This window comes from Mauremys reevesii, linkage group 4 (assembly GCF_016161935.1).
Source record: "Mauremys reevesii isolate NIE-2019 linkage group 4, ASM1616193v1, whole genome shotgun sequence".
Lineage (NCBI taxonomy): Eukaryota > Metazoa > Chordata > Testudines > Geoemydidae > Mauremys > Mauremys reevesii.
In genome coordinates, this window is record NC_052626.1 from 146,729,477 (window position 1) to 146,846,672 (window position 117,196).

At 48.3% G+C, this 117,196-nt stretch overlaps 2 protein-coding genes across 3 annotated transcripts; one reads left to right on the forward strand and one right to left on the reverse strand.

The window, feature by feature from the left end:
- Positions 1 to 25,345: 25,345 nt before the first annotated feature.
- On the forward strand, positions 25,346 to 107,085 carry LOC120403485 (up-regulator of cell proliferation-like). Of its 2 annotated transcripts, XM_039534557.1 has the most exons (5): positions 25,346 to 25,493; positions 31,895 to 31,993; positions 87,400 to 87,587; positions 88,798 to 89,384; positions 101,056 to 107,085. In XM_039534557.1, the coding sequence occupies exon 5, from the start codon at positions 101,432 to 101,434 to the stop codon at positions 104,783 to 104,785; it is 3,354 nt and encodes a 1,117-aa protein (XP_039390491.1). In that variant the 5' UTR covers positions 25,346 to 25,493; positions 31,895 to 31,993; positions 87,400 to 87,587; positions 88,798 to 89,384; positions 101,056 to 101,431; the 3' UTR covers positions 104,786 to 107,085. The 2 variants fall into 2 exon arrangements, 1 of the variants encoding a protein (XP_039390491.1); XR_005597542.1 differs by lacking the exons at positions 25,346 to 25,493; positions 31,895 to 31,993 and adding an exon at positions 80,798 to 80,866 and having other exon boundaries at positions 101,056 to 104,033.
- A 1,776-nt stretch (positions 107,086 to 108,861) lies between these two features.
- Positions 108,862 to 109,803, reverse strand: LOC120403484 (olfactory receptor 1019-like). The gene has a single exon (XM_039534556.1). It carries the CDS (start codon positions 109,798 to 109,800, stop codon positions 108,862 to 108,864), a length of 939 nt encoding a protein of 312 aa, XP_039390490.1. The 5' UTR covers positions 109,801 to 109,803.
- Between the last annotated feature and the right edge of the window lie 7,393 nt (positions 109,804 to 117,196).

Sequence of the window (117,196 nt, forward strand, 5' to 3'; positions counted from 1 at the left end):
ACGAGCAGTGGCTGCAGAACTTTTGGGTGAGGAAAGCCACGTTCATGGGACTGTGTGCTGAGCTCGCCCCCACCCTGCGGCGCAAGTGTGGCCACGCCATTATGCTGGCAGCGTGAACACAGAGCAGTGCTTTCTCTGCAGCGCTCTCTGAGGGGCACTGTAACACCTGGTGCTGTACATCTGCTAGTGTAGACATAGTGTATGTTGCATCAGTGAAACTTTCTTTATTCAACAAAAGGGCAGATTCAGGACCTGAGTACTACATGGTGGGAAGTAATTAGTCTAGAATAGGCTGTAAAAACAGATAAATGATTGGAATGTATGTTAAGTGTTTAAACCGAGTCTCTCCCCCCCCATCAGAATGAGTTGAAGACAATTAAACTGTTATATTTAGAGCATGACTGTCATTTATTCTCCCTATTGTGCATTAAGAAATTAGTATTCTTGTTTTAATGTAATCATGCATAAGAAGTTACAGAAAAGCATTTACATTTAAACAAAATAAACTTCTGAACTGACCTTTTTTTGTAGTGGCTTATTTATTTTGAAATGTTGCCTTGGAACTTTTTGTTTTATTTAACCCTGGGAGGAAGGATAGTGGGTTAGGTCAGTAAACATTTCAGGAGATGTGATGCTTCCAAAGTACGAAACCAAGATCCCAAGCGATATAGGGACCCTTAACATTTAAATTAACCCTTCTGAGAGGCGTAATGCTGATAAGAATGATGGACCTCATGGAAAATGGGCTTCATTTTTCTGATTAATATTATATAACATTTACATTGCTAGAACCTGCAGGCTGTACCCACATAATCATTGTAGATTTTAACTACATCATGATTTAGAATGAAACAAAAAGCTTTTCCCACTTTGCTCATCAAACATTTTAAGCGGTGAGAAAATTTCATGGAGCCCTGAGCTCTCACTGCGGGGTGGTGGAGACCCAATGGGGCACAAGTTAGTAACCCCTGTGGTGGGAAAGGCAGGGCCAGCACTGGAGTAAACCCCAGGTGAAGCAGCTAAACCCCCTGACCCAAAGAATGGATTTTCCACAGTTACAGGGGAAATTAGATAACTTTATATATACACACACACACACACACACAGACCCCGATGGAAATCTGTAGCGTAGCTAGTGGGGTGCAGGGGAAGCAGTTGCTTCCCCTCAGCACATTTTCAAAAAAAGCTGCACCTTAGACGGGGTTACCATGGTGCCAGGGGTGGGGCCCAGGCTCCGCTCTGAAGCTTGGCCTGCCCGGCTTCCCCCAGCGTGCTGCATACCCCGCCCCTGCCAATCAGCTGTGTCTCCTAGCAGGAGGGGAGGCAGCTGATCATGGGGCAGGGAGAGGAGGGTAAGAACTGAGCTCCAGCAAGCTGGGCTCCTGCAGGCAGGCTTTGCTGGCTTCCCCCTAGGGTGCTGCATAAACCCTGCCCCCTCCCTGCCTCGCCGATGAGCTGTCTCCCAGCAGGAGGGAGACAGACAGCTCATCAGCGAGGGGAGGGGAGGGGAAAGAACTGAGCTCCAGCAAGCTGGGCTCCTGGGGAGGAGGAGAGGCTGGGGTCTTGGGGAAGAAGGGGGTCAGTTGGGGCATGCCCCTATAGGGGGCAGGGGCACCCACACACCAGTCAACTGTTTATGGGGCCTGTGGGGGCCCACGAGTCATCAGCTGTTCGGCGGGGGCAGTAGGGTGGCTAGCTAGGGGAGTGCGATTGCTCGCTGTTTAGCTGGTTTTTGGCCACCAACCAATCAGCAAGGGGAACTGCTCCTGGAGCAGGGGGCCGAGCAGCTGAGACCCCACCTCCTTCTCCTACCTGCTTCTTGTGGCAATGTGGCAGGTGCTTTCTCCAGCTCTGCAGCAGCAGCTCCTAACCTCTCACCCAACTAAAGGCAGCCAGTAGCAGCAGCTGGTAAGTGTATTTCAAAGGGGTCTTTCTTGTGGTGAGGGTGACTGGGGGAGGGGGACTGGAAACCCCCAGGTGGCTGTGAGAGCCAGCACCTGGCTGCCGGTGGGATGGCCATCTGCATGGTGGGGGGCAGAGGTCTCAGCCAGAGGCATCTCCAAAAACATCCCCTGCAGCTGTACTAGGACAGGCATTGAAGTGGGGGCACATCTCCTGGTCTCCTGTGGGGTGGGGTGTCCCTGCTTGCCCTCCTTGCCCAGGCAGAGATGCCTGCCTCTCAGAGACAGTGGCCATGTAGCGTGCTTGGTTCCCCCTCCCTGGCATCTGGGTGACTGCCTCTTAGGGGGCAAGGGGTGGAAGGGAAGAGGCAGTGGGGAAGGGATAGGGATCAGGGGTAGGAGAGGAAAACTGAAGCCTGGTCTACACTAGGCGTTTAAACCGGTTTTAGGAGCGTAAAACCGATTTAACGCCACAACCGTCCACACTAGGAGGCACCATATATCGATTTTAATGGCTCTTTAAACCGGTTTCTGTACTCCTCCCTAACGAGAGGAGTAACGCTAGTATCGGTATTAACATATCGGATTAGGGTTAGTGTGGACGCTGATCGACGGTATTGGCCTCCGGGAGCTATCCCACAGTGCAGCAGTGACCGCTCTGGACCGCAATCTGAACTCGGATGCAGTGGTCAGGTAGACAGGAAAAGCCCCGCGAACTTTTGAATATTTCCTGTTTGCCCAGCGTGGAGCTCCGATCAGCACGGGTGGCGATGCAGTCCGAAATCAAAATAAAGAAAGAGCTCCAGCACGGACCATGCGGATGTGATCGCTGTAAGGGCAGGCAAATCCGTTCTATCAGCGCTCCGTTACAGAAGATGAAATTCAGAATCCTTTTTAAAAAATCTCCAGACAGACGCCATAGCAGGGACTCAGCGCACTGCAGCGTGACAAGCGTAACGGAAAGCCAAAGAATCAAATGGACGCTCATGGACTGGAGGACTCAAGCTATCCCACAGTTCCTGCAGTCTCTGAAAAGCATTTGCATTCTTGGCTGAGCTCCAAATGCTTCTAGGGTCAAAAACAGTGTCCGCGGTGGGTCAGGGCATAGCTAGGCAATTTACGCACCCCCCCACCCACCCCCAGAAGTGAAAGGGAAAACAATCCTCTCGACTGTTTTACATGTCACCCTATCTTTACTGAATGCTGCAGATAGACGCGATGGTGCAGCACTCAACACCAACATCCTTGCTCCCCCCACGCTATGGCTGGCTGATGGTACAAAATGACTGGTATCTGTCCTCGTCATCAGCCTATTGGCACATGGGGCAGTGCAAAAGGACTGGTAACCATGACGACCAGCATCTGTTAGGTCAATCAAGGGCGCCTGGTCCTAATTTTTCCTGGTAGATGGTGCAGTATGGCTGATAACCATCGTCGTCATAGCAACAGGGGGCTGAGCTCCATCAGCCCCCACCCTTCATGTGTAAAGAAAAGATTCAAGTGCCCCTGAACTAGCAGAGGGATGCTGGGCTCCTCTCCTACACACTCCTTACTGTCCTATCTGGACTATCATAGCAGCTGGAGGCTGCCTTCCACTCATATCTCACTAACAAGTCACTGTGTCTTATTCCTGCATTCTTTATTACTTCATCACACAAGTGGGGGGACAATGCTACGGTAGCCCAGGAAGGCTGAGGGAAGAACGGAATCAACAGGTGGGGTTGTTGCAGGAGCACCCAATGTGAATAGCATACAGCTCATAATTTCTGCAGGATCTGACACAGAGCAGCTGTGCTCTCTGGTTCTCTGATACAGTGGTTCTCTAGTATACTTGCCCATATTGTAGGCAGGACTGATTCTATTTTTAGATACCAAAAAGGAGGGATTGACTCAGGGAGTCATTCCCAATTTTGGCTTTTGCGCCCCTGGCTAAGAGCAGCCAGGGGCACTTATGACAGCAGCAAATGGAACAGTGCAAAAGGACTGGTAGCCATGCCCATCTTATTACCAATTTATGGTATGGTATGGTAGATGGTACAGTATGGCTGATAACCATCTCTGCTATCATGCAAAAGCAAAAGCATGCTGCTGTGTAGCGCTGCTGAATCGCCTCTGTCAGCGGCATCTAGTACACATACGGTGAGAGTCACAAAAGGCAAAACAGGCTCCATGATTGCCATGCTATGGCATCTGCCAGGGCAATCCAGGGAAAAAAGCCGCGAAATGCTTGTCTGCCGTTGCTTTCCCAGAGGAAGGAGTGACTAACGACATTTACCCAGAACCACCCGCGACAATGATTTTTGCCCCATCAGGCACTAGGATCTCAACCCGGAAGTTCCAAGGGGCGGCGGGGGAGGCTGCAGGAACTATGGGATAGCTAGGGAATAGCTACCCACAGTGCAACGCTCCAGAAGCCGACGCTAGCCTCGGACCGCGGACGCACACCACCGAATTAATGTGCTTAGTGTGGCCGTGCGCAATCGATTTTATAAAATCTGTTTTACAAAACCAGTTTATGCAAATTCGGAATAGTCCCGTAGTGTAGATGTACCGAGACTATCAGGAGAAATCTTCATAGCTGTACAATCTCTGCCTTGGGGATGTGGATGGAATTGTCTCCCAAGGGAAGGCTGGAACGAATTATCTGCTGTTGTAGTATGTGTTTAGTTTAGTCCACGTGCTCTGGCAAACACAAGTCCAGGCACCATGTTGCGGGGCAGGGAGAGGTAGCCTGATTTTTCCCTCTCCTATCAGGGGAAACCTGAATTGTCTCCTAAGGGAAGGGCTTGTGATCATGTTGGGAGGAGGGGGAGGCATTTCTGAGTCCCAGGGCTGAGTAATTCTCTGGTGATGGTTGTCATTAAGTTACTAATTGTCATTCCCTTGCTGCACACAATGGATGGTGATGGTCAACAGGGCCGGCTTCAGACCCCAGCGCGCCAAGCAGGCGCGTGGGGCGGCATTGTCGGGGCAGGGCGGCATTTGGCTCCGGCAGACCTTCCGCAGTCATGCCTGCGGCAGGTCCACCGGAGCCCGGGATGAGCGGACCTGCCGCAGGCATGACTGCGGAGGGTCCCCTCTTCCCGCGGCTCCGCTTGAGCTCCCGCAGGCATGACTGTGGCAGGCGCGCTGGTCCCGCGGCTCCGACGGAGCTCCCGCAGGCGTGCCTGTGGACTTGCCCTTCGTGAATCCATGCCTGTGGATGCTCCACTGGAGCCGCGAACCAGCGCACCCGCCGCAGACACTTCTGCCGTAATTTATAGAGCCGCCCCTGATGGTCAATGCCTTGTTTCTTGGGAGTTGCCTTCTGTAACTTCTCTAATTTCATCCCACTCTCCTGTGAGTACAAATTCTGGTTCAAAGGACCTGGTGCCTGGATCTCATATTGCCTTGCCCTGGGCTTGGGAATCATTGCCCTGACATGCAACTCCTCCTATTGTGCCAGTGTAGATCCTGCTGTTAGTACAGCTCTTTGCAGGTGCCCTTGTGTTTAGCTGAAACTTTGTACTTAGTTTAGTGGGGATGGACTCAGAGACTGAGGGCTTGGCTACACTTACAAATTTGCAGCGCTGCAGCAGGGTGTGAAAACACACCCTCTCCAGAGCTGCAAATTGCGGCGCTGCAAAGCGCCAGTGTGGTCAAAGCCCCAGCGCTGGGAGTGCGGCTGGAGTACGGACAGTGCTGGGAGAGCTTTCTCCCAGCGCTGGCGCTTTGACTACACTTAGCGCTTCAAAGCGCTGCCGCGGCAGCGCTTTGAAGTGTAAGTCTAGCCAAAGCCTGAGAGCTAAACTGACACTACTATCCTGCTGTGTGGATCCCAGTGTGCTTGTACTGTGAATTTTTGGCATGCACATGTGGTTGTATTTATCTCATTGTGCTGATAGTGCTACTTCCTTGGTGTAATGATGACATTATGCTAAGGTGAATCATGAAAATAGTGTCCTGGTGTGATGGTCACTCTGTGCGGTTCATGTGGATCTTGCATTTTTGTATGCTGGGTTGGTGTAGCCCTGTTGTTCCCAGGAAATCAGAGCCTCAAGGTGGGTGAGGTAATAGCTTTTATTGGAGCAACTTCTTTTGGTGAGAGAGAGAGAAACAAGCTTCGGAGCTTTCATGGAGTTCGTTCTTCTTCCTGAAGAAGAGTTCTGTGAAAGCTCAAAAGCCTGTCTCTCTCACCAACAGAAGCTGGTCCAATAAAAATATTTTACCTCACCCACCTTGATATATATTACCCCCTCAGCTTTCCAGGAGTGAGTTTTCATGATGACATGGGAAGTGCTCTCACTGATCCTAACCTCCCTGTATCAGCCCCTCCAGCTTGCCCTGCAGCCCAGTACCTGGGGGCTGGGTGCCTGCAGCGACGAGACTCTGTGAGATCAGGGGCCCACAGACCCAGCTGGGAGGGGAAGGGCACCTCCTCCTCTGCCTCTTTCTCTTGCTGCCTCCTTTTCACGAGTGCCTCATGATGCACAGAGCCAGCGTGACTAGGTGCTGCATTGGAGAGTCTCTCAGTGCAGCCCCCCTCCCCCATGTGAACCCCCAACAGACCCTGCACACCCACCTCTGTCCGATTGTTTCTCTCATGCGAGGGACTGTGCCCCCCCTTGCTCCTGTGTGCTGCCTGCTTCCAGGGGCCACACAAGAATGGTATTGTTTTATAAGTACATGTGTTATTTTGCATTTAAAATATACAGTGCTGTAAACCTTTTTATATAATCAAAACATAATAAAAGCATGTATTTACTTATTTTATATTTCATACTGTAAACCTTTTAAGTATAAAATAAATATGTAAAACAAATTTTAAAAGTATGTAACTAGTAATTTGATATGGCGGTGGGTGGCGCCTTTTTTTGTGTTCGCTCCCCCTGATGTTAGAACCTGGCTACGCCACTGACGGAAACATGCAGGGTTAGAAATCCCCAATAACGATATTTATGGCCCAAACTCTCTGCAGTGATCCCAACCCATGACACTCCCTCTCTGGGTCCCTTCTGGACAGTGGGACCATGAGCGTGGCTGGATTGGGCAGTGGCTCCTTCTACTGGCCCACAGGGGAACCTCTTATTTTCATTGCCACATGGCTCGCAGTTGCATCTGTCAGCACAGCTACTTAGTGGATTTGCCCATGTCACACATTTTCAATTGTTCCTTTCCACATGGAATCATAGCACTGGAAGGGACCTCGAGAGATCATCTAATCCAGGGGTTCTCCACCTTTTTCTTGCGGAGGCCCCTTCAACATCCTATTAAAAACAACAGGGCCTGCTGCAGGGTGCAGGGGGGGGGCACAGGCTGGGGGGACACCCTTGGCATAGGCATAGTTTTACTTCTATTTTTTAGGAGGGGGCAAGGGCTGGCGGGGTTCAACCCAGCTCCACACAGCAGGGTCCAGGGAGGAAGTGCCACCTCCACCCCCTGACTCACTCAGGAGGGCACCCAGCCCTCATTAGCCTCATAACAGTCTCAGTTGTAATGCTGGGGTAACAGCAGGGGCCCCTTTAACAAAACCCCTCTATATTTTTATCTCTTTGTTTCATGGGTTGCAAGCCTCCCACATACCCCTCCAGTGAAAGTGACCCGTCCCCTCCTGCTGCCATCAACCCCCATCCCTCTGGCTGCTACCGACACAGCCTGGCCTGGGAATGTGAAGGAACCTCTCTGAACTGTGAGGAGACACGCACAGAAACACATAGTCCTCTGTATTGGAGAGTGAGAGGCTGGAGACACACAGACACACCCTCAGTTCACTGATCGCTCATGTTAATAACAGTTTGAAGAACATCCACCCGGGCAAGAAGAAAGGTTCAGCCTCTCAGAGCAGCTCAGTTCAGGGGATGGGAGCGCTGGCGCAGTAAAAAGGCTTCAGGGAGCCAGGAGCCACGTTGGCTCCTGCTGGGGTGCCCAGGCACAATGGGGCACAGCTCAGTAGCTGCTGGGGTGGGAGAGGCTTTAACCCAGCACTGAGGGAAGCAGCTGAATGCAGGAGAACTTCTAGTTAAAGGGGAAGTTCAATTTATTGCAATAAATGCGTAGGGAGAGAATCAACCATAACAGCATTTCTGGGGCAAAGTCTCTGCAGTGACCCCCAGCCCCGGGGATGCCCTGTCACCTCCCAGCCAGCATCCCTTCTCTCCAGCGGGGCTGAGAGCATGTCTGCATGGGGCAACGGCTCCCTCTTGTGTCATAGAATCATAGAATCTCAGGGTTGGAAGGGACCTCAGGAGGTATCTAGTCAAACCTCCTGCTCAAAGCAGGACCAAACCCAACTAAATCATCCCAGCCAGGGCTTTGTCAAGCCTGACCTTAAAAACCTCTAAGGAAGGAGATTCCACCACCTCCCTAGGTAAACCATTCCAGTGCTTCATCACCCTCCTAGTGAAATAGTGTTTCCTAATATCCAGCCTAAACCTCCTGCACTTCAACTTGAGACCATTACTCCTTGTTCTGTCATCTGCTACCACTGAGAACAGCTGAGCTCCATCCTCTTTGGAACCCCCCTTCAGGTAGTTGAAAGCAGCTATCAAACCCCCCCTCACTCTTCTCTTCTGAAGACTAAACAATCCCAGTTTCCCTCAGCCTCTCCTCCAGCCCCCTAATCATTTTTGTTGCCCTCCCCTGGTCTCTCTCCAATTTTTCCACATCCTTCTTGTAGTGTGGGGCCCAAAACTGGACACAATACTCCAGATGAGGCCTCACAATTTGTCAAATAGAGGGGAACAATCACGTCCCTTAATCTGCTGGCAATGCCCTTACTTATACAGCCCAAAATGCCGTTAGCCTTCTTGGCAACAAGAGCACAGTGTCAACTCACATCCAGCTTCTCGTCCACTGTAACCCCTAGGTCCTTTTCTGTAGAACTGCTGCCTAGCCATTCGGTCCCTAGTCTGTAGCAGTGCATGGGATTCTTCTGTCCTAAGTGCAGGGCTCTGCACTTATCCTTGTTGAATATCATCATATTTCTTTTGGCCCAATCCTCTAATTTGTCTAGGTCCCTCTGTATCCTATCCCTACCCTCCAGCGTATCTACCACTCCTCCCAGTTTAGTGTCATCTGCAAACTTGCTGAGGGTGCAGTCCACACCATCCTCCAGATCATTAATGAAGATATTACACAAAACCGGTCCCAGGACCGACCCTTGGGGCCCTCCACTTGATACCAGCTGCCAACTAGACATGGAGCCATTGGTCACTACCTGTTGAGCCCGATGATTTAGCCACCTTTCTATCCACCTTATAGTCCATTCATCCAGCCTATACTTCTTTAACTTGCCGGCAAGAATACTGTGAGAGACCATATCAAAAGCTTTGCTAAAGTCAAGGAATAACACATCCACGGCTTTCCCCTCATTCACAGAGCCAGTTATCTCCTCATAGAAGGCAATTAGGTTAGTCTGGCATGACTTGCCCTTGGTGAATCCATGCTGACTGTTCCTGATAACTTTCCTCTCCTCTAAGTGCTTCAGAATTGATTCCTTGAGGACCTGCTCCATGATTTTTCCAGGGACTGAGATGAGGCTGACTGGCCTGTAGTTCCCTGGATCATCCTCCTCTTTTTTTAAAGATGGGCACTACAGTAGCCTTTTTCCAGTCATCCAGGACCTCCCCCGATCGCCATGTGTTTTCAAAGATAATGGCCAATGGCTCTGCAATCACATCCACCAACTCCTTTAGCACCCTTGGATGCAGCGTATCTGGCCCCATGGACTTGTGCTCATCCAGCTTTTCTAAATAGTTCTGAACCACTTCTTTCTCCACAGAGAGCTGGTCACCTCCTCCCCATACTGTGCTGCCCAGTGCAGCAGTCTGGGAGCTGACCTTTTTCGTGAAGACAGAGGCAAAAAAACATTGAGAACATTAGCTTTTTCCACATCCTCTGTCACTAGGTTGCCTCCCCCATTCAGTAAGGGGCCCACACTTTCCTTGACATTTTTCTTGTTGCTAACATACCTGAAGAAACCCTTCTTGTTACCCTTAACATTCCTTGCTAGCTGCAACTCCAAGTGTGATTTGGCCTTCCTGATTTCATTCCTGCATGCCTGAGCAATATTTTTATACTCCTCTCTGGTCATTTGTCCAATCTTCCACTTCTTGTAAGCTTCTTTTTTGTGTATAAGATCAGCAAGGATTTCACTGTTAAGCCAAGCTGGTCGCCTACCATATTTACTATTCTTTCTACACATCGGGATGGTTTGTTCCTGCAACCTCAATAAGGTTTCTTTAAAATACAGCCAGCTCTCCTGGACTCCTTTCCCCCTCATGTTATTTTCCCAGGGGATCCTGCCCATCAGCTCCCTGAGGGAGTCAAAGTCTGCTTTCCTGAAGTCCAGGGTCCGTATTCTGCTGCTCTCCTTTCTTCCTTGTGTCAGGATCCTGAACTTGACCATCTCATGGTCACTGCCTCCCAGGTTCCCATCCACTTTTGCTTCTCCTACTAATTCTTCCCTGTTTGTGAGCAGCAGGTCAAGAAGAACTCTGCCCCTAGTTGGTTCCTCCAGCACTTATACCAGGAAATTGTCCCTTACACTTTCCAAAAACTTCCTGGATTGTTTGTGCACCGCTGTATTGCTCTCCCAGCAGATATCAGGGTGATTAAAGTCTCCCATGAGAACCAGGGCCTGTGATCTAGTAACTTCTGTTAGTTGCCTGAAGAAAGCCTCATCCACCTCATCCCCCTGCTCTGGTGATCTATAGCAGACTCCCACCAGGACATCACCCTTGTTGCTCACACTTCTAAACTTAATCCAGAGACTCTCAGGCTTTTCTGCAGTTTCGTACCGGAGCTCTGAGCAGTCATACTGCTCTCTTACATCCAATGCAACTCCCCCACCTTTTCTGTCCTACCTGTCCTTCCTGAACAGTTTATATCCATCCATGACAGTGCTCCAGTCATGTGAGTTATCCCACCAAGTCTCTGTTATTCCAATCACATCATAGTTCCTTGACTGTGCCAGGACTTCCAGTTCTCCCTGCTTGTTTCCCAGGCTGCAGAGGGCGCTCCGGATGCTGGAACAAGCTAATTCCCGGAGTCACCAGCAGGAGGCGCCGCAGGGTGAGTCCGACCCGGTTACACGTGGTGGAGAATGCGGGCATAGCGGTCCGCCCCTGATACAAGGGGCCAGGGCAAGGACTGGGGACTATTGCCTGGACTTTGAGACTTGAGAGACTGAAGAAAAGATGGACTATTATTGGAGAGCCTGTGTGGCCCGGCTCACCGAGCAGCAAGCAGGGCTGCTTCAGTTGCTGCGGGGGAGGGCACATGGACCTCATTGGGGCCTAGGCACCTTGGGCAGGAGGCCGGTGCCAAGGCCAAGGAACTGTTGGGCCTGTGGAGAACCAGGACACTTGAAAAGGGAGTGCCCCCACAGAACTCGCAGGGCCCAGGCGAGCCCTGAAGGAAAGGCTATGCCAAAGACAGACCATGGACAGACTCGAGTGCCCCCTGTGAAGCCAACAGGGGGGCTCAAAATGTGTTGGGCCTGTGGGGAACCTGGGCACAAGAAGAGGGAGTGCCCTCAGGGGACTCACAGGGCCCAGACTAGCCCTGAGGTGGTCAGGGGTGGGCACTGGATGTGCTGCCTCTGCCACAAGGGGCACAAGCAGCCTAGTCTCCAGAGAAGTTGGGGGCGGCTGGAGGACCAGGCCAGGTCCAAGATTGCCCCAAAGGAGGGGGTGATGACAACCAAGGCCCAAAGGAGGGGACTGTCAGGGGCAGAGAGACCCCAAACAAGCCGGGGATCCCATGGAGGAGCTGAAAAGGCTACCATGGGAACCCAAACCCTGGAGGAAGTAAGCAGGTGGCTCCAGAAGATGGAGAGCCTGCGAGCAGAAAGGGATTCTCTGCGGGCCCAGCTGAGGAGAAAGCTGGGCCTGTAGAGCACCCCACCCGCCTCCCGGTGGAGGGGTTATTGAGGTGGGGTGTGTGTAGCAGGGTGGACCCCTGCTCCGGCCCTGAAGGGGTTAAAAACAGCCCTGGGAAGGGGCAGAGGCTTGAGAAAGCAGCTTTTAAGCTGGGCTGATTGGGAATGGCTGCAGCTGGGCCACATCCCAATCAGGCCACAGCTGGCCCCTATAAAAGGCCAGGGAAGCCAGAAGCATGGAGACAGTCTCTCTCTGCCTTCAGAGAGAGAAGGGCCTAGCTGCAGGGAGCTAGAGACTGGATACCTGAGTGGAGCAGGGCTGGGGACAGGCTGAGGAGCTGGGGATCTCCAGTCTGGAAAGCCCCAGGCTGCGGCCTAGCATTGGGCTAACAGGTACTGGGGGTTGCAGAGGGCAGCCCAGGGGTAGGCCAAGGCAGCAGGTCCAAACCCTCCTTGCCAGTGATGAATAGGCTGATCCTGCAGCCTGCCCAAGGGTGTGGGGCTAGACAATGACTGGCAGTAGCCATATACTGAGGCAAGGTGGGGATAGAGGGTGGGGGGTTCCCTTAGGAGGGGAAACCCAGAGAGAAAGGGGTTACTGCTGGGGGCAGCACCCCATGTAAAAGGGCACCGGGTCCAGGGAGGGACACGGGGGCCTGAGGACAGGCGGATCACCGGCCTGCAGAGGGCGCTCCGGACACTGGAACAAGCTAATTCCTGGAGTCACCAGCAGGAGGCGCCGTAGGGGTAAGTCCGGCCCGTCTACAGGGACTGTGTTGTCTTTACAGTTACAGAGTTGCTGGATTTCTGGACAGACTCAATCATTATCAGATGAGAGCAGCACTCTCCAGACAAGTTACTATACGCAGATAAACAATGAAGCAATCTGTCATATCCTAGCTCACCCAGATCCCCACCTTTCTCTCTGCCTCCCCCCACCATACTCTTACTGGCGTTTCACTTTCATTTTCTTTGTTTTCTGGCTTTTTCTGGGAAATGGAGTATCTGGCTCTTTTTGATAAATGCTCCCTTCTTATTTAGAGTTAGGATGCTCTGTGTCATCCCCTCACGTGCTGGATAATGTGCTCAGATCTCCTGTTCTGCCTCCTCTAACAGCCCCAAGTAAACATGAAGAAGGACCATATTTCTCATTGCATTACCCTCCCCTTCTCTTTACTCGAAAATGTGTGTGTTTGTGTGTGCATCTGTGATCATGGCTACAGTAAGTGCACGTGTTTACATGCACTGGTGTGCGTGTGTCCACAGGACTGATTCTCCTTCCTTTCTCACCCCTAAGACCTTCTACCACAGCCAGAACTGGGAGATTGGCCTATTATCCCCTCCCAGGAGACAAGCTATCCATTTTCATTTAGCCCATTGAGAAGCTCTAGTGCCTTCATGCTTTGGAGTGAGGGCTGCTGAAGCAGACTCCAGTCACACAGCAGGAGCAGATCTCCACTGCAGTTCAGAGGGTTCCTGGCTGCCCCTGTGGGCTCACTATGGGGCCTGAGGTTGTATCAGGCAGCCAGCAATATCTGATCTATCCATGTTCCTCTGTGAACAGCCCAGATGGTCTCCCAGTTCTGGGATATGCATGTATCCTTGGTGCCCTCTAGCACACTAGTGTCCACATTCACCCTCATGGAACCAAAACTCAGGTGCCTCCCACAATGCGGCAACATGTCCCTATAGGGCAGGGGTGTCCCGGGAGGCTCCGCACACTGCCCCAAGTTCCAACACCACCCCTGCAGCTCCCATTGGCTGTGATTCCAAGCCAATGGGAGCTGCGGAGCTGATGCCCAGGGCTCTGCGCCCTCCAAACACACAGAAATTTTCTGTGACCTCAGCCAGCAGCCTGTTTCCCAGAAATGTCTGGATGGAGAGAAAACGAAAGAAAGCCGTGGCTGCTGCTGGCCTGTGGAGGGGTCGCAATTCATGGCTTATCAGCACTCACAGCCCTTTGGGGAGGTGACCAAGCAGCTTCTGTTTGACTTTGTCACAGTAACTCAGGTGCTGCAGTCCCCAGGGGATGGGGTTGAGGAGTGAGTCGGTTACATTTGGATCTGAGAGTCTGTCAGCAGCCATGGGGAGAGAGGGGATGGAATGAAGGGCCCTTGTCTGAGCAGATGAGCAATGGGGCTGTGTGTGGGGAGAACTTGTGCCTCTGAGGGCTGCTGAACTCACACCGCTCCCATTGAATTACAGGGGCTCAGCCCCTCTCAGTTCAGCTTTAGAAACAACTCCCTGCTCCAGCTCCATTTCTCTGCCTCCTCCCAGCCCAGTTACTGCTGTCCCTGCTCCCCAGGCATGGTGTCTCCCACCTTCCCCATTTGCGTCCCCCTCACCAGGCTCCCCTCCCTTCTCCCTGCCTGCCAACTCACCCTCCAGCCTCTTGGCCACTAAGTGAGGCCCCTGCTCAGTCATCAGCTGAGAGGCCATGAAATCCTGTGAGGGGCTCCTCAGGGTGAGACAGTGACAGAGGCTTTAGGGAGGGTGGGGAGGGGAAGAGAGAGGTGTGTGGAGTTGATCCTTTCAGGGGACGCTGCTCTCCTCAGTGTTTCTGGCAGTGGAGGCCAAGAAGAAAAGTTGAATCTTGCAAGTGTGCAAGAAGCAGCAGCCAGGATGGGTGGCTCAAAGAAAAGAGCTGAGTCAAAGATGAAGCAAAGGGCTGAGTGACCAGGAGGATGGTGGTGCTGTCCCCTATGACAGAGAAAAGGGGAGGGCTTAAGGGAAAGATCAGTAGCATGGTTTTGGACATGTAATTTTCAGCTGACTAGGGTTTTTACTACAGTTTCCCAGTCTCTTCTTTCTTTCACTGGAGGCTGATGAAGGGAAGTGTAGACATCGGATCCACCCATGCGGGACCTCCTGCTGGGGACTTCCAGGAATTAGCTCATTCCAGCTCTGGTGCACCCTCTGCAGGCTCGTGACCCACCTGTCCTCTGGTCCCCTTGTCCTTCCTGTGCAAATTTTTGGGCGCATGGTGTTTCGCTGTGTGTGCAGGGTTTATGATCTGTGTGCGTGCGCACATGTGCACAGCTTAGAGGGAACTTCAGGCCCCACATGTGAGTTAGGCAGAGCAGGGCTCATCTTCCCCTGGTTTGTAGCTTGCTCTGGGGCTTAGGCCAGAGATAGGTGCCTGGACACCTTGAGGGAGGCAGCAGTGCACATGCCCAGGGACAGAAATACAGGCACTGAGGGAACCATAACCCTGAAAATGTAGGTGCCCAGTGAGCTTAGGTGCTTGCAGGGTTTGGCAGCAGCCAAGCAGGAGTTCTGTGCTTTGCAGAGGAGCCTAAAACTGGGACTTACGTGCCCAGGTACCAGCTGTACTAGAACCTCTGTAGAAGTGTGTGTGGGGGGGGCGGGCATGAGGCCTGTTCTCTCTGAAGCCCTGCTCCAACTCCTCCTCTTCACCCCATGAATCTACTCCCTGCTTCTCCTCTTCCGCCATGGCCCCACGCACTTGTGAGGGCAGAAGCCTGAGCTGGGCCTGATAAGAGCTGGCCAGGGAGCCCGGGTCACTGTGGGGAGCCCCAGATGCTCCACCTGCCTTCAGTGGGGGTCAGGATGCTTGAAAGCAGCCCCTGGCCTGTGTCTCCACCCCCTGGGCCACACCACCCAGGGCAGGTGAAGGACCTGAGACTCCCCACAGTGGCCCAGACTCCCTGGGTGGATCTTAGCACTGACCGGCTCTGGCTTCTGGCCTGGCAGGGGTGGGGCTATTGAGAGGGACCAGTCCTTGTGGTGACCTCAGGCTCCCCACTGGAAAGTGGTTGGCGCATCCAGCAACGGCTGCAGTTTGCAGTGGGGGAGCCAATCACCTTATCTGCACCCCTGCCTAGGGTTGCCAGGTGTCCATTTTCCACCTGGAATGCCTGGTTGAAAAGGGACCCTGGTGACTCCAGTTAGCCATTAAAAGTCCAGTCAGACCCAGGCAGGCTGGAGTGCAGGGTATGTGTGTTGGGCTTGGGCTCTGGGCAGTGCTCACCTCAGGTGCCTCCCACAATGCGGCAACATGTCCCTATAGGGCAGGGGTGTCCCGGGAGGCTCCGCACACTGCCCCAAGTTCCAACACCACCCCTGCAGCTCCCATTGGCTGTGATTCCAAGCCAATGGGAGCTGCGGAGCCGGTGCCCAGGGCTCCGCGCCCTCCCCACATCTCCATCCCTGCAGCTCCCCATTGGCCGCAGTTCCCATCCAATAAGAGCTGTGGAGCCACTGTGCAGGGGCAGCACGGGGAGCCTACCTGGCTGTCTCTCTGCCTAGAAGGTACAGGGACATGTTGACACTTCCCGGGAGGCACCTGAGGTAAGTGCCTCCCAGAGCCTGCACCCCCTCTGCACCCCAACCCCTTGCCCCAGTCCTGAGCTCTCTCCTGCACCCTAACTCCCTCCCAAAGCCCACATCCCAACCCCTTGTCCCTGCCCATAGCCCCCTCCTACAGGCCAAACATCTTATCCCAGCCCCACCCCAGAACCCACACCCTCAGCCGAAGCCCACATTTCTGGCCCCACCCCTGAGCCTGCACCCCCAGACAGAGCCCTCACCCCCTCCCACACCCCAACCCTCTTGCTCAGCTTGGCGCCCCCTCCCACACTCTAAACCCCTTGGCCCCATCCCAGAGCTCCCTCCTGCACCCCCAAACCCCTCATCTCTGGCCCCACCTCAGAACCCACTGTGACGGGTTCAGTCACAGAGACTCCCCTGGAGATTGTCACTTGATGCGCTGGAGTAGCACCGAGAACAACCCTCCTGCCAGAACAGGTGCCCCTCCCCTGCTGTCTTGCTGAGTCAGACACTGCAGTCAGCTGCAGCACAGACGCAGAGGTTGGGCTATGCCTCTCTGCAGTTCACTGTAACTGAGATTCACTCAGTTAACAGAGACTTTCCCAGTGCCCAGTGTTCAGCCTTTCTGGGATCCTGAACCCCAAATAAATCTATTTTACTCTGTATAAAGCTTATACAGGGTAAATTCATAAATTGTCCACCCTTTATAACACCGATAGAGAGAGATGCACAGCTGTTTGCTCCCCCTAGATAACAACTACTTACACTGGGTTTATTAATAAACAAAAGTGATTTTATGAAGTATAAAAAGTAGGATTTAAGTGGTTTCAAGTAATAACAGACAAAACAAAGTAAGTCAAAAAGCAAAATAAGGCAAAACGTGCAAGTCTAAGCCTAATACATTAAGAAACTGATTACAGGTAATATCTCACCCTCAAAGATGTTCCAATAAGCTTCTTTCACAGATTAGACTCCTTCCTAGCCTGGGCCCAATCCTTTCGCCTGGTACAGTCCTTGTTAGTTCCAGCAGACATCTCAGGTGGTAAGCAGGAGTTTTCTCATGACAGGAGGCCTCCTTTGTCCTGCTCCACCCCCTTTTATAGCTTTGTTACAAAGTGGGAATCTTTTGTATGAGCTTGGCCCCCGCCCCTCCTTCTAAATGGAAAAGTACAAGATTGAAGATGGATTTCAGTATCAGGTGACATGGTCACATGTCCCTGTGATACCTCATTCTTCATGACCCAGGGGCTGGCTCACAGGAAGGCTTGCAGGTAAATAAGCCCATTCACAGTTCATTGATTCTGAAGCACGCTTAATGGATTCCATTTAATATGTTTACATCAGTAATTCATGTTTATATCTTATTCTCCTAACTCCAGACATAGAAATAATCCATGTAAACAAATAGGATGAACACACTCAGTAGATTATAATCTTTTTTATGATATGTTACAAGAGACCTTTTGCATAAAGCACATTCCAGCTGTGTCATTTTCAGATTCATCAGTGTATTTTCATAAAGCCTATGGAGTGCAACGCCACACCCGCACCCTAGCTGGAGCCCTTGTTCCCTCCCACATCCCAACCCCCTGCCCAGGCCTAGAGCACCTTCCCGCACCCTGAAACCCTCATTTCTGGCCTCATTCCAGAGTCCACAGCCCCAAGCCCAGAGCCCTCACCCCCTCCTACACCCCAACCCCCAGCTCAGCTGCCCAGAGCCCACACCCTGAACCTCCTCCGATACTCCAATCCCTGCCCCAGCCCAGTGAAAATGCACGAGTGCATGAGGGTGTGGGAAAGCGAGCAACGGGTGTGTGTGTGTAATGAATGGGGGGCGGGGCTCTGAGAAGGGATGGGACCTTGGGACGGGGTGGGGCAAGTGGGTTCAGTTTTCTGCAAATAGAAAGTTCTGCACCTGCTGAAGGCTTGTAGTTTGGGGGGCAATGTAGTCCCCTGCCCCCCAAACTATGCCCATGTTAAAAATGGGTGGGCATGGCTCCCTTGGCCCCATCGGTTCCGGCGCCCCTGTCACATACCTTAGTGAATCCCACCCTGCATGTGCTGAAAATTTGTGTCAGATACACTGCTTTTTTTTCCCCATAACCAGACACTGAACTGGCACTTTAAGTGCAGAAGGGATCTCAACCTTCACTGTGATAATTGCTAATGCTCCGCAATAACATCAGTGAGACAGTATGGCTGCTCCAGGGAAATACGGAGCAATCTGGCAAACACACAGAAATTTTCTGTGACCTCAGCCAGCAGCCCTGTTTCCCAGAAATGTCTGGATGGAGAGAAAACGAAAGAAAGCCGTGGCTGCAGCTGGCTGGCCTGTGGAGGGGTCGCAATTCATGGCTTATCAGCACTCACAGCCCTTTGGGGAGGTGACCAAGCAGCTTCTGTTTGACTTTGTCACAGTAACTCAGGTGCTGCAGTCCCCAGGGGATGGGGTTGAGGAGTGAGACGGTTACATTTGGATCTGAGAGTCTGTCAGCAGCCATGGGGAGAGAGGGGATGGGATGAAGGGCCCTTGTCTGAGCAGATGAGCAATGGGGCTGTGTGTGGGGAGAACTTGTGCCTCTGAGGGCTGCTGAACTCACACCGCTCCCACTGAATTACAGGGGCTCAGCCCCTCTCAGTTCAGCTTTAGAAACAACTCCCTGCTCCAGCTCCATTTCTCTGCCTCCTCCCAGCCCAGTTACTGCTGTCCCTGCTCCCCAGGCATGGTGTCTCCCACCTTCCCCATTTGCTTCCCCCTCACCAGGCTCCCCTCCCTTCTCCCTGCCGGCCAACTCACCCTCCAGCCTCTTGGCCACTAAGTGAGGCCCCTGCTCAGTCATCAGCTGAGAGGCCATGAAATCCTGTGAGGGGCTCCTCAGGGTGAGACAGTGACAGAGGCTTTAGGGAGGGGAGGGGAAGAGATAGGTGTGTGGATGTTAGAAAAATAAGCCAATACAGGCCTGTTAGCAAGACTAGGCCCTTAGCATAAGTAGAATCAAGGCCTTAAAATGCAAGTAGAGAGAAAAGCCTGTGTCAGCTATTATCAGTTTGTGCTTGGTTTGTGTTAGTTCATGCTTATCAGTTAGACCCACACTTGGCGCAACATATGTGCAGCTGTCTTCACATGCTTATGGCCAAAAGCAGTTAGCCTAATGGGTCACCTTCTCATGCGTGAAGCCAAAAGTAGTTAGTATGTTAGTATAGTAGGTCAAAGGAGATATCTTATGTCTTCCTTACAATGATAAATGTATCCGCACAGCTGCACCCTTATCATGATGGATGTATCCGTGACAGTTATGCATATCTTGTTCCTTTTTGATTGATATATGTATTCTATGTACTTCAATATTCCCTATAGATGCATTTACAGGGTCCATAAGGTTAGCCAAATAACGTAAATAAGACGTCAACAAAGTTGTTTGTTTCGGGGTATAAAGGTAGGCCCATCTGGCCATGTAAGGTGTGTCTCTCTCGGGCATTAGCCGGGACGAGAACACCAGCTCAGCTGACCGATCAATAAAGCTAATGGTACTCGTCTTCCTGGTCTTCCATGCCTCCTTGGTGTAATTAGGTAAGCTACGGGGAGAAACGGGCCCTTTTGGCTAACATGGAGTTGATCCTTTCAGGGGACGCTGCTCTCCTCAGTGTTTCTGGCAGTGGAGGCCAAGAAGAAAAGTTGAATCTTGCAAGTGTGCAAGAAGCAGCAGCCAGGATGGGTAGGTCAAAGAAAAGAGCTGAGTCAAAGATGAAGCAAAGGGCTGAGTGACCAGGAGGATGGTGGTGCTGTCCCCTATGACAGAGAAAAGGGGAGGGCTTAAGGGAAAGATCAGTAGCATGGTTTTGGACATGTAATTTTCAGCTGACTAGGGTTTTTACTACAGTTTCCCAGTCTCTTCTTTCTTTCACTAGAGGCTGATGAAGGGAAGTGTAGACATCCGGACCCACCTCTGCGGGACCTCCTGCTGGGGACTTCCAGGAATTAGCTCATTCCAGCTCTGGTGCACCCTCTGCAGGCTCGTGACCCACCTGTCCTCTGGTCCCCTTGTCCTTCCTGTGCAAATTTTTGGGCGCATGGTGTTTCGCTGTGTGTGCAGGGTTTATGATCTGTGTGCGTGCGCACATGTGCACAGCTTAGAGGGAACTTCAGACCCCACATGTGAGTTAGGCAGAGCAGCGCTCATCTTCCCCTGGTTTGTAGCTTGCTCTGGGGCTTAGGCCAGAGATAGGTGCCTGGACACCTTGAGGGAGGCAGCAGTGCACATGCCCAGGGACAGAAATACAGGCACTGAGGGAACCATAACCCTGAAAATGTAGGTGCCCAGTGAGCTTAGGTGCTTGCAGGGTTTGGCAGCAGCCAAGCAGGAGTTCTGTGCATTGCAGAGGAGCCTAAAACTGGGACTTACGTGCCCAGGTACCAACAGTGCTGGAACCTCTGTAGAAGTGTGTGTGTGGGGAGGGGGGCATGAGGCCTGTTCTCTCTCAGAGGCCCTGCTCCAACTCCTCCTCTTCACCCCATGAATCTACCCCCTGCTTCTCCTCTTCCGCCATGGCCCCACCCACTTGTGAGGGCAGAAGCCTGAGCTGGGCCTGATAAGAGCTGGCCAGGGAGCCCGGGTCACTGTGGGGAGCCCCAGATGCTCCACCTGCCTTCAGTGGGGGTCGGGATGCTTGAAAGCAGCCCCTGGCCTGTGTCTCCACCCCCTGGGCCACACCGCCCAGGGCAGGTGAAGGACCTGAGACTCCCCACAGTGGCCCAGACTCCCTGGGTGGATCTTAGCACTGACCGGCTCTGGCTTCTGGCCTGGCAGGGGTGGGGCTATTGAGAGGGACCAGTCCTTGTGGTGACCTCAGGCTCCCCACTGGAAAGTGGTTGGCGCATCCAGCAGCGGCTGCAGTTTGCAGTGGGGGAGCCAATCACCATTTTCCACCTGGAATGCCTGGTTGAAAAGGGACCCTGGTGACTCCAGTTAGCCATTAAAAGTCTAGTCAGACCCAGGAAGGCTGGAGTGCAGGGTATGTGTGTTGGGCTTGGGCTCTGGGCAGTGCTCACCTCGGGTGCCTCCCACAATGCGGCAACATGTCCCTATAGGGCAGGGGTGTCCTGGGAGGCTCCGCACACTGCCCCAAGTTCCAACACCACCCCTGCAGCTCCCCATTGGCCGCAGTTCCCATCCAATAAGAGCTGTGGAGCCACTGAAGGGGCAGCACGGGGAGCCTACCTGGCTGTCTCTCTGCCTAGAAGCTACAGGGACATGTTGACACTTCCAGGGAGGCACCTGAGGGAAGTGCCTTCCAGAACCTGCACCCCCTCTGCACCCCAACCCCCTGCCCCAGTCCTGAGCTCTCTCCTGCACCCCAACTCCCTCCCAAAGCCCACATCCCAACCCCTTGTCCCTGCCCATAGCCCCCTCCTACAGCCCAACATCTTATCCCAGCCCCACCCCAGAACCCACACCCTCAGCCGAAGCCCACATTTCCGGCCCCACCCCTGAGCCTGCACCCCCAGACAGAGCCCTCACCCCCTCCCACACCCCAACCCTCTTGCTCAGCTTGGCACCCCCTCCCACACTAAACCCCTTGGCACCATCCCAGAGCTCCCTCCTGCACCCCCAAACCCCTCATCTCTGGCCTCACCTCAGAACCCACTGTGACGGGTTCAGTCACAGAGACTCCCCTGGAGATTGTCACTTGATGCACTGAAGTAGCACCGAGAACAACCCTCCTGCCAGAACAGGTGCCCCTCCCCTCCTGTCTTGCTGAGTCAGACACTGCAGTCAGCTGCAGCACAGACCTAGAGGTTGGGCTATGCCTCTCTGCAGTTCATTGTAACTGAGATTCACTCAGTTAACAGAGACTTTCCCAGTGCCCAGTGTTCAGCCTTTCTGGGATCCTGAACCCCAAATAAATCTATTTTACTCTGTATAAAGCTTATACAGGGTAAATTCATAAATTGTCCACCCTTTATAACACCGATAGAGAGATATGCACAGCTGTTTGCTCCCCCTAGATAACAACTATTTACACTGAGTTTATTAATAAACAAAAGTGATTTTATGAAGTATAAAAAGTAGGATTTAAATGGTTTCAAGTAATAAGAGACAGAACTACTGTCCCTGCTCCCCAGGCTTGGTGTCTCCCACCTTCCCCATTTGCTTCCCCCTCACCAGGCTCCCCTCCCTTCTCCCTGCCTGCCAACTCACCCTCCAGCCTCTTGGCCACTAAGTGACCATACTCCTTTATGGTGCGGGTAGTCTGGCATGGAGAGCCCTGGCGCACGCCTTCCTGCGCCGCTTCCGAGGGCTCCGATACGACCGGCAGCTCCTTTATCTCGATCCGAGGGGTCTTCCGCGAGACCTCTCCGGGCTGCTGGTCTTCTACCAGGACCTCCTCCGGACCTGGAAGCTGTTCTCTGCAACCAGGTCCGTGGCGGCCACCGAGGGAGCGGACCTCCTCGCGGAGCCCCTGCTACACAACCCCCAGCTCTGTGTGCAGGTGACGGAGTCCCCCGCGGTGCGCCAGAGGTTGGTCCTGGCAGAAGCTACCAGGGTCGGAGACCTCCTGGACTAGGACCGGGGAGACTGGCTGGATCCCCTGACGCTCGCTCGGTGGATGGGGCTCTCCAGGCCTTGTACTCAACGGCGCGTACTACAGGAGGTGAAGACTGCTTTGCCGCCCGCTGCTTGGGCCTACCTCGACCGGGTCCTGTGTGAGGGCACGCCCCGCCTGCCCCCCCACCCCGAGCCCTCCGGACCTCTTCATCGGGCCCCTGCCCCGTGGACCCGACCGCCCCCCCCCCCGCCGCTTCTCTGCGAGCCGGCTGCACGATCTGCAGCCGGTCCGTTTCCAAACCGCGCCAAGGAAGCAGCTCTACGCGCTTGTTCTCCACACCCTTCACTTCCTCACCCTCGTGTCCTGCCCCGACCCCAAGGGGCGGGACCTCCTGCTGCCTCTGGAGGGTGAGGAGCCCCGGTGGGCCAGCCTGTACTCCACCCTGGTCCCGAGGCCCGCCGGGGATATCAGCTGGCGGCTCCTCCACGGGGCCGTGAGCACGGGCGTGTACTTGGCGCAGTTTACCCCTGTCCCAGACACCTGCCCCTTCTGCAGCGTGAGGGAGACCGTGGCTCACGTTTTTTGCGCCAGGCTGCAGCCCCTATACCGGCTCCTCACCAATATCCTGTTGCGTTTCTGGCTGCACTTTTCCCCGCACCTCCTTCTCCACGCACTTCCTATCCGTGGCCCCACAAAGTCGCGGGACCTCCTGGTCAACCTCCTCCTCGCCCTGGCCAAACTGGCCATCTACGCGACCAGGGAGAGGCGGTTGGCCAATGGAGACTCCTGCGACTGTGGGGCTTGTTTCCTAATCTGCTTTATAGAAACTAAACCTAAGCCAAACAGAAGAACCTGTATGGGAGGGAAGTGCCATGACTGGGAAAGGCCTGAGAGAATAGGTAGGAACCATACAAATTTATTCAAGCCAGGCCTGATTACTCTCCCCAAATTAAATGCAAAGGTCCCTGATTGAGGTCAGAAGATTCTGATGTAGCAAAATGATGACATGACAATGTCTTCACAGCATTTAACATCTCCACAGCAGAACCACCAATTCCCTTCATGCCAAGTATGATAAGCCCTTGTTATGCAGAAAGTTGTTGATGGCTTTCCCATTGGGGTCATTGATGTATAAGCAACCAGGCTTCATTACACAGGTTGTACATGTAGAACAATCTCCTTGGTCTGGCTGTTAGTTTGGTGTGGGTCCCTAGACAGAGACAGAGGTCAAGTCAGCTTCTTCCTGGGACAGGGCAGTGCTGGCTGAGCAGAGGTATCTGCAAGAGGAAGTTGCCCATCTGCAGTCCCTGACACCTCTGTCCAAGAAAGCAGAGCTCGTGTACGTTTTGTAAATATACAGTTACACCAAGGGCAGGTCTATACAGAAAAGATGTGCCCACATAGCTACATTGGTTAGGCTTGTGGTTCTTTACAACATAACTGTGCCAGCAAATGCCCTGGTGTTAGATGCGCTTACACTGCCAAAAAATGCTGTTGCTGGTAGTTTATTTTGCTTAAAGAACCAGGTTAAGTTATACTGGTGAAAGAGCTTTTGTGCTGCTCTAAGCTGCATCTACACTAGGAAGGTTTTGCTGCTTTAACTATGCCAGTGTAGTTAAAGCAGTAAAACTCCAGGTGTGCACCACGCCTAAGGAAACATGACTCCATAGCACTGATTTCTGTTTCACTTGGGAAATTGACCTGCAAGGCCTTGAAAATCTGCTTCCAGTCAGGTAAAGGGGGCAGGACCCTTACACCCTGATCCCTGCATGTCCCCCAAAGTGAGAAGGGCCGTGTCTTCACCAAATGTTGGATACTATGTTCTTCCCCTCCTGAGTATGCTGGGCCCTCAGCTGCACGTTATTTCCTCCTGCTACTGAGTGTTTTCGTCTCTCCTTTCCTCTCAGCCCCTGTCTCCCACACTCTGTTCTGAGTGTGCGGCCCTGTCTGCTGAATGCGATTGACAGCAGTAGAGATGTTGAAGGGGAAGCTGCTGGATACGAACTGTCTCTCTGAGAGACCTCACCCCCAAAACAAGATGGGGGAAGCAGAAAACGACTCGTCCCTTCTCCTGCCAGCCACACTCCATGCATGATGTACGACAGCCTGAGCCTGCAATGAGCATTGTGCCCTCAATTACTGGGGTGCAGCAGGAGGGAAAATTGGGGCAAAATTAACCCCATAAACTGTCCTGAACCTGAATTCCAAGCCATTTGCACTCCTCCCCTGGCACACATGCTGTGTAAGGGATTGGGCCAAGTCTCAGCTGGGCAGGGCCAGCTCTAGACCCCAGCGCACCAAGCACGCGCGTGGGGCGGCATTTTCCCAGGAGGGCGGAAGGTGGGTCCGGCGGACCTTCCGCAGTCATGCCTGCAGGAGGGCCACCGGAGCCGCCGGACCAGCAGACCTCCCACAGGCATGACTGCGGAGGGTCTGCTGGTCCCGCGGCTCGAGTAGACCTCCCGCAGGCATGACTGCAGACGGTTTCCTGGTCCCGCGGCTCGGGTGGACCTCCCACAGATGTGCCTACGGATGCTCCACTGGAGCCGCGGGACCAGCGCACCCTCCACAGGCACGTCCCCCGGAGCAGTGGGACCGGCACCCGGCAGCGCGCCCCCTGCGGCATGCCGCCCTGCTTGGGGCGGCCGGATTACTAGAGCCGCCCCTGCAGCTGGGAGGGGGAAGATGCTGAATGTCTGTGAGTTCAGGTGGCTACATTTCTTCTAATGCTGTGTGATTTACAGGAATGAATAAAAAAAGGCTCAGAGCCAGGCCCCCTCCAAAAGCATTTTACTTTCAGTTTCTATGACTATTTATATAGCGTAAGTCCAACACAGTCCAGTGGGAGTTTATCAGGAGCTGTGTTTGCTGTTGATTCTGCTAGAGAGCTGGAGGTAAGTGGCATCCTTTCTTACAAAAAACTGGGAAATTTCTTAGAACAAAAATCTCTGGGCTAGTCCTGGAGAGCCTTTCTCAGGAAAACTGCCTTGAGGTTCAGTGGCATAAAACTGAATCAAGACAATTGAAAAAAACAGAGTAAGAGCAAAGTAAGGAGCTCAGAATCTGAACAATATCAATTCATTTTCATTCTGTCAGGATTGTGATCATGGCTGCTAACTCCTGCCTTTCCTATTTACCTCTTAGTGTCCAAACTGTTAGAGAAACATCCTGGTAATGACTAGAATAGCCACCCTGGGAGTGAGGTGTAAGCTGCTAGACCACTGTCCTTTATGGGAAATCTATACAGTGTTGTTACAGGAATACCGAATAACTGGACTTAATTAACTGCGTTTATACAGACCACTTTGTGCTAACAGTAAATACCATGTCTTTTCAGGGTAATGAATTAGTATCTGTTGCATTCACATATTATCATGAGTGTTTTAAATGTCTGGCAGCTTGAGCACTGGGGTGAGGTTTTGTAGATTTATGCAGTACATTATTATGTGAGTGAAATACTTGTTTTAATTTTACCGATGACACAAAGACACAGGAGTTACTGTGTATTGAAAAGACCCACAGGCTGTCTTTGTACTTCACTCCGATAGGCAGATGGAAACTGTAGTGACACAGTATTTTCCTATTTTTATATCTTTCTTGATTGTTTAAACAATACTATAATTATTCCTGAACTCAGCTGGTGTGTGTGTGTGTGTGAGTTGCTGGGGAGGCCACAATTATTTTTAATTTCAATGTTAATTTCATTACTTAGACTGGAAAGATTTGATTTCAGGTGCCTCTCTCTCTCTCTCACACGTATATAATCACTGTCACAGTGTCTGGAGTGGCTCATAGCTGAGTGCCAATCTCAGGTCAGACTGCCAGAAAACAGGGCAGACTCCCCAGACACATGGCATATTCCAGGGCCGTCCAGCAGTGTCAGCTGGAGCCCAGGGTACCCAGTGCCCCCCCACAGGATCTCAGGCGCAGTGATCCAGCAGGAGCAGGCTGTTTTTGGTGCTAGGACTGCAGCAGTGGTCCTGTTGGGATCTAGGAAGTGGGCGGGCAGGGAGCTGAGAGCTGCAAAAACTGCTACCTGACAGAATTTGCTGCTTGACTCATACTGAGCATGCTCAGAAATATCTGCCTATGTTGCTGCCCTCACTTGATATTAAAATCTGCTACTTGCTGTTCACGGAGGTTAAAGGGGGCAAATTGGAGGGGCCTGGGCAGGATCTGAGCAGGGGGCAGAAACTGACAGCATAGGGGTATCACACAGTTAGAGGCAGGGGCAAGAGAGGGGCTAAGGGGCAAAATCAGGGACAGGGGAGGGTAGGAGTCAAGGTTAAGCCCGGAGACAAGGCAGTGGGAGAGGGCCAAACCCCAGCACAGGGAGGGGCAGAGGGTTACCCCAATGGGGTGAGCCATCTGCCATATTTGCAAAAAATAGGATGGGGGGCAGAGGGGCTTTTTTATTTACCCTCTCACAGGACAAAACATCTCAGCACACACTTCCCAGGGCGGTGTCCTTAAAGGCACAGAACATCCCAATGCCTAGACGCAGCAGCCCCTCTCTATCTGACATAACATACTGAGGTGCTATAGGAAACCTGAATCAGTGAAATATTTTATATAACCCCCGCAAAACTCTGTCATACATATTGAGTGTTCAAAAGAGCCCCTTATCAGTTTATACGTCTGTATAAAGTCTCATAGTGTGTAGAAATTGGTTCCCAATATTCAGTGAGGGCAGTATCCTTTCTTATATTAAATCCTTCTCAAAGGCAAATATCTACTTTAATTTTTAATGAACATAAGAATGGCCATATTGAGTCAGAGCACAGCTCCACTAAGCCCAGTATCCTGTCTTCTGACAGCAGCCAATGCCAGGTGCTTCATAGGGAATGAAGAGAAGAGGCAATCATCAAGTGATCCTGTGATCCACTCCCAGCTTCTGGCTGTCAGAGGCTAGGGATAGAGACACCCAGAGCATGGGGTTTTGTCCCTGAGCATCTTGGCTAATAGCCTTTGATGGAGCAATCCTCCAGGTACTTGTCTAATTCTTTTTTGAAGCTAGTTGTAGTTTTTGTCCTTCACAACATAATGGGGACAGGTCTGCAACCCCAAGATTGCTTGACAACCACAAGAATTAAAAACTCCTGAGTTACACCCTCCCAAGTGTTCCTGAAGTTTTAGAATGCAGGAGGCCCAGATCCAGAGAAGTAGGAGCCTAAGCCCCTGAGTGAATCTGGGCCTAGCCTCATCCTTTTGCTGTTCCCAATCCCAAAGAGTTCGTATAGCCAAGGCCATGTCGAGGCTAGAAAGGCGTGTTAATTCAAGTTAGAAGAGCATACAGTCATGAGAGTGAGTATGTCTCTTGTGCATGTGCCTAGTTGGCTCCTGGTGAGTAGCGAGTGGTTGTACTGATTGAGGGGTAGAGAAGTATGAGAAAGATAAGCGCATATCTCACGGTTTGCTCCCCAGAGCAGAAGATGGGAAAGAAAAGAAAGAGGTATCACATTGTGACATGAATAGATGTAACTCAGTGGTCTCCAACCATTTTACATCTAAGCTCACGTTTTTAAATGTAAGGGCAACTCAGGATCTACCCTGCCCCTTTCCTGAGGCCTTGCCCACTCCACCCCTCTCCCTCGCGCTCTCTCCCACACCCTCACTTACTGTCACCGGGCTGGGGCAGAGGGTTGGGGTGTGGGAGGGGATGCAGGCTCTGGGCTGGGGCCAAGGGGTTTGGAGTGTAGGAGGGGGCAGTATGTTGTGGTGCAGGAGTGAGGGGTGCAAGCTCTGAGAGGGAGTTTGCCCCAGCCTGGAGCCCCCTCCTGCACCCAAACTCCCTCCCAGAACCCACCTCCCTCACCGATCCTGCACCCAACACTCTGGGTGCAGGAGGAGGCTCCAGACTGGGGCAGAGAGTTGGGTGCAGGATGGGGCAAGGGGTGTGGGCTCTGGGAGGGAGTTTGGGTATGGGCTCAGGGCTGGCGCAGAGGTGGAGGCTCTGGCTGGGAGGCACTTACCACAGGCAGCTCCTGGTTGGAAGTGCAGTGGGGCTCAGGCAGGCTGCTCCTGGAAACGACCGGCTGGCTGAGTGCAGGCCCCGTGCCTTTGTGTGCGGCCCCTGGGGTGCGGGGGCGGGAGTGAGTCTTCATGTGCTGCACTGCAGCCTGCGCCCACAAGTACCGCCCTCCTTGGCCAGTTCCTGGAGCTGCCTTATCCCCCCACCCTCCCAGGGGCTGCAGAGCAGAGAGATGCCTGCACTCAGCCAGCTGGCTTCTTCCGGGAGCAGCAGCAGCAGCAGCATGGGGCCAGGCAGGCAGAGAAAGCACGTCATAGATTATTAGGGTTGGAAGGGACCTCGAGAGTTCATCTAGTCCAACCCCCTGCTCAAAGCAGGACCAATTCCCAAATGGCCCATAAGGATTGAACTCACAACCCTGGGTTTGGCAGGCCAATGCTCAAACCACTGAGCTATCCTGCCTGGGATTGCGATCGACTGGCAGAGGCTCCAGGATCTATCACTCAATTGTGATTGATGAATTAGTGACCATTGATGTAACTGCTATTAGCTGTCGGTAGCAGGTTTTGCCATTACACCTGGCTTCCTACCCTGGTGAGCGGGAGAGGCCTGCAGAGAGGCACTGACTGAGGGCTGTTGGTGCATCCTGGGCCTTTGCCAGCAACACTGCCACCATGACAGGGAGTCACCTGCCCCCCACCTTAAGAGTGAGGTCACAGGTACCCCCTCTAGCACTCCCAGGTACCCTCCTCTCAGTACACACACATCCCTCCAGCACCCCTCCTCCCCGCAAATACCACCTCCAGCTCCCCCTCTACCCGGCAGTGTCTTCTATTGGGAACCTGAAATATGATAACCCTAGGGGTCACTGTTCTCACAGCCTTGGTTTCCAGAGCTGGTGGGAGCAAATCTGCCCTGCTAGCAGCAGTCGCCTGCCTGCAGCACCTGGGCTGGTCAAGGCACTGGCCTTGTATGGCCCAGCTCAGGCCATGTGACTGTAAATCTGGCAGCCATGGGGCTGGGACAGGGCAGCCCAGGGGAGCAAGGGGTGGTTCCACTCTGCATGCAGGGAGTGTGGGGAGAGTGACCCAGCTGCAATGGCAGGTCCCCAGATGAAAAGTGGAGAGACAGGTGCCCAAGAGGGATGTGTACTGTAGGGAGCACCTCATGGAGCATCTCCTGGCAACCAGGCTCCTGAGCAGGGACTGGCTCCAGGATATGGTGCTGGTCAGCGCCAGGCTCCTATGTGGCAGAAGCAAAAGTGCATCATGATGCAGCTCAGAGCTGTGCTGCCTGCTGTGCCTGGGGAACACCTGACTGTACTCGGGGAGCAGGGAAGGGTGGGCTGCCGGGTAGGCAGCCAGTGCCCTGGCTCCCACAGTGCAGAGAGCCAGGGGCCCGAGCAGGCCAGGTGGCTCCCACCAGCTTCCGATCTGCCAGGTCCTGCAGGAGGAAACAATTTTCAAACTTTGGGCCGTGTCCCCCACAGGCTTTTGACACGGTTCCACATGGGGACTTATTAGTTAAATTGGAAAAGATGGGGATTAATATGAAAATTGAAAGGTGGATAAGGAACTGGTTAAAGGGGAGACTACAACGGGTTGTACTAAAGGGTGAACTGTCAGGCTGGAAGGAGGCTACTAGTGGAGTTCCTCAGGGATCAGTTTTGGGACCAATCCTATTTAACCTTTTTATTACTGACCTTGGCACAAAAAGCGGGAATGTGCTAATAAAGTTTGCGGATGACACAAAGCTGGGAGATATTGCTAACACAGAGAAGGACCAGGATATCATACAGAAAGATCTGGATGACCTTGTAAACTGGAGTAATAGTAATAGGATGAAATTTAATAGTGAAAAGTGCAAGGTCATGCATTTAGGGATTAATAATAAGAATTTTAGTTATAAATTGGGGATGCATCGGTTGGAAGTAACAGAGGAGGAGAAGGACCTCGGAGTATTGGTTGATCACAGGATGACTATGAGCCGCCAATGTGATATGGCCGTTAAAAAAGCTAATGCAGTTTTAGGATGCATCAGGCGAGGTATTTCCAGCAAAGATAAGGAGGTGTTAGTACTGTTATATAAGGCACTGGTGAGACCTCATCTGGAATACTGTAGCAGTTCTGGTCTCCCATGTTTAAGAAGGATGAATTCAAACTGGAACAGGTTCAGAGACGGGCTGCTAGGATGATCCGAGGAATGGAAAACCTGTCTTATGAAAGGAGACTTGAAGAGCTTGGCTTGTTTAGCCTAACCAAAAGAAGGTTGAGAGGGGATATGATTGCTCTTTATAAATATATCAGAGGGATTAATATCAGGGAGGGAGAGGAATTATTTAAGCTTAGTACCAATATGGACACAAGAACAAATGGGTATAAACTGGACACTAGAAAGTTTAGACTTGAAATCAGACGAAGGTTTCTAACCATTAGAGGAGTGAAGTTCTGGAACAGCCTTCCAAGGGGAGTAGTGGGGGCAAAAGACATATTTGGCTTTAAGACTAAACTTGATAAGTTTATGGAAGGGATGGTATGATGGGATAGCCTAATGTTGGCAATTAATTTTGGCAATTGATTTCTGACTATTAGCAGGTAAATATGCCCAGTGGTCTGTGATGGGATGTTAGATGGGATGGGATCTGAGTTACTGCAGAGAATTCTTTCCTGGGTGCTGGCGGGTGAGTCTTGCCCACATGCTCAGGGTTTAACTGATCGCCATATTTGGGGTTGGGAAGGAATTTTCCTCCAGGGCAGATTGGCAGAGGCCTTGGAGGTTTTTCGCCTTCCTCTGCAGCGTGGGGCATGGGTCACTTGCTGGAGGATTCTCTGCAGCTTGAAGTCTTCAAACCACAATCTGAAGACTTCAATAACTCAGACATAGGTTAGGGGTTTGTTATAGAAGTGGATGGGTAGGATTCTGTGATCTGCGTTGCGCAGAAGGTCAGACTAGATGATCATAATGGTCCCTTCTGACCTTAGAGTCTATGAGTCTATGAGTTTGAAAATCTCTGTGCTAAATGGAGGGCAGAAATCAGGAGGGGACGCATGAGACCCCATGTGCCCCCTCACGTGCTGCGTCCAGGGGGTGCAAATGTGCTTCCTCGCCCTGGGTGCTAAAACGTTAAGTTACGGCTCTGACATTAAGTACTTCAGGGATCAGATTTTCCATAAAGCTGGGCAGATGCTATGGGTTGCTGTTTGGCTTTGTGGTGCATACTCTGAACTGGGGAAGGAAGGGATGATGGGATCTTACCTAAGGACCCACGAACAGCATGAGAATCTTCATGGGCCTGAGCTGCCTTTTGTCTGGTTTTCTTTCCAGGATCTTTAAATATGGGGGGTCGAGCCTCCGTTGAAATCTCAGAAGAGGGACCTGAGAATCAAGAAGATCCAGTGTCTTCTGCAAAAGCAAATGCTGCAGGTACTGCCCTCTTTAGTCTCATATCTGTATCATGGTTTCTCTTATCCTCCCTGTGTTACACAGTCATGCCCTTGCTGAGTTGGTGGAGAACGTCTTCTCTGAAGGCAAAGCCTTCCTAAACCTATGACATTCTGCCACCATAGACACATTTGTTTAAGCGATAAAATTTTAAAATTTTATCCAGTAAACTCACAGAAGTTGGGCAAGTCCTGTGAAGTCCCACATTGTTCATCACCATTCCTCTCCCTATGGTTAGACTTTTCACTAAAACCTCAAGTGCTTTGTCCAGGCTGATTTTCAATGTCCCAACTACAGCAGGGCTAATAATCTGTAATTAAATATTGATTCAGTGAATTTTGTTTCTTTTCTGTGTGCCCATTCTCCATGAACAGATAGTTTTTCCTGAATTTATTTATTTATTTTAAATGATTTTCTGAACATTTTAAAAAGATCACCTACAAGATGCATATTTCCATATCACAGTCCACCCGGCACACAGGATATTCCTCCATTTTACATTAGGCAATCAAAATTACCAGTACAAGTATCGGGGGTAGCAGTCTTAGTTTGTATCCACAAAAACAACGAGGAGTCCGGTGGCACCTTAAAGACTAACAGATTTATTTGGACATAAGCTTTTGTGGGTAAAAAGCCCACTTCTTCAGATGCATGGACTGAAAGTTAGATTCAGGTATAAATATACAAGTTAACTCCCTTCTTTTCCTGTGCCAGTATGTTTATATTCTCAGTGTTCCCTAATCCTTCCTCATTCCAGGTGGGGGCAAAGAGAAACTGGCATGTGACTGCTGAGAAAGTGTCTGAAGAGAATATTTGACTAAGTAACAATAATGAATTTGCTTTTTTTTTTCTAGAGGAACAGGAGAGAGAACCTACCACAGGTATTTCTTTCTCTTAACTCTTTCCTCCACAACTGTAGGTAACTTGCCAAAATCTCACATCATTTACACCATGAAAATTCAGAGTAACTTCATAAACATGTCTCTGTTACAAGACTGAGTGGTAGGAGGGCCCCGTACTGAACTGTTGGAGAACCTGGCTCATGGGAAATGTTCAGACTTCTGCCACCCTAAATGGGAAGACAAGGTGTGGCCACGGTAGGGAGAGGTGGACGTGGTCTCTGAGAAGGAAGGGGAGGTGCACTGGTCCCGGCTACCCACAGACCAGACACTCCATAGGAGAGGGATGAAGGAAGTGGGTGATAAAAGATGTGACCTAGAATGATGAGAAGAGTTAGGGGAAGATCCCAATGCCTTTCCTCACAGGAGGTAGCACCAGTCTCCTCAAATGGTCCCACTGATTTCAATGAAAGTGTGAGCAAAGAAGAACTACTCAACATGAACAAGGAGGCAAAATCTGGCTACTGGTGATTGGCATGGACTGGTACAAAAAGAAAAGCTGAGAAGAGGAAATAAAGGGCTAGATTGTGACCTGGCCAGAACAGCTGAGGTATTGTGGGGTTCTGTTAATTTGCTGGAGGCGGAAGCCAGCAATAAATTACTGCCTCCCACCAGAATGAGAGCAAAGCAGGAAGCCTTGTCTAAACTTGGGGCATGTCTACACAGAAACTTAAGTCAACCTATGTTAGATCAATTTACAACTACCTCAGTAATTACTTCCACGGGAACTTCCACCAGCTTAAAAGAGGCAGCATAGGGGGTAGCTTCCCGCTGGGGGGCTGGCTGCCTCCTGGGCTTTTGGCCTCTTTTTTCCTGCCGCTGGAAGCCTGGCTTTCCCCTGCTCTCAGCTCCTTGCTCCCTGCCACTAGGATTCTGGCTGTCCCCGTGGGCTCTGCCAAATTTGTAATAGCTGTCCCAATGTAAAGGGATAGCAAAGAAAGTTTTGTCAAACCCAAAACTGAATACCTCTGGGCACCTACAATGGAGGCCATCTCCTCCTGATACATAGCCACAAGGGGAGCCATCAGTGGGGTCACCCAATTAAAGGGGAAAAATCTACTACTGGCCTCAAAATCCTGCCATCACTTTTAAGGACCAGCCAGAGGCAACATTACTGGGGCTTGACTGTTCCACTAAAACCCCTTGGTTTAAAAGCCCATCAATTATTTCTTTCAGGCTGGCTTCTGCCTCCTTTGGATACCTATACTCCTTCTGGGGTGGGAGATTGGAGCCTGTAACTATGATTTCTGCCTCAGTCTTACCATGTTCTATTTTATTCTTGGTCCACATCTCCCAGTGTTTCTCTGCAATTGTTAGCACTCCAGTTCTTCAGATGTTCCATGAAGAGCCACAGATCCTCCTATGGCCATAAAATAAATGGCAATCTTGTGCCTGATCCTTCTTTTGTTAATTTACTGCTTTTCTCAAAGCTGCTTCCAAGCGGTAATTAGGCCCAGGAACAACATTCCTTATTGCTCAGTAACCATATCTTCAAGGACAGTAAAATTCTTTCAACTGTGGCATTAATCCTTAACTTTCAAAACAAAAACACGCAAAAGACGAAAAAAAAGGTTCAGGTGGGTTGTGAGAAGCAGGAATAATCGGAAGGAGGGGGAGAAAAGGGGGGGAGTGAGAATAAGTGGAAGGGGGGAGCAGGGGTGTGTGTGTGTGTGTGTGCAAAGAATGACTTTTGAAGGAAAGAAAACCTAAGCCAAGAGAAAGTACAGACAGCAACAACAAATCTAGAAATGGGGCTCCGTGGGCCAGAGATTCTGGGCCCCTGTATCCCTAGCTCCTATCCTGGCTCTGAGAGGAGAGTGGGAGTTGCCACCACATCTGCTGGAGTGAGACTGGGGTTGCCAGCTATCCTTGCCAGTCATTCCAAGGCTGTGCTCCAGTTTAGGGGCCAGCCAATTTCCCTGTGGCTGTAACCTGGTCAGGGGAGAAGGGCCTGACCTCTACTCATTCTTCCCCTCCTTAGGTTACCCCCTTGGGGATCAATCTTACTCACCTTGGGGGTCTGCATCTCTTCCAGTGTTTCAAGCAAGGGACCATATGGATACTATCCAGAAGAGCCCAAGGGAAAAGGAAGCTCATGGGGATCATCCCTCTCATCCTCATAATAAGGAGGATACAAATTGGAGTCCTCCAGTGACCCATCCCCCTTCCCAGACTACAACTCCCTTGAACTGCAGCCACTATTCCCTTCTGCTCTCCCAACATGGATCTGAGAGCACTACTTTGTCTCTTATTCTGAGAATCCTTCAGTAAGGCTCTAACAGTTCCTTTGCTCTCCATTGTCTGCTGTTTCAATCCAGACATTTCCTGTTCCAGCCTGTTACTCTCTCGCTCACTGTCATGCCCCTGCTGCCGCAGTGCCACTATCTGAGCAGCCTGAGTCAGGGTGGTGGCGAGGTGGATATGTGATTCTGCCTTCAGGCTGGAAATCTCTTTATCTTTCTTAACTTTATATTTCTCTAATTCTTCCACTCGTGCCTTTAACTGTTCTATCTCTTTATCTACTACCATTTGCTTACAAAGCTGCAGGAATGCTCCAGGACTGGTAAAGCTCCCAGGCTTCCAGAAACTATTACCATGCTTCTGTATAAAATCAGCCAAGCTGTTTCCCAAATCATTTCAAATTGTTCTTTCTTTCCAGATTTTCCCTTTTCTTCTGACAATTTCTCAACCAGGCCACCAGACTGGGGTCTTGAATGCCAATAACTACCTAAACGCTTAGTTATCCAGCACTCACAGGGAATGTGAGTTGCTGGATAATCAAATATACCGGTTAGTTGAGCGCAGCCCTGCAGCTGGCAGCGGGAAGAGGAGTGCAGCCCTGCAGCTAACAGCAGAACTCCGGGGCCGGCAGCTGTGAGCCCTGGGGAAGAAGCAGGGCAGCTGTCAGCTGCAGGGCTGCACTTCTTGTCCTGCCGTCGCTTGCAGGGCTGTGCTCCTGGACTCTGGCATTCAGCGGCTCAGGGAGGGAGCGGGGAAAGTTACTGAGCACGGGGCGACTGAAGAGGCCACCCCAAGCAAAAAAAAAAAAAACGTGGCTGGACTGATGAACCAAAAAAAAAAAAAAGGCAGGGGAGGAGAATGTGCTGCCCCAAGAATGGACGGAATACTGCCCCTTACAATGTGCCACCCCAGGCATGTGCTTCCTCGTCTGGTGCCTGGAGCCGGCCCTGGCCCACAGGCACTGCCTGATGGGCTGGCACTGCGTCCTGGGCCTGCACCATCCACCCTGCCATCGTGACATGGAATGTGACACTACCCCACAGTCCCCAAATACCTCTTCCGGCTTCCCCTCCCCTCAGCAGTGTCCTCTATTTGGGAACTTGAAATATGGTAACCTTGGAGCTCAGCACTCTTGAGGGTCACGAGTTGTCACCACACACAGCCTCGTTTGTGATCTGCTCAGAAGAGGCCCCCTCACCCAGTCTTTCTCCCAGTGCTGACAGATTCACAGGTTCAAATGTAACTCTCTCGCTCCTTCCCCCAGGCACTTGCAGATAGCGACAGATCAGTTTCTGTGGCAAAGGCAAACAGGTGCTGTGAGGTCACCTCTCCAGAGGGCTGTGAGAGCAGATAAGTCATGAACTCTGAATCAGCCACCCCGCTCCCATTTGCAGCCACCACCATCAGCGACTGCCCCTTTTCATTTCACTCTCTCTAAGGAAATTATAGGAAAACGGAGTGTCTTGCTGAGGTCCTGGAAAGTCCCCGGAGTGATTCTGATGTGAGGTAAATCAAGAGAGACTCCACTGACATCCAGGCAGTCAAAGGGGTGTTCATGAGAGGGGAAGTGGGAACCAGAGTTCAGTGTTTGTAGAGTGGGGACTCTCTGCATTGTGTTGTTTTGCTGTAATGGCTGTGAGCAAGCATGCCAGGAAGCCCTGGGAGCCCCAGTTCTGTGGCAGATGGACAGATGGGCTGTTGAGGAGCCTTGGGCACTTGGGAGCCAGAGCTTCTAGGGCTTCCAGGCTCCGCTGCAGCCAGGGCCTGCTCCAGGCACCAGCTTAGCAAGCAGGTGCTTGGGGCGGCCACTCCAGAGAGGGGCGGCACGTCCACCTATTCGGCGGCAATTCGGTGGCAGGTCCCTCACTCCCACTCGGAGCGAAGGACCTCCCGCTGAATTGCCGCAGATCGCGATCATGGCTTTTTTTTTTTTTTTTTTGGGTGCTTGGGGTGGCAAAACCCCTGGAGCTGGCCCTGGCTGCAGCCATGAGTCTGAGAGCTTGGGATGCAGGGCTTCTAAGCTCCTGCTCATCAGCACCCAACAGGGATCTTGGGAGCCCATGTAGCCCTGGGGATCTGCAGAACTTGGGAGCCTGGGACCGGTACCCCTGTAGCCTGCCAGGTGGGCTGCCCAGGAGTTTGGGAGGTGACTGAAATTGACATGATTCTTGTCAGTTTCATGGCTCCCTGAGCAGAGAATAGTGGCACTCAACCTTAGGAGACTCTGGTTAACCTCACTCAGCTGCTGCTTTTTGAAGAAACAGAGATGAGCAGCAGAGGCAGATAGAAGGATTTCCGTGTTTTATTGAGGGACCCTTCCTGGTGAATAACCCTAGGACCTGCCTCTGCCATTCCTCACAGTTGTGTCAAAAGCCAGGCCCGAGTACAAACCTGCCCAAGCCCCTTGGTACATACTCGGGGGGCTAGCCAAGCTGCTACTGGCAGTGCCGCAGCCACACTGCTATTTCTACTGTGCTAGCTTGAGAAGAACTAGCACATGTCTATCTACCCACAGCAGGTGTGCACACATACCCTTAGTGTCACAAATTACAATGGCCAATAAGAAATATGAAGATTTTTTCCAATACACCAATTGTAATTCTGACCCTGACATGAATCTCAACTTCCCGTTACTCCATTTTGGATAACGGGTGTGTAGTGGGGTGGTTACCCGCTCCAGCCCTGACAGGGTTAAAACCAGCCCTGGGAGAGGGCTGGAGGGCTGGGAGAACAGCCCAGGCTGAGTGGGAAGCAGGCTTAGCTGGGGCCATGCCCCAGTTAGGGCCCAGCTGGTCCCTATAAGCAGGGCCGGCTCTAACATTTTTGCCACCCCAAGCAAAACCAAAGAGCACCGCCCTGCCCCCCCCGAGCGTCGCGTCGCCCACGTCCCCCGAGCGTCGCGTCGCCCACGTCCCCCGCCCCGAGCGTCGCCCCGCCCCCGAGTGTCGCGTAGCCCCAGTCCCCGCCCGCTGAGCGTCGCGTCGCCTCGCCCAGCGTCGCCCGGTCCCCACCCCTGAGCATCGGGTTGCCCGGTCCCGCCCCCGAGCGTCGCGTCGCCCAAGTCCCCGCCCTCCCGAGCACCGTACCACTGAAGCCCGCCTCTGCCGAGCGCCGTGCCACCCAAGTCCCCATCTCCCAGCATGGTGCCAAGCCTCCCAAGCCCCGCCTCCCCCCAATGCTGCCCGGCCAAACCAAAAAATCCAAAAACAAACCCCGAGTGCCGCCCCGTCCCAAGGTGCCGCCCCAAGCACGTGCTTGGTAGGCTGGTGTCTGGAGCCGGCCCTGCCTATAAGAGGCTGGGAGCCAGAAGCCCAAAAAGTCTCTTTCTGCATTCAGAGAGAGAAGGGCCTGGCTGCAGGGAGCTTATCCAAGTGCCTAGAGTGGAGCAGGGCTGGGTAAAGGCTAAGGGAGCTGGGGAGCTCTGGGCTAGGAAAGCCCCAGGCTGCCGGCCTAGGGTAAGGCCCAAGGGGCACTTGGGTTGCAGGAGGCAGCCCATGGATAGGCTAGCCAGAGGCAGCAGGTCCAAACCCCTTTGCCTGTGATGAGTGGCTGATACTGCACTCTGCCCCAGTGAATGGGGGCTAGATGGAGACTGGGCAGTAGCCAAGACTGAGGTGAAGTGGGAATAGTGGGTGGGGGGTTCCCCTGGGAGGGGGAGACCCAGAGCTGTGGGAGTACTGCTGGGGAGTAGCACCCAGTTAAAGAGGCACTGGGGTCCTGCGAGGGACATGGGGGCCAGCAGTAGCGGTAAGGCGGATCACTGGCCTGCAGAGGGTGCTCACGAAGCTGGAGAGCTAATTCCTGAGGACAACCAGCAGGAGGTGCTGCAGGGGTGAGTCCTGCCTTGCTATAGGGTGTATGAATCTCTTCTAAACCACAAAGCAGTGCACACTGAACCTCACCAAGGGATACAGTCAATTCCAGCAGCTGGTAACCAAATAATGTTTGGAATTTCGATTTAAATTGAAACGATGAGTGGCCAATGCGAGTCTCACAAGGTGTCGAATTCCACCCCAATACATACATAAGCTATCTGACCAGAACGGGCTCTTCTGAACATCTAGTGCGGTGGTTCTCAACCAGGGGTACACATACTGCTGGGGATATGCAGAAGTCTTCTAGAGGGTTCATCTGCTCATCTAGATATTGCCTGGTTTTACAACAGGCTACAAAAAAAAAAAAAGCACTAGTGGAATCAGTACAAACTAAAATTTCATACAATGACTTGTTTCTACTGCTCTATAGACTATACACTGAAGGGTAAGTACAATATTTATATTCAAATAGATTTTATAATTATATGGTAAAAATATGAAAGTAAGCAGTTTTTCAGTAACAGTGTGCTGTGACACTTTTTTGTATTTGTTATGTCTGATTTTGTAAGCAAGTAGTTTTGGGGTACGCAAGACAAAACCCTTCTACTTGATCTCATTTTCCTCTCTAGTCCTTGGGGTTGGGGAGTTGGTTCTTTTCTCAGAGCACCTCAGTGACTCAGAACGCTGTGCTCTGTCTCCATTCAGGGTCGGGGCCATAACACACTCCAGCTCTCAGTCCCCCCGCCAGGCTGAGATTCACAGGGGGATGCTCTGAGACTGGTCTGGATCTGGCAGCTTTTGCTCCATGTGGCATAATTGGTGTCCTTACCCAGGGCCAGCCTCACTGCGGGGAGGACATGGTCGGGGGGCACCAAGGAGCAGGGTGGGCCTGGGGTGTGAGGCCACAGAAGGGAACTCAGGGCAATGAGAGGGGAGGTAATGGGGCTTGAGGGGGTGATGTGGGGGGGGGAATGGGAGTCCAGGGAAGCAGCAGGGGCCAGGGGTGATTGTGGTGGGTAACTGGAGCCTGGGAAGGCAGCAGGGAAAAGGGGTGCCAAGCTACAAATTCGCCCAGGATGCCCTTTCCTTACACCATTGGTGAGATGCAGCCACGGTGCCCCTGGAGCATTGACAAGATTTGTCCTCAGTGGGATTCTGCAGCTCTTAAACCAGAAATTCTCCATGATTAAGTTTACATTGAGTAGTTTGGAGATGAAATTTTCCATAAAGCTGGGCAAGTCCAGTGGTTGGTGTTTGGATTCCTGGTGCATGCTTTGATTGGGGGGAAGGAAGGGATTATGGGATCATATTTTAGGACACAAGAACAGCATGAGACTCTTCATGGGCCTGAGATGGCTTTTCTCTGGTTTTCTTTCCAGAATCTTTCTCCAAGAATCAAAACTGCCTTGTGTTCCCAGAGGGCGTGCCAGAGAATGGAGAAGATCCAGTGTACTTAGAGAAAGGAAATGCTGCAGGTACTGCCTGGTTAGCATCCTATCTGTGTCACAGATTCTCCTGTCCTCCCTAATCACAGAGTCAGTCACTTGCTGAGCTGGTGGAGTAAGTCTTCTCAAAAGGCAGAATTTTCCTAACCCATCACACTCTGCCACCAGAGACATGTTTCTTTAAGTGATAAAAGATTGCCTAATTATAACAGGATTTTTATCCAATGGTTTAAAAACCCAGCAAAGTTCTCAGATCAAATAACTTGGTGAAATTGGTGTTAAAATGGAAAGTCCTACTCAGTGATCAGTGTTAAAAGCCTGGCAAGAACTTTAGTGTTATCTAAAAATAATTCTGGAAAAATAGGACATTAAAGAAAATTACCAGAAGATGTAATTCTGTAAAACAAGACAGAACAAAAGAAAAAAGAAAAATAGTAAAAATACAGGAAATTATATGTAGAAGTTACTAATTGGAAAACATATCCTAGCATTTGAAAGCAAAGGAATTCATCCTTAAAGATCACTTGGGTGACTTTAACTTTTTCCTCCAGCACAAGCAGAAAGTTAGAGACAACCGTATCCATCCAGTCTTGCAAAAGTTTGGGAGTTTGCGTAACTTTTAAGTATTCATCTATAAGAAGGCTCGTCTCCTCAGCACTCTCGAAAACAGGCTTTCATCATCTTAGTCACATAGTAGTCAAGCCAGTTCATGTTATGCACACTCCAGAGAAAAAGGCTTTACCACTATTATAGTAAAGAAATGAGGCGAGAGAGTTGGGGATAAATGGGGGTGAGTGGTAGGGAAGGTGAGAGGGTTGAGGGGCTCATGTGAGGTGAGGGACACATGGGGGTGAGTCGCCAGGGGCTCAAAGCAGGTAGGGATTGGGTGCCTGGCAGGCACACATTCTCCTGTTCTGTGTGTGTGCCAGGATATGAGGTTTCTGAGCCCCTCTTTCTACCCCAATATGTGCTGAGATCTGTGGGGTCCCTGCCTCCCAGGTGTGTCTGAGCCCTTCTCCCCATATGTGTGCCAGGTTCTGGGGGTCCCTACTGATCTATGGGGGTCTGATCCCAAACCCTGGCCCCATTATGGGAGACAAGTTCTCTGGGGGGGTTGCCTTACTGGGGGCTCTGAGCCCCTCTCTCTACTCCACATGTGAGCCAGGATCTGAAGAAGCCCTGCCCTTTGGGTGTGGTGCTTGAGAACAGATATGCTTAAAATATGCACCAAGAACACACTGCTGAGATGGGTGAGGAACTGAAAAAGGGCATGCCTGAAGCATATCACACAGCCTCTCCAGCATTGTGGAGAGAACACCACCGACATGAGTGGAGCAGTTTGCACATCTCAGAGTTATTGTTCCATGCTCTGTTCGTGTCCATGGGGTGTTCCCTTTCAGCAGAGAACATCTCATTGAGATGAGTGGGACACTTCACACCTCTCTGAGCCTGCAGCTTTGAAATTTAAATCCCAGCCTGGGCAGAAATGGGAGAACCTGGGTCAAGGTTTTATTTATTATTATTTTATTTATTATGGGGATAAATGGGCAAGACTGATAGCTTCTTAATCAGGCTTTGATCTCTAAGTTAACCAGTGGGTGGGGCTGCTCAGGGAGGATTTAAAAAGGATTTAAAAAGCAGCTCCTAATCCACCATAGGCACTAGCAAACAGGGCAGTTTAGAGAGGAACAGTGACAGCCACATGCACATAATTCTCTAAAAAAAAAACCCCAAACAAAACCCCAGGAGAAGCAATCAGAATGCAGGCAGACACCCAGTGGCAGAGTGGGGCTTTCGAGTTTATTGCACTGAGTACAGCATGCATGATTACCTGCCTTGTAGGCAGTGGCATTTGTGTGCACTCAGTGCAAAGAGCTCAATGTGTGGATGAAATGATGGTTAGGGATAAAAGGGTTTTAAGTTTATTAGGAACCAAAAGAAAACTGGATTGCTGGCATGTAAAATTAAAGAGGCTGTAGAGGAATTTTTAAACTAAGGATTGGGGAAAAGCCAACAGGTGCATAGGAGCACCTATGTTCTCTATATCCTAGCAAAGAAGAGAGGATAGATGTTGATAAAGTACAGGTGGGGACTGCAGAGAACCAGTCAAATGAAAGAGACCCACTCAATTACATCACATGAAGGCAAACAACTCAATATTGGCCAACTTTTTATAAATACTCGTATACAAAGTCTAGACATCTAAATACTAAGATGGGTTAACTTGAGGACCTGGTATTAAATAAGGATACTGATATAATGCGCATTACAAAAACTTGGTGAAATGATGGTAATCATTAGGACACAATAATACCAGGATACAAAATATATAGGCATGAAAGAGTAGGTCATGCTGGTGAGGGAGTGGCACTATATGTGAAAGATGCCCTCTCTCAGGAGTCTTAAGAATGGATTCTTCTTGATGGGCCACCAATGTCTGTCTGATCAGTGATAGTTCCTTTGTGGCCACTGAAATTCTGACTGTGGGTGTCTTCCAACCTCACAACATATTTCATTGGCACATATATAGCAATACATCATACATTCACATACAAAGATAGCACATACAGTCCAACAGAATATTACCGTTCAACAGATCAAGACTTTTTTTCAATGATACCTCACAAGGTGTACTTTTTATAAAAACATATTATAAGCATATCACAGTGGTGAATATGGGGGTTCCAGGGTGTTATTTTGCGGCACAGAGTGTCACACCAGAAAGGCTAGAAGTTTCCTTTTTAAAAAAAATGCAAACTGAATAACATGATTCCAAAAAATTTCAAGAGTTGGAAACCCTGCTGTTTTGCAACATTGATATGCAAAAACAATGAGAAGTCCTGTGGCAAATATGCCCAAATATATTTATTTGGTTTTAAAGCTTTCATGGATTGGAACCCACTTCGCCAGATGCATGAACAGTCAGCCCAGGAAAGCTTATGCCCAAATATATTTGTTAGTCTTTAAGTTGCCACAGGACTCCTCGTTGTTTTTGCTGAAACAGACCAACACGGCTACCACTCTGAAAATTGATATGCAGGTAACATAGAGGAGAAAATGGAAGGCTGGTGTTGCCACGAGGCAGAGTTAGGGTTGTTTGGGTGACTTAAACTGGGAATTTCCATACTTCCAAATATCGGATGTTATTATTGGAATGTCAGCCTTAATTTATAATTTCCTGTATTTATCTGTTTTATTTATTTTGACACAATTATACCCTTGTAATCTCAGTTCTGAGGTGTCTAGCTCTGTGACATTTGTCTTTTACTATTTCCAATGCTCTTGAAAGGCCTTTAACACTGAGGTTACTGATAAGGATTTTCAAATGTCACTCCACTTCAGCAAGGCATTTTGTCTGGGGAATTTTAATCTCTTACTTTCCATGTTTGCCCCCATAAGGATTTGTTTCTTTTGGTTCTCTTTTATCTCACAGTGTCTGCACCAACTGCTGGGACCTCACCCATGAGGTCTGTGGATGAGGAAGCAAAGGGAGAGCTGGGCATCAGCGCTACACTCACAAGCTCATCTACAGGGTAATTCTTCTGATTGGGTATAAGTGACTGAAAAGAGGGGTTAGAGTCACAAGGGGATGAATGCTTTGTGATGCTCAGATTGCCTAACTTTTAGGCCAGAATTTCCTGCTATTCAGAGAGCCTGGGGTAGGTGCCAGGCTGACTGTACAAGAATGGTGAGTGATGGGAGCCTTAGATTAGACTGTGATTCTGAAAAAGCCTGCAGGCAAGGTGGGAAGCTGCCCAGCCTGGCCAATGGGAGACGCTAATGAGAGGGATGTGTGCTAAGACACCCATCTCACAGAAATGGGTGCTAAGTGCAGGCTGCAGGGAAGCACCCATCTCTACTACTTGTGAGTCTTAGCTATGAACACTCATAGAAACAAGAATGGAACAGCTTCAACAGAAGAGATCCAGGGATTCCTCACATCAGACTATTCCATAGCACAGTGATTGGGGCACCTCCCTGAGACCTTTGTCCCCATCCCTTCTCCTCATCAGGAAGACGGGTCATTTCATCTGGGGGTCTCCCACATCTCAGGTGAGTATCCTCCCCTCAGCAGGCTGTAAGGGCCCTCCAAGGCTGAGGGGCCTTACCCAGCAGGCGGGCTCTGAGCACACCGACTGCATCAGACCCCCTGGGTGAGTTAGGTGGCCCAGTGCCTGTCTTCCCCTGTCTGTGAATTGCTCTGGGCTTAGGCAGGGGACTGCTGTCTGGACACCCAGGGGGAGGCAGCAGAGCCTGTTCCCAGAGGCAGAAACACAGGTGCCCCGGGAACATTTTACTGAAAAAAAAATTAGGTACTGAGTGAGCTGAGGCACCTACAGGGTGTGGCGGGAGTATCGTGGATCGCAGTGGAGCCTCAGTCTGGGGTTTCAATCCCTAAGCAATCTAGGCCAGGGTGATTAGAATGAAAGTTCCTCCTCGGACAGCACTGCAGTGTCAATGCCATGATGCTGTCACTATTATTGCTACACAAAAGGGAAAAAAAAACACCTTACCTGGCTCATTTCTTGTGGCAAGGCAGCAGATTTGTTTTTTAACCTCCCTGAGGTGAACAGTGCTGAGGTCCCAAAAAGTATTCACCAGTTTCATAAGAGATGCCAACACCCTTCCTCCTAGTATTGTGCAGCATATTTGACCCAAGTTCTGTCCTGCAGGAATGATAAATGGTTACAAAATCATGCAACACCTTCACTTTTACTGAAATTATTTAAAAAAAAACAAAAAACCTGAAGCATAGAGTGAAAAGATAACAGGTTCATGTTGTGCATTTACATTAGAAAAGAACAAGTTAAAAATTACTTAGACAAATTAGATGGCTTCAAGTCACCATGGCCTGATGAAATACATCTTAGAATACTCAAGGAGCTGACTGAGGAGATATCTGAGCCATTAGCTATTATTTCTGAAAAGTCATGGAATTCGGGAGAGATTCCAGAAGACTGGAAAGGGGCAAATATAGGGTCAATCTATAAAAACGAAAATAAGGACAACTTGGGGAAATACAGACCAATCAGCTTAACTTCTGTACCTGGAAAGATAATGGAGCAAATAATTAAGCAATCAATTTGCAAATATCCAGAATAAAATAAGTTGATAAGTAACAGCATGGATTTGTCAAGGACAAATCATGTAAAACCAACCTGATAGCTTTCTTTGACAGGGTAAGTTTTGTGAGTAGGGGGGAAGTGATAAACATTGTATATCTTCACTTTAGTAAAACTTTTGATACTGCCCCACATCACCTTCTCATAAACTAGGGAAATGCAATCTAAATGGAGCTACTATAACAGAGGTTGGCAACCTTTCAGCAATGCTGCGCCGAGTCTTCATTTATTCACTCTAATTTAAGGTTTCGTGTGCCAGACATACATTTTAACGTTTTTAGAAGGGCTCGTTCTATAAGTCTATAATATATAAATAAACTATTGTTGTATGTAAAGTAAATAAGGTTTTTAAAATGTTTAAGAAGCTTCATTTAAAGTTAAATTAAAATGCAGAGCCCCCCAGACTGGTGGCCGGGACTCAGGTAGTGAGTGTACCACTGAAAATCGGCTTGCGTGCCACCTTCGGCACATGTGCCATAGGTTGCCTACCCCTGTACTATAAGGTGGGTGAAAAACTGGTTGGATAACCATTCCCAGAGAGTAGTTATCAGTGGTTCACAGTCATGCTGGAAGGGCATAACCAGTGGGGTCCCAAGGGATCAGTTCTGGATCTGGTTCTTTACAATATCTTCATCAATGCCTTAGATCATGGCATAGAGAGTACACTTATAAAGTTTGCAGACGATAACAAGCTGTGAGCGGTTGCAAGTGTTTTGGAGGATAGGATTAAAATTCAAAATGATCTGGACAAACCGGAGATAGGGTCTAAAGTGAATGGGATGAAATTCAATAAGGACAAATGCAAAGTATTTAATTTAGGATGGAACAATCAGTTGCACACATACAAAATGAGAAATGACTGTCTAGGAAGGAGTACTGTGGAAAGGGATCTGGGGATCGTGGTGGACCACAAGCTAAACTTGAGTCAACAGTGTAACACTGCTGCAAAAAAAGCAAACATCATTCTGGGATATATTAGCAGGAGTGTTGTAAGCAAGACACGAGAAGTAATTCTTCTGCTCTACTCCACACTGATTAGGCCTCAACTGGACTATTGTGTACAGTTCTGGGAGCACATTTCAGGAAAGATATGGAGAAATTGGAGAAAGTCCAGAGAAGAGCAACAAAAATGATGAAAGGTCTAGAAAACATGACCTATGAGGCAAGATTGAAAGAACTGGGTTTGTTTAGTCTGGAAAAGAAAAAACTGAGAGGGGACATGATAACAGTTTTCAATTACCTAAAAGGTTGTTACAAGGAGGAGGGAGAAAAATTGTTCTTCTTAGCCTCTGAGGATAGGACAAGAAGCAATGGGCTTAAACTGCAGCAAGGGAGGTTTAGGTTGGACATTAGGAAAAACTTCCTAACTGTCAGGGTGGTTAAGCACTGGAATAAATTGCCTAGGGAGGTTGTGGAATCTCCATTATTGGAGATTTTTAAGAACAGGTTAGACAAACACCAGTCAGGGATGGTCTAGATAATACTTAGTCCTGCCATGAGTGCAGGGGAGTGGACTAGATGACCTCTCGAGTTCCTTCCAGTCCTATGATTCTATGATTGTATCGGGGCAGCGTAGGAGCTCCAAGGAGAGGAGAATCTTTGGACTGCTAACTCCCTTTTTAATCCTGAATATTTTATATAAAATCTCTACATTTTATTATTTATTTCAGTGTATAAATATACAAAACTAGACACCTCTCCGAAAACTCTGTGCAAGTTGGTATCCTTTTGAATGGCTGTGAAATGAACAGCTTCTCTAACTTCAGGACATTAAACCAAAGTCAGTGAATTTCACAGAGCTGGTACGTGGCTTCAGAAATAAACCACTCCCTTTTCTTCAGGACAGAGAAGCAACAATATTAGTTCCTTTTTTCAGGTAGCAGAACTAAAACACTGTCTCTAGGAGAAATGAAAGAAAGCTGGTCCCGGATTTGGATTGATCAAAATTAAAATAGTCTCCTTCCTTCTCTAGCAGCATTGTCCTCGCCCCACAAAGTGGTGTTAACCCTCACAGTACCCGTGCCAAGGAGATGCGCCCCGTCACAGTGCAAAATAAACAGCTTCTTTAACTTCAGGGTATTAAAGCAAAGGCGGTGAATTTCATAATGCTGGTGCCTGGCTTCAAAAAACAAAGCATTCCCTTTTCTCCGGAGCAGAGAAGCAACAACAATAGTCCCGTGGTTCAGGTAAAAATACTAAAACACTCTATCTGTAGAAGCAGAGAAAGACAGCAGGTCCCAGGTTTGGGTAGGTCAAAATTAAAATAGTATCCTTCCTTCTCTAGTAGGGTTCTGTATATGTTCCTGTCCTTATCGCCTTTAAACCACATTCTGCCCAGCTCACTTTGTGAAGACAAATTATGCTTCTCCTTACCAAGTGCCAGCTGCTTTCAAACCACCCTCATTACTTTCTCCATACCTGCTCTATGATGAGTCTCAGGCCTGGTCTACACTAAGGGGGGGGGGGGTGTCGAACTAAGATACGCAAGTTCAGCTACGCGAATAGCGTAGCTGAACTCGAAGTACCCTAGTTCGAACTACTCACCCGTCCAGACGCCGCGGGATCGAAGTCCGCGGCTCCAAGGTCGACTCCGCCACCGCCGTTCGCGGTGGTGGAGTTCCGGAGTCGACCGGAGCGCGTGGGGAGTTCGAACTATCGCGTCTTGATTAGACACGATAGTTTGAACTCTGAGAAGTTGAACTCTCCACATCGACCCGGCGGGTAAGTATGGACCTACCCTCAGCTAGTAGGCTTTCCCTCCCTTCTGGTATCATAGGCCAGCCTCAGACAGGTCCAAAGGAGAAACTATGAAATATCAAAGTCAAGCACTTTAGAAAACACACAGAATTCCACTTGTCAGTGTTAATAATTAGAAGCTTCTCTCTCTAAAACTGTCCAAGCAACACATTTAGTGTTAATAGCTTGTTTTAGCAAGGCCTGGCCTAAACTTGACCTTTCTCCTGCTCAAGACAGGGTGTCATAGGTTTATTCCCCACTTGGAACTGTAGGGTTCACAAGATGGGGACCTGCATGGACTCCTCTAAACTAAAATTCTAGTTTAGATCTGGTTCTCGCTGCCACCAGTCAGTTTTTAAGTGTCTGACACACTCCCTGTTCCCCCAAAACTTTCCCTGGGGAGCACAGATTCAAACTTGAATCTCAACACAAAGGGAAACAAACCATTTCCCTCCTCCCCTCTCCTAGTGCTTAGGAGAGATACCTGGATTCAAATACCTTGAATCAAACAAAGAGGGATTCACTTTTCCCCCTCCCCTTCTTCCCCCCTCCCCTAGTCCTGGAGAGAGAGATACCTTGATTCAAACTCCTTGAATCGAACAAAGAGGGATTCACTTTCCCCCCTCCCCTTCCCCTGAAAATCCAAACAAGGGAAGAAATTAATCAAGTTCTAAAAAAGAAAATATTTTATTAAAGAAAGAAAGAAAGTACACTATCTCTGTAACCCAGGATAAAAATATACAGAGTCTAGCTTATAAGAACTGGAGAGACTTCCCCTCCCTCCTCCTCAGAATAACCAAAGTAACAGCAAACAGAAATAAAGATATTTCTCCAGCAAACACACAATTGCAAATGCAGAAATTAATTAGAAGATTAATTCGCCTTTCTAATACTCACTATACTGGATAGTAGGAAATACTCCAGGAGAACTTGGAGACATGTCTGGCCTCTCTTAGATCCAAAAAGAGCACACCCACTCAAACAAAGAACACAGACAAAGCCTTCCCTCCACAGAGATTTGAAATTATCCTGTCCCTTGATTGGTCCTCTGGTCAGGTGTTCATCAGGTTACTGAGCTTGTTAACCCTTTACAGGTAAAAGAGACTTTAACCCTTAACTATCTGTTTATGACACAGGGCCTAATTTTTTCCCCCACACTGCTGTTCTTCACTCTTTCCGCCATCCCCCACATGGTTCGGAAGGAGACAGTCCTATGCTCTCTGAGAGGGATTGGGGGGCGGGGCATTGTTCAAATGGGGCAGAGTTAAGGCTGTGAGGGGATGTGGTGTGGGAGATACTCCCATAACTCTGCATTTCCTGGTTCATGTTTAGTCACCCTCCCACATCTGGATAGGCACGAGGCAGTGCGAGGGAAAGACAGAGCTGTGTTCATGAAGTTTTGTAGCAGTGAATTTCCCTTGTGTTTTGTTGAAATTGGGGTACTAAGGGCTGGGAAGGGGATTGAGGAGCATCTGGTGGAATCGTGAGGCTCTTCCTGGGCACACCTTGCTCCCTCATAGTGACCAGCTCCTCTCCCCCACTGGCCCCTCCACAGCCCCGGTAGGGCTGAAGAGAGGATGGCAAGGAGGAAAGGTGGTAGCTCAGAGGCTGTGTGGAGTGCTCCTACCAGCTGGAAGTAATAAGAGGAGAGAAAGGGAGCCTCAGAGTCCCTGCCCTGCATCAGGGTCCAGAAAAGATACATGTTACATGCATATAGAAAGATAGATCAAAAGCTTGACAGATGCACATGTAGACATACCTGAGCTAGCTTCCATCTAGGCTGGCTGAATAAGAAGAACAGTGAAGCTGGGGCGGCATGGACATCAGCCTGGGACCTGGCCTGGACACTTATTCAAGTGGCTAGCCTGTGCCATGCTGGCACTGTAGCTTTACTGCTATTGATATTGGCTCTAGCTAGATCAAAGCTAGCCCAGGTATGTCTACAAGTGCTGCTGCCACACTTCCGATTGCAGTATAGAGACTCTATTTAATATGCTGAGCGCATGATACTGAGAAAGGGAGAATCCCAGATTGTTACTCATTAAACTGAATCCAGTTCTGGCACCTGTATAAATGATTTCTTGCTCTTTGTCTAAAAAGCATTTTATTTACAGGTCTCCTGGTTCAGTAACAGTGGCCATGGGTGAGGAATCCTTGAGGATTATATGCAAAGAACAACATAAACTGATTAAAATGATTCAAAGTGACCCAGAGAGTATCTTGGATGAGTCACTTGCCCAGTCCATCATCACAGACGAGGACTATGACAATATGAATACAATAGTGAATAGAGAGACCAAAATTAGAAAATTGTTAATTCAAATACAGAGGAAGGTGGAATTGGCCTGTCAACAGTTTCTGGAGTGTTTTAAAACCATGTTTCCAGGCACAAATCAGGATTTACAACATCCTCAATGGGGTAGGTTGTTTGTTTTTGTTTGTTTGTCTTTCAAGAGGAAAACAATGTAAAGTGCAAAATTGATTGAGAACACATTTCCAAATAAATACGTGTTTAATGGGGAAACTATGTTAATACAAAGTTATGGCTGAGAATTTAAATGCATGACAACAACAAAATTCAAACATACTGTTCCCAGGCAATTATCATGTGGTTTCTTTACCTACAGGTAAAATGATGAGATTGTGGCACATTGTATAGAATCTTTGTGACAGACATTTACCAGTACAACAGAACTATAGTACAAAAAGGTCTTCTGATGCTTAAAATCAGTGCAGCTCCATAGATTCTGTGGTCTTTGGATGAGACCCTTTATATATAAGGAATCTCCCTTAAACCTGTGGAATCTTTCAAAATAAAATAAACTTTTGAAATGTGACACTGTATCTAACTACAGGATCTGTGTATCTATCAAATAACATATAGGTTTAGCAGGGTGGATTTGATCAAATTGATTTAAATCATAATTAAGTCAGGAAGACTCAATTTAATCATGGTTTTCTACATAAAAGTGCATTCTTGTTGGTTTTTATAACCTTAATACATATTCTTCACAACTCTGAGATAGATTTTGGTTTCATTGGTAGAAGGTACACACTATTCATTTTTAAACAATGATTTATTTTGAAAACTTTTCAGATTTGTTTTACAGCTATATCAGAAAATGAATGATTGTTTTGTTATTTCATTTACCAAAGGTAATTGAAGCAGATAGTTCGCCTCCCAATGACTTCATAAATATCTCCAATTCAACAGATTAATCATTAATAGTTGGAGGATTTTCTTGCCATGCTGTATTAGGAAGAGAACATCACCAGACAGACACTTAAATGGTTTTATTTAACTAAAATAATAACATTATGTATTCTGGATTTTTTTCTTAAACAGCAAACATATAATATTTTAAGAAAACAAGCATATGAATTTTTGAATTTTGTTAAACATTCAGTTTTTTTTTTAAATCAGGTTTGTTTTTGTTAAAATTGGTTTTAACTAAAATAGCTACATGAAATATTTTAAAACCCCCACAAAAATTAAGTCGACTATGTCAGCCAGGTCAACATGAGAAACTTAAAATATTGGTTTCTGTAGCTAACTCAGTTGTCTTCACCTTCATTTTTCTGTTTGTTCATAATCTGGAAAAGAAAAAGAAGCTTTCCTGCTTTTTCAGGTTCCAAATGATTTCTCAGTTTGGAATGAATTAGTCTAAAGGAAGAAAATATTCTTTCTACACTGGCAGAAGAAGCTACTGATGTGAAAAGTGAGAATATCACTTCAACAGTCTCTGAATCCAAGTGCTTATGTGACTTCCATCAGTTCACTGGTGTGATTTTCTTTAAAACATCATCAGCAAACATATATTTCTTGAATGGTTCTCCATTAGCTCTGAAGTTTATTATAATTGACATTATGGAGGGATTATAGATTGATATCCATGTCATAGCTAACTCCTCTTCTTCAGCAGTTAAGGTATGACCCTGGTACCAAGTATTGAGAATGTTTGCAAGAAAATGAGCTGGAGATAGTGCTTGTCCCATTCGTTGTTTTAATGCTTGTAATTTAACTCTGTCATTGCATATTTCTCTTTTTAAGATCTCACTCGGTTCCTTCCAAATTTCAACAGCATCAGCTATAAAACAGTTATTTCCCTGCATTTTGCTCAAGGCTACAGAAATAGGCTTCAGGGTACTCAGCATGTTTTCAATGTTTCTCTTAAGCCTGATGTTGAGCACTTTGGCTGTGACAGGGCCATGTATTTTTTCACATTTTTGTTCATAAACTGCCATCAGATTAGGCCAGTTCTTGATATAGTGCTCAAAACAGTCCACTACTGCGTTCCATCGCACGTCTTGTGGGAGAGTTAGCTTGGTTCCTCCCACTTTTTTCAAAGCAGCTGCTGCAAAGTGGTTGTTACGAAAGTATTTTGCAATTTCAACATTAGCCTTTATTTCTGGAACACTGAAGTCTTTGGCTAGGAGGTGCATCAAATGATCACTGCAGTCATAAGTTATTAGCTTGGGATTCTCTTCACTCTCTTCTAAATTTCTTCTCATCTTGGATACATTTGCAGCCCTGTCTGTGACCAAGTTAAGTACTAGGCATTTTTTTCCCCACAATTTGTTATAGCTTTTACTGCTACTTCTTGTAAGTATTCTGCTGTGTGTGTATTTCCGGATGTATCAGTTGTTTCTGTAAGGAAGATATTCCCTTCTTCTGTTGTCACACAAGCACATACAACAGGATCATTGTGGACATTGCTCCACCTATCAAGACTCAGGTTAACAATTTTACCCTCTAGACTTCTTGCACACTGCTCAATTTCTCTTTCATACACTTTTATCCAGCAATTTGCCTGCAACATCTGCTCTGTTGGATGGACTATATCCTGGTCTTAATGACTGAACCATGTTAATGAAGTGTGGGTTCTCAATCATAGGGAAAGGAGAGTTTGTTGTATAAACAAACCGGGCAATTTTTTCATCAGTTACCTCTTTTTGTAATCTGCTGGTTCTCATCACAAACATATCTATGGTTCTTCTTCGAGTGATTGCTCCTATGCATTCCAGTTAGGTGTGCGCGCCGTGCGTGCACGGCTCTCCGGAACATTTTTACCCTAGCAACCAGGGGCGGCTCTACCTTTTTGGCCGCCCCAAGCAGTCATGCGCGGGAGGCGCCCCGGAGCCGCGGGAGCAGCGGACCTCCCGCGGGCATGACTGCAGAGGGACCGCTGGTCCCGCGTGGCTCGGCTGGACCTCCCGCGGCTGCGGACGGTTCGCGGTCCGGCGGCTCCGCTTGAGGTGCCGCAGTCATGCCTGCGGGAGGTCCAGCCGAGCCGCGGGACGAGCGCCCCTTCCGCAGTCATGCCTGCAGCAGGTCCACTCGTCCCGGGGCTCCGGTGGACCTCCCGCAGGCATCACTGCGGCAGGTCCGCTGGCCCAGCCTGCCGCCGCCCCCGGCTGCAGGGGACGGGCCGCTCCTCGGCTGGCAGTGGCGGGATGAGCTGGGGCCCCAGCCTTTTGCCGCCCCCTAGATTTTGCCGCCCTAGGCACCAGCTTGTTTTGCTGGTGCCTAGAGCCGCCCCTGCTAGCAACTCCGGTGGGCCAGCTGGGCGCCCCCTGGAGTGGCGCCGCTATGGCGCCGAATATATACCCCAGCCGGCCCGTCCGCTCCTCAATTCCTTCTTACCGCCCGTGACGGCCAGTTGGAACAGTGGAGTGCTCTCTCACCTCCACAGCCCTAGCGTTTCTCCATCTTCAGTGTATATAGTTGGTTAACTTAGTTTAGTAGTTAGATTAGTTGAATAAGTTTAGTTGTTATAGTATAGTTAGGGAATTAGAGGGGTTAGCCCCTCTTCTTCCACAACCGGTGCGGGCTCATGCCCAAGGCACCGGGGTTTAAGCCCTGTGCGGCTTGCCAGCGGCACATGCCCATCGGCGACCCGCACGACTCCTGCCTGCGCTGCCTCGGGGAATCGCACAGGACAGATAAGTGCCCGATTTGCACGGCTTTTAAGCCGCGCACGAGAAAGGAGCGAGACTCTCGCCTTAAACAGCTCCTTACAGAGGCGGCACTTCAGCCTCCCGCCCCATCCCTGGCGCCGCCGAAACCGTCCTCGGCGCGCAGCGCACCAGCGGCACTGAGCCGTCCCGGTACCGACGCAGCTAAAGAGTCGCAGACGGCACCGAAGTCCCGGCACCGTTCCCTCTCTCCACAGAGGAAGCGGAAGACGGCGCATGCGGCTCCTAAGCCTTCAACTTCGGGACAGCTTACCCAGCCATCACCGGCACCTCCGGCACCGGCTGTGGTAGTGCACGCGCCGTGCACGGTTCCGTTGACTCCGGCACCTCAAGAGCCGTTGAGTCCGGTACCTCCCTGCTCCCCGGTGCCGACCGTGGTCGAGCTGCATCTCCCGTCCATGCCTGAAACATTCGTGACGGCGAGAGAGCTGATTCAGCTCGCAGAGGCACCGAGCCTCTGGCCCCCGGCACCGCCGGTGCGGGCTCTTCAATCGGTGGGCAAGCCGGCAATGATGTGGCCCCCGACCCCCGACAGACAGGATGGACGACGCTCCAAGCCTCGGACCCGGTCCCGATCCAGACAACGGTCGCCGTCTCGTCGGTCCCGATCTCGACACCGATCTCCGTCTCGGTACCGCTCCCCGTCCCGGCACCGGTCGCAGTCCCGGTACCGCTCAGTATCGCGGTACCGGTCACACTCCCGGCGACGCTCACGGTCCCGGTCACCGGACCGACGGTACCGTCGGAGATCCAGCTCCCGGTACCGATCTCGACATCGCGACTCCCGAAGCCGCTCTCGTCACCGACGATCGAGGTCACGCTCAGGCTCCCGGTACCGACATGGTCGGCGGTCCAGATCTCCATCGTGGCACCGTGATGGCCGGCACCAATCCTCGGCACCGTCCGGGGACAAGCTGCCTCCTTCCACGGCGCAATCCATCAGCGCCTCTGCCCCCCTGTGGGCTTCGCGTCAGCCATCCGTCGCCTCCCAGGCGGGCAGCGGGACAGATCTCCGGGCTGCCACCCAGAGCCAGGACCTTGGACCTCAGCAGTGGGGTTTTTGGGTCCCCTGGGCCTGCCATGAGTCCCAAGGGCTGCCCTTTCCCCAGAGCCCAGTGGGTGCTGAACGCAGGGTTCCAGAGGCCACGGTGAGCAGGCCTCCCCCAACACCACCGGGGGAGACCCTGTCGCCGTCAGATCCCGCATTGCATCTGGGGCACGATTCAACTTCCCAAGTCCTGGAGCAGCCACCGGCAGAGGTGGTGGTACAGACTCTGTCTTCGTCTTCCTCTCCGGATGAGGCGGTGGCGGGTGCCACTACGGCGGACCCTCCCCCGATTGACATGCGGGCCCACCAAGACCTTCTGCGCAGGGTGGCAAAAGCCATTGACCTCCCGGTGGCGGAGGTCCCGGAAGATGAAGACCCGGTGACCAACGTTATCGGCGCGGAGGCCCCGATGCGGGTGGCCCTCCCGTTTATTAAGACAATACAGAAAAATGCCACTACCATCTGGCAGTCGCCGGCGTCCGTCCCTCCTACTGCAAGGGGCGTTGAACGTAAATACTCGGTCCCCCCCACGGGATATGAGTATCTGTACACGCACCCCGCTCCGGACTCACTCGTCGTCCAGTCTGTTAACGACCGTGAGAGGCACAGACAGCCAGCCCCGGCGCCGAAGTCGAAGGACGCCAGGTGCATGGACTTGTTGGGCTGAAAGGTGTATTCGGCGGGGGGTCTCCAGTTGCGGATTGCAAACCAGCTGGCCCTCCTAGCTCGGTACACTTTTGACATTTTCGTGTCCCTCACTAAATATTCGGAGCTGATCCCGACGGCTTCCCAGCAAGAGTTCTCGGCTCTGGTCGAAGAGGGCAGGAAAGCCTCCCGGTCCTCCATCCAGACTGCTCTGGATTCGGCAGACTCAGGGGCCAGAACTTTGGCCTCTGGAGTGACTATGCGGCGCATCTCCTGGCTGCAGTCCTCCACCTTGCCGCCGGAAGTGCAGTATACCCTGCAAGACCTGTCCTTTGAGACCCACGGTCTGTTCTCGGAGAAGACGGACTGCAGGATACAGACCCTGAAGGACGGTCGTATAACTATCCGCACTCTGGGTATGCACACACCAGCTACCCAGAGGCGCTCCTTCCGCCAACAGCAGTCCTTCCGGCCTTTTACCCAGGCCAGGTCAAGGCCCTATAATAGTCGGCGCAACGGTCTAAACTGCCGTAGACCTTCCGGCAGCAGGCGCAACCAGGACCAGGCGTCATCCAAGGCCCCGCAAGGGCCCAAGCAACAGTTTTGATGGGACACCCGAGGACGGCTCATCAGCCTATTTCCAGGATCCATCCCCTTTGTTTTGCAACCGCCTTTCCCGCTTCCTCCCGGCGTGATCCCAAATAACATCGGACAGCTGGGTCCTCCGTACTATCCAGTTTGGTTACCGCCTTCAGTTTATTTCGCCCCCTCCTTCCCACCCACCTTCCCCGTCCCTCTTCAGGGACCCCTCTCACGAGCAATGCCTCTTGCAAGAGGTCGAGACGCTGTTGAGGATGGGTGCCATAGAGGAGGTGCCGCAAGACAGGCGGGGCAGGGGATTCTGTTCCCGTTATTTCCTCATCCCCAAGGCAAAGGGAGGCCTCAGACCCATACTGGACCTCCGGGAGCTCAACAAGTACATGGTCAAGCTCAAATTTCGCATGGTAACCTTGGGGACCATCATTCCCTCCCTGGATCCGGGAGACTGGTTTGCCGCCCTCGACATGAAGGACGCGTACTTCCACATCGCGATCTACCCTCCCCATCGATGCTATCTACGCTTCATGGTCAACAGTGCACACTACCAGTTTGCGGTACTACCCTTCAGCCTATCCACCGCACCGAGGGTATTCACCAAGTGCATGGTGGTAGTTGCTGCAGACCTCCGCCGTCGTCGAGTTCACGTCTACCCTTATCTCGACGACTGGCTGGTTCGCGGGCTGTCCCAACAATTGGTAACAGACCAAATTGCCGAGATACTGTCCCTGTTTCGGACACTGGGCCTTCTCATCAATGCCGAGAAGTCCTCACTGACTCCATCGCAGAGAGTGGAATTTATCGGAGTGGTCCTCGACTCCACGGTGGCCAGGGCCTGCCTCCCTCGCGCTCGACACAAGACGATGGTCTCCATCATCCGAGACCTGCACGTTTTTCCCACTACGACGGTTCGGTCCTGCCTACGCCTCCTGGGCCACATGGCATCATGCACGTTTGTCACCGCCTACGCGAGGCTGCGTCTTCGTCCATTTCAATCCTGGCTGGCGTCGGCATACCGCCCGCACCGTGACTCCATAGACAGGGTAGTCACGGTCACGAAGCCTACCCTCGCTTCACTCACCTGGTGGCTGGACCCAGAGGTCGTGTGTGCAGGAGTCCCGTTCCGCCCTCCTCGTCCGTCCGTGACACTGACAACGGATGCCTCGGCGCTGGGATGGGAGGCCCACCTGGGCGACCTTCACACCCAGGGCCTCTGGTCGCCCCAGGAGCTCTCCCTCCACATCAACGTCCGGGAGCTGCGGGCAATTTGCTTGGCGTGCCACGCCTTCCACGCCCATCTGCAAGGCCAATGCGTAGCGGTGTTCACGGACAACACGACGGCGATGTTTTATGTGAACAAGCAGGGCGGAGCCCGCTCCTCCCCGCTCTGCAAGGAAGCGATGCTCCTGTGGGACTTCTGCGTGACCCACTCAATTCACCTGGAAGCGTCCTTTCTTCCGGGAGTGCAGAACACGCTGGCCGACCATCTCAGCAGGTCGTTCCTCTCCCACGAGTGGTCCCTCCGTCCCGATGTCGTATACACAATCTTCCGGAGGTGGGGGTTTCCCCAAATACACCTATTCGCCTCCAAGGAGAACAGGAAGTGCCACCTGTTTTGCTCGTACCAGGGTCGCTCGCCAGGCTCCCTGTCGGACGCCTTCCTTTACTCCTGGACGGATCACCTCCTCTACGCCTTCCCTCCGTTCCCGCTCGTGCACTGAGTGCTACTGAAGCTTCGGAGGGACAGAGCCTGCGTCATACTCGTAGCTCCGGCCTGGCCGAGGCAGCACTGGTACACCCTGCTGCTCGAGCTCTCCGTTCGGGATCCCATCCCCCTTCCGTTATGGCTGGACCTCATCACGCAGGACTTCGGTAGACTCCACCATCCGAACCTGCAGTCCCTCCATCTTACAGCTTGGTACCTGCGTGGTTGACCCACGCAGAGAGGGACTGTTCGGCGGCGGTACAGCAAGTCCTGCTAGAGAGCAGAAAGCCTTCCACTTGCTCTACCTATCTCGCGAAATGGAAGCGATTCGCGCTCTGGTGTGATCAACGAGGACTCAATCCATTCGTAGTCCCTGTCCCTACCATCCTGGACTACCTCTGGTACCTTAAGGGGCAAGGCCTTGCGGTCTCCTCCTTGAGGGTACACCTGGCAGCAGTGTCCGCCTTCCGTCCATCTATGGGGGGTCGGTCCATCTTTTCCAACCAGATGGTTTCCCGCTTCCTTAAAGGCCTGGACCGCTTGTACCCTCCGGTGCGGCGTCCTGCCCCGACCTGGAATTTGAACCTCATTCTGGCCAAGCTTATGGGACCGCCCTTCGAGCCTCTGGCCACGTGCTCTCTGCTCTACCTCTCCTGGAAGACAGCCTTCCTCGTCGCAATTACATCTGCAAGACGAGTCTCTGAGCTCCGGGCTCTAACGGTTGGTCCACCATACACCGTCTTCCACGGAGACAAGGTGCAGCTTCGACCACACCCGGCCTTCCTCCCTAAGGTGGTGTCGGCGTTCCACCTCAACCAGGAGATCTTCCTCCCGGTCTTCTTCCTGAAGCCGCACGCCTCCCCTCGGGAGCAACAGCTTCACACCCTGGACGTCCGCAGGGCCCTTGCTTTTTACATCGAGCGGACGAAGCCCTTCCGGCGTTCGACCCAGCTGTTTATAGCAGTCACTGACCGCATGAAGGGCGAGCCGGTCTCCTCCCAGCGGATTTCCTCCTGGGTAACGGCATGTATTCGGACACGCTACGAGCTTGCTCGCGTGCCACCATGCCGCCTCACTGCTCACTCGACGAGAGCGCACGCCTCGTCGGCCGCCTTCCTGGCCCATGTCCCCATCCAGGACATCTGTAGAGCGGCCACCTGGTCTTCTGTCCACACCTTCGCCTCCCACTACGCGTTGGTGCAGCAATCCAGAGACGATGCAGCCTTCGGCTCAGCAGTTTTACACTCTGCCACGTCTCACTCCGACCTCACCGCCTAGGTAAGGCTTGGGAATCACCTAACTGGAATGCATAGGAGCAATCACTCGAAGAAGAAGAGACGGTTACTCACCGTAGTAACTGTTGTTTTTCGAGATGTGTTGCTCCTATCCATTCCAGACCCACCCTCCTTCCCCACTGTCGGAGTAGCCGGCAAGAAGGAACTGAGGAGCGGAAGGGCCGGCTGGGGTATATATTCGGCGTCATAGCAGCGCCACTCCGGGGGGCGCCCAGCCGGCCCGCCGGAGTTGCTAGGGTAAAAATGTTCCGGAGAGCCGTGCACGCACGGCGCGCACACCTAACTGGAATGGATAGGAGCAACACATCTCGAAGAACAACAGTTACTACGGTGAGTAACCGTCTCTTGTTTCTGGATGATAGAGGGTTTTTTTTTCTTTTTGCTATAGGTGATATACTGTGGCTATGTGACATACATGATGTGACTGAAACACTATCATTGCCAGATAACTCTGAAACTATAGAAAATGGTGGTGATCTTGAAGGTGGATAGTCTTCAGAATCCTGTATGTTGAGGATGGATTCTCCTAAACAAAATAAGTCAATGCAGTTATTTAATTATTATTACCATACTGCTCATTTAATATTATTCATTGCATTCACTGATACTCAGTACTACTTTAAAGGTGAAATTGTAAAAGGAAGATCGGCCTATTTCAGCTATTTATTTTTTTATCACAACTGCATCAAAAATGATAGTACCATAGAGTAACAATTATATTTTTTGCTTAAATATGAGAATTCAAGTATAGTCCAGAAGGAAGACAGGCAGTCCTTAAGAAAGAAGTATGAATAAAAGAGTTTACCAACCTGAAAATCCTGCATGTTCAGACATGCTCCTTTCATCATCTTCAACGCAGCTTCCTCCTGAGAAGGAACACATCTCATGATATTGTTTCATTGAGGGCACCAGGCCTTGCATTTCTTTGTTGCACTGTTTGCATTTTGCACGCATGCCTGTCTTACCCACAGGTAGAGGAACTTCATTAAAATATTCCCAAACTGGATCTCTTTTACAGCATGGGATAGCTCAGTGGTTTGAGCATTGGCCTGCTAAACCCAGGGTTGTGAGTTCAATCCTTGAGGGGGCCACTTAAGCATCTGGGACAAAAATTGATCCTGCTAGTGAAGGCAGGGGGCTGGACTCAATGACCTTTCAAAGTCCCTTCCAGTTCTAGGAGATTGGTATGTCTCCAATTATTACCTTTGCTGCCATTATAGGTTTTCCCTTCTAGTGAGAGAATGGCATGGTAGATCTCAAATCTGTGAAAGCTACAGTCAGAAAGACCTCAAGACTACTGGAATATGCTGCTCAAACAGTTTCACTTTTGTTTCTACTGCCTGTCCCTCGCTTCTCACATTTATTTCCAGACTTCTACTCCTTGTCCGGATCTATTCTTCACCCAGTAATCTTCTATTCATTGAACTTTTTGAAACTTTGCACTTTTAGAGAGAGGTAATGGATTGGCTCTGTACACAAATTTGCAGAGGGACAATAGGGTTGAGGTCTGTTTACTCCTTCTCATAACACAAGGGCTAGGGGGGTCACCAAATGAAATTAATAGGCAGCAGTTTTAAAACAAATAAAAGTCAGTATTTCTTCACACAATGCACAGTCAACCTGTGGAACTCTTTGCCAGAGGATGTTGTGAAGGCCAAGACTATAACAGGGTTCAAAAATAGCTAGATAAGTTCATGGAGGCCAGACCCATCAATGTCTATTAGCCAGGAAGACAGGACACTGGGCTAGATGGACCTTTGGTCTGACCCAGTATGGCCATTCTTATGCTCTTATGTTTTCAAACTTTTTTCTGCAACCATGAAGGCTAGAAATTTCCTTTAAAACAAACAAAAAAAAACAAAAAAAAAAAAAGGAAGAAGAAAACTGAGATTCCGATGTAATAACATTACTCCAAAAACTAAGGAAACCCTCCTGTATGCAACATTGTATGAAAGGAACATAGAGGGAAGATAGAAGACTGGTGTTACCATGAGGCAGAGTGAAAGCTGTTTGGGTGACTTAAATTGTGAATGATTTTACTTACAAATATTTGGGGATTGCTTTTGGACTATCAGCCTTTATTTATAATTTCCTGTATTTTCTGTTTTTAATTGTTTTTGACACAACCATACACTTCTTGTAATCTCAGTTCTGAGGTGTCTAGTTCTCTGACATTTGTCTTTTACTATTTCCAATGCTCTTGAAAGGCCTTTAACACTGAGGTTACTGATAAGGATTTTCAAATGTCACTCCAGTTTAGCAAGGCATTTTGTCTGGGGAATTTTAATCTCTTGCTTTCCATGTTTGCCCCCATAAGGATTTGTTTCTTTTGGTTCTCTTTTATCTCAGTGTCTGCACCAACTGCTGGGACCTCACCCATGAGGTCTGTGGATGAGGAAGCAAAGGGAGAGCTGGGCATCAGCACTACACTCACAAACTCATCTACAGGGTAATTCTTCTGATGGGGTATAAGTGACTGAAAAGAGGGGCTAGAGTCACAAAGGGATGAATGCTTTGTGATGCTCAGATTGCCTAACTTTTAGGCCAGAATTTCCTGCTATTCAGAGAGCGTGGGGTAGGTGCCAGGCTGACTGTACAAGAATGGTGAGTGATGGGAGCCTTAGATTAGACTGTGATTCTGAAAAAGCCTGCAGGCAAGGTGGAAAGCTGCCCAACCTGGCCAAAGGGAGACGCTAATGAGAGGGATGTGTGCTGAGACACCCATCTCACAGAAATGGGTGCTAAGTGCAGGCTGCAGGGAAGCACCCATCTCTACTACTTGTGAGTCTTAGCTATGAACCCTCATAGAAACAAGAACTGAGGGTCTCTCCCGCACCTCCTTGCTGAGTGCTCCAGCCACTAGGCTACCTGGTCATTCCCTTGCTCACTCTCTGGCTCAAATGACTCTTTAATGATATAACCAAGAATGGAACAGCTTCAACAGAAGAGATCCAGGGATTCCCCACATCAGACTATCCCATAGATCAGTGGTTGGGGCACCTCCCTGAGACCCTTGTTCCAATCCCTTCTCCTCATCAGGAAGATGGGGCACTTCAGCTGGGGGTCTCCCACATTCCAGGGGAGCACCATCCCTCCCCCCCCGTAAGGGATGAGGGAACTCCTCCCTTCAAGGATGAGGGGTCCTATGCAGTAGGCGGGCTCTGAGCACACCTACTGCATTGGACCCCCTAGGTGAATTAGGTGGCCCAATGCCTGTCTTCTCCTGTTTGTGAATTGCTCTGGGGCTTAGGCAGGAGGCCGGTGTCTTGATGCCCAGAGGGAGGCAGCAGAACCTGTTTCCGGAGGCAGAAATGCAAGCGCTCAGGGAACTTTATACTGTAAAAAAATTAGGCACCGAGTGAGTTGAGGCACCTACAGGGTGTGGCGGGAGTATCGTGGATCTCAGTGGAGCCTCGGTCTGGGGTTTCAGTCTCTTAGCAATCTAGGCCAGGGTGATTAGAATGAAAGTGTCTCCTCAGACAGCACTCAAGTGTCAATGCCATGATGCTGTCACTATTATTGCTACATATAAGGAAAAAACTCCTGGCTCATTTCTTATGGCAAAGAAGCAGATTTCTATTTGTTACCTCCCTGGGGTGAACAATGCTGAGGTTCCAAGCAGTGTTCACCAGTCTGATAAGAGATGCCAAGTCCCTTTCCCCTTGTATTGTGTAGCACATTTGACCTAAGGTTTGTGGCCCCAGCAGAGCTGCACAGAGTTCTAGGAGACACTGGAAAATCTGCAGCAATATTCATTGGTTACAAAATCATTCAGCCACCTTCACTTTTACTGAAACTGTTCTAACAGTGCAGCAGAGATTGAAAAGATAGGGGGGTTATTTTGTGCATTTTCATTGTAGTGGAGCAGTGTAGGAGCTCCAAGGAGAGGAGACTCTCTGGGTTTCTACTGGCTAGGATAGAGGTGAGAGAAGTATAGTAGAACTGCAGGAGAAGGCGACCCACATCCAGGGCTCCTACGATAAAGGAGAGAAAGCAGAGCTCCACTCCTGCAGGGCTTAGAATCTCTGCCTGGCAGGCTCCTTCCCCTGCTGCATCCTTCCTACTCTTAACCTTTGTAAGATTTCAAACTTTGGGGGCAGATTCTTCTCCCTTTATCGTTTGAGTAGCACCTCACCTCTTATATAGTCCCAGAGATTTCAATAGGACATCTCATAGTGCTACTGAGTATGAAAAAGGGTATCCGAATCTGGTCCTTAGTGAACATTCATGTTTGGAAACCGATGTGTCATATAACAACTTTTAAATGTTCTTTTAAAGTTGCATGCAAACATCAGAACATATTGCATAGAGCACACATTGGGAAATTATTGTATCCCTGTTAAATCTTGACTAAAGGTGAGGAAATAGAAGAAATGTTTATTTAGCTGTATTTGTAGACTTTCCACATGTGCTTTCCATTCACATTCATTCAAATAGTCTTCACTGGAGTGAATTTTAAGGATGGATATTAATATATGTATGGAAAACACATTTGTAAATGTATATTTGATGTAGAATTTGAGATTCACACTATGCTGTTTAGCAGATGCCTATTCCTTCTAACTCCCTCTTTCATCCTGTATATTTTATATAAAATATTTATGATTGTTTCAGTATATAAATGTACAAAGCTAGGCACCTGTCTGACAACTCTACAAAAGTTAGCATCTTTTTCAGTGGGTGCATGTCATGGGGCAGATGTCCCCCTCCCCACATGGGATGGGGGTGGAATAATTATTTCCCCGGGGTCATGCCCTTACATTCAGGGCAGGGCAGCCTAATGGCCGGAGTCAGTTACGGGACCCATCACGTTCAGGGCAGCATCGGCTATTGGCCAAAGTCAGTTACAGCATCCCTTGCCTTCAGGGCAGCATGGCCAAGTGGCCAGTAGGGCCCAATGGCCAAAGCCTATATAATAGTCCCTTAGGCACGGGGCAGTGTGATATAATGGTCAGAGTCAAGAGAGTAGTCCCTAAATGCCAGACAATGTGGCTCAATGGCCAGAGTCTATACAGCAATTCCTCAGGTACAGGGCAGTGTGGCTTAGTGGCCTCTACCCCGGTGGCTGGAGAGGGCTGCCACCAGAAAGGTGGCGGCAGCCCAGGTAGGGGGCCCCAGCCTTTCCCTCTTCCACTGGGCCCCAACCAAGGGCCCTAGCAGTGGCAGAGTTGTCCACCACTAGGTCAGTGGGGAATCCTACCAAAACACGCTGACTCGCTTGGGTGGGAGATACCACTCGCACACCCTCCCTAGGTCATTTCCTACTGTAGGTCCTGAAGCTGCCATCTGTGGGGCGTCAGGGTCTCCAAGTTCAACAGCATGGCCAGTCCTCTGGGGTCCTTGAGTTCCAAGCCTCCGATCCGGCTCGTGGTATCACTGACCCTTGCAGGCCAGGGCTGTGACGACTCTTCAGCTGAAGCCTTGTCCACAGGTCCTTCCCTCCAGTGGTCAGCCCTGAATGAGATGAGCTGCTCCCTTTTATACCAAGTCTCCAATTGGAGCATGCCCAGCAGGGCCGCGGGGCTGTGGCCTCCTTGGCCCACTGAGTGGTGTTAACCCTCACAGTACCCGTGCCAAGGAGATGCTTCCTGTCACGGTGCAAAATAAACAGCTTCTTTAACTTTAGGGTATTAAAGCAAAGGCGGTGAATTTCATAAAGCTGGTGTCTGGCTTCAAAAAACAAAGCATTCCCTTTTCTCCAGAGCAGAGAAGCAACAACAATAGTCCCTTGGTTCAGGTAAAAAAACTAAAACACTCTATCTGTAGGAGCAGAAAAAGAAAGCACGTCCCAGGTTTGGGAGGTCAAAATAAAAATAGTATCCTTCCTTCTCTAGCAGGGTTCTGTATATGTTCCTGTCCTTATCTCCTTTAAACCACATTCTGCCCAGCTCATTGTGAAGACAAATTATGCTTTTCCTTACCAAGAGCCAGCTGCTTTCAAACCACCCTCATTACTTTCTCTATACCTGCTCTAAGATGAGTCTCAGCTAGAAGGCCTTCCCTCCCTTCTGGTATCATAGGCCAGCCTCAGACAGGTCCAAAGGAGAAACTAAGAAATATCAAAGTCAAGCACTTTAGAGAAAACACAGAATTCCACTTGTCAGTATTAGTAATTAGAAGCTTCTCTCTTTAAAACTGTCCAAGCAACACATTTAGTGTTAATAGCTTGTTTTAGCAAGCCCTGGCCTAAACTTGACCAGGGTCAGTCTTAGGACCAACCCTATTCAATTTATTCATAAATGATCTGGAGAAAGGGGTAAACAGTGAGGTGGCAAAGTTTGCAGATGATACTAAACTACTCAAGATAGTTAAGACCAAAGCAGATTGTGAAGAACTTCAAAAAGATCTCACAAAACTAAGTGATTGGGCAACAAAATGGCAAATGAAATTTAATGTGGATAAATGTAAAGTAATGCACATTGGAAAAAATAACCCCAATTATACATACAGTATGATGGGGGCTAATTTAGCTACAACGAGTCAGGAAAAAGATCTTGGAGTCATTGTGGATAGTTCTCTGAAGATGTCCACGCAGTGTGCAGAGGCGGTCAAAAAAGCAAACAGGATGTTAGGAATCATTAAAAAGGGGATAGAGAACAAGACGGAGAATATAGTATTGCCGTTGTATAAATCCATGGTACTCCCACATCTCGAATACTGTGTACAGATGTGGTCTCCTCACCTCAAAAAAGATATTCTAGCACTCAAAAAGGTTCAGAAAAGGGTAACTAAAATGATTAGGGGTTTGGAGAGGGTCCCATACGAGGAAAGATTAAAGAGGCTAGGACTCTTCAGCTTGGAAAAGAGAAGACTAAGGGGGGATATGATAGAGGTATATAAAATCATGAGTGGTGTGGAGAAAGTGGATAAGGAAAAGCTATTTACTTATTCCCATAATACAAGAACTAGGGGTCACCAAATGAAATTAATAGGCAGCAGGTTTAAAACAAATAAAAGGAAGTCCTTCTTCACGCAGCGCACGGTCAACTTGTGGAACTCCTTACCTGAGGAAGTTGTGAAGGCTAGGACTATAACAATGTTTAAAAGGGAACTGGATAAATTCATGGTGGCTAAGTCCATAAATGGCTATTAGCCAGGATGTGTAAGAATGGTGTCCCTAGCCTCTGTTCGTCAGAGGATGGAGATGGATGGCAGGAAGAAGATCACTTGATCGTTGCCTGTTAGGTTCACTCCCTCTGGGGCACCTGGCATTGGCCACTGTCGGTAGACAGATACTGGGCTGGATGGACCTTTGGTCTGACCTGGTACGGCCGTTCTTATGACCTTTCTCCTGCTCAAGACAGGGCCTAATTTTTTCCCCCACACTGCTGTTCTTCACTCTCTCTGCCATCCCCCACATGGTTCGGAAGGAGACAGTCCTATGCTCTCTGAGAGGGATTGGGGGGCAGGGCATTGTTCAAATGGGGCAGAGTTTAGGCTGTGAGGGGATGTGGTGTGGGAGATACTCCCATAACTCTGTATTTCCTGGTTCATGTTTAGTCACCCTCCCACATCTGGATAGGCACGAGGCAGTGCGAGGGAAAGATAGAGCTGTGTTCATGAAGTTTTGTAGCAGTGAATTTCCCTTGTGTTTTGTTGAAATTGGGGTACTAAGGGCTGGGAAGGGGATTGAGGAGCATCTGGTGGACTCATGAGGCTCTTCCTGGGCACACCTTGCTCCCTCATAGTGACCAGCTCCTCTCCCCTCCTGGCCCCTCCATGGTACAGGTAGGGCTGAAGGGAGCACAGGCAGGCAGAAAGCGGGTAGCTCAGAGGCTGTGGTGTAAATATCAGTTGGAAGCAGTAAGAAGAGGGAAAGGGAGCCCCAGAGTTCTTGCCCCATATCAGGGCCTAGAAAAAATAGGTGTTACATGCATATATATCAATATATATATTGATAGATAGATTGATACGTTCACAAGTAGAAATACCTGAGCTAGCTTTGATCTTGCTAGTTCAAATCAGAATAAGGGAAAAGCCAACTTAGGATCCTGGATAGCTACTCGAGTGTCTAGCCCACGCCACCGTGGCTTCTCTGCCAATGATATCTCATCTAGCTCAGCTTCACTGGACTGTGACCCCTTTCTGACAACAAAAATTACGATTTGACTCCAGTTCCCTGAGTTACACTAGAATCAAGGCCAGCGTTAGGGGGTGGCAAGCAGGGCAATTGCCCAGGGCTCCACATCACAGGGGACCACGCAAAGTTAAGTTGCTCAGGCTTCAGCTTCAGCCCTGGGCCTCAGTGAGTCTAACTCCAGCCCTGGTGACGGATTATAAAATAAAATAGCTGTAATTAAATAGAACTGATTTATTAATTAGTATTATTAGTACTTATTTTATTATTATTTCATTTGTCTTTACCCAGGCAAACCCATTAAAATGAACTTGTGACCCACTCCTGGGTCACGAGCCACAGCTTAACAACTGCTGATCTAGCTAGATCAAAGCTATCTCGAGTAGGTCTACAAGTGCTGCAGTCACACTCCTGATGGCAGTGTAGATGACTCTAAATTTTTAATAGGCTGAGCACCTGATACTGAGGAAGGCAGATTGTTACTCGCTAAACTGAATCTAATTCTGGCACCTTCACAAATGATTTCTTGCTCCTTGTCTAAAACTCATTGTATTTTTTCATTATTACAGATCTCCTGATTCAGTAACAGTGGCCACTGGTGACAAATACTTGAAGATTATGTGCAAAAAACCCTATAAACAGATTAAAATTATTCAATGTGATCCAGGGAGTGTCTTGGATGAGTCACTTACCCAGTCCATCATCACAGACGAGGACTATGACAATATAAATACAATAATGGATACAGAGGCCGGAATTAGAAAATTGTTAATTCCAATACAGAGGAATGGGAATTTGACCTGTCAGCAATTTCTGGATTTACAACATCCTGAATCTGGTAGGTTGTTAGTTTTTGTTTTGTATTTGTGTTTGGTTGGTTGGTTGGTTTTTTTTGTCTTTCAAAAGGGAAAAAAAATGTAATAGCTGCAACATTGATCAAGAACACATTTCCAGATAGATATATGTTTATTTAATGGGAAAATCTATGTTAATGCAGCATTATGGGTGAGAATTTAAATACATGAAAATGATAACATTTAAACATACTTTCTTCAGGCAGTTATTGTTTGCCTTCTTTACTCACATGTGAAATGATGAGATTGTGGCATATTCTATAGAACCTTTATAATACACATTGTCCAATACACAAAAAGATCATCAGATGGTGTAGCGGGGTGGACCACCCCCAGCTCCTGCCCTGAAGGGGTAAAAACCAGTTCTGGGAGAGGGCTGTGACCGGAGAAAGCAGCTTTTAGGCTGGGCTGATTGGGGGAAGTGGCTGCAGCTGGGGCCATGCCCCAAACAGACTCAGCTGGCTCTATAAAGGCAGAGAAACCAGGGGCAGACAGTTAGTCTCTCTCTGCATTTAGAGGGAGAAGGGCCTGGCTGCAGGGAGCTGGAGACAGAGTACCTGAGTGGATCAGGGCTGGGGACAGGCAGAGGAGCTGGGGAGCTCCAGCCTGGAAAGCCCCAGGCTGTGGCCTAGCACAAGGCCAACAGTTCCTGGGGGTTGCAGAGGCAGCCCAGGGGTAGGCCAAGGCAGCAGGTCCAAACCCTCCTTGCCAGTGATGAGTGGCTGATACTGCAGTCTGCCCCAGGGCATGGAGCTCGACGATGACTGGCAGTAGCCGTATACTGAGGTGAGGTGGGGATAGTGGGTGGGGGTTCCTTGGGCAGGGTAGACCCTGAGAGAAAGGGGTTACTGCCAGGGGGTAGCACTTCAGCTAATGGGGCACTGGGGTCCAGGGAGGGACACGGGGGCCAGAGGACAGGCGGATCACTGGCCTGCAGAAGGTGCTCTGGAGCTGGAATGAGCTAATTCCACAGAAGTCACCAGCAGGAGGCGCCCCAAGGGTGAGTCCACATGTCTACAGATGGTTAAAGTTGGTATCGCTGCATTGTCTTTAGATGAGACCCTTTGGATGAGACCCTTTACATATCAGGGATCTTCCTCAAACCTGTGGAATCTTTCAAAATAGAAGAAACTTTTGAAATATCTCACTATATCTAACTACATGACCTGCATCTCCATCAACTAATGTATAGGTTTAGAGAGGTCTATACCAACTGGAGGTTACCAGAGAACCCAGCAGTTATAGCCATGGATAGAAGGCAATCTTCCTTGGTTTACATCCAGTGCCCTCTGTCTGCCATTCTACAGCCACAAAATTCCCCCTTTCCTACAGAATTATGATTCAGAATCTCAACTTGTTCACTTAAAAAAATGTCTCTAGCTTTTGTTCATTCAGAGAAAACCTTGATAGCATGAAGTGCAAGCTAGTGTAACCTCTGCAATGATATCTGCCTGAAACAATAGCTCTGGGAAGTGTGGACTTGCCCATTTAATCTGAGTTGGGCCCCACAGACTTCCTGATTTCATGGTCGTGGAATCTGGCATTTTTCCAAGGTTCCCCAGAACTCAGAGTATTTTTGCCATAAGGCTGGTTCAGCAAAATGCCCTAAAAGTGGAAAAGAGCTAGAGCTAGGCACAAAAATGGAGCCAGTTGGAGACCATTGGTCTGTCATGCTTTGGGCACAGTTTGTGTGGTGGGGCACCAACAAAGCAGTAATGCTCCCAAGAAACTCTTTGGATTCTAGCTAGAATGTTTTGGTGGTGCTAAGTCCACCAAGGTAATGTAACCTGGTGTGGCAATGGAAGTCAAAGGCAACATTTACCCAGTATTCCATAGCTTAGTGGGAACTGATTGGAGGAGAGGGCTAGAATACAGTGAGGAGCCAGAAGGATAAACTCCTGCAGTTTCCTAGTGCTGTGTACGATTGTATTGGACAAGCAGGTCTTCTCTTATAAAATAGAAACTATGTAATGCAATGCAGAGGCAGGTGAAGTGCACTAAATACAACAAAGACACATTAAACAGGAAGTGATTGAAGAGAATTAGCCATTAAAAAAACTCATTTTTTCCTCTGGTTTTCTTGCTGGAAGGATTAAATCAGAAATCTCAGAGTCTACAAGCCCCAGAGGTAGAGGAGAAAGGTGGTGTAAATCCAGAGCTGGAATTGGATATTCAACCATCCAGAGAGCCAGAGGACACAAACGTATCCAAAGGTAATTTCCTCTTTTCACCCTTCCTTTTGCTGTGGGAGTTATGCCTTTAGAAGAGTTTGGCACTGCCAGGTACGAATGGTGCTTGTGAGACTGAAGATTTTTTGAAGTATTCTGCAGGTAAAATTGCTCAGATTTAAACATGGAAACCAGTCAGTGGCTTGGAGGCACAAATCCGGGGGGCTTCTCTGCTTAAGCTTTGGCCAGTATTGCTCAGTGGTGTTCTTTGAGCCACAGCCGTTCAGTTGGATCCATGTTCTTCCTGGCCAGTGAAGACCAGTGGGAAAGCACTGGGACCATTGGCAGCTGCTGCCCAAAATATCTGGTGGAGTTATAGACACCAGACATCTCCTCCTGCTTCCACCTGCCCCTACTTCCTTTCCCTCCCCCTAGTAGGGGCAAAAATACCTCAGCTCATGTTTGGTGCTTTTAATTCGAGTTGTTTTGGCCATCAGGGGTACAGGCTTCTGCTTGAGTTAGCACAAGTCACCAGCTAACATGACCACTTTGTAGCGGATGCAAGTCCGCTTCAGTGCTGCCTGTTCTCCAGTCGCTTCCCAGAGTTTCTCCTGTTTACCCAGAAAGATAGGCAAGTTATCCCATAATTCACTGGGAAATAATTCCTAGAGTGGTTCAGATCACTCAGTGCAAATATCCGTCGGATGAGCTCCTAAAAATCTTACTGCCACCCACAAGTCAGTGGAGCACTAGTGTGGACATAGCAGCTCAAGTATTTTTGCTGTTCACACTTGAGCTAGAGTGGCTAACTCAAGAGGAGTAACTTGAATGTAGATAACTTGAGTGAACTTTTGCAGTGAAGACATAGCCTCAGATCCTTTGACTGACAGAGGTCTACTCTACCAGAAACATTTTACAAAAACCCCCCTCAACAAAAATTATGTTAAAAGTCTATTTATTGAACGCCAAAATCCACCAACACAAATGTGGAAATGTGAGGAAATAAGCCAAAGGAATCTTCTTTATTATTGTGTACACAGAATGCAGTAGATAAAAAAAAATACTTGCATTGGAAGGTTATGCCATAACACTACTTAATTTCTTAGAATCCAGAACAATAACACAAAATAACCCTCTATCATGTCACTCATTCATGGCCTGTTACTAGTACCCTGTAATCCAGTACTACCTACCATGGGTCAGGTACTCAGCGACTAAACCAAGAATCCCACCACTGTGTGGTGGGGTGTATGCCAGATACTGAAACAAAAACAGTATCCACAAAGGAGTAATTCCAACTGGCACTGCTGCCTTGCAGCTAGCTCGCAATTGATCAAAGGCTAGAGGAGAAAAACCTGAATTAACTTCACGGCGGAGAAAGCGTCAGGCAGTTGACACTGTGACTTAGCTCTGCTCTCTGGCATCTCCTGCAGTCCTACTGCCTTCTAGATATCACCTAAGAGTTCTAGAGGAACTCAGATATGAAATTGCAGAACTGTTAACTTTGTTATGTAACTTAAATCAGCTTTTGTACCAGTGACTGGAGGATAGCTAATGTGACGCCACCTTTTAAAAAAAGTCTCCAGAAGCAATACTGGCAATTACAAGCCAGTAAGCCTAACTTCAGTAGTGTGCAAATTGGTTGAAACTATAGAAAAGAACAGAATTATCAGACACATGCATGGAGGTTAAGTCCATGAATGGCTATTAGCCAGGATGGGTAAGGAATGGTGTCCCTAGCCTCTGTTTGTCAAAGGGTGGAGATGGATGGCAGGAGAGAGGTCACTTGATCATTATCTGTTAGGTTCACTCCCTCTGGGGCACTTGGCATTGTCCATTGTCGGTAGACAGGATACTGGGATGGATGGACCTTTGGTTTGACCCAGTATGGCTGTTCTTATGTTCTAACCTAAATGAACCCAAAGTTATGGAGACAGATATGAGTCAAGGAAGGCAGCAGAGTATCAGAAACCTGGAAAAATCTCTGATCGGATGGGCTCAGGCGTTTGGTCACAAGTTGAGGTGGTTCAAAAGTTTTGGATTTTTTTTAAGCAGAATTTTTTGTTTAAAGAAACAATCAAACACAGCAAACAGCAAATATTTGGCCACACACTTCTGAAACCCCAAATCCTGTTCAGGTTATGGCAGACTAATTTCAGCTTTTCACTTAAAAACAACTCAACAAAGTTTGAAGGAAAGCAGACATTGTCCATGATTTTTTTCTGCTTTTTAAAACCCCCTAGTTTTCGATCCAAAAAAAGTTTTGATGGAAAATATTTGTTCAACCCCTTTAATGAGCTTTAGTGCCTTTTAGCACTAGCTGATGCTGAGAACCAGTGATACCTTGTAAAGAAGTTTTCTCAAAACTGGGTTTGTGCTGAGATGTGGAAGGTTTATGTTTCCCAGGGCCGCCAGTGGGGCGGGGGGGGGGGGGGAGCAAGTGGGGAAATTTGCCCTGGGCCTCGCAGGGGCCCCCATGAGAATATAGCATTGCAATTTTTTTTATGGAAGGGGCCCCTGAAATTGCTTTGCCCCAGGCCCCATGTATCCTCTGGGCAGCTCTGGCATATTCTACTACTAGATTTCACCAAATCAGTACCAAATGTGCAATCCTGGATCACTATAGTTTTACCACGGAGCCATACACAGTCCCCCTTAGGCTCTCCAGCCACTACTTTATCACCCAGACAATGTGGACTTTATGATGAAAGGTTATTAAAACCAAAATTCACCACTCATCAGGATACTTCCAGCCCCAAAGGGCCAGTCATTACCCCAGGTCAATGGATACTCTTGATCTCACCAAATACAACACAGATAGTTAATGAAAGAAATTGGGCTAAATTAAAGATTTATTAGCTAAGCAAAGAAAGAGTTTTTGAGGGGATAAAGCAAGTAAAATACATAACAGGTGAATCAAAGTTTTTAAGTCCAAATGCTAGCAGAGATGGTGTTATCTGCTTAATTCTCTGTAAGTCTATCAGGACTGCCCAAATAGGTTTTGGGGTCCTCTGTCTTGCAACAGGAATCCCCTCTGAAAGCATCCAATGAGATCAGAGATGTAGGATCATTCCCTTAAACCAATATTTATCGCTCTTGCTCATAGAAAACAAGCTGACAGACATCTTCACCCCATATGGGTCCTTTCTTTGAGGAAAAATAAGCCATGCAAACAGCCTGTGAATTCCCATTGCTGCTTAACAACTCTTGTTTTGAAGTTAACGGCCTTCTTCATTTACACATACAAGGTTTCTTTGATGAGCAACAGCAGACAACAATCCTTCATTAACTTTCCGTGAATTTTACACATCAAACACTTTTTAACACTCTCACACACTGCAATCCAGGGTTAGCTAGATACAAGGAGAGGCATAATGTAAAGGGATAGCAATCAGCAGGTTTATAAAGAAATGAAGACCATAACATTAGGAAGGTTAGCTCAGTGGTTTGAGCTTTGGCCTGCTGAACCCACGGTTGTGAATTCAATCCTTAAGGAGGCCATTTAGGGATCTGGGGCAAAAATCTGTCTGGGGATTGGTCCTGCTTTGAGCAGGGGGTTGGACTAGATGACCTCCTGAGGTTCCTTCCATTCCCTGGTTTTCATGAATTTAGAACAAATATAATTACTGGGCTTATGCCATACAAATACATTGTGATAACATCCCCTTTGTTCTACTCTAACTAGTGAATTGACTAGAACGCACTATGAGCGTTTAGCATTTCTTTGATATACATACACTAGTGAATTGCCCTGTGGCTCTGATTTGAGCTGGTCTGTCTGCCTCATGGAGCTAGTAATCTGTTACAGCATAACAGAGCTAGTCTGTCAGCAACACAGTCACGTTGAATGGAGTAAAGTTAAGTTTGGGTATAAACCTGCAGGATTGGGGCCATAATTAGTAGATGTCAATAAATGCTGATTTCTACCTACTGATGCATCCAAAAGCCATTTAAAATAATGTTTTAAATTATTAATAACACCAAAGATTCTACAGTGGCTGAAATGTACAGAGAGGGGAAGTTAAAAGCAATGTGGTGCACTCCTGGACCCTGGTACTCTCTGTTGCTCTTAGGGAATGAATGTCTGCACAGCTGCTGGGAGGTGTGAGTCTCAGCTCGGGTAGACGTACACATGCTAGTTTTGCTGAAGTTAAGGCCTATAAATAGCAGTGTGGTAACAGTGGCACAGTTGACAGATGAAGCTAGCACCTGAATACAAACCAGTTCAAGTCCCTGGGTACACACTGCCAATGATGCTGTGGTAACACTGGTATTTTTAGTGTGCTAGCTTGAGCAGAGCTAGTGTATGTCTGCTGGGAGTTACAGCTCCAGCTGCTGTGTGCGCTTTCCCATAGTACCCCTAATTCCATCATCCAATAAGAAATATAAAGCTTTTGTCCAATGCACAGATTGTATTTCTGACCCTCGTATAATTCTCAACTTCCCACTTATTCCATTATCAGTAATGGGTGTGTGAATCTCTTCTTCTAAACCCCAAAGCGGTGAACATCGAACCTCACAAAGGGATATAGTCAATTCCAGAAGCCGGTATCCAAATAAATAATGTTTGGAATTTTGATTTAAATTTGAACGATGAGGGGCCAATGTGAGTCTTACGAGGTGTGAAATCCCACCCTAATACATTCATGAAGTTTAAGACCGGAAGGACTATTCTGATTATCTAGTCTTACCTCCTACATAAACCAGGCCAAATAACCCACCCAGTGCTTCTATGATTCTATGATCACATATTCTTTGCAAGACCTATTTCCAGATAATCATGTTGCTTGGCATTAATTCTGCTCCCATCTTCAGTTGTTCAGCAGGGGCCTGATCCTGCTCCCACTGGAGTCAGGGGGAGTTCTGCCATCTGCTTCTGCAGGAGAAGGATTGGGCCCCGCATCTCTGAAAATACTACAATGCCATTTGCCCTCATTGTCCTCTGTCCAATCCTTGGGGTTGGGGAGTGTGGGTTTCTGCAGCTTAGGGTGACCAGGTGTCCAGTTTTTGACTGGAACACATGCTTGAAAAGGATCTTAGCGGCTCTGGTCAGCCATTGACTGTCTAGTTGATGGCACTGTGCAACAGGGTGGGCAAACTCCCTGCTAGCCTCTGCGCTGTGCGGCTCCCGGGAAGCAGAGGGCATGTTTTCCCCTCTGGCTCCTATGTGTAGGGGCAGCCAGGGGGCTTTGCATGCTGCCCCATTGGCCAGGACCTGTGGCCAATGGGAGCTGAAGGGGTGGTGCATGTGGACAGGGCAGCATGCGGAGACACCTGGTTGCACCTCCACGTAGGAGATGCAGGAGGGACATGCCACTGCTTCTAGGAGCTGCTTGAGATAAGCCATGCCTGGACTGTGCATCCCTGACCCCATCCTGAGCTCCAAACCTCAGCCCTGATCTCTCTCCCACTCTATGAACCCCTCAGTCCCAGACCAGAGCACCCTCCTGAATCCCAAACCCCTCATCCCCAGCCCCACCCCAGAGCCCTTACACCCCCACACTCCAGCCCAGAGCCCCTTCCCACAACCTGAATCCCTCATTTCTGGTGCCATCCAGAACCCACACTCCCAGCCCAGAGCCCGTACCATCTCCCACACCCAACCCCCTGCCTCAGCCTGGAGCCCTCTCCCATACCTGAACCCCTCAACTCCAGCCCCCATTCCAGAGTCTGCTCCTGCACCCCAAAATCCCTCATCCCTGAGTATTCAGTTTTGTGGGAATAGAAAGTTGGCAACGCTACTGCAGCTGCTAAAGTAGAAATTGTGTAGGATTAAGTTTACATAAAGCAAGGCCAGGACTGGGTTGGGGCGGGGGGAGGAGTGGGGCATCTGCCCAGGTTGCAAAGCTGGTGGGGACAGAAAAATGGGGCGGCACAGGATTAGGCCCAGTGGTGTCAAGATCCCTCCCCTGCAGTATCGAGTCCAGCAGTGTCAGCTGGAGCCCAGGATGCTCAGTGCCTCCCCACAGGATCTCAGGCCCAGTGATCCAGCAGGAGCAGGCTGTTTTTGGTGCTAGGACTGCAGCAGTGGTCCTGTTGGGATCTAGGAAGTGGGCGGGCAGGGAGCCGAGTGCCGCAAAAACTGCTACCTGACAGAATTTGCTGCTTGACTCATACTGAGCATGCTCACAAATATCTGCCGATGTTGCTGCCCTCACCTGAAATTAAAATCTGCTACTTGCTGTTCACGGAGGTTAAAGGGGGCAAATTGGAGGGGCCTGGGCAGGATCTGAGCAGGGGGCAGAAACTGACAGCATAGGGGCATCACACAGTTAGAGGCAGGGGCAAGAGAGGGGCTAAGGGGCAAAATCAGGGACAGGGGAGGGTAGGAGTCAAGGTTAAGCCCAGAGACAAGGCAGTGGCAGAGGGCCAAACCCCAGCACAGGGAGGGGCAGAGGGTTAACCCAATGGGGTGAGCCGTCTGCCATATTTGCAAAAAATAGGATGGGGGGCAGAGGGGTTTTTTTATTTACACTCTTACAGGACACAACATCTCAGCACACACTTCCCAGGGTGGTGTCCTTAAAGGCACAGAACATCCCAATGCCTAGACGCAGCAGCCCCTCTCTATCTGACATAACATACTGAGGTGCTATACGAAACCTGAATCAGTGAAATATTTTATATAAGCCCTGAAAAAGTCTGTCTTACATTTTGACTGTTCAAAAGAGCCACTTATCAGTTTATACGTCCGTATAAAGTCTCATAGTGTGTAGAAATTGGTTCCCAATATTCACTGAGGGGAGTATCCTTTCTTATATTAAATCCTTCTCAAAGGCAAATATCTACTTTAATTTTTAATGACCATAAGAACGTCCATATTGAGTCAGAGCACAGCTCCACCAAGCCCAGTATCCTGTCTTCTGACAGCAGCCAATGCCAGGTGCTTCATAGGGAATGAAGAGAAGAGGCAATCATGAAGTGATCCTGTGATCCACTCCCAGCTTCTGGCTGTCAGAGGCTAGGGACAGAGACACCCAGAGCATGGGGTTTTGTCCCTGAGCATCTTGGCTAATAGCCTTTGATGGAGCAATCCTCCAGGTACTTATCTAATTATTTTTTGAACTTAGTTTTAGTTTTTGGCCTTCACAACCTAATGGGGACAGGTCTGGAACCCCAAGATTGCTTGACAACCACAAGAATTAAAAACTCCTGAGTTACACACTCCCAAGTGTTCCTGAACTTTTAGAATGCAGGAGGGCCAGATCCACAGAAGTAAGAGCCTAACCCCCGAGTGAATTTGGGCCTAGCCTCATCCTTTGGCTCTTCCTGCTCCCAAAGAGTTCATATAGCCAAGGCCATGTCCAGGCTAGAAAGGTATGTTAAGTGAAGTTACAAGAGCATACAGTCATCAGAGTGAGTACGTCTCTTGTGCATGTGCCTAGTTAGCTCCTGGTGAGTGGCAAGTGCTTGTACTGATTGAGGGGTAGAGAAGTATGAGAAACATAAGCCCATATCTCACGGTTTGCTACCCAGAGCAGAAGATGAGAAAGAAAAAAAGAGGTATCACATTGTGACATGAATAGGTGTAACTCAGTGGTCTCCAACCATTTTACATCTAAGGGTACGTCTTCACTACCCGCCGTATTGGCGGGTAGCAATCGATTTCTCGGGGATCGATATATCGTGTCTCATCTAGACGCGATATATCGATCCCCGAACGCGCTCATGTCGACTCCGGAACTCCACCACCGCGAATGGCGGTAGCGGAGTCGACATGGTGAGCCCCGGACATCGATCCCGCGCCGTGAGGACGGTAGGTAATTCGATATAAAATACTTCGACTTCAGCTACGTGAATAACGTAGCTGAAGTTGCGTATCTTATATCGATTTTCCCCCTTAGTGTAGACCTGCTCTAAGATCACGTTTTTAAATTTAAGGGCAACCCAGGATCTACCCTGCCCCTTTCCTGAGGCCTCGCCCACTCCACCCCTCTCCCTCGCGCTCTCTCCCACACCCTCACTCACTGTCACCGGGCTGGGGCAGGGGGTTGGGGTGTGGGAGGGGATGCAGGCTCTGGGCTGGGGCCAAGGAGTTTGGAGTGTAGGAGGGGGCAGATTTTTGGGGTGCAGGAGTGAGGGGTGCAAACTCTGGGAGGGAGTTTGCCCCAGCCTGGAGCCCCCTCCTGCACCCAAACTCCCTCCCAGAACCCACCTCCCTCACCGATCCTGCACCCTCCTGGGTGCAGGAGGAGGCTCCAGACTGGGGCAGAGAGTTGGGTGCAGGATGGGGCAAGGGGTGTGGGCTCTGGGAGGGAGTTTGGGTATGGGCCAGGGCTGGCGCAGAGGTGGAGGCTCTGGCTGGGAGGCACTTACCACAGGCAGCCCCTGGTGGGAAGTGCAGTGGGACTCAGGCAGGCTGCTCCTGGAAGCGACCGGCTGGCTGAGTGCAGGCCCGGCGCCTCTGTGTGCAGCCCCTGGGCTGCGGGGGCGGGAGTGAGTCTTCATGTGCTGCACTGTGGCCTGTGCCCACAAGTACCGCCCCCCTTGGCCGGTTCCTGGAGCTGCCTTATCCTCCCCCCCTCCCAGGGGCTGCAGAGCAGAGAGATGCCTGCACTCAGCCAGCTGGCTGCTTCCCGGAGCAGCAGCAGCAGCAACATGGGGCAGGCAGGCAGAGAAAGCACGTCATAGATTATTAGGGTTGGAAGGGACCTTGAGAGATCATCTAGTCCAACCCCCTGCTCAAAGCAGGACCAATCCCCAAATGGCCTCCATAAGGACTGAACTCACAATCCTGGGTTTAGCAGGCCAATGCTCAAACCACTGAGCTATCCTGCCTGGGATTGTGATCGACTGGCAGAGGCTCCAGGATCTATCAATCAGTCAGTTGTGTTGATGGATTAGTGACCATTGATGTAACTGCTACTAGCTGTCGGTAGCAGGTTTTGCCATTACACCTGGCTTCCTACCCTGGGGAACAGGAGAGGCCTGCAGAAAGGCACTGACTGAGGGCTGTTGGTGCATCCTGGGCCTTTGCCAGCAACCCTGCCACCATGACAGGGAGTCACTTGCCCCCCACCTTAAGAGTGAGGTCACAGGTACCCCCTCCAGCACTCCCAGGTACCCTCCTCTCAGTACACACACATCCCTCCAGCACCCCTCCTCCCCGCAAATACCACCTCCAGCGCCCCCTCTACCCGGCAGTGTCTTCTGTTGGGAACCTGCAATATGATAACCCTAGGGGTCACTGTTCTCACAGCCTTGGTTTCCAGAGCTGGCGGGAGAAATCTGCCCTGCTAGCAGCAGTCGCCTGCCTGCAGCCCCTGGGCTGGTCAAGGCACTGGCCTTGCATGGCCCAGCTCAGGCCATGTGACTGTAAACCTGGCAGCCATGGGGCTGGGGCAGGGCAGCCCAGGGGAGCAAGGGGTGGTTCCACTCTGCCTACAGGGAGTGTGGGGAGAGTGACCCAGCTGCAATGGCAGGTCCCCAGATGAAAAGTGGAGAGGCAGGTGCCCAAGAGGGATGTGTACTGTAGGGAGCACCTCATGGAGCATCTCCTGGCAACCAGGCTCCTGAGCAGGGACTGGCTCCAGGAGATGGTGCTGGTCAGCGCCAGGCTCCTATGTGGCAGAAGCAAAAGTGCATCATGATGCAGCTCAGAGCTGTGCTGCCTGCTGTGCCTGGGGAGCACCTGGCTGTACTCAGGGAGCAGGGAAGGGTGGGCTGCCGGGTAGGCAGCCAGTGCCCTGGCTCCCACAGTGCAGAGAGCCAGGGGCCCGAGCAGGCCAGGTGGCTCCCACCAGCTTCCGATCTGCCAGGTCCTGCAGGAGGAGACAGTTTTCAAACTTTGGGCCGTGTCCCCCACAGTTTGAAAATCTCTGTGCTAAATGGAGGGCAGAAATCAGGAGGGGATGCATGAGACCCCACGTGCCCCCCCATGCGCTGTGTCCAGGGGGTGCAAATGTGCTTCCTCGCCCTGGGTGCTAAAACGTTAAGTTACGGCTCTGACATTAAGTACTTCAGGGATGAGATTTTCCATAAAGCTAGGCAGGTGCTATGGGTTGCTGTTTGGCTTCGTGGTGCATACTCTGAACTGGGGAAGGAAGGGATGATGAGATATTAGCTAAGGACCCATGAACATCATGAGAATCTTCATGGGCCTGAGCTGGCTTTTGTCTGGTTTTCTTTCCAGGATCTTTAAATATGGAGAATCGAGACTCCCTTGAAATCTCAGAAGATAGACCTGAGAATCAAGAAGATCCAGTGTCTTCTGCGAAAGCAAATGCTGCAGGTACTGCCCTCTTTAGTCTCATATCTGTATCATGGTTTCTCTTATCCTCCCTGTGTTACACAGTCATGCCCTTGCTGAGTTGGTGGAGAACGTCTTCTCTGAAGGCAGAGCCTTCCTAAACCTATGACATTCTGCCACCATAGAAACATTTGTTTAAGTGATAAAATTTTAAAATTTTATCCAGTAAACTCACAGAAGTTGGGCAAGTCCTGTGAAGTCCCACATTGTTCATCACCATTCCTCTCCTACTGTTAGATTTTTCACTAAAACCTCAAGTGCTTTGTCCAGGCTGATTTTCAATGTCCCAACTACAGCAGGGCTAATAATCTGTAATTAAATATTGATTCAGTGAATTTTGTTTCTTTCTGTGTGCCCATTCTCCATGAACAGATAGTTTTTCCTGAATTTATTTATTTATTTTAAATGATTTTCTGAACGTTTTTGAAAGATCACCTACAAGATGCATAGTTCCATATCACAGTCTACCCGGCACACAGGATATTCCTCCATTTTACATTAGGCAATGAACATTACCAGTACAAGTATCAGGGGGTAGCCGTCTTAGTTTGTATCCACAAAAACAACGAGGAGTCCGGTGGCACCTTAAAGACTAACAGATTTATTTGGGCATAAGCTTTTGTGGGTAAAAAGCCCACTTCTTCAGATGCATGGAGTGAAAGTTAGATTCAGGTATAAATATACAAGGTAACTCCCTTCTTTTCCTGTGCCAGTATATTTATATTCCCAGCTTTCCCTAATCCTTCCTCATTCCAGGTGGGGGCAAAGAGAAACTGGCATGTGACTGCTGAGAAAGTGTCTGAAGAGAATATTTGACTAAGTAACAATAATGAATTTGCTTTTTTTTTTAAACTAGATTTCATAGTTCAGGAGCAGGAAGAGGACACTAAGCGAAACCTAGAGGATCAGGAGAGAGAACCTACAGCAGGTATTTCCTCCTCTTAACTCTTTCTTCCACACCTGTAGGTAACTGGCCAAAATCTCACATCGTTTACACCATGAAAATTCAGAGTAACTTCATAAACATGTCTCTCTTACAAGACTGAGTGGTAGGAGGGCTCTGTACTGAACTGTTGGAGAACCTGACTCATGGGAAATATTCAGACTTCTGCCACCCTAAATGGGAAGACAATGTGTGACCAGGGTAGGGAGAGGTGGACGTGGTCTCTGAGAAGGAAGGGGAGGTGCACTGGTCCCGGCTTCCCACAGACCAGACACTCCATAGGGGAGGGATGAAGGAAGTGGGTGATAAAAGATGTGACCTAGAATGATGAGAAGAGTTAGGGGAAGATCCTAATGCCTTTCCTCACAGGAGGTAGCACCATTCTCCTCAAATGGTCCCACTGATTTCAATGAAAGTGTGAGCAGAGAAGAACTACTCAGCATGAAGAAGGAGGCAAAATCTGGCTACTGGTGATTGGCATGGACTGGTACAAAAAGAAAAGCTGAGAAGAGGAAATAAAGGGCTAGATTGTGACCTGGCCAGAACAGCTGAGGTATTGTGGGGTTCTGTTAATTTGCTGGAGGCGGAAGCCAGCCATAAATTACTGCCTCCTACCAGAATGAGAGCAAAGCAGGAGGCCTTGTAGGCTGTAAGCCTTGTCTAAACTTGGGGCATGTCTACACAGAAACTTAAGTCAACCTATGTTAGGTCAATTTATAACTACCTCAGTAATTACTTCCACGGGAACTTCCACCAGTTTAAAAGAGGCAGCACAGGGGGTAGCTTAGCACTGGGGGGCTGGCTGCCTCTTGGGCTATTAGCCTCCTTTTCCCTGCCCCTGGAAGCCTGGCTTTCCCCTGCTCTCAGCTCCTTGCTCCCTGCCACCAGGATTCTGGCTGTCCCCCTGGGCTCCTACCAACGGGGAGTTCTGCACCTGGAGTTGGGGTGACTTTTTTGTATAGCCCTGCATCTTATGTCCATACTCTACGGGAGTGATATTGTCAGACATTCTAAGATTCTAAATGTCAAGTGATAGGACTCTGGGGTGACTTTAAACATTTCAATACAATTTCTTTAAAGCTTTTATACACTGAAGACTCACCAGCCTCCATTTCCTTAAACACTTGTCTGGCTTCTCCAGTTAATTTGGTTAAAAGACTAGGCATCCACTTCTCCTCTGGAATCTTGTGGTTATCACACAGTCTTTCAAAGGTGGATACAAATTCCTTGGTACCATCAGTCTCATAATAAACCAGGCAGGCTTTTCCCATTCTCTGTTGAGAGGAGATGGTCCACCAGGCTGTGACAGATTCTTTTGCTTTTCCAGGACTTGGCCCTGCAGTATGTGAGCTTCTTTCTCAGCTTCCAGCTGCTGCATACACCTCGGGTGGGCTGCCTCGGCTGTTTCCTCACCTTCCTTCTCGGCCTTTAGTTGTTCCATGTGTCTGAGGTTGGCCCTCGCCTTTGCTTTCTTGGCATCCATCTTCTTTTTTATTTGGAGTTCAGCCATCTTAATTTCATGCTCGTCTTGTTGCTTGGTTGCCAGAATTTACATCCAGATCACCTCTGCTGCAGAGGCATCTGCTTTTTGGTCACATTCCATGAGCAAGTTTTTCATCCCCTGATCTGGGCAACCTTCTTAACATTTATCCCTCCTATCTTTACATAGACGTTTAAGTGCTTTTGTGTTCAGACCCTCATGTAATTGTGACTGACTTATTATAACTAATCATTAATCCTTAAATCTCTCAATATCAAATTTAAATGTTAAATTGGGTTGGGTTCTGATCTCAAAACCCAATTGACCTGTGGCACATGAAACTTGCCGACTAAGCCAATTGTCACATTACCTGGAGTGGCTCACAGGTCAGCATGCCAAACTCAGGTCAGACTGTCATTAATCAGGACAGACATCCTAGACTGTTGATATAATTAGATTTCACCAAGCCAGTAATAAAAGTGTACTCCTGGATCAGTATATTAATTTTACCACAGAGTCGCAGACAGTCCCCTTTTGGCTTCTCTACCCTCCTTTTTACCACCCAGACAAGCTGAACTTTATGATAAAAGGTTATTAAAACCAAATTCACCACATATTAGGTTACAGCCCCAAAGGGCCAGTCACTTACCTCAGGTCAAAATATACTTCAGGATCTTCCCAAAAACAATCTTTAGAAAACTAACTATAGGTTTATTAGCTAAGAAAAGCGAATTATTTCAAGGTGAAAGCAGATAAACTATGTTACAGGTGAATCAGAGTTGTAGACCAAATGATGCAGAGTTATAATGTCTGCTTGCTTTCCCTAAGTTCCCCCAGGGCTTTGAGGTCTTCTGTCCAATCATGTAAGGTTCCCCCTGTCAGAACCCAAGCAGTCCAAAGATGCAGGATTATTCCCACTATATGTCTGTTATAACTTAAACCAGTTTGACCAGCGTTCTCCTCACATCAAGGGACCATAAACTTCCATTTTGGAACATTCAACAACCCACTCTTTGAAGTTAACAATCTACTTTCTATGCATACACAAGTAATTCAATTAGACTGATTTACATAATGCAATTGCCAACCATTCATTACAATATGAATGGATACATGGAAACATTATAGGTATCATTCATCAATATTCATGAATTTTACAGATTAAATGGATTCTCATCTCTATACTAACATACATTATTGTTCTACATAAGAATAGTAATCACAGGTAAACTTAATGTAAATATAATTACTGGGGGATGTGCCATGTAAACGCAGGGTGATAACATCACCCTTTGTTCCATTCTAGCAAGTGGATACATTAACATGAGCAATCAACAGGTTCATAGCTAAGTAGGTAAGATAGCATTAGTATTTCCTTTTGACCTAGGGTTATTTACTACAGGACAAGCACCATAGCAAATAAACAACAAGATATTACCGGGATGCTGGAACAGTTTGTACAGTGGGGGTGCGGAGAGACATTGAATCAAACTGTAAACCCTGTATATGATGGAAACCATTTCAAGACAAGGAGTGCTGCAGCACCTATGGAAGTAGCCAAGCTTAACAGTACAGTTACAACTTATAAGCAGATTGGTTTGAACTCATTACAATGCCTCCAGACATTCCTCTAAGGTTCATACACAGGTAAATTGCCTATTGCTTTAACCTGAGCTGGTTTGCCAACATCACGACTGCCCTCTGCTGATTTAAATTATAGTGACATTTAATCTCACTCTGTTATACCAAGTTTTCTTAAATTGTTAGGTAGAGGTGTGTTAACATAAGTCTAAGCAGATGTTGGGTGTGTATTGTTTATAATTGGTATTTTTGAATTAGAACTATTACACAGATTCTCAGGTTTATTCCAGGAAGCTACCAAGGCACACCATTGAGTGTGTACAGGGCTCCACCAATTTTAATTTCCTTTGCAAATAAAAGGACTGCAGAAGAGGGGTGGATAGAGAATTCTCACTTATCCAACATCACCACTGGGCTACTCATGATCTCCTGTGCTGTGCATCCAGCCACCCCCATGTGATTGTGCCCTTTCTCTTTTTATGTTGTACCCCTTTATTCGCTGCACTCCTCTAAGCTATTGTAGCCCCTCCCCTTCCCAATGCAGCTGGAGTAGCTGGTATTCCCATCGTGTGTCAGTTGTCATGTTCCCCTGCTTCGCTGCCTGATTAAGGCATCATGGAGCCCAACCTTCCGCACTGGCACCCTCCTCCTAGGCCCGCAGCATAGTGGGGAGGAGTGGCTGGCCTTCCTTCCTTTCCCCACCCCATCCCCTCTGAGTATGGTGGGGAAAACTGGCAGGTGGGCCCCCCAGGTTTACCCTGCCACCCCCCTCTGCCCACACACCCATTAGTCCCTGCAGCTATCCTTTCAACTGCCACTGCCGAACCGCCTACCATTGCCTCCACTGGGGCAATGGTGACGGTAGCAGGCCTAGGTGCAGACCCTGTTGCTGTCATACTCTCTGCCTCCTCTGATTCTGGGAGAGCCCCCTGACCCCCAGCCAGTAGGAAGGGCCAGGGGAAGAAAAAGGGCAAAGGCAGGCAGGGACTGTCCCTTGTACTGCGGCCCTGTCATCGGCCATGGCCCCCCTTGCCCTTTCCCTTGCGGTCCCTTCTTCCAGCGCTGAGGTATCCCTTCCTCAACTGTCAGCGCGTACGCCCAGGTGGCTGCGACCCTTCCATCTGCCATCTCGTCATCTATCCTGGCCACCGCGTCCACCTTGCCCCATGTGGAGACCTACGTGCGGGTGTTGGCGAGGGTGGTGGGGCTCATGGCTGTGGTGGCGGCCTCTAAGATGTATGGGAAGGTGGTCTTCTTCCTGGCATCGGAGGCCACCACCTACGAGGTGATGGAGAGGGGTCTGGCGGTGGGGAGCCCTGGAGGATCTGGGCATGCAGGTGTTCTTCACTTCTGTTCCACCCTTCATTCCCAATGCTGCCCTTCTGCCTTTCCTTTCCACCCTGGGGAAGCCCCTGTCAGTGACTAGCCCTCTCCCATTAGGCTGTAAAGGTCCTGACCTCCATCATGTCCTCTCGTTCTGCCAGCAGGTGCAGATTCAAGTGCCACCACTGGCGCCTGAGGGTGAGATGCTCGAGGGGTCTTTTTTGGTGCCGTATCACGGGGCCCAATACTGGGTATACTATTCCTCAGGGGAGGCCTAGTATTACCTCTGCTCGGTGATGGGGCACCTCTGGAGGGACTGCCCCCTGCCCCAGCATGGAGGGATGTCATCCCTGTGCCGGCCCTGTCATCGCTGGAAACCCTGGTTGTCTGGCCCCTGTGGTTGTCCCTCCTCAGCCCTAGCATGCCGTCACCTATACTCGGGCCCCAGAGGTAGTCCCCCTGGTGTGCCCAGATTAACAGGCAGGCCCTGCTTCCATCACGTGTGGTTCGGTGGGCAGCAGATTGTTTTGAGCAGTCTCTGGCAGAGTAGGCATTAGAGCTGAGCTAAACAAGAGTTCAAATCAAACCTATTTTTGTATTTTCCATGCCAAAACAAAAACCAAAATGACAAAACATGTAATTTGACCCAAAACAAAGGTTTTTTGTTTAATTTTGCATAGTTTTTCAGGTGTTTTACACACATTAAAGAATTAGCTAAATTTCAAAACAAATCCCCTTTTTGAAACAAAATGTCTAAATGTTTTGTTTTGACATTTCTGACCATTTTTTTTCGTCCAAAACAATGTGCAAAATTCTACCCAAATTCACAAATAGCTTCAGTGCCCTGAAAATGCATTTTTTGGCATACTTACTATTCATCAGCTGTAGTGGTTATATGTGAGAATATATGCATGCAACTGAGTCTGACAATTTGGCCACTGTGAATATGTTTTAACACTGTCTGATATTTGTTAACTGCCTGGAGAACTAAACTGCATTGCCTGTGCTCTTAAATCTGGTCAAAGAATATACAGACTCTTCTGTAGACAGCTTGGGCTTCCATGCTATAGTCTGTTTTTTGTCACATTATCTCACAAAATACTTCAGGTTATTCTCACACAGCAGGAGGAAGATAAATATGCAGCATCAACTAAGAATGGATTATTTCCTCTCTGTTTTTCTTGCTAGATGGTGTAAATCAGGGGCAGGAATCAAAGACACCACAAGCCCCAAGGTTGGGAGTGAAAGTTGGTGTAAATCAGGAGCAGAAACAAGAGACTCAACGAGCCCCAGAACCAGGGAAGAAGGTTTAACTCTGGAGCAGGAATCAGCAACTCAGCAAGATTCAGAGCCAAGGGAGAGAGACTTTCCTACAGGTAGTACTTCTTATAATGTGGCATTATCTATCTATAACTTAACTTTGATACTTTTAACTAATAAAATATAATATGATTTGATTTACAATAACCTTCCCTCTCTCAATTTCTCTTCTCATACCACTAAGTGCCAATCCATGATGAAGCAGCATTTGATTTTTCTCCTCATTGGGTACTGTTCATTAGATTAGGAATTAAAATTAAATAAAATCAAGCCCTTTTAGTAATTTAGCACCAAAAATAGACCCTTTTTGCCCCCAATGATCACAGTAGCAGAATAGCACAGACTCTTCATACTTCCCATATAATTAATACTCAGTAGACTCTGTTCCTGGGGTACATTTGAATATGTTTTTAGTATGAATGGTAGGTCCCCCCCAATTATTCTTCATAATGAAAATTGTTCATGTTAAGCGAAGACTGAAGGGTATCATAGCCTACTTCGGAGAATTCCACTGAGAATGGCCCTCTTCCAAAATGGCCATCCTCTTCCATTGTTCTCCAAGGGACTGAAGTCATAATTACATTCAGTTGTTGGCTATTTTGGATAGGGTTTCTTTCTCTGTGTTCTCAAGAGGACTCAGTGCCTTCACCTTCTCACAACAAAGACCACCATCTACACTGAAGGCAGCCGTGGCTTCAGTCTCATAGAGAAGAGTGGAAGATGGTGGCCATTTTGGAAGGGGGACATTCTTTCTGACAGAGAAACTTTCCGATATGAAAAACAATAACCACTAATCCCAAAAAAGCAAAGAATCCTGTGGCACCTTATAGACTAACAGACGTTTTGCAGCATGAGCTTTCGTGGGTGAATACCCACTTCTTCGGATGCAAGTAGTGGAAATTTCCTGGGGCAGGTATATATAAGCAAGCAAGAAGCAAGCTAGAGATAATGAGGTTAGATCAATCAGGGAGGATGAGGCCCTGTTCTAGCAGTTGAAGTGTGAAAACCAAGGGAGGAGAAACTGGTTCTGTAATTGGCAAGCCATTCACAGTCGTTGTTTAGTCCTGAGCTGATGGTGTCAAATTTGCAGATGAACTGGAGCTCAGCAGTTTCTCTTTGAAGTCTGGTCCTAAAGTTTTTTTGCTGCAGGATGGCCACCTTAAGATCTGCTATTGTGTGGCCAGGGAGGTTGAAGTGTTCTCCTACAGCTTTTTGTATATTGCCATTCCTAATGTCTGATTTGTGTCCATTTATCCTTTTCCTTAGACACTGTCCAGTTTGGCCGATGTACATAGCAGAGGGGCATTGCTGGCATATGATGGCATATATTACATTGGTATATACAGTCCACTTTTTCTGAGACTCTGCCTCCAGATAATCAAACAAAAAACAACACTGACCCCAGCATAACAACTGGAGTTTATTGGAGCCAAACTAGATGCGATAGAGGCCAGAGCCTTCCTCCCAGTTCACAGATTTTTCCGCAGTAATTAGTCTAATCTCCACTGTGAAGATCAACCCATAGATCTCTGCCAGAATTTGCCTACAGTTGCTTGGTCTTATGGCAGTGACCATGTTCAAGAGAAAACATCCCAGATTACATATGTGCTGCCTCCAGAATGGCTACACACAATGTACGTACCCCACAGACACAGCCTGAATAAACTTCTCTCACTATCACTCAAAGTCAAGGAGTCATTAGACTGGTGGACACAATCCCAGAATGTCTGCATCAGAGATCTCTTCCTTCAACCACCACCATATTTGATACTGAAGACCAACACTTCCCTACTCAGTTGACTGCACAACGTTGATTTTGGCAAGGTTACTGAGAGCAGTATGTGACCATACAGGTTAGGCTTATTCAAATATTAGATGAGCTGTTGAACAGTATGTTGTTTTCAGTGTTCTAACACGTGAACTCCAGTTGTTATCCACAATACATCATAGAAGATCCAATCTCTTCTTTGTTTTAGATGCCATAGAATCATAGAATTCAAGGTCAGAAGGGACCATTATGATCATCTAGTCTGACCTCCTGCAAGATGCAGGCCACATAAGCCGATTCACCCACTCCTTAAGCAAGCGACCCCTGCCCCATGCTTCGGAGGAAGGCAAAAAACCTCCAGGGCCACTGCCAATCTAGCCTGGAGGAAAATTCCTTCCCGACCCCAAATATGGCGGTCAGGTGAACCCCGAGCATGCGGGCAAAACTCTCCAGCCATACCCTCTGGAAAAAGGCTAACAATATCCTATCATTGACCCATTGTACTAATTACCAGTGTGTCACTTAATTGACCTATTGACTAAGCCCGTTATCCTATCATACCATCTCCTCCATAAACTTATCTAGCTTAATCTTAAAGTCATGGAGGTCCTTCGCCCCCACTGTTTCCTTCGGTAGGCTGTTCCAGAATTGCACTCCTCTGATGGTTAGAAACCTTCGTCTAATTTCAAGCCTAAATTTCCTGACTGACAATTTATATCCGTTTGTCCTCGTGTCCACATTAGCACTGAGCTGAAATAATTCCTCTCCTTCCCTGGTATTTATCCCTCTGATATATTTAAAGAGTGCAATCATATCTCCTCTTATCCTTCTTTTGGTTAAGGAAAACAAACCGAGCTCCTCAAGTCTCCTTTCGTACGACAGGCTTTCCATTCCTCGGATCATTCTAGTGGCCCTTCTTTGTACCCGTTCCAGTTTGAATTCATCCTTCTTAAACATGGGAGACCAAAACTGCACACAATACTCCAAATGAGGTCTCACCAACGCCTTATATAACGGGACTAGCACCTGCTTATCTCTACTAGAAATACCTCGCCTAATGCATCCCAAGACCGCATTAGCTTTTTTAACAGCCACATCACATTGCCTACTCATAGTCATCCTACGATCAACCAGGACTCCTAGGTCCTTCTCCTCCTCCGTTACTTCCAACTGGTGCGTCCCCAGCTTATAACTAAAGTTCTTGTTAGTCATCCCTAAATGCATAACCTTACACTTCTCACTATTGAATTTCATCCTGTTACTAATACTCCAGTTTACAAGGTCATCCAAATCTCCCTGGAGGATATCTCGATCCTTTTCCGAATTGGCAATACCTCCCAACTTCGTGTCATCCACAAACTTTATCAGCCCACTCCTACTTTTGATTCCGAGGTCAGCGATAAATAGATTGAATAAAATCGGACCCAAAACCGAACCTTGAGGAACTCCACTGGTAACCCCCCTCCAACCCAACAGTTCACCCTTCAATACGACCCTCTGCAGTCTTCCCTTTAACCAGCTCCTTATCCACCTCTGGATTTTCATTTCGATCCCCATCTTTTCCAATTTAACCAGTAATTCCCCTTGCGGTACCGTATCAAACGCCTTACTGAAATCAAGATATATTAGATCCACCGCATTTCCCTTGTCTAAAAAATCTGTTACTTTCTCAAAGAAGGAGATCAGGTTGGTTTGGCACGATCTACCTTTTGTAAAACCATGCTGTAATTTGTCCCAGTTGCCATCGGCCTCAAGGTCCGTAACCACTCTGTCCTTTAAAATTTTTTCCATGACTTTGCATACTACAGATGTTAAACTAACAGGCCTGTAGTTACCCGGGTCACTTTTTTTCCCCCTTCTTGAATATAGGAACTATATTAGCTAATCTCCAGTCAAACGGTACAACCCCCGAGTTTAGAGATTTATTAAAAATCATCGCTAACGGGCTTGCAATTTCACTCGCCAATTCCTTTAATATTCTAGGATGAAGATTATCCGGGCCCCCCAATTTACTTCCGTTTAGCTGTTCAAGTTTGGCTTCTACCTCAGATACCGTAATGTCTACCCCCATATCTTCATTCCCATCAGTCCCTCTACCACTAATCCTTATCCCTTCATTAGCCTCATTAAAGACCGAGGCAAAATATTCGTTCAGATATTGTGCCATTCCAAGATTATCCCTAATCTCCACTCTGTTTAAAGTTTTAAGCGGTCCCACTTCTTCCTTCTTGGTTTTCTTCCTATTTATATGGCTAAAAAACCTTTTGCTATTGGTTTTAATCCCCTTCGCTAGGTCCATCTCCACCCGGCTCTTTCCCTTTCTCACTGCTTCCCTACACCCTCTGACCTCAATAAGGTAGGTTTCTTTGCTGATCCCTCCCATTTTCCACTCCTTGTACGCTTTCTGTTTTTTCTTAATCACCCCTCTAAGATGCTTGCTCATCCAGCTCGGTCTAAAACTGCTACCTATGAGCCGTTTTCCCTTTCTCGGGATACATGCCTCTGACAACTCCTGCAGCTTCAACCTGAAGTAACCCCAGGCGTCATCTGCCTTTAGATCCCTAAATATGTTACTCCAATCCACGTCCCTAACTAGTCGCCTTAATTTAGTAAAGTTAGCCCTTTTGAAATCGTATACCTTAGTCTCAGATGCAATTTTGATTATCCTCCCATTTATTTTGAAACGAATTAGCTCATGATCACTCGAGCCAAGGTTGTCCCCTACAACTATTTCCTCAACAAGGTCCTCATTACTCACCAAAATCAAATCTAAAATGGCATTCCCCCTCGTCGGTTCAGCAACTACTTGATGAAGGAATTCATCAGCTATCACGTCTAGGAAAAGCTGAGCCCTATTATTATTACTAGCATTTGTTTCCCAATCTATATCCGGGAAGTTAAAGTCCCCCATGATCAAACAGTTCCTATTAGTATTTACCTCCTTAAAAACATTAAAGAGCTCTCTATCCATATCCAGGCTAGATCCCGGCGGTCTATAGCACACCCCAATCACTATTCCAGGGTGTTGCAAATAATGAAGCCAAGTCAGTCAGTCTGTTTCAGTAGAGCGCCCCGAACGGGGGTTTTCCACGTCCTTTTATTATAATCGGTTACATAAATCATCCTGACCGGATCGGGGGGGGGGGAACCACTTCAGCCGCTCTATGATCGGGGGCGGTGTTCCTACCCCCATGGTGCTTAAGAAGTGTAAAGTTCCTACATCCCCTCCTTTTCTGTTTGTTCGACCCGTGCCTGGTCCGCATGTTTCATGATTTTATATGCATACATGACGGCTTGGGGTGTAGGCAGGGGTTTGCGCCGACAGGGTGTAAAACACATCCTAATCATATTAGGACTACACTGAGCAAAGCAACAAAAACCAATCAAGCAGGCGATAACAATCAAAGCATATTGCAGAACAGTTCGGACCCATCCCATGGATGGCAGCCACGCCCAAAGGTCATCCCACCATGATGGGTTCCTGTCCTGCTGGATGTGTTGTGCCAATTCTTGGAGGTTATCTATGTGTGCTTGAATCCGTTTAGAATTGTCTGTCAAATTAAAACAACACATGCCATATACCTCTTCACAACCCACATATTATAACGCATGCGGCTATGCAATTCGGGTTCGGCCCCAGCCGGTAACACACAAAAACAACACAACAATATGGTAAAAGAATTAGCGGTCAAACAGGCAAAGATAGCAGCAGTAAAATTTTCGGGGGTAGGCTCGGCCTTGTTATTCTCCAGTGTTTGCTGAGCCTGCTGCGCCAGCCGCTTCACCTGCCCCCAGGTAACCTTCGGTGCCGTCTTCGTGGCTCGGCACGCCGGAAAGGTCTCGGTTAGATTCAGATTGAAGTTGGGTATCGGGTTCTTGAGGCTTTGATGCCACGTCATCGTGCCACGGTCGCACGTTTTTGGCAGGGACCCACAACGGACCTGTGGGAGTAAGCACAGCGGCATGCCCCCGTCCCCAGGTTATCAATGGAACGGGGCCATACCAAGTAGGGTCCGGGCTCTGACTATATTTGACAAATGGGCGTGGGAGCGGGGTTTCCGTCTTAAAATGTCGTTCAGTGGCTGTAAAATTCTGAAAGATATTTAAAGTATTTAGGGTAGACAATACTATCGCTAATTGATTTTGCTTGGCACCCAGGGTTGGCCCATCATCCCCCACTGTTTTGTTTTGCTTTTTTAGGTACTCTTTAAGTGTATGATTGGTCCGTTCCACAATGGCTTGACCAGTGGAATTATACAGAATACCAAAGACGTGGTTAATTTGCCACTGCGTGCAAAAATCTGCAAACCTGTGAGAAATGTAGGCGGGGCCATTATCGGTTTTTATCTGTCGGGGGCGGCCCATAATGGCCACCGCAGCAAGAACGTAATTAATTACATGTTTGGCCTGTTCGCCCCATTGGGGGGTGGCCCAAATATAATGAGAGTAGGTATCAATGGTAACATGTAAATATTTCCAAGGAAAAAAAGGGGGATAAAGCGTGACATCCATTTGCCAAATTTGGTTGGATTGAAGGCCGCGGGGATTAACACCCAATTCGGGATAATGATGAAGACTGGCACAATGATTACAGGTTTGGACAATACGTTGGGCTTGATTTAGAGGGATCATAAAATGCTTCGCTAAAAATTTAGCATTTCGATAAAAAAATACATGACTATCAATGGGATCCAAAAAGAACAGAATGAGTTAACTTGAGTTAACTGAAGAAAGCTAAAAATAAAACACTGGCCTCAGTCAAGGACACCGCTTGCAGCTAAGACTTGGCGGACAGCCAAGAAAAAGGGGGGGCTTAACTATGCCCAAGCAAAAGCGGCAAAACTCGGCCAGGCACTAACAAAATGTGTTAGCCGAGAAGGGAAGGATCAGCATCTGGGCCCATGAGTCCCCTTGGTGCAGCTGTTTTGGCATATGAGCCCAAATCTGGACATAAATTCTTCCCACATAATCACTATCTATTACCCCGGGGACTATCTGAATGCCATATTTTCCGGTATGGGAACGAGGGAGAATTAGCCCCATCGTGCCCGGGGGCAGGGGTCCCGAAAGTTGGGTAAGAACCGCCACCACCTCCCCGGGGAAAGTGAGCTCCCTATCTTTGGGACAAAAAGGGATAGTAAAAAAACAATCTTTAAGATCTATTATCATAAGCTGATAATCCTATGGGATAAGATTGGGATTTGGGGTTCCACACTGCAGGGGTCCCATGGGTTGAATGCATGCATTAATCGCTCTAAGATCATGGAGCATTCGCCATTTACCAGATTTTTTCTTGATAACAAAAACTGGCGAATTCCAGGGGCTAGTGGATTTTTCCACATGGCCCGCCTGGTATTGTTCCTCACATAAGTGACACAATGCAAAAAGCTTCTCCTGGGGCAGTGGCCACTGTTCCACCCACACAGGGGTGCTGGTCAGCCACACAAGGGGAAGGGCAGTAAACTCAGTCATGAATGGTAAGATGTGATCCAAATTTGTTTAACAAGTCTCTTCCCCATAGGGATACAGCAATATCCATGATATAGGGTTTTAGGAGAATCTCCTTTCCCCCCTCTCGCGGAGTTATAGCAATCCATCGGGTGCTTTGTTGAGCAGCCTGCAATCTGCCCACTCCCCAAATGGCTGGCACTTCGGATTTATCCCAGGTGGACGGCCACTGCCGAGCGGAGATGACCGTAATGTCAGCTCCTGTATCCACCAGCCCCTCAAGGGGGATACCGATAAGCGAGTTTCCTCATTAATTCCCACTGGGCATCAGGATTATCTACCTGCCTCTGGATAGCCTCCTGTAGTCTGTTAATAAATTCCACATACGACTCATGAGGGCCCTGGCGGGTGACGGTAAAGGACCGGGAGGGTTTCCCCGTCGCCGGTACTTTAAACAGGGCTTTTAAAACACAGCGCCCCACAACTTGGAGCATTACAAGAGGGATATTCGCAGCCTGCTCTTGTATAGCGGCAAACTGTCCTGCTCCATACAATTGCTCGGGAGTATAGGCCCCCTCTGATGCCCGCCCCTGTTGTAATGCTTCCTGTTGAAATTCACTATCCCAAACAACATACTGCGCGGGGCTTAAAAGCATCCTACAAGGATCCTTCCAATCTTGGGGGAGCATGCTATACCCATTTGCAATCCCTTCTAACGTACCTCGGGTGAAGGTGGATTTCAATCCCGACTCAGTAACTGCCCGTCTCGCCTCTCGGAGAACGGAATAGGGGAGGGCTGTGATCTCCACTTCAGCCTCTCCCGCTGCATTGCCAGGGCAATGTGTCACTGGGAACGCAGCCAATAACTCCCCCATCTCCTCGCCGCTCAATTCTCCCTCGCCGCTCAATTCTCCCATCTCCCTTTCCCTCTGTATCATTGCCTGAAAAGGGGACAGCCGAAAATTCGGCCGTGAAGGGCCATCTGCACCTGGACATGCGTCATGGCATCCGGGTACCGCCTCAGGCGGCCTAGGGGGCAAGATCCGAGGGTAAGGAGGAGGGGCCGAAGGCGCGGGGGCGAGAAGGATAGCCCTGGATGACGCTCCAACCCCGATTGTCTCCAGAGCCTCCGTACATTGCTGCCAAAGCAGGAGCCACTGCACCGCGGCTCGAGGCTCCGCGTGCAGCGTTGCCCCTATCTTTATCCAATCATCTACCGACAGTGACCCGTGATCCGGGTACCAGGGACATTGGCGATCGATTTCAACAAGTAGCTGCTCTAACTGACCCAGGGAGACTGGCCTGCCAGCCTGTCGTATGATAGCCTGCAGCTCTCTCGCATGAACTTTCTGCTGAGCTGACAGTTCCCCCCCCATACTCACGGAACGGGGCTTTCCAGCGAGGTTCGGTGCACCGAAGGCTATTCCAGCCGGTGAGCAGGGGGAATCACGTCGGGTCACCAGATGTTGCAAATAATGAAGCCAAGTCAGTCAGTCTGTTCCAGTGGAGCGCCCCGAACGGGGGTTTTCCACGTCCTTTTATTATAATCGGTTACATAAATCATCCTATCATGCGCATGTACTAACTCAGTCCAACTTCTCGCCCCTTCTCCTGATTGGTGCTTTATGCACTGCGTGTTCCAGTGGTAAACACCTGGTCGGCGCTTAATCAGTGTGTCTCCTGACCGGATGTGGGGGGGGGGAAACCACTTCAGCCGCTCTATGGTCGGGGGCGGTGTTCCTACCCCCATAGTGCTTAAGAAGTGTAAAGTTCCTACACCAGGGGAGGCTCTAGTAGTTTTCTTCCCCAATGTGACCATTGCCCAAACAGACTCCGTATTATCCATTGCATTGCTAGTTATTTCGTTACATTTCACCTCATTATTGATATACAATGCTACTCCCCCACCTTTACCTTTGCATCGGTCTTTCCTAAACAGCACATACCCTTCCATACCTGTACTCCAGTCATGGCTACCGTTCTACCATGTTTCAGTTATTCCTACGATATCCGGTTTCAATTCTCGGACCAGGAGCTCCAGTTCCTCCATTTTGTTACCTAAGCTTCTCGCATTGGTGAACAAACATCCTAATTTATGCTGCTTGGCTCCTCTCACCCTTTTCACCCAACTTGGTAGGGACACAGTACTACCAGTATGACCTGTCGGTCTAGTATCCGTCCCCCCCCTCTTCCTTATACCTAACTGTTCCCCTCTGGCTATATCTCTTATCATCCTGTTGTTCTCACTCCCAATGTATAAATTTGGCATGGAGAGTACCTGGACCTCTCCCAACCGTCTCCCCCCAGTGTCTAGTTTAAAGCTCTTTTAATCAGATGAGCCAGCCTCCCTCCTAGAAGTCTACTTCCTTCCCTACTTAGGTGGAGCCCATCCCGCGAGAACAGCTCTCTGTCCCCAAAAGCCTCCCAGTGCCCATACATCCCAAAGCCCTCCTTGTAACACCAGTCCCTCAGCCAACTATTTATCGCCACGATCCTGTCACCCCTTTGGTGCCCTTCCCTAGGGACAGGTAGAATCCCACTGAAGATCACCTGAGCCTCAATTTCCTTGAGCGTCTTACCCAACCTGGCATAGTCTCCCTTGATCCTCTCTAGCGAGAATCTAGCCGTGTCATTTGTTCCTACATGAAGGATGATCAAGGGGTTCTTACCTGCTCCTCTTAGGATCCTTTTCAACCTCAGGTACACATCCCGTATTTTAGCGCCCGGTAGACAGCACACCCTTCTGTTCTCCGGATCGGCCCTGGTCACAGGCCTGTCCAACCTTCTCAGTATGGAATCCCCAATCACATAGACCTGCCTTTGCCTGGGGACAGTGCGGCCCTGTAACCTATCCTCCATACCCCCTGGTTGCAAGCTCCTTCCATTCCTATCATCCCTTGTGGTTCCCCTTAAGCCATCCTGTATCCTCCCTGGGCCCAAACTTGGTGCTGCCTCCATTGACTCCTCCCCTCTTTCTATTGGACTAGCCGCTCTTCTCTTTTTCCTTGCCCTCCCACCGTCAGTTACCACCTGCTGTTCCCCTTCCTCATTCTCCAAACCTTCAAACATGTTCCTTAGCTCTATTTCTCCCTCACTGGCTCTCCTTTTCCTCAGCCTGCTTCTCACGGTCACATGCTTCCACTGCCCATCTTCCTCATCTGGCAGTCCCCCCTCACTGGCCTTAGCCCCTGCTTCCCCCTGTACTCCTGGGCGTTCCGCTTCGGTTACTGCTTGCCATTGGTCCATCAGCTGCTCAAACCCCCTTCTATGCTCTACCAGGGTTTCTACCTGCAACTCTAGGCCTTGGATCTTCTCCTCCAGCAGCTCTATTAGGCGGCACTTCATGCATACATAGTACTGTTCTGGGTCCCCCGCTATGACCATGTACATACCGCAGGTGCTGCATGCTCTCATCCTCGGCGTATTCTCCGCTGCTTGGCTCATGGCTGCGGCTGTCTCGGCCTCGCTTGGCGTTCTTACCTGGGGAACACAGGAGACACGGCGCCGCCCCCTTCCACCTCCCCCTGTCAACTCCCACTCAAACTCCCCTTTTAGCAGCCCTGTTCGCTGGCTCCTGGGCCGCTGCTCGCAGCTGTGCCGCTGCCTGGCTGGGCGGCCGCTTTTATAGGCCCCTCCTAGCCTAGCTCCACCCCCTAATCAGGGCTCAGCCAATCCAGGCTCGGCTGCCCCTTCAGCAGTCTGCCCCTCCGGGCCTCTACAGGGCCATCTTTCTGACCTGTGGTCCACCTGTGGTCCACACCTTAGTTCAGTGTCCAATGTCACTCCAAGGTATAGCAGTTTTTTTTCCCAACAGCATACCATGTTCATCTAGTGTGAATATTGAAATGTAGTTGAACCTCCTACAATTATGTTAAAGTAGGTGGACTTTGTTTTTGATGGATTCAGCTGCAATTTATCTTCCTTTGCCTATCTACAATGTTAAGTCCTCATTTAATTAATTCTCCATATATCTTTTTCAAAACCCATGGTATAAAGTACAATATCATTTGGATGGGTGTATTCAAATTATTTCAGAAAGTTTGACAATCCAGAGGAGAAGAGCAAGAAAACAACAGGACTTAATACTGAGCCGTGAAGAAATTCTGGCCTCTGTGGCCTTGTCTTTGAACGAGTGCCATTTAATCTTATTATTATTTTCCTGTACAGTAGGAAACCTCTTCTCCAGATGTGCATTTACCACAGATTCCCATCTCACTGAGTTTCACCAACAGCCCATCATGCCAGACTCCATTAAATGCTGCAGAGTGTAAAAAAAGGCTCCCATTGATGATTGTGGTGGCTTTTGCTGGAAGCCACCAATAAAGCAAAAGCCACTAATAAGAGGCTGCCAGAAGGCCAGGAGCAGGTCCGTCATTGAGTGCAAAGGCCTGTAAGTCTTCTTTTTGAAGACACCACAGAAGCCGTGACTGTACCATTCTTTCCCTTATATTGCAAAGGTGACTGGTTAAAGACATAGGCCAATAGTTGCCTGGAAAAAAGAGGGATCCTTGCCAGTCTTCAGAGGAACAATAAGTCCTGATTTCCACCACTTAGGTACCTTTCTTTTTATCCTTGAGTAACTTCTGATGTCCAGCAACCTGGCTCTAGCCTTCTTCCCAAAGTGCTTTATCGTATGGCCATAGTTGTGGTGCAGCCCAGAGGATTTGCTTCGTTCAAGCTTCTCTATTGTATTTTCTAGCTCATGTATGAGGGAACTTTCTGAAGCCATGGTACTCACATCTGTATGCATGTTTTTGAATTAGCTTTGTCTTTTCTCCTGAATACTCCATCATGCATGTTTTTGCAATGGTTTTGAAGGATTAGAAATGGACACCGTGTAGAGTTAAGCACAGGAGTTTATTACGCACAGCGCTGGTGGAGTGTTATTTTGCTTATTAGGTTTAGAGACACTGCAGAACAATTGATTACAATAGATTATATAGGGTGCTTATTGAGTGGAGAGAAGTGACGGGGATGGGTTTTTTTAAAGCTTTTGGATAGATTTTAGCAGCAAAACAAAATAAGCCCAATAAGCCAATGGTTTGGAAGATAACATAATGGCTTTGCCTATGGTTTAAATTAATATATTGCTAACACACAGGTAATTATCCTCATCATCATTTATGAGCTTGCTCATCTTGGCATAATGTTTGAACACCATATTCACAGGCTTTGTCGTCTAATGCCACTACATTTTTAGTTTTTGGGATATTGGTGTTTAAATTGCAAGCCTTTGACTGTTTGTTCTCAATTTGCTTCAGTATCATCCATAGATCTTTTCTTCTGTGAGGATCCAATCTTACTAAAGTAAACTGGTTCTCTGTTAAAGCGACTATTTACAGAGCTGCAGAAATTGCAGCTTAGCATTCTAGCCATGTGCACACAGACTGACCTGCTGGTGCCTCCTCCATATTCTTCCCTCATGCAACATGTGCTCCTACCTCTAAGTTCTATGCTGGTTGCTACAATTTCTAGTCATCATTCAACCTTGGTGACAATAGTGGTCCTGTCTCCTGGGTAGAATGTACTGCTAGTCTGGGCCAGGAAGCACGACTGCTGAGTACATATTCATCCTCACTTTCTGCCTTAATGTGATGTACAGAGAAGAAAAGTTGGGGCAAGGAAACCATCAGACAGAGCAGTAAACAGGGAAGGTGAGGTGAAGGAAGAATTTCCTCATTGCCTGAAGGACTGCATATGAGCGGAGCGGGATGAATGTTTTCTTTTCTGGTTTGGTGGCTGTAAAAAAAAAATTAAGAAATAAAATTTGGTTTGCATTAAAATCTAAATTTTTTGTTGTTGAAATTTTTGGTGACTCAAAAAAATTAATTTGGGGCCTGTTCCACAGCAGGATTTCAGACTTGGCTTTCCCACATCTACTGGGATACATGCTATGGGAAGACTGGGGAGAGGGAACAGCAGCACCACCTCCTCCTTCTCCTCTGGCCATTTTATGAATGGCTGAAACTACTCATATCAATTTGCAATAGTTTAGGCCAACCACATTTCTCGTTGAATATACAACTTGTCTGAAAGAATTTCCCCAGCACCACTTATGTGAGACATTTCAGTTCAGAGGTCTGAGTGTGTGACAGTTGGGTCAAATCTGTGACAGTTGCACCAGATGAATGGTGCTTGGGTACTGCAGCTACACAACCCCTCTAAGTGGCTGTCACTTACAAGGAATGTGCCGGCCTCCATGATTTTTGTTCTGTAAGTTACATTACAGCCCTAATGCCAAAATAACAATTCTATCTGAGAGCTTCTTTAGTTTAACAAACTGTTCATGTTGTATCCCCTTTCTGCAGGGAGACAAAAAGCCCTTCAGTACACCGAGTCAAAGTTAAAAATGCAGAAATACAGAAGCAGGAAACTAAAGCTGAGAGATGTCCTGGAAATCACCCCAGAAAGTGTAAAGAACTGGACTCCCCAGAGAACAGATGATTTACCGTGGCATTTCCTGAGGAAGCTCATGGCTCTGGATGCAATGGCCAGAAGCACAAAGCTTGAGCACAGGGCACTTGGTGATCAAACTCTAATTATGGACAAAGAGGAGCTGGGTATTCATGAACATTTTTTTTTCTCAGTGACACAGAAACCAGTGATTGTCTGAACCCCCTCGATGTTCTCTGTGCCGTGCTGCTTTGCTCAGACAGTTTCCTGCAGCAGGAGATCCTGTCCAAAATGTCCTTGTGCCAGTTTGCCCTCCCTCTGCTGCTACCCGCCCTCGACACCCCCAAGTGCACCCTAATGCTGTGGGCCATGAGGGACATTGTGAGGAAGTGGAGGCCACACTCCCTGACACAGAGCAGGGGGTTCAGAGAGGAGAGCCTGGTTCTCACAGCAATGCCAACCATTTCCTTTGTGCGGCTGGGGAGCTGCAGCTTCTCCAAGTCCAAACTCCTCAATGAGGTTCTCAGCCCCTCCCAGCAGCACCACGATTTCTTTATCCATCAGGACATGGAGTCTGGGAACGTCCCTCGGGAAATCGCAGACGGGCTGGTCGAGATTTCCTGGTATTTCCCTGGAGGGATGGAGAATTCAGATCTTTTCCCAGAACCCGTTGCGGTTACAAACCTGCGCGGAGACATTGAGTCACATTGGCTGCAGTTCAGCTTTTTAACACAGGTCTCCTCAGCAGTGTTCATAGTTACTGAGAGCATCAACGAGAGACAATATGCACTGTTATCATCTCTGCAGGGATCAGCCACTAAATACTACTTCATCTTTAATAATCAGGCCGCGACATCCAAGGAAACACACAGATTCCTGAAAAAGTTGGCCCCAGGGCTGAAACTGAACAACTCACATGTGCTGCAGAAAGGAAGTGCCACAAATCAGGCGGCATATGTAAAAGCTCTGCAGTCTGCAATAGCAGCTATAATGAAGTCTTCTCCCAAGAGAGCGAGTATAGAAGCCATGGCTGAGACAGCACATCAATTAGGCATCCAGGTAGATGAGGAAAATAAGAAATGTCAGTGTGCTAGTGAATATGCAAAGGAAATCACTGTACACATAAAAGATGTGGCAAAGTACAAGAGGGAAAAGCTGAGACTCCAGGGGGAGACATGGAAAAACTTGGCTGAAGTGGAAAAAGAGCTGTGCCAAATGAGAAATCAAGGAAACATCCCTCTTGAGAAATACAAGTCTCAACTGAAAGAGAAATTAATAGAGTTACGTGTCCAGCAGCATGAACATGACCTGACTGGTGATTTGACTACATTTATTACTGGACTAGGCCAACTGTCTCTCCAGGAGAAACATTACTTCCTGAAATGGATGAAGTTTCACCTGGATCACATTGCTCGGGAGAATCTTTCTAAACTACGGGATCAATATAAAGAGAAATGCAAAAACTCAAAAGATGACCCCAAAATGTTTGCAGAGTTAGACAAATTAATCTCTGCCAGTTCCTTAGGAGTGGAGCATTTCATGCGTGAGTTGGGGCAGTTCTATGAGGCTGAACACATAATGGTGAAGGAAGGTAAAATGGCAGAAAGCCAAAGACAATTCATCCATCTCCCAAGCATAGCAGCTGACCTGATGCTGGAAGGGTTTCCCATGGAGCTGATTGATGGAGATGCATCCAACATCCCACTGCAGTGGGTGACAGATGTTCTGACCCAGCTCCATGCCAAGCTGGGGGGAAGGTCCAGAATGCTGGTTCTAACGGTGCTGGGAGTGCAGAGCACTGGGAAATCCACCCTCCTCAACACCATGTTCGGCCTGCAGTTTGCAGTGAGCAGTGGCCGATGTACGCGAGGAGCCTTCATGACACTCATTAAAGTGGCAGAGAACTTTCAGCAGGAGCTGGGCTGTGATTTCATCCTGGTGATAGACACAGAAGGCTTGAAAGCCCCTGAACTGGCCAAGCTGGAGGATAGTTATGAACACGACAATGAGCTGGCCACACTGGTGGTTGGACTGAGTGACATAACCATCGTTAACATGGCCATGGAGAACGCCACCGAAATGAAGGATGTTCTGCAAATTGTGGTCCATGCATTTCTCAGAATGGAGGAAATAGGGCAAAAAGCCAACTGCCAGTTTGTGCATCAGAATGTCAGTGATGTGTCTGCTCATGAACAAAACATGAGGGACAGGAAACACCTCCTGGAGCAGCTGAATGAAATGACTAAAGCTGCAGCAAACATGGAAAAGAAAGGCAGGGAGATGACATTTTCTGATATTATGGATTATGATCTGGAAAAACACAATTGGTACATTCCTGGTCTGTGGCATGGAGTCCCCCCCATGGCTCCCGTGAATGTGGGATACAGTGAAAAAGTTTATGAATTAAAGAAATATTTGTTTGAATTTCTGAAAGGCTGTTTACAAAACAGATCCCCCAAGGACATTCCCCAATTTCTTGAATGGATGAGGAGCTTGTGGAATGCTGTAAAACATGAGAACTTCATTTTCAGCTTTAGAAACAGCCTCGTTGCTGAAGCCTATAACCAGCTCTCTGTGAATTACACAGAGTGGGAATGGGGTTTCCGCAAGATGATGCACCTCTGGGTATCTGAAAAGGAAACGTTCATCCAACATCAGCCTCCTGATATACTAGACACCAATGTTTTAACCAAACTAAAGAATGAGGCACAGGTAAAACTGAGACAAGTAGAAGAGAAGATTTTGGATCATTTAAAACAATATTTTGAAAGTGGAGTAGCAAATCTGCACCTGATAGAAAAGTACAAAGAAGATTTTAGGAGAAGTGCAAATGGTCTGAAGAATGAACTGGAGAGTTATTCATTCAGCAAGTTAGAAGAAGCGATTGAAATTAGAAAAGGTCAACATAAAACAGATGCTATCCTGTCAGTGTACAAGAGAAAAATTAAAGAGAAAGTTGACAGGCTTCTGAACCATTGCAGAAAAAGCAAGTGCAAACTAAATAATGATGAACTGGAGAGAGAATTTGAAACCATGTGGACAGAAACATTGAGAGAATTATCACTCATTCCTCTACTGAAACGCAACATAGATGAAGAAATGGAGTTCCATCTGAGAAGAGACCTAGAGACTAAGGGAAGTGCTGTATGGCAGATGTTACAGGATGCCAAAAGCTTACCTACTTATACAACACAAAATTTCAAAATGAAAAATGAATACTTAGACTTAAACCTGTTCAAAGGTTCCAAAATAAGATTGACAGGTTTGAAAGAATACTTTACACAGGAATGCTGGCATAAAACAGAGGCACTTGCTAAATCCTTAATAGATGAGTGCAATAGTTACACTGAAAAAAAGGTAAATTGCAAAGCAGATTACAATGAAACTTATTGCAGAGAGTTGTTGCGGATGATTAACGAGCAGCTTCAGCTGGTGAATGTTCAAAACCTTCACACCAGCGCTTGCTTTGAAGTTGACCTGAAGCTTCATATTTTGGGGGATGCAGCTCGTGCATTTCAGAAGATGCATGAAGAATTCTTTAAAGAAAATGATCCTCTGCAGCATCTGGGGAAACTGAAACCTCAGTATCTCTCCATGTTCATAGCTCTGTACTTAGAGAAGGATGAGTGTCAAGACAGGGCCTGAAATTTCTGTGATCAGTGTCTCAGACCTGCCCTGGTGGACTATGTGAACAAGAGACTTGGGCCAGAAATCGTGGATGACATTCTCGGCAATGAACGGTCTATTGAGTTAATATTTTCCAGACTGCTGCATCCAGCCAGATCCCAGCATCACGGCTTCCGATGACTGGAAGTTTGTTTTCAAGGAATTCAATGACCAGTTTGCTAAGGAGTTTCATACTCTCCCTGCCAATCTCCCTGACGACTGGTATAAAATAACCAAAGAGCAAGCACTGGAGAGCCTAAAGAAAGCCTTTATACTGAAGTAAAAAACAGGCTGAGAATCTCTGTTGTGAGCAGAAAGTTACAGAAGTTAATTTTCTTTAAATGTGGCATGTGAGAAAAATCCCATATCTTCTAAATATGTAACATTGTTTCTCTTATATCATCAGACACAGGTTACAGCCTCCAAACAGAAGAATGCTTTTTTCACATTTCACAGCCCATAGCAAGGTATGAGAAAATTAAAGGTGAGGGAAAGACCCACATGTGGAGTTTCTGCATCTTTGTCTAAAGGACCAAATGAACAAACTCCCAAATTTGTCCTCACCACTGCATTTTACTGGTGCAGTGGTACCATGTAGTGCTCTGCAAGCCCCCAAAGAGCCCCCTGAATACCGACCATGCACTTCTGCTATTTAAAGCCTCAATAACCTGCACTTTTGCAGCTAATTTGACACCAAACTGCCTGGCCCTGATGCTCACCTTCCCTGGGGAAACACATGGGAGGGAAAAACACTTCAGAAACACCAATGAGGGAGGTTTGCAGCGTAAAGTAATAGGGAAGGGAGGGATGCAGGCAGCAAACCCAACAGCCCCTGATGATTCAAAGGGAATCCCCACAAGCCCATCCCATCCCTGAGAATTGTCTTTCCATCTGCCCTGCGCTCTGCTCCACACACCCCTCTCAGCCAGGGCAGTAAGGCTGATGGTGCTATTGGCTACTCCCCCTGTGATTGCCGGCCACCCTCTGCATGGGGGGTGCTGTGGGGATGGGTGAAGAAGGGAAGTGGTGGATGCTGCTCTGTCCAAGAGATAAAAAAAAGGATATAAATGTCACTTTTTGGCCAGGCATGCAGCGCACTTACACTCAGCTTGGTGCCATGTCTCTGTTTGTCTCTCTGTCTGTAATGGGATAATTTTTCAATGCCTCATCTGATCAATTCCAAAATTTCAGGCTGTGCCCTGGGCACCAATGGCCAGAACCCTTTTAATTTCAGGGGAAATCAGTAAACCAGAATGGGGAAAATGGGGGACACATGAAGTCCCTGGCAGCTGTTTAGCACAGCCACATCTTCAAGCACCTCTGCAGTTGTCTATAGATCAAAGAACTCGCTGATGGCTGGATTAATGCCTCCAGCATAACAACACCCCCAGCTCAGCTCTGCCCACCCTCCCAGTAGAGTGTAAGATGTTGTCCAATGACTGATCTCCCAGAAAAAAAACAATTTGGAGGAAAGATGGAAGAGGGAATGGGGATGTATAGATGGGGGAATAGGGGCATGCACACAGCCCATGGCATGGGGGCAGAGTTTGGGACCCTGGTGTGAAGGGCTCACATAACTCCTGGTGGCAGATGTGAGACTGACAAACCAGCTCAGGCCAGAGCCATGGGCCCATTCACCTGTGTGTGAATATTAAAGGAGTTAAATGTATTAGTATATACTCTGGCTAATTCACTTGTGTGTTAATAGAGATCAAAGGAGATGTTAACTGTATTGTTTTTGCCTAACTATATCTTGATGTTTACCATTACACTACATTTATATTGTGCATGCCTGGTAACTAAATAGACCAAAGCGTTTGTTAATCGAAGTGTGTATTCAGATGTTAGAACTTCATGAAACTAATGGAATGTTACTTATATTGTTTTCATTTATCTATTCTTATTATAATGTAAAGGCAGGCAGTTATAGTATGTCTAAGGTTGTAATTAAATAACTCATTGAATGCAAATGAAGAGTGCTAAATTCAGAGCAATTGACCATTGTGTGAATAAGAACACTGCTGATATGTGGAGAAGAAGCTATAAGTGCTGATTCAAAGGAAGATCCTTTATCTCTGGACTGTTTGGATTCTAAGAGGGTGGAATAACTAAACGAGAAGACAGAGATCCCCAGTGTTATTCTGGGTGGCCCTGAAGTGGCAGATCACTACGACTCTGTTAACCTTTTGGGTTTACAAACTTTGACTCACCTGTTAATGTATTTTACCTGCTTTAACCTCTCAATAACACCCATTTCTTTTCTCCACTAATAAACCTACAGTGAGTTCACTATAGCATTGGCTACCAGTGTTGTCCTTGGTGTAAGATCCAGAGTACCAATCGATGAGGGGGATGTGACTGGTGTCTTGGGTCTGGGAGCAACCTGCTGTGGGGTGATTTTTGGTTCATGTGACCATTATCACCAAGTCCAGTTTGTCTGCATGGTAAGATGGGCTGGAGATCTTAAGTGGACTGTCAGTGACTCCCCACAGTGGGGACAGTGATCCAGGAGTTCACATGTGTTACTGGTTGGTGAAATCTAATTACAGACCACACCACCAGCTTGAGGTGGCTGCCCTGTTTTCTGACAGTCTGACCTGAGATCTGCACTTTCAGTTGTGAGCCACTCCAGACAGCATGAAATTGGGGGAACCTGGTATGGGTGCAATGGGACACCCAGAACCCCCAGCATGGGGGAAAAGTGGAAATTGGGGGGAGACAGAGCTCTTGGCCTGAGAGAGAAGGGGGCCCTGGTATAGAGACAGGGAGAAATGGGGGGCAAACACAACTCCTCATGGGGGGGAAGACTAGAGAATCCTGGTATGGAGGGAGTGAGGGGATATGGGGGGAAATAGGGGAATCGGGAGCACATTCAGAGTCCCTGTCATGGGGGAGAATTGGGGATCCAGGCATTGGGAGAATGAGGAATAGGGGACACAAAGCCCCTGATATGGGGGAAATGGGAGGCACACAGAGCTGCCGACATTGGAGGGGGATACAGGGGGGCCCTAGTATGGGAGGAGGAGGGAATTTGGGGGGCAAACAGAGCCCTTGAAATGGAGGGGCATGGGATGGGACACACAGGAAGGTTGTGGATGGGAACTGAGGGATGTGAGAATCCTCTGGTGTGTGCAATAAGTTCACCTGCCAGCAGCAACCTAGTGTGTGACCCTTTAGGACACATACACTAAACCCAGAATATAAAATTAGCAACATCAGCCTTATCCCCAGGCCTGAGCTGGGGTGACTGAATGGCAGAATTACTTGGCTGCGCAGGGGGACTGTTGCTTTATTGTAATAATTATTTACACCGTACTACCAATAGGGCTTGTACTGCCCCCCGATGCATTGCCCTCTGATGAGGTCATGTACCACCCTCTGATGTCACCTAAGCCCACCCATCTCCATGTATGGGGTGGTGCAACCAAAACCTCTTTATTTATCATGTTACGACACCGAGGAGGTGAGAAGGTTCGGGTTGTCTCTCTGGTGTCAGGATGTGCTAGCGCTTGGTGTCCCAGGTGCTCCTAGTGCTAGCTACAGGAGCCTGTGATTCCATCCTGGCGGTGTTTGCTGTGCAGCCTCAGCTCCTTTCCTGCCAGTGGTTGTACTTTCCCACATGCACAGTCTGACCGAGAGGCTGGCGGAGTTATGCTGCACCTGTGAGCAGTGCTTGCTTCTAGCTGCAGGCCTCATCCTGGGCCTCTTGTTTCAGGTGCTCTTCCTACTACACCAGTTAAGACCCTCATGAAGGAGCCAGATCTGCCCAAGTGCTCAGCATCCAGCAGGTACCATTGAGATCAACGATTCTGGACTCCGAATTTAAGTCCTTGACTGGCAGTTGAGCACTTTGGAAAATTGGACTTCTTGCTGAAGTGCTGAACTAGTAGCTGGTGGGTGCAGGCAGAACTGTTTGGAAAATCTGGCCTTTAGTCTCTTTTGATGCAAGACAAACAAATTTGGTGATTCACAGAAATTAAGATAATGACACAGAGAAGTCACTCCTCCATCTTACTCCCATTTATTTATTCAAACTAAAGTCTCCACATTTACATTCACTGAGAAAAGAAAACCCTTCCTATCATCCTCCTAAAAACCTCTTTCACCTCCTTGTTCCTCAGGCTGTAGATCAGGGGGTTCAGCATGGGGATCAACAGGGTATAAAACACAGAGATGATTTTGTCCTGGTCCATGGAGTACTTTGAACTGGGCCTTAAATACATAAAAATGGCCGTTCCGTAGAAGATGGTGACGGTCGTCAGGTGGGAGGTGCAAGTGGAGAAGGCTTTGCGCCTGCCCTCCGTGGAGCTGATCCTTAGAATAGCAACCACAATGTACACATAGGAGACGACGATGGTCAGGAGAGTAGATGTTATAATTGCAATAGAAAAGGTGAAGTGAATAATGTCTGTGATGTGGGTGTCAGAGCAGGCCAGTTTCAGGATTTGGGGCACATCACAGAAGAAATGATTGATGACGTTTGATCCACAGAAGGACAAACGGAATATAAATAGAGTTTGAACTGTTGCATTTACCCAGCTGGTGAGGTACGACCCCAGAACCAGCAGCACGCAGAACCGCTTGGACATGATGACGGTGTAGAGCAATGGGCTGCAGATGGCTGTGAAGCGATCATACGCCATGACACCCAACAGGCAGCACTCACAGGACACAGCAATGCAGAAGAAGTAAAACTGCACAGCGCACCCAGTGAATGTAATTGCTTTGCTCTCCACTATCAAGGCCATCAATGTCCGGGGAGCGATGACGGTGGAGTATCCAACATCTAAGAGGGCCAGGTTACCGAGGAAAAAGTACATGGGGGTATGAAGCCGGGACTCAATCCTGATTAAAGTGACCATCCCGAGATTCCCCACCAGAATCAGCAGGTAGATCAACAGAAACACCACAAAGAGAGTGACTCTCAGGTTCTGGTTGTCCGTGAATCCCAATAAGATGAACTCGGTCACAGTGGTGTGATTCCCCTTCAACATTTATCCCAGATGTGCTGTTCCCCACAAGGGAGAAAGTGAGCACTACATGGAAAGAAGAGACAAATAAAGGCTGAGTATCAATTCTTTGGAGTCCGTCTGATCATATACCACGTGGTTCTCTGCTCAGATCTAACAGAGGTTGAAGACTCCATTATGAGTTTTGAACTAACAGCCATGGGTCTTTTAGCTCAGGCAGTAGGAAAATAAAACGTTCTCCCAGCAGATAGCTGGCCAGCCATGCAATGTCTGTACCTACTGTGGGCAGATTTGTGGTTCCAGGATTGGATTCCTGAATCATCTCAGGACCTTTATGTAAATCTGTAGTAGAAATCATCCTCAAATCGAGGGATCACCAATGAATGATCGGGCGGTAGAGGCTTATATTCTACTAGATAGCAAAAAGAACAGAGTACCACCTGTGGCACCTTAGAGACTAACAAATTTATTTGAGCTAAGGTGCCACAAGTATTCCTTGTTCTTTTTGCTGATACAGACTAACATGGCTACCACTCTGAAACCATTCTACTAGATCAGGGGTCGGCAACCTTTCAGAAGTGGTGTGCTGAGTCTTCATTTATTCACTCTAATTTAAGGTTCGGCATGCCAGTAATACATTTTTACATTTTTAGAAGGTCTCTTTCTATAAGTCTATAATAAATAACTAAACTATTGTATGTAAAGTAAATACGGTTTTAAAAATGTTTAAGAAGCTTCTTTTAAAATTAAATTAAAATGCAAAGCCCCCCAGACCAGTGGCCAGGACCCGGGCAGTGTGAGTGCCCCTGAAAATCAGCTTGTGTGCCGCCTTTAGTATGTGTGCCATAGGTTGCCTACTCCTGTACTAGATAGAAGTCTCCTATTCAGTGCTTACTGCCAAGAGCTCACCCAGTGCTGTCTCATTAGATTAAAATTTATTATGACTAGATTCACATACAGTTACCCAGGCTGATTAATTCCACCCCTGGCCAGTGGTACTCTTTGTACAGCAAGGTATTAAGTTGAGGATATAGGACATAGGTGCTTGTCCACTTCCTTTTATGGAGTCGGGCTAGTTGTTTCATACAATAAGGTACGTGGCAGGCAGGCAGAATTGTAGGAAAGGGATCCGTATTCACCATACTGAGTTGCCAGAGTTACACGATGAGCTTTTAGAGTATGTATGCCAGTAGCCTAGCCCCTTGTTTGTACTTCCGAGTTTCTGATGTTGCACACAATTAACTCCCTCCTAAAATTTTACCCTATTTCTCCTGTTCCGCTCCTTCTACCGGGGCCCAACCTATCAGGCTATAGAATCATTCTCACTTTTTTTGGCCAATTGCCTATTTAAGTATTTGTACGCAGTGGAACAGCTTCACTCGGAGAGACTGAAGGAGCCCTCATCAGAATACCCCATAGCCCAGTGGTTCGGGCACTCTCTGGAGAGATGAGAGACCAACGTTTAAATGTTTTCTCCCCACAAAGCCAGGGGTGGGGGGAGTAATGCAACTTCGGTCTCCCATACCCTGAATGACTGCTCTTACCACCAGAATAAAAGTTAGAAGGTTGGCGATGCCAGCATGAGCACCAACACTTCCTTCTCTAGCATTTCTCAAAGGAAGCAGCTTAGGTGCCGGTCTACAGGATAGTCCTCCTGGCCATCAGTCACAAGCTGTCGGGACTTAGGTGCTGAACTCCTGAGAGGGACAGGGCTTAGGACATTCTCCCATTGGCGAGCTCCCCACTCAGCATGCTGGATTTTGTGGATCCCATTCCTGGTCAGCTTTCTCTCCCCCCTATGCCATATAGGGGACCCAGGGTCCTAGCTCAGGTTTTGTGAATCCTGGAAATTTTCTGGGGACCTAAACGTTCAGCAGTATAACACTGAGCATTCCAACGCCTAAGTCCCTTGGTGAACCTGGCCTTACACATTTTCTTTATAGGTTTTAATTAGAGCTCATTAGAAAAGGATATTTCCATTCCATGGGTAAATCCAAATTTTGAAATTCCAAATAAGAATGAAATGTTGATGTTTCAAACTTTACCCAGGAATGGAAATTCCAAACAAGAATTTCAGTTCAGAAACATTGAAAAGATATTTTTGATAATATTGATTTTTTTCAGGAATTTTAAAACAATACTGTAATGTAAGATATTTTAATATAATATAGATTAAATTAAAGTTTTAATATAATATAAAAGTAAATATGAAATAAAACAATACGATAAACTCAAAATGAAACATTTTTACCTTATCATAACAAAACATTTTGACATTATCAAAACAAAATGAGAAGGTAAGACATATTTTAGTTAGACATGTTCCCATCCAAAATTTAATCAAAATCAACGCATTCCTGCAAAATGTTATTTTTTGTCAAATTTGCATTTTCTGACAGAATTGCTCCATCAAAATTGTTTTGACCATCTTTAGTTTTGATGTTTCTAAAGATTGTTTTTCAGGATGTATATCAACAAGGAAGAAGTTAGACTGATGTCTTTTGAAAGTGCATCTCCTACGCCATGCACCAGAACATGCACTGGCTGTGACAATGGGAGGTTTCTCTAAAACACTGCTCCTTTCTTTCAGCAGCCTGCCTGTGTGACTACTCCCACATCTAGAGAATATCAATCTAGGAAATGGACAGGGTGGAGTGGGAGGTTGCTGATTCAGCTGTGGATAAAGAGTGATGAGCCAGATCTTTAGCTAGCATGAATGGGAATTGACTTCAGAGGAGCTACATTGACTGACACCAGCTGAGGATCTAGTGTTCTTAGAATATCTACCCCCAGAATAGTCAGTCACCTGCACCTCATCACTGTACAAAATTAATGAAACAATCCACATCCTTGATCTCCAGACACATGCGGCAAATATGCCTACTGGACACATTTCTTCACAATCAGAATACATTTTCAAAAAAATAGAAATAAAAGTTTTAATACTCCGAGACACTTTTAGTTTGCAATATGTTATTCTTACGTAAGAAAGAATATTCTTACCTTTCTCAGAATGCGAGTGGCATGGGCATCATTTTCCTTGTCACTGCTTATTCTGCAACAGAAAAAAAAAACAATATAAATGTGCTGTTCAGATAATCAGGACTCTGATTTCAGTGAGTCTGAGCTCCACGTGAATTAGTTCTAAATGACAATTGTATCCACATGTCGGAACCAAAGGAGAAAATTTATACCATCTCCTTTGGAGCTTAAACGACAAACCTACAAGAGGGAGATGTCTGATGTTCTTGATCCCAAATAGGATTGTTTTTGGAGGTCGGTTGTTTATATTTATTTTGTGGCATATTGGGACAGAATCCTTGGAGTGCTACCGAGTCTGAACATGAGGCCAGGCACAGATGGGATTGTTAGAACATCTTTCATGTCCCCTGGGAATAACTGCACATAACTGTTTTCCCTACAAAACCTGTGCAAACTCCCTGGTGATTCTTGTATCTCTTTTTTCAAAGTGAACCGGCTATTTCTCTCAGGCAGGAAACCTGAACAATCCCTCCAGTGGCTTGAACACTAGCCTGATACTCAGGAGACATGGTCATTTCCTTTCTCCATCACAGTCTTCCTGTGTGACATAGGGCAAACCACTTAGTCTTTCTGTTCCCGCAAATGGGGGATGTTAACGCTCCACTACCTCACAAGGATGTTGTGAGGATAAATATATTAAAGCTTCTGAGATACTCTGGTCATGGGGCCATATAAGTGGAGCCAAGCCAATAACTGATTTTTCACTTCTGAATGTCAAGTGCTCGTACACCTTGCAGGCTTCCAGTTCTCAACTTGAGAGAGAGACAAGGTGGGTGAGGTAATATCTTTTATTGGACCAACTTCTGTTGGTGAGAGAGAGACCAGCTTCTGAGTGTACACAGAGCTCTTCCTCAGGCCCTGGAAGGAACAAAACCCCTTTCCCACCACCCCCTTGAGGAACTGTAAATATTTATTAAAAAAAACCAACCAACCAACCAAAACCCAGTACTACCTGTATCTTACCATTATTAGCTTCCAGTCCTTCCTCAGAACTGAAGAAGTTGTCTGAGCTGGTCAGGTATCACCAGCTTCCTCAGGGCAAAAACTATTCGCTTTGGCACTGGCATGGCTTGCCTAAATCGAGGCTTGTGGCACTGGAGGGTTGGGGTGATCTCATCACACACAGCCCCAAGGAGGTCTCTTTTCCCTCATTATGAAGTTCTGAAGCCACCGTTCCTCATCCCAGTTTTCCAAAATCATTCAATCTCACGACACCGTGCTGGTTCTCCTGGACCAGAAGTGGGGGTCCATCCATGGACATACCTTGGCAATACTGGCAGTCACCATATCTGTTCCATGGGGCCGGAGGAGATTGTCAGTCACCCATCATGGTCAGCCATTTATCATCATCATGTCAGAAAGTTCTGTCCAGATTCCATCCAGCATCTTGCCAATCGCCCACCCCACTGCACGAACACTTGTCCCTCAGGAAGGAGTGTCAGGAGTGCGAGTGCCAATGTAGGATCCTGGCTTGTATTTTCGCCTGAGATAGTATTTTAAGTTTTGCTTGCCTGTTTGATTGATATACATTGTATGCACACACACACTTACTAATATGTGTGAATAAAGGGACCCTTACTAAGGACAAAGGCAGACACCGCGTATGCTGCTTTTGCCTAAGCCAGCTGGGTCTGCCAGTACAATGGGAACCGATAAGAGCAGTAGACGTGTTCCTGGGCACGGTGGGCGTGTGATATATGAGTACACACTTGAAGATGCCTCAACTCCTATCTCAAGGCAAGCTCAAGCAGCCAGTCGGGAGGGGCAAAGGGGGATTGGGGGGAAGGTAAAACACTAAAAGGCCAGAGAAATGCCTGCCCCTGACCATAGCACAACCTCACTCCTTACCCCTCCCATGGAGAACAGAAGGGGTGGGATGAAGACCCCAGACCCACGACCCTCTGAAATGGAACGTGATGGTAATTTGTAAGGGGTGGGACTGCGCGCGTGCATTTCAGGTATAATTGTGCCGACTGAGGAGGTGGAGAACTCTGGGAAACAAGGCTTTGTGACCTCAGAGTTATGGGACCGTTTGCTGGAAACTAACCCCAATAAACTTTGCATTAGCTGTACTTTGGACTTCTGGTCAGCTTTCTGTGTGTGTAACGAGATCCGGGGGAGTGAGAGGGTGAAGGGAAAGCCTGCTAACAAGGAGCAGGAGCAGAACCACCAACCTTCCATGTCTTCCACCCAGTGTGGCCAGAGGGAGAGATGAGCAGGTACTGCCCTGGGCAAATGTGTAAAAGGGATGGGCTGTGGCAACTGCACTCAGAAAGGCAGTTCCTAGAGTGTTTCCTGTGAGGCACAGAACCTGGGATACTGCCTCTGAAGTGGTAGCGCTGCTCTGGCATAACAGAAGTGGCAGTGTGGACGCAGGTATATGCGTCTACACAGGATTTGACCTCTCTCCAGCACAGTGTATGTGGACGCTACATGCAGGTCTGAGGAATATGCAGGAGCAGGTACGGAGTCAACTAGCCAACTGTGCATGGAAGTGTAGACACAGCCAAAGGAGGGATATTCCAAAAGCACAAAGGTTAGTTAAGCACTCAGCTCCCAATGAGCATCTCTGGGAACTAGGTATCCAACAGCCTTTTTGCGCCTTTGAGCCTCGGTAGCACCTAAATGTTGGACTGATATGTCTCAAATGGCATTTAGTTACCTAATGTACCTTTGTGGATCTAGCTGAAACGTCTTAAAATTCTCTGACCCAAAATTCTGTGAACATCCGACATTAGCGTTGAACACATCTGGGGGGAGAATGTATGGCCATCCACTGTATCCAGCAGTGACGTCATGGCAGCTTGTGTGCTCCCTTGTGGCTGTAAAGCCCGATCTGCGAGGAGCAAGATTCTAAAAGGATGTCACTTAGAGATACGCAGGCTCCCGCTGAAGACTTGTCATGATGCTTGACCATTTTTTCAATCAGTTTTTCTTGTGCGTCTTTCTCAAACTGTTTGATAGTTGCTGTCCTTTCAAGTCTCTCCTTGGCTGTGTCTTCAAACTGATCTGTATTCATGTTGCATGAGTTGAGATTCTGTTTTAGGTTGTCTTTGAAGCATTTGTTGGAGTTGAGCGCCTTTCTTGTGCTTTCCAAGTTCCCTAATCCTGCAAACACATGTGCATGTGCTTAAATTTTACTCATGCGAGTAGTGCAATTGATGTCAAAAGGGATTACTCACATGCGTAAATTGAAGCACTCACATAAGAATGCCCAGGACTGGGATCTATGGTACTGGAAAGTCCATGGAAAATCACCATTGAGTCCAATGGTCAGTGCTTGGGCCCTTAATGAATGACAAGGGGGCTGGTATAGTTTTTTCAGAGTGATTTTAATGAGAAGGGGCAGCTATTTTTTTATACACAGCTGTTCTCTGGGAGATGGTGCCCCCGTACAAACTGTCTCAGCTAATTTCTTAACTTCAGTTAAACTACAAATATGTTTACTTATGCATTACTCTGGCAGAGCAAGTGTTAATATTGACATTGCTTCTGTGTAATGCGTCATATGTTGTTTTCCTAACTATTCCCAATATATTTTCTTGCCTAATTAGATAATGAAAGAATTGCTCAAAAAACAATGTTTTAATGAGGCCCACAGCAACTTATTATAATCCATAATAATAGATGCCTTGGACAAAGTTTTCCTGACTTTGGGGAATTGTGTCAACATGAACATTAGCATAACCAGTGCTGGACAATAGCATACTCTTTTCCTTTTTTCCCCCTTTCAATATCTTCACTTTCAGGCCAAATTCATAGGGCCTACATTTGTGTCCAAAGCCATGACAAAACCCAACCAACCCCACTGCAGGGCAGGTCTATGATTGATCCTCACTCACATTGACTAGTACTCATACCCACCAGTAGCCCCATGAGAAGTACACTACTCAGTGCAGCTAAAGCAAGATAGGCTTAGGTTGCAAATAAATGAAGAAGAAGGAAGGGCTTATCTGATACATAACAATATGTTTAGAGCATCTGAAACTATAGGCTCGATCTGAAAAATGGCCTCTTCTCTGAGATTGGTCTCATTGACTCACAGGACAAACAAAAAAAAAAAAAGTGGGTGGTGGTAAAAAAAATGCCAAAAAAAAAAAAAAACATACATTTAGGAAATACCGGAATCTCCTATTTAATGGAAAAACAGCAATCCTCTCAGAGTGTTTTACGTCAATGCAACATTAATATAAATCAGTGTTGAAACTGATGGTTAAGTGAAACACAATTGGCCAGATTCTCAGCTAGTGTAAATCAGCATCACTCCACTGATGTTAATGGGCCAGAAACTCCAGCTAATGTAACTTGATGGAGTGCCACTTAAATCGATATGACTGTATCTCCAGCGGGAGTAAATCATCTTTGCTCAATGACGCTC

Bases quoted from the DNA above. Each gene is read 5' to 3' on its own strand.
- LOC120403485 (XM_039534557.1), top strand. From the start codon at position 101,432: ATGTCCTTGTGCCAGTTTGCCCTCCCTCTGCTGCTACCCGCCCTCGAC.
- LOC120403484 (XM_039534556.1), bottom strand. From the start codon at position 109,800: ATGTTGAAGGGGAATCACACCACTGTGACCGAGTTCATCTTATTGGGA.